The sequence below is a fragment of the Haemaphysalis longicornis genome, unplaced genomic scaffold (genome assembly GCF_048455015.1).
Source record: "Haemaphysalis longicornis isolate Haplotype H1 unplaced genomic scaffold, Haemaphysalis longicornis Haplotype H1 scaffold_5, whole genome shotgun sequence".
Taxonomy (NCBI): Eukaryota; Metazoa; Arthropoda; class Arachnida; order Ixodida; family Ixodidae; genus Haemaphysalis; species Haemaphysalis longicornis.
The window spans coordinates 155,379,629-155,523,807 of NW_027526385.1; the positions used below are offsets into that span (position 1 = coordinate 155,379,629).

The 144,179-nt window shown below is 48.6% G+C and overlaps 1 protein-coding gene, 2 long non-coding RNA genes and 1 other non-coding gene across 5 annotated transcripts; 2 read left to right on the top strand and 2 right to left on the bottom strand.

The window, feature by feature from the left end:
- The first annotated feature begins 1,853 nt into the window (after positions 1-1,853).
- Positions 1,854-3,915, top strand: LOC144139477 (uncharacterized). Its single transcript, XR_013316222.1, has 3 exons — positions 1,854-2,112; positions 2,582-2,668; positions 3,318-3,915. It is a non-coding gene; the product is annotated as an uncharacterized LOC144139477 (long non-coding RNA).
- Positions 3,916-26,706: 22,791 nt separating this feature from the next.
- Positions 26,707-26,779, bottom strand: Trnaa-agc (transfer RNA alanine (anticodon AGC)). Its single transcript has one exon. It is a non-coding gene; the product is annotated as a tRNA-Ala (tRNA).
- Positions 26,780-41,757: 14,978 nt separating this feature from the next.
- LOC144138773 (uncharacterized) lies at positions 41,758-94,381 on the top strand. 2 transcript variants are annotated; one of them, XR_013315972.1, is made up of 5 exons: positions 41,758-42,048; positions 46,118-46,232; positions 49,510-49,607; positions 88,348-88,470; positions 94,273-94,381. It is a non-coding gene; the product is annotated as an uncharacterized LOC144138773 (long non-coding RNA). The 2 variants fall into 2 exon arrangements; XR_013315971.1 differs by lacking the exons at positions 88,348-88,470; positions 94,273-94,381 and adding an exon at positions 87,045-87,686.
- Positions 83,778-85,422, bottom strand: LOC144138960 (uncharacterized). The gene is made up of 5 exons (XM_077671467.1): positions 85,284-85,422; positions 84,933-85,143; positions 84,415-84,588; positions 84,207-84,299; positions 83,778-84,137 (listed from the first exon to the last, which is right to left on the bottom strand). Exons 1-5 carry the CDS (start codon positions 85,420-85,422, stop codon positions 83,804-83,806), a joined length of 951 nt encoding a protein of 316 aa, XP_077527593.1. The 3' UTR covers positions 83,778-83,803.
- Positions 94,382-144,179: the final 49,798 nt, after the last annotated feature.

A 144,179-nucleotide genomic window follows, 5' to 3' on the forward strand; every position in this document is an offset into this window, starting at 1 on the left:
CATGTAGATGTCGCCATCAGTGACAGCTGCATTGTTTAGGCGGAAGCTCACATATCTGCCCCACTCCCCCTGAAGGCTTCCTGCAGTGCAGTCACAGTCATTGTATTCCTTGCTATGATAAATGGACAGCAGAATATGTAGGTGCCTTTTTGTGCGTGGTTTTGTTGCGTCCGCTGTAGATTGTCCGGGATACGGTTTTGGTACTTTTGCAGCGTAACGAGAAAAAAAGCGTGTTGGGTTATTGACGCTACAAATTTTGACACCGCGAGATAGCTGCAGCACTGTTAGACTATTTAGGGTGCCAGCCGTAAGTACGATGGTTTATTGTTTACATGAACGCGTCCCCCCAGCGTGCCCAATTTCTGCCAATGGGGCCGCACGAGCGGGTACGCTTAAAGGCGTACTCGCAAAACGTCTTGCCCGTCGTTACGACTGCGCGCGCATTGCTTCGCCTCTACACTCTAATCCTGGTAACCCATAATGTAACTTCTAAACGGAAGTAACCTATAAAATAAAGGTTACAATGAATCCATTTTGATGTTTTCTTTATCCCAGTCCATTCTAAGGGTTACAAGCGTGAAGTTGAAAGCGGTTTATAGGTTACATTAATGATTTATAGGTTACATCAACAAAATCTGACATGTAACCTCTACATTGTAACCTATAAAACGCCCTGTAACCTCTAATAGATGCTCGTCGCACCTTCTCTCCCGGCGGCCGTTGATTTCTCCGTTGCATGACGGGATATAGAGAAATGGCGGCGCCGGCAGGCCCGGTGGCCGCGTTTTCGCGCCACTCGAGCCTTTTAACCGCTGTGATACCCCTACGATGAAGCAGGATTGCTGTTAGAAGACTTATTTGTCGGCGTGAGTCGCGGAGGCTGCGGCGAGCCCATTTGTGACTGGCAGTGCTTCACGGCCCGTTCTTCTACGACCAGCAGCAAGTTCGCATGTTGGACCAATGCCCCGGCGCCAGTGAAAGCGAAATCGGTGAGTATATTCCCGTAACGGTTTCCGTATTTTCATTGGATGTATCTTTTCGCTGGGGGCTTTTCAATTTAAAATTGCAGCATTCGAGAGGGATTTTGGTTACCTAACTGGTTGCTTCGCTGGACGTTTTCTGTTGTCCGCGACGGCAATTGAATGAAATCACGGGCTTGCGTTCGTTGCGTCAGACTAGAGGGGACGATCGCGAAAGCGCAAATAACGGCGCCCGTGACCTGCTTTCTGCTCTGTTTGCGCGCCTTCGTCATTTGTTGAGCGTTTTGTTTACGCTGTTCGATGCATCGGGCGCACTTGACCAGTTATTGGCCCATGTAATTGTTAGGTAGCTCTGTTTGAATAATTGAATTTTTTCCCATTAAAGTCTTATATTATCGCACTATTCTCTGGGTATTATCATTTTGTTTCAGTCGTCGGGAAATGTTCATTTTTCTCGCTGCATATATTCGAAATGGTGTCCATTTTATTGGTCTTGTAGTAATATATCCGGATAAACACAAGGTGTGTGCTGCAGAAAAGTAGTCCACTAAATGCTGCCCGAAATTTCTAAACTCACTTTTGTCCAGCACAAGCCTCTTTTTTGTGAAAGTTTGCCTTACGGCAAAATAAAAAGTTTTCGTATGTACAACACACTTCATTTTTTTCATTCTTTTCCTTGAGTGGGTAAATTTGGTGTTAGTCATTTTGAGACAGCGGGCCATTTCCACCATGTTAAGTGGTTTATTATTCTCATTCGCACAAATCAGTCGTTTATTTATTCTCGTGGTATTGCAGGGCAAATGATTGTCTCGCGTGATCCTAGTGTAGTGCAGTAAAGCGACTTCACAAAATGGTGGTATGGATGAGCCAGCATGCAGGCTGCTTGATTGTTGTTTTTTGATGATACAGAAATTGTGACGAATTACACAGAGACAGGTGCAGGTGTAAAAATGGGTTCTGCACCCTCATCGGATCCTGGCTGTTCAAAAAGTGTGGTTGCATCTGGCTACCTATGCTATGACTTATCGGTACTACTGTTTTTTCTTGCAGGCAGTGTTCCTTGAGCAGACAACCAGGACTCCCCTGCGCATGACACAACTTCAAATGAAGTCTGATTTCAGCGGAAACAACGGTATGAAAATGCAATAACTAAAACACATTCATTCCAATATTCTTTGTAAAGATGGCACCCAGGCCTGCACAGACAAAAGAATGATTCACTTGTAAAAATGCGAGGCCTTTCTTCAAGTGTTATGATGTTATATTTCGTATCTTATTTTGCCTCATGTTTAGTGACTCTTTCTATCAGTTCGCTACTACATGAACGTTATGAATTCACATAACGATTTCCTCAGCATGGAGCTTTGTAGTGTTTCAGCAACTCTAGCTATTCTATAAGATGCGTGGTTTTGCAGAGCCAACAAGAACTCTTTTTCTAAAATAGCTCTGTAAGAAATCTCCAGTTGTTAGTGAGTGCTTGTGCTGTGTTCTTTTCTTCGTCTTGTCAGGTTTGAGGTGTTCTTTCATTATGAATGTATACCAACTGCCCAGCTCTAAAGCCTATTACATTTTAACCCAACTAACCCTTCGAGTCATTACAGGTACAGACCTCCTGGGAATGCCACTTGAAGATCGGTGCAAGTTCTATATGTATCCTCTCCCACAACACATCTGGACGAAGAAAAAACGTAAGTTTGCGATTCCTTTTTACTGATAGCCGAGGAAGAAACCACCGATAAGAACACTTTACTTAAATGAAAAACGTTTCGGCTTCCACGTGGGATCCTTGTTCAAAATGAAACTGCCAGTACAAGGGGGGGAGGAGGATGTTTAAGTACAGCCAAAAATGTGACGCAGGTGGCGTCAGCACCGTGAAAGCACGTTTCCTGGGTTTAGTGCGACGTTCGCTCTGTTGCGTGTACTAGCGATTCCACCTGAAGGCGCGGAAACGTTTTTGTTTTCTTTTTTGCAAATGTATGTCAGTTTATCTCGTAGCCCAAAGTTTCTGCCTGTTCTGGGTGAGCATGCAGAAACATTTCGCGAGATATACTGGAACACGGCACGATTAAAATTCGGGAAGGTTGGACAGTATTACTATAGTGGCTTCGCGTTGTTCTGAACAATGCGGCCAAATTACTCTGTGTAACGATTACTGAAATGATGTCAAATTATTAGGAAAGGCCGTAAATCACTCCTCTGGTGTGGCCTTTCATTTCATTCTCTGGTCTCCGTCTTCATTTCCGTGCAATATATATTTCGTACTTCACATGCCTGTGGTTTGGTGTGAGGGGCTTATGGTTGCACTGGATTTTGTTCTTTTTCTGAAATTTTCTGTAGATGGCTCTTCAAGGTGGGGAAATCCAAGTGACGGCCCCTCACATATATACCTGCATCTGCGGCAGCAGGGAACAAGATGACCGCGGGAAATCTTCAGCGTGCCCTGATTTTGTGCCTGCTTGTGTACTAAGTTAATTGCGAGGCTTATCTCTGAATTTTTCCAAGCGCCTTTTTTCATGCAGGAAATTATATATCCCATTTAAAGTTTGTCCAAAAGACAGATTGCAATCGGCCTAGGAACTTGTTAGTGCTGCATAAAAAACGATAACTTGGCGTGGGAATCAAAACTCAGTTGGAACTGTAAAGAGGAACCTATAATATTAGACTGAGTGAAACAGAGAATGTAGGGAACATAGCCATAAACACTGCTTTGTATGAAAAAGTGAATTTGTAATAAATGTTCTTTCTACTTTCCCACATTCTGCGTTTTTTCTGTGGGGAACCATGACAAGAACGCTGTACTGGGAAAGTCCACCCCTGAGAACCATCTTATAATTGTAGCTCAAACTCGAATTCGTCTGAAATTGTTCAATGGCAGTATCCAAACAATTTGAAATGCTTTGCATACATCCGTGGAAATATTGAGGTAAAGAATTTGTATATTTGGCCATGTTTGTGAAGCTGCTCACGCAACATTTATTAAATAGGTTTAATAAGGATATATGAATAAACCGAATTTTACCTGGAAGTCTAAAGCAACATAGGAAACACCAATTCCCACAGGAATCCGCACTCGTCTAATACTCATTAAGGAACGATAATAACGTTGGGGTGGTTCGCAGCTTTGCTTTTTAATAAATAGCCCACAGGTGTTTCATAATAATAAATGTGAATGTTCAAAACTACTGATGCCAAACTTCTGGAAATGTGCTCCTGTTAAATGCGCAAATATGTGTGCATGTACTGCAATTCTCTTTTGATAATCATGGCCTAGGTTGTCAGACAAGAATTTTTGGCTTAAGGCTATGTTATCATAACTTTGGCGTCCTTTTGGAGTATGCTATCAAGTGCATGTTTCCACTCAAGCTTGGTTTCACTAAAGCCTAATGTTGTTTAACTAAAGCTCAATTTACCAAAAGACCTATCATGCATGTTTGAAATTGATACTGGTTTCTTAAATGGCACAAAGCTGATTCAAACATCAAATTTAGTTATGCCTGTTTATAAGACTTAAGCGTTGCCAATACTCACGAAGATTTTTGGGTGACAACCTGGGTAACGATTATCGAACAAGTATTGCAATGCATATATATTAAGACAACATTTTCAAGCTTTTTGGCACTGCTGTTTTAGGAATTATAAAAGTAACTTCTCTTTTAGCCCCAGCCGTGTGGCCGGCAGTTTATTCAAGGGTCGAAGAAAAGACACCCGACGCAAAAGTTTAGACGGTGCAATGGACAGCATGGTCGCACATATCTTCCACTAACGCAATGTTTGTTTACCACGCGGGAAAGGCGCCTTGGGGGTGTCGCCACAGCGGCGCCGGCGAAAGCGCGCATCGCGCGCAACATCACACCTTCCAATTTTTGTGGCCTTGGACGGCGGTAGATGTAACTTATATAAAGGTATACATGCTGAAAGCTGCAGAATGTAACCGATAACTGCGTAACCCTTACGTGTATACGTATATAAAGGTTACGAAGATATAGGTTACATTTGTACCTTATAAATTATAGGTTACAAAAATTCGAAAATGTATACCTCTATTAAGGGTTACCCAGCTTAGAGTGTACTCTGTGCGCGCGTGGTATGCGGGCGTGTATTGCAGAGTTTTAAGTGTATTGGGCTGAAGCAGCGCATCAGACAGGTGTCCAAATGATGGAGCCCCTTCACCGCCCCTTCTCTCCTGTCGTTCTGCCTCTGCAGCCTGACGCTTCGTGGTCTCCCGTCAGTTGATCAGCTCAATGCATTCCGACAGCCCGTCATCGTCAGCCCCAACAGCGAGTATAGCCTGTATCAGCTTTGGCTTTCTAAGCGCGTCCGAGACATCCAAGCGCAACTCCTTTGCAAGCTGAAGAGACTAGGGTTTTTAAACTCTTTCAAATTCGTGGGTGTCTAAATGTCTGAAGTGTTACTTTTCCACTGAACTGAGATAGTCTTGTGCGAATAACCCACGCGACAAAGTCTCGTCTACCAGCTATCCTACGAAGCCTGGTAGAACTCAGTAAAAATAGGTCCCGCACTGACCATTGACCGCCGTGAATTCTGCGAAGTCTGAAGCCGCCTTGACGTCCTAGATGTTGGATTCGCACCGCTGGCACCAGTTACACTGGCGGGTGCGTCCGCGAACCGAGCACCGTCACCTCCGTCGTGTAGTGGCAACGTGGTGGACGAGTGGCGAGCAAGAGAGCTGCCGCTGTTCCGGACGACGAAGAGCCGAGAGCAAAACGTAACTGTTTAATACATGGCGATGCGAGAACAGCGATGATACAGAAACAGTAACCCGCAGGCGAGCTTAAAACAACTCTCGGGCATAGCGCTCTTGACCAGAGCCGGAAGAAATCGCTCTTGGGTCGCCGAAAGGTCAAAATTTATAATTAGAGTCCCCAACGGCCAGCAGCCCTCCAGTGCTTTGCGCACGGCCCTAAATAAAGCATGTGCAAGAACATCACCAACCGATCTTTTGATCATCGGCGCACCGGCGTCGGGGAGAGAAAGAAAGCTGCCAACCGTCGTCCAAGACTCGCCGACGACATGAACAAAGTACAAAGAAACAAAAAAATTCCTCGACAGATCTCGTTACACGTTCGGGAGAGATGATGCCCGCCGTGCCGGTGAGAGGGCACAAAAGGAGGGCTCCAACCGTCGTCCGTGGTTTGCCGATGGCAGCCGAATTCGGCCGGTTCTCGCAACCACCGCGGGGTGAATCGCCAATCATAGCTTCGAGGGCTCGTGCGATGAAGGGCTCTGTGGTGTCGGCACCTGTCTGGTGCACTGCCTTCACCGCAATACACACGAAACGTCTCTACAATACACGCCGGAATACCACGCGCGCATAGAGTAGCGCAGAAGCAATTCTCGCCGAATCGTAACACGTTTACTAATGTGCCCGCTTGCTAGTTGGCCGGCGTGCGAGCGCGCCGCGGGGGCTTGTAACGGTTCTTTAGGTTCAAAAAGGTCATCTCAAAACATCGACAATGATCGAACAAGTTGTCGAAGGCGGCGGAGACGGGTGCATTTCTTCGCAGATTTTACGCTAAGAACCGTAAATACCATGTATCTTACATGGACGAAGGCTTCCAGGAACCGATTTTCGTCATGTCGTGGTAACATGCTGGACGAGCAGCTTCACTGGAGTTGCCTACGTTCCGAACGACAAAGAGCCAAAACCAAGCTTAACTGGTTTAATGCGTGGCGGTTAGAGGACAGTGATGATGCAGGGAGCAACACACTGGTGGGTTTAAAATATTACATGTCGAATGGGCAGGGAAATGTTCTCCGCGGTGGTCCCGCGCGATGGTTGCGCTCACGGAAGCCGAGTATTTATAACCAGAATTCCCAACGGTCAGCAGGACTTCAACGTGTTGCTCACGGTACCAAAAGTACAAACACACAAAATACCCTTCACAGGTCCCGTGATAGAAGCCGGTGCAAGCTGTGCCAGAGAGAGGACGGAAAAGGGGGAGTCCAGCAGACGGCCGTCGATTGCAGAGAAATCCTCTGAACATACCCCCGCTGGAACTAGTTCATTCCGGATCTTCCAGCCGCCGCGGACGTGGTTCATCAGCCACGAGGGTCCGCGGGACAGCCACGCTCCGGCTCGTCGAAACATGTTTGATGAGCTGGCTTCACCGCCAAACACGAAACCTTCCCTAATTCACAAAACTTGGCCAGCGTATCACGCTCGCACACGGCATCGGCGAAACACTTCGCGCTGCATCGTAACAAGGGTTGTTGTTGCACAAGAGGGCCCACGTGCCTTCTGGCCGGCATGAGTCTGTAGGAGCGCGCCTGGAAACTTGTGACTGTTCCCTGGGATTCGCGACATCTACACAGACTTAAAAAGTATGGATTTTCTTGCTGAAGCAACACCTTTATTTGAGCCTGGTGATGCGGAATTGGTCCCTCATCCCAGGAGACCATGTGGCGACCGTGCAGTCTCAACCTCGGAGACCAGGATTTGTTGGACATCCAACTCGGCGCTGGTCGTCAGGTTCTGCCACAGCTAAGGGTGGGGAAAGTCAGTTAAAGACAGTATGATGGCTGCTTAGTTATATGGGAACCCCTAGATCATATGGATGAGGGTACATATATGCCAGTGCAGAATTTACATATGGCGAGGTACGAAGTCAATTGGCAAAATTTGGATGGAACATTGAAAGGAAGCGCAACGATCCCAAAACGAATTCCCGACGGGACCCTGTAAAAGACCTCATGCTGTATATATCGACGCTGAGGTGACCAAGAAGGTCTACTTACAGAACGCAACCAAAGGGAAACAAAAAAGTTCGCTCAAAGTGTCCAGCCAGTGGGGACATGGTGCCAAATGCGCAGGATAGCAGTCGCCATACTAGGATAATCGTAACTGCTTGCATTTAGTATGTACGGTTTTTACAGAAACAGATATGAACAAATTACATTATCGGGTACATTTAAATGTAGTACTTTTGAAACGGCGAGTGTATCTAGTCCTGTGAGCGTGGCCGTGTGTCCGTCAGCAGTATGATGGCGCATGCGTTTCGGAGTACAAATCTAGAAAAGAATATTTCTTTGACACTTTAGAAGTTTGAAGAATCAAACTTAAGCTCATCCACCTTTAGAGGTGGCGCCATTATCCTTGAACTTGGGGACCAGCTCGTCGGATGCGGAGGCCGCCTTTGCTGTCTCCTAAGGTGCCTGTTTCATACCAGTGATTCATCACCAGCTCCCACACGTTGTGCAGGTCGGCACTTACGTCACTCGTCGGCTGTCCCCTGAGGGTGGCTCGCAACAGAGGCACGAAGCGTCCCGACGAGGGCCCGCTGAGTCAAAGCCTGGGCCATCAGCAGCATTCACTGGCGCCGCCACATAAACGCCTCCTTCGCCTCGGACAGCTGCGCCAGTAGATACGGACGGGGGGAGGGCTTGCAGTCACGGCCTCGCCTTGTTAGAGCGGATGATCATGCCGTGGATGCCCAGCCTCAGGACCATGTCCATGTCAACCAAAAAGGCCTCCACCGTCTGGGCAGAGGGTGACTAGTGGAAGTTCGACACGGGACTCCCGATCTCAGCTGGTAACACTTTCGTCAACTTCAGCCTCTCCTCAGGAGTCAAGATGGTGGGGGACTCTGGTGTCCATACAATTGGTCAGGGGAGGCCAAATACCCGACCAGTAGGTTTCTCAGGCAGGAATAGCGATTCCTCAGCAGCGCCGTTACATTTAGGATTGAAGCTCGTCGGTGGGATGTGTTATTGAGACCCCGTCAAGCTGAGAAGCAGGACACCCAGCTTCTCTTGCAGCTCGGAGCGAGCTGTGGACGCCCTAGACGATGCCAGGACAAAACAACCTATGGTACTTTCTACCCGACACAACCTACCCGACAAAACAACCTATGGTACTTTTTAGTCAGAGGCCATTGGATATTCCTGACAACGCTATGGCTCAGTTCCAAGAGATGGGTGAAGAGGAAGTAGTGCGACCGCAGCAGCAGTTGCTCCAGCTGTGAGCGCACCACATCCACGACCGTGAACTCCAGCTCGGACGGCATCTGAGAGCCGGACCGGTGGAGGCAATCACCCGCGTCTCGGTCGTCCACCGAGTTTGAGACTCAAGTGCCGCCTCCGCCGCCCCTCGCCGCGGCTTCTGTTAGGATCCTGAGTTTTGTATTTGGTTTACATTTGTTTTAAGGCCCAAAATGAAGAACAAAAAATTGATCAGCCCTTCCACTCTGTGACCAAGGGCGGGAAGCTAATCTTGGGTGTGTTTGACCTCAATCGACGCATCTATGCATGAAAAAAACACGTTTGTTTGTGATTTACAACTGAGCATTTCCTAGTTGAATAGATGAACCAAACTTTGAAGGACTAGAGGTTCCTTCTAATGGACAAGCACAAGGCTTTCCATTCCCCTAAAGAGCACATTTATTGACCGCATGCGGGAATCCCATAATATCTAGAACTTCAACGTGTACTATCTAATCACAAAAAGTAGCTGGTACATGTCATGATGTTCGAGCAGTCTTAGCGCGTAATTTTCGTCTTATTTGTTTCTGGATAGTTTCGATAAAACAAGAATTACAGACGTTTTTCGCAACCATACTCGCCCCGTAGACAGCCATTATCTGTAAAGCTTACAACTTCACTGTGAAATAATTACCACAAGTAAATGAAACTGGGTGTAATGGTAGAGTCGTCTTAGCGGTAAATATCGGTAAATATCAGTATGATTTTTACCAATATATCTACGTAAAATTGAGAGCACGGAGCATTCACAATAAACATGGCGCGATTTTTTTTTTCGTGTTGGCGCAATACGTGGATGACCTAAAACACTTCTGGAGGGTAGCTATATACCGTATTTACTCAATTCTAAGCACCCCATTTTTTTTCACAAATGTGAGGTCCAAATCGAGGGGGGTGCTTAGATTGGAAGAACGTCAATTACGCCCCCCCCCCCCTACTTTTTTTTCGCGGTCGTATCTCGACATGACGGGCGCAAGGAATAATGATTAGTCAGCAAACATTCATAGAAAATAGGCACAGACAGTGAATTCACCGCTTACTGATACTCAGTTACCTTCACTATCTTTTGAGGTCGCTGCGCCGGTTGGCTCGCCGCTCTCAAGATCCCGCAGGATCGTGCACTGTTCCGTTGAAGGGCTTTGTAATCGGAGACTCCATAAATTACTTGGCCACAACGTCCACTCCGACCCGCTTCCACGCGTCTTAAATACGCCTTGCGATGGTTGCTTAGAAAAGGGGCTGCTTAAATTCGCACGCAAACATTTTTTTTTCAATACTAGTTCCCGAAAGTAGGGGAGGGTTCGTAGAATCTAGGGGTGCTTAGAATCCGAGAAATACGGTATATCTTCATTTAATGTGGTCATACCTTGAATTTTTGGGCTCAAGTAGGAATAAGAGCCTCAGAAACACCATTTGCTCCTTCAGTATGCTCAGGCACACGGACGCAGACAGATGTCCACAAGTTGGTTTGCAAGGAAGTCCAACGCCAATACTGTGCTATCATACCTCGCGGATCACCTTCCAAAGGCCAATTCCCGAAGACTGGCGCATGGCACTTGCCCGTGCGTGATTTTTTGTTTTTTTTTTGTTTATATCCAAACCGCATCCGCGGGGATTTATTGTAATTTCATAGCTGCATGTCAACAGCGGCCGCTTCAAGTCGTATCTGCTGAGAGTGATCGCTTGTGCATTTCTTTTTTGTTTTGTATGCCTACTGCGGAAAAGTCCGAGAAAACAGCTGCGACTACAGTAATGTTTCCCAAGGAGTATGAGAACCAAATATAAAAGACAATAGGCCTTCCTGAAGACAATAGGTTTCCCCAGAACAGTTGTTATTGCAACAGTAATCACAAAATAGCAATGTGTAGTTGTTTTTTTTTGTATGAGAAGAAGAAGAAGAAGAAGTCTTTATTTTTAAGCAGACGTTGTTACAATTCCTGCTGAAGAGGCAGGATCTAAAGGCATTGAGTGCCTGACGAGGGCTCCTGACCCTTTGAAGTTCACAACAGAGGAGTTCACAGCAGAGGACATGTTCAAATCAAATATGCGTACTTAGCAATAAGATCCAGCAATACAGAGAGAAAAAAAAAAGTAAATTAAGAAAAATACAAAAATCGTACATTTCCAATCATGAGAATCCCAAGTTATACAATATACATAAAACTTTTTTCTGCGATATCTGTTACCAGCAGATACAATAGAACACGACATATTTTCTTACTGATTGTTCCTCATGTCTATGAAAAAATCACGTCTTCACACAATGCAGTTTAAATTCCTTAGAGTGAGACACGCCTAGTGATTGTCATATCTCACTTTCTTTTCTATAAAGAAAAGCCTTACCGAATATTCTTCGAGTGCAGAATATATAAACTCCCTGTAAACGGGCTGATTCAATGAGCTCCCCAAATCGTTCCAAGTCGGACGTGAATAGAAACAAACAAAATGTCACGGCTTTTTCAGCGAGTAAAAACATTGGGAATACTGATGCAGGAACCCATGGCGTCCGACGCCAAAAAGAGTGAACTGTACGTGTGTTTCTGTTGTTGCTGTTGTTCTTGTCTTGTTTTCTTATTAACCAGCTTCCCAACAAGCAGCAAGAGCAGTCTTGATATTTACCCAGCCGAACGAACCGCTTCCGATCATTGACTAGCCAGAATAACCGTTAATTAGTAATCACCATTACGAACTACAGATGATCGGAACTCTTGCGATGAATACGTCGGCCTTGGCTCTAGTGAGCGGTAGAGGAGCGGCCGGTTGAGTGCAAAATCAAGACCGTCTGTTCTCACCGCGTCAGTTGTAAAGTGGGCGTGAAGTTAGCTGTTACAAAACGCTGGCACAACCATGCAAAAAAAAGCATGTCTGGGGGAATCGAACCCGGCACGTTCGGACAATTATACGAGGCGCAACCTCTACACGAAATCTGAAGACGAAGCATAGCGTCTAATCAGCCGGTTTTGCTTTCGTCTGGATGAAACTGTACAAACTTCACGCCGGCTCCGTCTGGACGGAACGCTAAGCTCAGTTGTATTCCGTCTGGACGGAAGGATAACCCGCAGCGCTCCATTCCGTCTGGACGTAACTTTAGCATTTGTATATCGTTCCGTCTGGGCGGAACGCTAGCCATGCAAAAACTGGCGCCCTCTTGCGGGAACCGCGTGCGCTTCCGCCGTGTTGGGAGATTCCCGGATCCCCGGATATCCCGGGGTTAGCGACGCGCACGTCGGCATTTATCGTTGTCCAAGATAAATACTGCCGTTTAACTTTCTGTGCACAAAGATGATACGAGGACGACCAAGGAAATAGCGTACACATATTTTTTTTTATTTCTCAACGGAAGCATGATTCGAGCCTTGCGTGAAGTCGCTTGCGGGTGTCGACTTCCCTTCGCGCAGTAATATTATAGCTAGATCGCATGCATAGTCACGAAACGAATAATATGTGCAGGACTCAAAAGGTCCCAAAGTGAGCTATTTTTTAGCCCTGTATTTGCCGCCGAGCACTCCTGCCTGCTGGTAGTTAAGGCGCACTGCATCGGTCGACCAGCTCATACTTCATCGTGTGGGATGAGTTTTGAGTCTGGCTTTCGTGCTTTGCGCGCCCGTGCTTTCTTTTTATTCTGGACGTTCGGTGGGCTTTTATGGAAGTACTACGCATTCTTTCGTTTGCCAAACGTTACAGGAAATAAGGGATCCGCGACAGTTGCAACCTTCACGTTGCGCCATGAGTAGTGCAAGTAACGTACGGAGTAACTCGTGAATCGGTCATTTACAGGTCGTCGCCTGCTGTTCGACCGTAGCCTATTTTCCCAAGATCAAATTTTTCGAGCTGAATTTTCTAACCGGTAGTGTGCACCCAGTTTTGTTGTCCAGGGCGCGAGCAGGGGACGCTCAGCGGTCGCCGCGGGGCACGCGCTCACGAGCGCTCGACATTTCCTCGCTCTCTAAGGTTTTCGCAGTTTTTTTGCTAAAGCCTTTGCGTGTGCTGGGGTCGCTCGGCGGTCGCCGCGAGGCACGCGCTCACCAGCGCTAGACAATTTATTGGTAAGTTAATTATTCATTGGCAATTTATTGGTAATATATTGGCAATGTTTAACGTGTTACACGCCACACGCGTTATGGGCTACACATTACGGCCAGATACAACAGCTCCTAGGTATGCATTTCATTTTATTAAGTTTTTTTTTTGTTTTGCAGGTTTCCTCTGCGTCCAAGAGGATCCCTAGCGTATAACTATATCGCGGAGTCCCCCCCCCCCCCCTCCCCCATTTCAACCTCAGGGCAGCCCGCATCGGCTCGAAGCGTTTCAGGAATGACTTCCTGAGAAACCCGCAGGATGCGAGCCAACACGAATGTACTTTCAATATATGCGTTGTCAGAGCAAAAAAAAAAAAAAAGAAGAAACGCGACAGCCTCCAAAAGCTTCCTGGCGGTGCCTCCCTGACTCTTTTTTCGATGCATAATGCGCATTTACGAAGTCGCTCGCAAATGTGGGCAACAGAGAAAGGTCCACAGATCATTTTTGCTCGTCACTCAGTTTGCTGCGCTTAAATCTGAACATAAAAGGATCGCTAAGCCCAGAAGGCCCCTCACACGCTCCGTACCAAGCAATCCCGCGACCGCCATCCCCCAATATGGCGTTGCGGGCTCGTTTCGTTTTTCTTCCCGTAGATGGCGGCGCTTTTGCATAAAGTCTACCATTATTTGAGGGCTTGCCCATTGTACCCCCGCAAATACTAATGGTCCGCGTGTTTTTTTATGCTTTAGATTAAAAGTGGTAACGTATAGAATATACCTGCGATCACCCTTACATCCTCCAGAATTTCATTGCGCAAGCAGAAGGAGCGGTTTCCTGCTTGTCTGTTTATATTGTTGCGCGGCGGCATACCCGAAAGCAGAACAAACTGTTTACGAATTAGGCCGATGCCCTTGTTTTTTGTAAATATCGCTTCTGCAACGTACATGGGAGTATACTGAATTTAGTTCAATGACACCCAAATCCACGCTGTGGTGACCGTCGATGTCCGTAAAGCCTTCGACGGTGTGTGCCGTGACCATATCGTGGCACAACTTGCCGCAATGTCCCGCGGCTCCCGCATGTACTCCTATCTCCGCTTCTTCCTGTCTCACCGAGTGGCTCGCTTTCAAGTCAACTCCCATCTGTCCGACTCCCCCCCCACACACACACACATAACTCGAGGCACTCCTCAGGGGGCTGTTCTTTCCCCCATCCTTTTCAATATTACTATGAGTCTTCTCGCTTCCCAACTAGCGGAAATCCCTGCTCTTCATCACATCCTTTACGCCGACAACATCACCCTTTGGTGTTCGTCTGGCTCTCCGGGTCATGTGCAGAGTACCCTGCAACGTGGCTTGGATTTCATCGACTTTTTTCTCACCGCTGTTGGTCTTTCCCCTGCTCCGGAAGCGTCCTAGCTTCTCCTTCTCAGCCGTTCCTCTCACCAGAGCGCCCACAATTCCGTCATCTCTCTCCATATTTCTGGTTCTCCCATTCCTGTCGTCACCAAATGCAAGGTTCTTGACTTTCCTTTGCATGCAGCCAAGATTCAAGGACATACAAACCCTACACAGGGCCGTCGCGACCTGCCACTCGGTAACCCACCTTCTGCGTCGTGTGGTCACTCGACGTGAGGGTCTTCATGAAGCTAATGCCTGCAGGGTTGCTCACGGGCTCACCCTTAACAAGTTCTTGTACTTTATCCCTTACATATCCTTCACTAACACTCAACTCAATACCCTTGAGAGTTGAGACCGCCCTGGTGGGACTCTACAAGGCAGCACTGAACCTCCCTATCACCACTTCTACAGGTAAGCTTTTTGCCACGGGCCTCTTTCATTCCCTTCGCTCTCTCCTCAATCTCCATCGTGATTCCCAGCTTTCTCGGCTCTCCCTTACCTGTCAGGATCAATGGTTACTGGTTCAGGCGGGTACATCTCCAACTCCCGCCTCCCTCATTACCCCTCCCGACGCAATTTCGGCGCCCAACCTTCGTATCCTCCCTCTCCCGTCGAACATGTACCCTGTGCTTCATGCAGGTCGTCGTCATGCGGCCGCGCAGCATCATCCTCCTCTTTTCGCGACCCAGGGAATTGCTTACACAGATGCCTCTTTTGTGGCGCCTCGAAGCTCGTGCGATTACACTCTGTACCGCCCTCACCTTGCTGAAGCAGAAACCCACACTAGCGGCCCGTACCTTCACCCTCCTGAAGCAATGTCTCTTGAGGTTCCCGCCATTGCCCACGCCCCTCAGTCCTTTGCTTCTCTTCCCCTCATCCCCAAATACAGGCTTTTCTGACTCTGACGCCGCTATTATACACATACAAAATCGCTCACTGCCTTCTATTCTTCAACAGGATGTCGAATGAGCGGTCTCCGCTCCACAGCCATCCATCGTTTTCCTCCGTTGGGTCCTTGGACATTCCGGAATTGACGCCAATGAGTTGGCGCGTCAACTCGCCCGCGGCACTCTTCACCGGCAACCGTTTATTCCCTGGCCCGGACCCTCGGAAGACGGTGGGAGGCTCTCCCTGCGCCGTACCATCAAGGAGGTCTACCTTCAGCTCCGTCTAGACAAACGCCTCTACCCGCCTCCTCACCCATCACTCACCGCAACGGAGGCTCGACTCCTCCGGCACATCCGAATGAATGTCCTGATCACTCCCTCCTGAATATTCCTCTATCGCTATAGACCTGACCCCACTTGTCCCAACTGCCCCCCTGCCTACGCTGATTTAGTTCATTGCCTTTTCTACTGCCCGGCGGCTCAGCTATCCGACTCATATCCCTCCTCATCCTTTTTCATCACCACCTGGACCGACTGGCTTGGCTGTGAAGGAGAAGAATAACGGCGCCGACTGGTCGCCCAGGCAGTCGACATGCTCGGCCTGTAGCATCGGCCGATTAAAGGTCTTTTCTACTCCACTCTAGTTCAATTATTACCAATCGCATAGAACGCTGTACATCGAACGGACTGTGTCGAAAAAATTATTACTGCCCGCAAAACCCCTTGCGCAAAAAAGACAACCTTTATCGTAAATTTAAGAAACGACCGTTCAGTACCCACCTTAAAGAGTGCTACAAAAATATTGCGACGAACTAAACTCTTCGTTGAAACAAACCAAAAAGGACTACTATAAAAATAGGACACTAGAAACAGGTAGCAATGCTTCTAAGCAGTGGCGCTTACTAAAGAATTTCCTTAACAGCACCCCTTCAAAAAGTGCCCCCACCGAAATAGAGATTGGCTAAGAAGTACTTACAACACCCAAAGACATTGCGAATGCTTTTAGCACTTACTTTAGCGATTCACCAAGCGCACCAGGCACGAGTTATGACAATAGTTTGCATCATGCTTCACAATCATTCTTTATACTTCTACACCGAGTGAAGTGCGTACGACGATAGCGAATCTCAAAAAAACCAGCCCAGGCTTCGATAACATCCATGCCTCTGGTATCAAAGGTATTGCCGATTTTATGTCACATAATTTTTCTTACATCGTCAACCTTATGTTTACAAATGCAGCATTTCCTCACGAACTGAAGCAAAGTAAAATAACTCCGGTATTTAAGAAAAGAAATAAGGCAATTATTAGTAATTCCCGACCATCAATTCTTCCATTCCTTAGCAAAGTGGTCGGAAAGATTACCGAACAGCGGCTTTCGAACTACCTCCAGAAATTTCGCCGCTTGACACCAAGACAATTCGGGTCCCGCCGTGGTCTGTCGACTAACCTTGCCCTAATAGCATTAACAGATAAATAAAAAACCGAAATCTTTGAAGGAAAATACGTTGATTCGTTTTTGTTGACTTTACTAAGTCATTTGAATATATTAAAAACGACATACGTTTTTGTAAAATGGCATCATTAGGCATAAATGGTCCCGCCCTAGAGCTCCTCCGCAATTGCTTACGTAATCGTACGCAAACAGTAAACATATCAGAGGTTCTTTCTGACACAAAAACTGTAAACAAAGGTGTGCCCCAAGGATCCATTCTTGGCCCCTTATTATTTCTAATTTATATTAAGGACCGGCCGAATTGTCTGACATCCGTAACCGACTGCATTTCATACTCCGACGACGCCACCATTCTGCCATCCCAAGAAAAACTTTCCAGTGTAATTTCACAGCTGAACCATGACCTCGTTAACATTTTTTACTGGTGTCAGACTAATAAGTTGTTTATTAACCCGTCTAAGATCAAATTTGTGGTTTTTAGCCCGCCCACAAAGCCTCGTTACGATCACAACCCTGTGTACATTATTAATCACGCCGTCATACCGACTGATGAATGCACATTCTTAGGAATTGAACTTGACCATTTTCTAAAATTTGATGCACCCATAAACCTAATCAGGAAGAAAGTTGCATATGGCGTTCGGGTACTGTGAAAGTGAGCCATTATTTCGAGAAACGGATCCTGATCACCTAATACTTTGTTTTCTTCCAAAGTCACGTAAACTATTGTATTGGGTCATGGGGTATGACTTACAACTCCTACATAGCACGATAACAGCAAATTCAAAACCGGGCACTTTCGTATATTCACCTGCAGTCGTTTTGATGCCCCTGTTTCCCCCCTTCTTCTTGATCTTACACTTCTTCCGATTACTGACACCATAGCATTTAACGTTGCCACAACTGCCTTTCGCCTTTTCAACGAACCCGACCTTCTTTACGGTATTGGTAGAACTAAACTAGAAATCACTAACCAAACCTGGTTTTAATTGCAAAATACCTTTTTACTTCCAAACGTACGCACAAACTGCGGTGAACACATATTCGGTTTTGCTTCAATTAAAATGTGGAACGAGCTACCCTATACGGTTAAAACACAAACACATCCATCAACTTTTAAACGTTCCCTTCGATCATTTTTGACGAACCATCACATAGACTTTTTTTTTTTCAAATTCAAATTCAAATTTATTTTTTATCAACATACTACAATGTAGATGGTCTCCGTTGCGAGAAAGGTGTTGGTACAGCTTTACCGGGCCAGGAAGCTAAATTGGCAGCTCAATGACGACTGTTGAAAGTACAGTACAGTTATAAGAAGAGATACAGCATGACAGTACCTTTCAGAAGATTGTGTAAGAATAGGCCGACAAGCATCACAAAAAATTAAAAATACAATAAAATACCTGTATCCCGAGCTTCAACGCATTGGTTCGGCATCCCATAATCATGTCGCGACATTGACGTTCACATCCAGATTTCGGCTAGTCTTTTTCTAGCTGTTCTATTCTATTTTTTATACACCTACCCATTGCATTTATACAACTGTTATTTATTCATGTGGATTGACTGCACTCGTTATTGTGTCATTTATAGGATGATTTATTTTGTTTAAATGTTCCCAAGTGTTATTTTTAATGCTGTGAGTTTTAATTGTTCAGTATATTCCATATTTATTGCTAAAATATGCAATCTTAACAATTCACTATTTACGCGTACTCTCGCTATTGTTTATTCTTTGTATAAGATAGGTAATAAAATAAATTAGGTATCATTCCTGCTAGCAGCTGCAATTAAGCTATTTCCGTGTATGCTATCAATAACAAGGGGTCCCACTACAGTTTATTACTCTGGGACCCCTTTCTGTATTGACTATATTCTAGTGATGTAGCCTGCTGTGACAACAATACAATTCTATTCTATTCTATTTTTTTCCATTCTAGTCATGGGAAGAGAATTTTATCAAAGTTGTGTTTTGAGTCCTGGCCAATTACTTCAAAATAAGAATTATCCCTGAAATTTTCCTTCTTTCATTCAGTTCCCTGCTTCTGAATTTGTTGGGTTTAACTATTTTACAGCAGCTGTTAGTGTTATAAAAGCAGGCATAAACGTTATACGCCCGTTTTTTTTGTTCCTTTCGAAAAGCAAAAGATGCGCCGCGGCATAAAATAATAAAGGCTAGTTTCGTACAAAGGACGTGCTATGTTTGTCCACTGGTATCTTTAAAAACCTAAACGCGGAACAGATTTCCAAAGGATATGAAGACGATAGTCTTTCTTTGGCAACCTAAACGCGAAAATTGTGGTCTGTCTGCCTGCCTGTCTGTCCGTCTGCCTGTCTGTCTGCCTGTCACTCTATTCAGCCGCGAGGTCAAAGGGAAGAATGCTTTACTATAACGTATATGTAGGTAGGGTTGCAGCGATGGCGTAAAGGTAGAACACCCGTCTCGCGTGCAGAAGGACCGTGGTACGAATCCCAGTGCCGGACAATTCCCACCGGATTAAAAAAAAAAAAAAATCCGCGTATTGATGGAATTGCACAAAGGGGCTTGGGGTGCGGCCTGACCCCGGCGACCATTGCCGGTAATGCACTCCCTCACCAGAGCAGGATTGGCCACCCTGGTGTAGTAATGGCCACAACCTCCCATGAATACGCCAACTAACCCTCGGCCCTCAGTCCCCAGCGGCTGCGAAGCAACTGACCACGGCGGCGGTCAGACCTGTGACGCAGCAGAGGGTGCTAAGAATCACTGGATCCGGACAGGCCGCCAATGGAATCTGAACCTGGCAACGTTTAACGCGCGAACCTTATCTAGCGAAGCAAGTCTCGAGGTGTTGTTCGAGGAATTAAAGGGCATTAAATGGGATGTAATAGGGCTTAGCGAGGTTAGGAGGGCAGGCCAAGCCCTTACGGTGCTGAAAAATGGACACGTCCTATGTTACCGTGGTCTAGAGGACAGAAGAGAACTGGGAGTGGGATTTCTAGTCAATAAAAGCATAGCTGGCAACATAGACGAATACTATAGCATTAACGAAAGGGCAGCAGGTCTTGTAATTAGGCTAAATAAGAGGTACAAGCTCAAGGTGGTGCAGGCCTACGCGCCCACATCCAGCCACGACGACCAAGTAGTGGAACGCTTCTATGAAGATGTGGAATTGGCAATGGCTAAAGTAAAAACACAGTATACCGTAGTTATGGGGGACTTCAATGCTAAAGTAGGCAAGAATCAGGCTGGAGACAAGGCAGTTGGGAACCATGGTCTGGGCTGTAGAAATAGCAGGGGGGACCTACTAGTTGAGTTTGCAGAACGGAATAACCTACGCATAATGAATACCTTCTTCTGTAAACGGGAGAGTCGGAAGTGGACCTGGAGGAGCCCGAATGGGGAGCACAAAAATGAAATAGACTTCATATTATGCGATAACCCTGGCGTCGTGCAGGATGTGGAAGTGCTCGGAAGGGTAAGGTGTAGTGACCACCGTATGGTAAGATCCCGAATTAGGCTATATTTGAGGTGGGACCGCAACAAGCTAGTACGAAAGAAGCCGATAAATGAGCTAACAGTAAGACGTAAAGTAGAAGAATTCAGGATCGCGCTGCAGAACCGATATTCCGCTCTTAACGAGGAAGCCGAGTTTACGACGCAGGAAGCCAGCGACAACCTTACACGCATTATTACGGAGTGTGCAGTAGAAGTCGGGGGCACTATAGCTAGACAGGATACTGGTAAACTTTCACAGGAGACGAAAGATCTAATCAGGAAACGGCAAACCATGAGAATCTCCACCGCAGCTGACAGAATAGAACCAGCGGAGCTCTCCAAGCTAATCAATAAGCGTAAGACAGCTGACATACGGAAGTATAATATGGAGAGGATCGAATACGCTGTAAAGAACGGAGGTAGCCTGAAAGCAGTGAAGAGACGTCTTGGCGTGGGGAAAAATCAGATGTATGCACTTAAGGATAAGCAAGGCAATGTCATCACAAATAGGGATAAAATAGTCACAGTGGCCGAGGAGTTCTATAGGGATCTGTACAGTAGCCAGGACATACAGGATAATGCCGAACGAGACAGTAGTTCACAGGAGATAGACATCCCACCAGTAACGACCGAAGAAGTAAGGAAGGCTTTGAAAGAAATGAAAGGGGGCAAAGCACCTGGTGAGGATCAGATAACAGCAGACCTCTTGAAGGATGGCGGAGAAATTGTCCTTGAAAAACTGGCAAACCTGTATACGCAATGCCTAATGACCGCAATGGTACCGGAATCTTGGAAGAACGCGAACATCATCCTAATTCATAAGAAAGGCGACATGAAGGACTTGAAAAATTACCGGCCGATCAGCTTACTGTCAGTCGTCTACAAGGTATTTACCAAGGTAATCGCTAACCGAATTTCTGCAACCTTAGATTTCAGTCAACCTAAAGAACAAGCATGGTTCCGTAAAGGTTATTCAACAATGGACCATATTCACACGATCAATCAGGTGATAGAGAAGTGCGCTGAGTATACTGAACCCCTATATATAGCCTTCATAGATTATGAGAAAGCATTTGACTCGGTCGAAACCCTAGCAGTCATTCAGGCATTACGGAACCAGGGGGTAGATGAGCATTATGTAACAATACTAGAGGATATCTACAATGGGTCTACAGCTACGATCATCCTCCATAGGGAGAGCAGTAAAATACCTATAAGAAAGGGTGTCAGACAAGGAGACACAATCTCTCCAATGCTATTCACAGCATGTTTACAAGAAGTATTCAGAACGTTGGATTGGGAACAGGTGGGTGTAAGGGTTAATGGAGAATACCTCAGTAACCTCAGATTTGCTGATGACGTTGCCTTGCTAAGTAACTCGGGGGACGAATTGCAAAGCATGCTTTCCGCACTGGGCGAACAGAGTAGAACCGTGGGACTGAAAATTAATATGCAGAAAACTAAAGTAATGATCAATAACCTCGGGACAGCACAGCGGTTTGACATAGGTGGCGAGGCAGTGGAAGTGGTAAGCGAATATTTCTACTTAGGCCAAGTTCTGACCCCAGATCCAAACCATGAGGCAGAGATAATTAGAAGGATCAGAATGGGGTGGGGTGCATATGGCAGACATTCTCAGATAATGAATAGCAGCCTACCATTGTCGCTGAAGAAGAAAGTGTATGACAGCTGCATCTTACCGGTACTCACCTACGGGGCAGAAACTTGGAGGCTCACTAAGAGGGTTCAACTTAAATTGAGAACAACTCAGCGGGCAATGGAGCGGAAAATGATAGGTGTAACATTAAGGGACAGGAAGAGAGCGGAGTGGGTCAGGGAGCAAACTGGTGTTAAAGACATATTAGTAGAAATTAAGAAGAAGAAATGGACGTGGGCAGGACATGTAATGCGAAGGCAAGATAACCGCTGGTCATTAAGGGTAACAGAGTGGATCCCTAGAGAAGGCAAGCGTTTCAGGGGGCGGCAGAAAGTTAGATGGGCAGATGAGATAAAGAAGTTTGCGGGGATAAATTGGTCACAGTTGGCACAGGACCGAGGCAATTGGAGAATAATGGGAGAGGCCTTTGCCCTGCAGTGGGCGTAGATAGGCTGGTGATGATGATGATGATATGTAGGCAGGTCCGTTCCCAACTACTAAAACTGCTGACATTGGTCGTACTTGTCCCCAAAGGGAACCTCGGGCACATTTGAGGTAAAGTGTAAGCGCATACTGAGCATACCTGCATTCTTTTAATTAAGAAAACGTGTTGGGTTGGTTTTTATGATCAGAAAGAAAATACAATGTGTTAAATATGAAACATAAAGGCGAGAGGAAATCAGACACAGAAACAACAGATCAAGAAAAAATACGGGTGCTGCCACAGCGGATTGCGCGCTACCAGTTCGAAGGCGGGGAAATTGAATTCCAGTGAACAAATCTTTATTCAATCCACTTGTAGATGCGACGGCATCTCATTCACTCGCCTTGTCCCTCCATACGGCGTTATCGTTGTCCGTCCACACCCCTCCCCCATTCTCCTCGCCGCGCGAGCTGCGCTCTCCGCCACTCACCCCCTCTCCTCTTCGATAGCTAACACTCTCTCGCGAGGAGCATTGGATTGGATTCGATTGGATTGGATTGGCTTGGCTTGGCTTGGATTTGGATTGGATTGGATTGGATTGGATTGGATTGGATTGGATTGGATTGGATTAAAGTGGATTGTGTTGCGTCATAGCCGCGCCTCGTTGCGTCATAGCCGCGGCAGGGGGTTCACGGCACGTTTCACGCGATGGGAGAATCAACCTAACGGAAACAACAACGGAACCCCCTATGCGTCGCATATACACAGGGGTTCCCGCGAGGGGAGGTGGGAGTAATTTTTGGCTAGTTTATGGGTAATTTTTAAGGCGTGTGCGCTAATTTCTGGTTTTGGTGAAGATCAATAATGTGCCTTGCTTGATGGCGTTATGCAACCTTAATACGCACGTTTTCCGTGTGTTGTGGAATAGATACATTTGGCACTGCGTATATATTTGGATATTATGGGGTAAAATCAATAACCGATTCCATAAAAAATATCCGAGGTTCTGCAGGGCAGTGCGATTACGCTGTGATTTTTGGTGATCACCCTATTACGGTGTAATTATTTTATGAACACTATTAAGTGTAATGCTCGCCTATAGTTTCTAGTTAAACTTTTTTTATTTCTAACATTTCTGTAGTGAACCGAGTGATAGTTCCTTCAAGAGGGAGGTAGAAAACCTGCCCTAAACCAAAGTCAGTAAGAGAAAACAGGCAAAAGCAAGCGCTGAGTCGGTTCCTGTTGGTATTCTTTACGACGTTGCTGATGTTTTTTTTAATTTCCCCGTGACGTAGCAATGAGAATTACGGCATACTGCTATCGTAGTTTTGTTCTCGTTTTTTCTTTGTGTCCTTTTGACCTGCAATTTTAGGTTTCATTTTTGAAGGCGAGTAACCGAAAAAATGCACGCCTTCTAAAGAGCGTCTGTGAATCTCTTTGCCTCAATGAGCCTGAACGGCCAAACACGCCGTCAGAGGAAACACACTTGACAAATTAGGACGCCAGACATATCACTTAACTAAAAATATGAATAAAGCTGACGTTTTATTCAGCTTAGGAAACGAAACGCTAGAAGAAGTAGAAGAATATAACTACCTTGGACAGATGAGTAGTGCTGACCCGGTGTTTTTAAAGACGATAGTCTTTCTTGGGCTACTCAACGCCAAAATTTTGGTCTGTCTGCCTGTCGGTTACTTGATTCAGCCACCCGCCCAAAGTGAAACGATTGCTGCGCAATAGCATTATATACTCACAGCCGAATCTAAACGTCTAAGTCCGGTGTCAGGGTTCATACTTTTCAACATTCTTGAACAAGAACAAGAAATTACGCAAATATAAGGCAGCAAGTAAATATTTGCAGTATTTCTTATTATAAATTTATGGATGCTTGGTTTTTGCGATAGCAAATGAAATACTACATCAACGGCAGAAAATACTGGCAACGGCCTGCTGTTGCCAGCTCTACCTCCTGGTGGCAATTAAGAAATCAGACGGCAATAACAACGAAAGGTTCCACTAGGTCGGATCCACGTTCCGCTTGGAACGCTCCTGGAGTAGGGCAACATGGTTCTAAAAAACGTTGTAGTAAGGTGCCTCAATTCACGCACGTCTCACACCGTACGGCTGCTTTGGCATCAAGACACCCGACTTGGAGAGTTCAACGCGGTAAATTTAAACTCACTTGAGCAAACTTCTGGCGTGTTATCTTGGGAGGAACGAGACAGGAGAGGAACAGCATGAGAGGTGAGCGGGAAAGAGAAGGGAGGCCTTTACTTGGTAGGGGCGCCCGTCGACTATCGCCTTTCGGCGACGTTTGCAACGAAAGGAGCAGATACGGCGCCATATTTTTAGTACGCGTTACGAAGCGCTCCAGCGGGAGGCGTAAACGAGTTTCCCGGTGTTTTAGTACCGTCACTAAATAAGACTAATGACGATTACAACGGCTACGACTATGACGACGACGACGACGATGACTACGACGACGACAGTAGACGCTAACAGCCCCAGTTTTCTGCGACGAACTGGAAAATTTAGAACATTTCCTATTTGATTGCCGCAGCTTCTCCCCAATGCGACGCACGCATCTGGAGTCAACCTTTAGACGCCTTAACCTTCCGCTATCTAGTTCCGAGGTCCTGTCACTAGGCGCTTCCGCCCTAAGAGTCTGCCACAGGGATGTTGTGTCTGCCCTCCATTCTTATGTTGTGGCGACAGGCAGGTTTTCTTGCTAGCCAGCTAAACATTCACACATACCTCATTTTTCTTCCTGAATCTACTTTCATATTATACATATTTAAAAATTCTGTTGGGTATTTCCTTTTCTAAATTTTGGGATCTAAAATAATATAGGTCACATCCTCATTAGACACAAAACTTCTTGGCCAATCCCCCGCGTGGGTATGTGCCATGGTGGGAGGCAACCAACCAACCAACCAACCAGTTTTTAAGGGGCTTCGCCCTAAATGAGACTACATGTTTGCGAGTCAAATCTTATGCTTGGCGTGGCTATTTTACCGGTCTGATTGCTGTGATTGGCCTTGACTGTGCTGTGGATAATTAGTGGACTCGGGGATATTTTCGCAGTGCATGTTTCACTTTTATCAGCACTCGCATCAAGGATTTACTGGAGCCATATTTTTTTGTCGTTTTGAAGAGCAATAAACGTGCTTCTTCTGTTTTTACGCTGGTGTTTCTTCCCGAGCATCCAGCCAGTAGTTAGCCAGAAGCGTACCGCCACTCACCGCGTCCATTCCTGATCCGGATGCTGGAAAGAAATTTTCGTGTTCCACCCGAAGCTCCATTCGCATACGGCGATGTAGTTGGTGCCGTTGAATTTATTCCTCTTCATTGGGCAATTTTCCACCGTACTGTTAGACGGGCAAGCATAATACTTTTTGCAGAATTGTACTGTAGGTGAAAATTCAGTGGTGTGGTGTCCGGAAATAAAACTTTCCTGTGACACACACTAGCTAAAAGATAAAACGCAGACCAAATGCAAGTTGTCCACGGTCATTTGAACCTCAACTGAACTGTGTGGTATGTAAACAGCATTTCGAAGGCCCATACGCTCACAGGTGACCGGCCAAGTAGCTAGCTCTAAACCAAGAGGACGTTAGAAAAGAGGTTTTTAACACAAAACCACTTATCGATACTATCGTTGCCTAACTGAGAGCACCTCAAAAAACACTCTTAAATACATTACGCAAAACTGTGCACCTCTTAAGCGTGAAACGCACACATTCTGAATGCCCACACATTTTATTGCAGGTGGAAAACTGCTTTATATAAATTCAGTCAAGTTCCGGCAGCATTACTTGATTTTATGGCTCGACCAAATTTTAAGTCCGTCAGGGTACAAAGTTACATGCCTCAATTTCCGGGTAACTACGGCGAAATATTAACGGTCCAGACAGGTCGACTGCAAGCCAAAATCCCCTAAAACAGATATGTAAGCAAATGTTTAAACGAAGGCCCAATTGGCAATCTTCATACAAATACACGTCCAGTGGATTACATTAATAACTGTATTTCTGACCCTTTCCATCCCACACGGGGTAGGTAAATGTGCCTGCTTTCCAAGTGTTTTCGGGAATTATGTATCGCACCAAGGTTTTACTTGGTGCGAGACATTGATATTTGAGGAGCTTTTTTAAATCACTGAAATCCCCCTCAACAGATTTCAAAACAAATTTGTTACCGGACCTAAATACAATGCTGGAAAAGCTATTACGTGATGTGTTTTACATGTCAGTTAGGAGAAGGTAACATTGACAGCGTTGCATTTAGGTCCGCTAACAAATCATTTGCTTGTTTATGAAATTCTTTTGAGGTCGGTTTGACTCATTAAAAAAACACGTCCCAATTTGTGAGCGCCTTCGTGCAAAAAACAAAGAACAAGACAATGCAGGTGCTGGGTATCGATCCCAGTACCTCTCGCATGCTAAGCGAGCGCTCTACCATCTGAGCTACACCCCCGTGGTGGAAACGTGGAAATGGACCCCGTTAGGTGTGCGCGGCGTCACCTGGGAAACTAGAGCACCCGACGAGTCACTGAAGCAGCTGCTGGAGACCGGTTTCCGCATCGGCTGGGCATTTCGCATTCCGCGCACACGAACAGCGCAGCACTACGTCGGTACAAGCGCATTTTACTTCGCCGTCAAAACGTGGTCAGGTTTGCAGTTTGTGAATGAAACACAATCACAAGATACCTGATGCGGTTCAATTTTTAACTTGACCACGACATGCAGAAAACATGTGAAGTGCCTGAGTCCCTGGACTGTATATTCTGCCTTTCCCGGGTTATAGAAGAATTCAAATTCGATTTCAACCTTTTTCTCCAGTGAACCCCAGTAACAGAACTGCATCGCCTGCAGTGAACTCAGTAAGGTGTAGCCACCTGAGGCTTAGTGTGTCGATACCTGCGCTTACTAGGGAACACTGGTTACCAGTGGGTCGGCCCTGGTTACCAAGGAGTAATCGACCACGCTTTCTACATGGTTGGTTTACAAATAATTGACTCATCACTGAGAACTGACGTTGATCCAAGGGTATACCCATGCAACCACCGGACAACGTAGGCCGTCATACGTACGTTCATCCCGGCTCCAGCGGACGTCCGTCTTAACGGCCATTTCAGAGCTGATGGACATACTATGTACGTCCATACGACGTCCAGATTCAACACTTCCGTATGCCGAATCGGACGTCCGAAATTGAAATGCATTATGGATGTTCAGTGTAATTTCCAGGCTCAAAAATGCTTTATACACGAGTATTGGCGCACTGATCTCCTGGTGACCAACGGGTGGCCGACGTGTGCAGCAGACCAAAAAAGTCCAAGGATAGCACAAATGGTCTTCATATTCAACATAGTTACCGGACATCCACGCAATGTTTAAACCATGTTTCACGCAAGGTCACCTCCTTGTGAACATTCATGGAATATCATTGCTTATGTGTTATAATTACATCATGCGGTGATGCCGCTAGGTTGTCCTAAATTGATGTTTTTCTTGATATTGAGAACTAGAATTTCTAACGATGTCTACAAGGACTCCGACACCACGGCCATACCGAATTGCGTGTTAATTCGAAAGCCCTTTTCCCCTCCTGCCTTCTCCACAACTTCAAAACATTTTCTTTGTTTCGCTTCTGACTTGTATACAGAAACAGGAATGTGCGGATATTCGATTTCTAATTCAGGTCAACTGTAACTGAGCGACGAATACGCTGAGTGCTTTGCTCGTTTGCTGAGGTTCTCTCCGTTGGAGGAACAGGCTTCCCGGCTCAAATGCACGGGGTTAACTAGTGGTTTACCCTGCAGAAGCAGACACAACAGGTATGCACGAAGCAAATTGCATATTCAACATGCCTTGTTTCGCGCAACTCAATTTTTTACCGTGCAGTGCTGCGGTTTTGAGATGAAATTTGTCTTTTAAGGGGAAAGCTGTAAGGATCGCATTCCCCGAAAAAACGACATCTTCGTTGTTTGTTGTTGTTGTTGTCTATTAAAATAATGGTCGCCGCTATAAAGAGTAAACAACAACTTGCATTTGTTGTTTACAATAGAGTAAACAATAAATGTCGTCGAAAGGCGATAGCTTTCTGCCGCCTCTGCCACGTACATGCCTCTCTTCACCGCCCAGCTCACCTCTCACCCTCTTCCCCTCCCTTTCGATCTTCCCACGATAAGCGAGGAGGGAGTTTGCTAAAGTCAATTCAATGTTACCGCATTCCAGTGCTCGCGCCATCTACTGGAACATTTTGTTACTGTAGAACTTGGAACGCCGCCACAAGGTGGTTCAGGCTCGCGCAAGCTTTTTTGTTTTTTGGTCCAAATATTGTTTTCGACGAGCGATTCTATTTTTGATCGCAAGTATCAAGCACACTTCCGTTTTTCTTTAGAAGAACACTGCCAGTACCAGCTGTGCATTTTTATGTTTTGTCTCAAATATGCCTGTTTTCTTTTTGCTCGAGCAACAATGTTGACAGGTATGGAACATGTTTTTAGATGTAGTCCTTCGGTAAGGTTTTGAATAAATCAACCTCTCGTTCAAGAATTCTTTTAACTTTCGGCCGGGTGGCTGAATCGAGGAACAGACAGACAGACAGACAGACAGATAGACAGACAGACATTTTTGGGTTTGAGTGGAGCCCCATGCGTTGCCACAGAACTATCACTCGCAGCCACTGGTAGAACAAAAAACTGTTGTCATTTTTGTTTCTTTCTTCATAGCACATATCCACTGAGAGGATCGGCTGGAAATCGGTAGCTTTGAAGGGCTAATGTGCCACGCTTCAGAAAATTTACAAAACTGCTCCTTGGAAACGTTAAAGTTGTAGAGTAGTGCTTCTTGCCTCACGCTGTAAGCGGAACAAACTAAAGTGAAGAAAGAATTGCTACCATGGTATAGAACGACAGAAATAGCTAGAAGAAATTCGCACCAAAAGGCAACGAAAGCGAAGAAAGCCGCAAAAAAGGCGCCGCATTAAAGACGTTGTTACTGAGTACCTCATGGATTGCAGTTAAACCTGGATGTAACGAACCTCTGCGTAACGAATTCCTGGATTTAACAAAAGGGGCATTTTTTTTACCTGAACTGGTGCAGATTAGTGCAGTGTCGTGCAGACCAGTGCAGAGTGCTACTGGGGATACCAATTAGTAAAAAAAATGAACGTATGCTGCTCTGCTTCCACCAGTGCAGCCAGTTCAGGTAAAAAAAAATGCCTCTAAAGTTTTTCAATTCCCCGTGTCTACCTACATTGAAGTCCATGTGTTTGCGATTTTTATGTAACGAAGGAGTTGCGACTGTTAACCTGGATGTAACGAATTCGCTACGCTGATGAGTCAAGATTTCTTGCCCTTTTTCTCAAAAATCGGCTAGAGAAATGCACTCATTTAGCGAATTTCGCCCGCACCGCAATCTCTCCTGCGTTTCCAAGTGTGAGTGCGGTGTCGGTTAGGTGCTAGGCCTGCCTCTCGGCGTGTAGTCGCTGTGTCCCCTGATATCTGTGGTATGGGTTCGTGGATGATTTCTCCATGCCTGAATACGAAAAGATTGGTCTTTTAAAGAGAATCTCACAATTTTAAATGCCGTGTCCGCCGGCGAGAAAGAAGAATGTCACCGCCCGGTACAGTGTTTCAGCTAGCATCCCTTGAGCAAATACGGCTGCAGAAATGTGCACGAAGTTCGCGAAAAGGCACCCTTTCAGCATAAGTTTGGTTCTTGAAACGCGTTAAGGTAACGAAAAGTTTCAAAAAGCAAATATGACACTTAGTTACATCTGTGAATTCGGGGGTCGTGTATCATGCAGCGCAAATCACGCAGTTTTTCAGTGTGAAATATATCCTTGAACAAGGGTGAGTTCAGCATCACTGATGCCTAGCATATTGGTTTCGTTTCTGCTTCATTCCTGCGAGCTTTAATTCTAAACCTGCATATAACGAAAACCTGGATGTAACGAAAAAATGCGAATTTTTGTCAACTTCGTTATATCCAGGTTCAACTGTACTACCGCCTTCAAAGAACGTAAGCAGATTGAAATGCTCCGAGGTTTTTTTTTCTATTCACATTCATCTTTGCTTCCTAGGCGTGTTTATTGCGTATTCTACCTGCTTCCCTTTTTACTGATTTTGGTCATAGCTTCATGACAACTATAAAAGCTTTTACGTTCGTGATAGATTGCCCGTTACTTCCTTTGCTTAATTTTTGCACTGTCAAGTTTAAACCGTAGTATATTTTAATACCGTTAACTTGCAACCTACGCTACTTTTTTTATTGTCATAGAACAGAATGAAGGGTAGCCAGGGGCATAAAAAACTGAATTCCCTTGTATTTTTTCTGTTTTTTTTGTATTTGCAGTGTAGCCATCTGGGCATATGCAATGCCCAGAAGGCTGCAGTTTTTCCAAGCTCTCACCTCTTCAACAGTCAGTTCGTAGAAGCAATTTTCAAAGAAATCGCCAATTTAGAAGTGTTTAATTGGTACCGTTTCTTTTATGCAGATTTCAAATGTATGACATTGTTCCAGCAAGGCTCATCTGGCGAATCTTTAAATTATTCTCAAATGAATGCCTTTTTTTCTTTGCAATAACAAACAAGGTGTTTGGAGATGTCTTAATGAAACCCTTAACATTAAAAGAATAAAAAGTTAATTTGTTTTAGAGGTCAATATGTATATTCTATACGTTTTATACTTCGTCTTCCTGCGGGCACAGTCAGGCTGATGATGATGATAATATAAATTAATAGTTTAATGTCAGATTACCATAATAAAATATCTTACAATATGCATAAGCGCCCGAATGTCCTTAGAATGCTTCAGCAGGATTGTCAGGCGGGGAGTTGGTGAATACCATTCTGGTGAAACAGAGCAGCTTCATAAAGACACAAGAAAAAAGATTCAAACAGTACAAGCGAGGGATTAACTGAGGTTCATTGAAGAAAGACACACATTTATATCAAAAGGGATTCATCAAAACTGTACATGCGCGCACATTATCTTCATACAAATTCAAACTCAGAAAACACGGGTAAAGAACTTTCGTGCTAAATCCTACTAACAATCAAAAAAGGCAAACTCTTTTTCGTGGAACCACATAGATCTTAGTTGCTGACGCACGGTCGCACGTTCGCATGTGTGCCCCAACTTGAAAAACCCAACATCTTGTAGACTACGACCAGCTTCAGCGTGAGTAATAAAGGCAGTAAACAAACAGGCTCAGGGATAAATGTGCACATCGAGGAGGGAGTTCTTGTTCAGGAATTGAAATGCTCTCTTAACTGCACATTTTAAACAGCGGCCCGTCTGGCGAACATAATCACGATCACAAGATAGCGGTATTTTATGAACAATGCACGTCTAACACAGGGTATTCTTGAAGATGTGGTTGCCTAGTCTAAAACCACAACAGGAATACCGCAGAAACCTCACAAAAAATTCTTGTCGTACGACAAAAAACTTTGTTGTGATAACAGAAGTCCTGTCGTTACGACAAAGCCATCTGTTGTTACGACACACATTTCTGTCGTAACGACAAAGTCAATTTTCTCAACGACAAACTTTCCTGTAGTCACAAAAGAACTGCCATTTACGCTACTCTTTACAATGGGTAGCAACATTCAAACCATGTGCAACTACTGACGGAACATCAGGACCACGACAAGACAGGAATTCGGCACGACTGACCATCAGAATTAGGACAGGAATTCGACACACGGCAGAGCATCATAATCACGATATGACAACAATACGACAATATGACAGTACGACACGCGAAAATACGACAAGACCCGCCGCGGTGGCTTAGTGGCTAAGGCGTTGCGCTGCTGAGCACGAGGTCGCGGGTTCGATTCCCGGCCGCGGCGGCCGCTTTTCTGATGGAGGCGAAAAGCAAAAACGCCCGTGTGTACGAGATTTCGGCGCACGTTAAAGATCCCCAGGTGGTCAAAATTAATCCGGAGCCCTCCACTACGGCGCGCCTCATCGCCTGCGTTGCGTCGGCGCGTTAAACCCTACAATCAATCAATCAATCAATCAATCAAAAAATACGACAAAAAACAGAAATGTTTCTTGTCGTCATTTTCGACTGGGTGACCGAGAATCATTTAGATCTAGCTGATTGTGTTCTTGCTTCCCTTGTCTACAAGTGCACGGACTCTACGTAGTTTTATTCGGTGGTGAGATGGCAACCTGCATTCCATACCTGGAAGCTACCTTTTTCGACCCGAGACTGGTCCTGTGAATGTAAGGAATCATGCCGTACTTGTTTTTTGCGGCTGTACTTTATTATTTATTATTTATTTATTTATTTATTTATTTATTATACCCTCAGGGCCAGAGGCATTACAGATGGGAGTGGGTTACAAAAACAAAGCAATAACACATGAGAATACAGCAACTATGGTAGAAAAACAAATTATCTTGGTTATAGAATATTAACTAACGTATTGTGATATAAACGGTTATCATTAATGGACATGACACTTGGGGGAAGGCGGTTCCAATCACGTGATGTTCTGAGGATGAACGATACGGAAAAATGTCGCGTGCTGCTATGCTGCTATATACGCCGCATCATTGCACGAATTAGGTTCGGCATAATGTAGTCAGGATATCTGTGAAATGGTTGTAGAATGTTTAAACGCCATTTTAAGGGCGTCCTGTGGATATCAGGAGAACGTATTTTGGGCGTTCATTGTAAGGCAAAGGGGATATTGCCTGGGTATCCGGTGGAATAAAATTAGATATTCATGAACATCATCTCCGCATTGAATATCGAGGTAGTCCCATCGAATGCAGATCCACGAGATGTGTTTTGGTTTTGAAGAGTAAAGGCAAGCAGCAGGTCAAGGCAGGATTTTTAGTAATTTGCTGGTCTCAGCGTAGTGGTTAAAGAAACATGGGGGACTTTTGGTGCGTCGGTGTGGGTCCGCTAATATTATGGGGCAAACAGTCTATAATAAAAGTCATTAGGTGTTCACAAAACGGCGAAGAGAATTGTACTAGAGGAACTCCACTTTCAGCAATAAAAATGTGCGTACACAAGTCGAAAAAACTTGGAACAAGGCCCGCCATTCGAGACTTGAAAATGGGGAGGTAACTATAGGTTTACAACTCACGTCGCCGTCTTTTTAAGACTGGTATAAAGTTACGACGCGCGTGCACGGCAACTCGTCTCATGCTCCCCAGTACAACAGCTCACGACTTTTCGTGCGTGTGTGGATATATATATATATATATATATATTTAAAAAGAAATGGCTGCGGCCTATAGCTCAGCTAACCTTGGATAGGCGAAGCAAAAGCTTGGCTTAGTCTGGTTGAGTCTTGGTTTCGCTTGGTTAACCTTGTGATTTAACTGTATTGCCGACCACGTCTGAAAGCAGTTCGGTTCCGTGCAACGCTCACAGAAGAAGGCCGGGTGAACGCACCGTTCCTCTTCGCCGGGCGCGAGACGAGTGACGTTGCCCGAGACAACCCAGCGCCGCATGCATGGGAAGCTGCGGGGGTGGTCGGCTGCCTCGGTCGCAGCGACGGCGGCGGCGGCGGCGACCGCTGCTCGTTCTGCGCAGAACGACTGAAAACGTGGCCTTGTGCGCAGCGCCGACAGCGGGCCCGGCGAATCACGCGATGCCCTTCGAGGGGTGTTTTGCCGGTCAATACGCCTCGAGCTTCGCGACCGCTGCGCCGCCTGCCGCCGTTTCTCCGCGGTGCTAACGGGATTTGCGCGGCGTGGCTGATAGGGGCGCGTGCAGTGTTTTGGTTCTGTTTCTCTTCTTTTCGCCTTTCTGCGCCCTAAAAAAAAACTTGTTGTGGTGACGTCTTTAGGCAAAGAGTACGTTTAGGTCACTTAAAAAGCAGCTGCGTCTTCGTAGAGTACGCGATCGCCTGCAAGAGCTACCCGCGGACGCGGTTCTGCGCGCTTCGTCGCCGCTCTTCCGGGCGTCGGCGACGGTAGCAACATATCACCCCTGTCACCTCCAAAACATCAGGCTCAAATGAATTCTACTGCCGCCTTGTTTAGACCTGATACTGGCACAATGAGCGGTTGGCTTCATTTTGCAGCGTGGACAACGAATGCGGCTTCGTTTCGTATATATACGTCGCAGAAAAATATGTTTCGGGGATGTGATTACCCAATCCCGGGCAATAACTTATGCCTTTTATAAGAATATAAACCATGCGAAAAGGTTAAGTATATTCCAAGCCTGTGCGTCGTTAAATATGTGCCCACACACGCCATATAGCAAGAACCAAGGCAAGTTAATGAAACCACTGAAAAATAAATGCTGTGAAAGTGCGGAATTAAGAAACATAATAGCTCTAACGGAAATGAACAAAAAAACAGTGGAGCTTCTGACATCTAAAGGCGTTTGTCGAATCTTAAGCCAGGTAGGGTTCACTAGACCAACTATACGCGAAATGCACTGCTATTTCGCGAGACATCGGTGGGGGGTAGTGGAGGGGGACGCTGTGTACAAATGCGGAGCGGAATCAAGCAACTACGTTTTAGTAATCACACACACACAAATCTCGCGTTAACTTTCCTTGTTTTTATACTGCAACGAACAGCTGATCGTACGGCGGATTCATTTTTGGAAGTATACAGGGTAGGCTGTTCAACAAGCGATGAAAGGTGTCGTTGGAAGAGTGTGGTATGTGATAAGGCGCTCTGATTTCAGTTTCTGCTTTATTCGAATAAAGAAGAAACTGAAATCACAAACATTTAGTCGCGGTCGCGGATTATATTCCAAGCCCGTCTCCGCGCTGCTCGCAGAGGATATATGTAGCAGATGAATATTTGCGGGCGCTCACCTCACGACGAGACGACTCTGTCGTGTGCTGATCCCCGAGTATAATTATGCATTGTCCATCGTGCTTTTGTTGAATATTCCCGAAATTAACCCAGACCAGCTTGTAAATGGTGGTGATCAATATCTGAGGTATATTGGCAAACGTAACTGCAGTGTGCTGTCAGGTATCAGTGCTCCGCTGATTATGTAAGCGCACAAAACCGATTTAAATCGTAGTGTATAGCCGTCGAATGAACATCTGAGGAACCGGTGAGAAACTGCTAGTAAATTCAGGTCCGTGTAACTACAATCGGCTCCATCATACTCCGGTTCCGCGAAGCTGGCCTGTGACACACACCTGGCGCTTATACAGACCGAATATACCACACTAAGATCGCGTCAGAAACATTTACACTCTCGTACACACCCCATTGGCGAACAGAGTGACTGCTTCACAAAAAAACGGATTTCAAACGCCCGCAAACGGTAAATCTCAGTCGTGAACGTGCCGCAAACGCAGCGGCGGCACTGGGGAGCGGGACGCGGAGTCCCGCGGCTGCTTTCGAAACGGGCCGCTAGGGGGATTTCAGTGGCGCCCCTACAGGCCGCGCTCGAGGCGTATAGGTCACCTTGGGCATCCTCCGCGAAATCGCGGGACAACAGTAGTGAAACTTTGTTTTAAAACTTGATTTAACCAAGGGTTAGTGCAGCTTAATGGCCGAAGACCGTTGTACTTCGGCGACTGTGGCTGCCCGACCCGTGAGCGACTTCTGGAGATCCAGGTTTGAGCAACCCAGGGCTGCTTCCCATCGGTCGACGGAGGTGATGAGAGGGAAGGGAAAGAGGAGAGGGAACAGGAAGTTAAGGGGCGACGATGCCTTATCTTCGACCCGCAGAATCAGCAGGTGAGGTTGAAGTAGAGTGAACTCGAATTATAGTTAACTCTAGTTGAAGCTTCATTGGCTGCTGCAAGGGGTCGAAGAAGAGGATGTCCGAACTGCATTCGCGGCGTTCTGGCGAGTTACGGAAGTCACGAAAGAGCGCTGGTGTTCACGACAAAGGGTCGACGACCAGGACCATCATGCCGAAGCTCAAGGCGGGAGTAAAACAGGACGACCTGCCTCATCAGATTCGTGTGGCGGGCGAGTTGGCGCTTGTGGTTGCTCCGGGACGGCCCATGCAGTGCTTGCGTTGCTACGCGACGGGACATGTTCGAAGGGAGTGCAAGGTCCTCCGCTGCTCACGGTGTCGGCGCTTTGGCCACACGGACGCACAGTGCGTTCGTACAGGTCCGCGCAAAAGTAAAAGGAGCACGGGAGCGGTGGCCGAACTGCATCGCTGCGCCGCGTGTGGGCGCCGACGGGAACCAAGGAACGCCGGGCTAAGAGTGTGTTCGCACTGCCCCCGCCGCTCTGCTGGCGTGTCACGCTGGGCGTGGCGCTATTCAAAAGCCAGCGCTGGGCTTTAGAGGGGCGCTGGTTGCAATGCCGCTCGCAGGCACCAGCGGCGACGGAATCCGCCGCTAGACACTCTACCGCCGCTATTCAGCTGGACAAAGCTGCGCGCGCTCGGAAACGTGCCTTGTTGGGCGCTGTAAAGGGCGGCGTAAAATTGTAGGCCGCTGCGGTTTTCCATAGCACGTCTTTGCGATATAATTTATTGTAAGCCGACAACAAAATTGCTTTGGGCAACACAGACAGCACATTCACAGAAATGTTTGTTATTCGGAAAAAAAGATCTCTCAAATTTTTTTTTAATTTGGGGTTTCTCCCAAATTACTGCTGCAACTCAGTTCAGGTCTGCTTTGAAGAAAGGAAAATACAAATTGCCCAGGCGATGTAAATTTTCGTTGTTAAAGAACACTGTATAAAGAATAGACACAATCGTTGTCTTCTATAACAGCGGGCCTCATGGGGCGCATATTTTGTTGTCGCATTAAAACAGACGTTGTTATTTTTAACGAGCCCGTTCTATTAGTTAAGAAAATGTTGCAGCTTGAATTAACCCTTTGGCGCTGTTATGTTGATTGATTGATTGATTGATTGATTGATTGATTGATTGATTGATTGATTGATTGATTGATTGATTGATTGATTGATTGATTGATTGATTGATTGATTGATTGATTGATTGATTGACTGACTGACTGACTGATTGGGGGTTTAACACACCGACGCTACACAGGCGATTAGGTAGGTGCGCCGTAGTGGAGGGCTCCGGATTCATTTTGACCACCTGGGTATTTTTAACCGGTACAGAAATCTCGAGCACACAGGCGTTTTTGCATTTCCCCTTCATCAGAAAAGCGGCTGCCGCGGCCGGGAATCGAACATGCGTAAGCTGTTATGTCTAAGGTAAGGTGAAGAAAATAGTAATTAGCTGATGCTTCGGCACGCGCCGTTAAAAGAATTCAATGGCCTTCCGCTCTGTGAAGAAGGATGACCAGCGGAGCTGCGGTACTTCGCGGCTAATTGTCGTATAATTTATTTCCTGAAAGTTTCAGTAAAACTACTGTTACCGCCACGAACTCGTGACGGTGCTGAAAAATGATCAAAAATGTCAAAAACACGAAAATGTAGAAGAACTCCCGAAAATATAATAAAAAAGGAAAAAAAAAGCCTTAAAAATTAGTTACGAGAACGCAATGGAAAGCTGCATCATGTGGCCTTAATTAAATATCCAAACTAATGTTATGCAGAACCGTCGAGACTTGTGACGTTGTCTACTTCTGTTCAGGCCCCTCAGAAATATGGGTCTAATTGCAATAACTTTAGCGCTGCTACTGAGCAAGGAAAGGTGTTTTTCACAGTAAAGCTGTTCTAGGGCTGGGCTTTACGACTGTCGGGTGTGGTATCGCGTCACGCTGCTCCCGGAGCACGTTTTTCCGCGCGGAAAAAACCGGATACTTTTTTCCGCGCGGAAAAACGTGCTCCGGGAGCAGCGTGACGCGATACCACACCCGACAGTCGTAAAGCCCAGCCCTAGAACAGCTTTACTGTGAAAAACACCTTTCCTTGCTCAGTAGCAGCGCTAAAGTTATTGCAATTAGACCCATATTTCTGAGGGGCCTGAACAGAAGTAGACAACGTCACAAGTCTCGACGGTTCTGCATAACATTAGTTTGGATGCCTTCATATGTAATAGAAGACGGCTGATAGTTCCCATAAAAGAAAATGTCTTCTAACAATGCATTTGTGCTTTGAGGTGAACCGACTTTCAAAAGATATATGTGCAAGTTTGGTTTTTTGTAAGATGGCTTTTTCACACTACCTTTTGCGCCGTGAAGCATGGCCAGAGAGAAATAACTTTATTTTCCGAGCAAATTGGCTTAGAAACGCGAGGTGGCCGCCGGCAGAAGGCTGGCGGCGATACTGGTAGCTCGGTCAACCATTTGCAGCTGCACCCCTGGCTGCGAGCTGCCCAGCGCGTCCTCCCACGGCTCGATGCTGCAGATTGGGGGGATGGGTTGAGGGGACTGGCCACATGGTGTGAGTGATTGTCAAGGGAGTCCCAGAGGGAACAGTTATTGGAAGGGAACTGAGAGGGGTGGATTTTGTGGAGGAGGAAACGACTGACGCGGGAGTTGGTCTGGAGGGGTCCCCATAGGTGATCCTGAGCGTTGCTAAGGCATGTGTGGTCAAGGGGGATAGCGGCGGCAAGTTCGCCCTGTGTCGTGCGACCTTTCTTTTATAAAACTTGACAAAAATCGGGTACCACGAGCTGCAATACTGCAGCACTTTCTGTCTTTGCAGTTTAAATGCACATGTGCAGAATTTTATAGTGACGCTTCTATAACCTCCACTATGGTGTCGTGCGCTGCTCATGGTCCAAATTTCAATGCAGCCAGAACTATGAGTGTGCACACAACAATTTTTTCAGCAAAAGCGTATGGAATTTTACCGATTGTACGACACATTCTTGAAAATCGAATTCCCAATTCCATCATCTATACAGATTCTTTGAGTGTTGTTCGCGCACTGTCATCGCACAAGCCCCCCAAAAACCACATAGTTAATCTTGTATTCAACACTATCATGTCCGTGTATGCACAAAAGCATCAGCTGGTCCTCTGCTGGGTCCCAGGACACGCAGGGATCGCTGGGAATGAGTTGGCAGACAAGAGGGCCGCTGCTGCTGCACTCAGGAACACTGTAGACGTTACAACGATACCCCACACAGACCTCAAGCCACACATAAGACAACACCTGCGCAGAACATGGCAAACACACTGGGATGAACAGACAGACAACAAACTACGTGTAATAAAGCCACACTTGGGACGGTACACAGCTGACTCACACAACAGACACACGGAAGTCGCCTTGGGTAGGCTGCGGATAAGGCACACCCATGCAACGCACTCGTATCTGCTGACGGGATCTTCTAGCCCCAGTGCAGCAGGTGCGGAGAGGCCCTAGCCGTAGTGCACATACTAATCACATGCAAGGCACTTCACACAACACGACACAGACACTTCAGAGAACTCTACAGACAACATATTCCCCTACATCCATCGTTGTTTCTAGGTGACGATGCCATGATTTTCGTGAAACGTGTGTTTGAGTATTTGTCAGACGTCAAGTTTTTAAACCTCATTTCCTATCACGCATAATCAAATCTGGCCCTATACACCAGCCATCACCATTTTCTTTAATTAGTTTTACTATGTTCGGTTTACACGTTTTTATACCTACCCTTGTATGGTAGTCACTTCTATTCATTAAATAACCTCTTCTCTGGTGCTCTTTGCCCTCGTTGGCCTTGCGGCATTAAACACTAACTATCATCATCATCATCACATCCCCACGGCGTTCGTTTTTTGAGGGTGGACAACGAAGAGGGGGTTCCATACGATTCGATCATGTTGCTGGGCCTCCACAGCATTTGGCGTTCACGCATGGCCTGGCTCCACGGGGACGTGGACGCGAGGCCATCAATACTGTATTTCATAGAGAGTATCTCGCAATTCGTGGAAGTGCAGAAATCAAAGGACTACCTTCCTGAATGGCTGTCAAGGGTAGAACCCCTGATGGCACTTAAGGAATTTTAAACGACAATGCCAGCATAAGTCAGGCTGGTAGCTCTACGTGTCCTTTTTCTATATCTCTTGTGAGCCCACTGTTATGTAATGTCGAAGACCGGCAATAAAGAAAAAAAAGGAGTGTAGCTCAGATGGTAGAGCGCTCGCTTAGCATGCTAGAGGTACTGGGATTGATACCCAGTACCTCCATCTCTTTTTTATTATTGCGTTTCATTTTAATTTCAGCGTTTTAAGTGAGGCAGGGTAGATGGGGGAGGGGGGGTGCGGCAAGTGAATTTAGTTCGTCAAGAAAAATCTTTCATTCAACAGGAAGAATGCTAAAAGCATGGGTTGGGCGCCCGGGCCAGTTGGTAAATATACTACACCCTGTTTATAACGAAATCGCCTTATACAATACGTCGTTTTATTCCAAGCGTTTCATAGTCCCCACTGAATTGCAATTGACAGCAAACCGTCCTCTATTGTAGCGAAGTACCGCATATACCGAAATCAGTTTCTTCTTTCGAGGAGTTTATTATTTTTATTTTATATCGATTAACTTGCCTATGCGAAAGTTGGTTTGTACCGTAGAAAAACGGTTGCAATGGAGCGTTCATTACTAGGTCGAAACGTTTCCCCTGGCAGGATGTGAGCGAGATGGGTCTGAGATTCTCTATACCTTCAAGTCGGATAAACCGAATTCCCGCTGTTTTCCACTGTTACAGTAATGAACCAGCGATGCAGTAGTTCTGATTGAATGGTCGACTAAAGCTTGAAGGTCTGCTTTGCCTAGGGAAAGGTTGCTTTTGAAGGTCAGCCTTGCCTTGTGGGGAAAGGCTGCGGAGAACCGCCCTGCCGACCAATTAGTCTCCGCATGGCGAGATCGGCGACATGTCGCTACGTATTTCAGTGTCGGCCAAAACATGGTATTTGGGAGAATAATACGGAAGAACACAACAAAGGAACAGTCCCGCGTTTGGCGTCCTGCGCTTAGCTTACCATCGCTTTGGAGGCTGAAGCCTTGCGCAATCATCCGGACCTTCGTTCTTTGCAAGCGCCCATAAGTCGGATTGGCATTGAGACGCGAATGGTTCTAATAGCGACAAGTTCGAAGGATATGCACATTTGTTTACACGCGACGTAAAGCTCATGACAGGGAGCACGGCGCCTGCGGTAAAAATTCCGGGGGCCAGCATTCCCCTGGCTCCGCCACTGGCGCACAGGAACTCTGAAGAAGTTCGGCGGGGGCACGCGCCCCGCTGCCCCCATGTACTTGAACCTATGACATATACGGTGGGCTCAATGTCCTTCGCCGGGCATTCCCCTGCCAGTGTCGCGTTGTGCAAGCGCTAGGCCCCGCCTCTGTTTCTGGCAGGCTGTAGTTCGAAGCATTGTTGCGGGTGGAACCCGACGCCTTCTCTCGTAAGATGGGTATCGGTACGAGATTCGCACACTTTGGTTTGCTAAACCAGCAGAGTGACACGCTGAAAAGCGAAAATAAACAATTAGGCGGAATTTGAATTTCGCGCTTACGGCTGCTGATTCCAAACACAAAACGACGCTGCGATCGCTAGTGAGCTGCGCTATTTTCCTGGGTTGAGTTGGTAGAATAGTAGACGCCCTGCCCGTGCTCTCGCGCCGTCCAGCACATGGTGATTAGGGTTTGTTTCTGCAGCATCAAAACAGAGCGCGCAATGAGTGCGCAGCACGAATGATCTTGATAGTGCTAATGCCGTTGGACTAACTGAACGAGAGTGACAGCTAAAAGTAGCTTTACAGGCGCGCTGCAATGGGCGTGAAGGCCTCAGAGCGAACGCTGTGCGGACGTGCGGATGAACTTTCCGCGGGACGGATGCTGCCGCGGTGCTCACAGAAGCTGATTGCGAAAACAACAACAAAAACTCGTGAAGGCTTAAACGTGCGGAAACAGGTGAGCGACCGCTTATTTTCTTAGTCTTTGTTATTGTTGTCATAGGGCGGCTGCAACAGTGGTGGGTGGCATGTGTAATCAGTCTCTTATGCCTATCTTCTGATAGCCATAAAAGACTGATATGCGTCAATGATGCGTCAAGGCGGGACGTGCGTTTGCACGTGCTCCCAGGGTGAGCTAAAAGAGCTTTTCTGTTTTATCGAAAGCGTTCTTATCGAATTAGCTTAGTCCCATTGGCGGAAATTGGCGATTTCTTTGTGGCTTCATTGGCATTTGTTGTTACTTGGAGTGAATAGTCCATTTGACCTACTTGTTTTTAAGTGTACGTGAAAATTCATCGAACGCTGTTTTATCGAATGCATGTCCGTTTCATCGAATGCCGTTTCATCGAACTGACATTGCCTGTTTTATCGAATGCTGTTCGGGGGCCGCTGTCTCGATTAGTGTTGCTGATAGAAAAGTTCAAGTTTTCTCGTCGTAAAGAGATGCATGAAGCATGAAGGCTTTATAATTTAGGGTCGCCTAAGAAAACCTCGTACTTTTCAAGCACGAGTTTTTGCACTGCCACTTCCCGTGACGATTACAGGCAAAATGCAATGAGTTGAAGTTTCTCTGGCTGATTCTGCCTTTTGTGTTGTGATTACTGAAGTTGGTTGTTGTTTCCTTTCTTTTCGGTTTTCTGGAACCGTGTTTATACAATGGAATTGATCGCACAAATCGCCAGAAGGCATACATATTCAGGGTGCACCAAGAATTGATCGACCGACTGGCAGAAATCAAAAAAAGTTTATTTTGCAAGGACGGTATGAAGTGTATATGTAACTACAATGGCCAAAATGCGCGAAAACGCAGTAACAATTTTTATTGATGAACATTTGCCCTCAAAAAATCTTTACTGCCATGTTTCTTCCTTGGTTCGAGATGTACTCAAGGGCCTCTTCTTGGCTAGCACAGCCAACATTTATGGCTGTATCTATAAACGTTGAGCACAGCCTTCCTCTGCTTAAGCTGCTGCTCTCTACGCAAGCGTGCTTTCAGCCGGTCGTCGGTAGCTTTTTGTTCCTGTTGCAGGCGGCTGACGAACTTCCCAACGCCGGGATGTCAGATTCCAACAACTTTTGAAAACCTGCAGTGCCAACTTTCTACAGATATATTTTCTCATGGTAACCTTTGCTCTGCTAAGTGCTGAATGAACCATAAGGCAGGTGGAAAGCGAGGTGGCTCGTGGATCGCCAGTCCAACGGGCAGTTCGGGCAGCTGGCGTGGCTTTCCCATGACGTAATTTTTTTTGAACTAGCATACCAGCTTCGAGACGGCTGGCGGAAACTCCTTTTTCAGTTCGTCAAATGCCTGCCAGCCAGCAAGATTTTAGCAATACGCGCAGTAACTGTAGTCTATTGGCGTTCAGTCGAATTCTATGGTTTGGCAGGAAGGTCAAACCGCAAGTTTTATCGGACGGAGGGCGAAGAATTGGCATCGCTTGCTGAGGCTGAGACACTTATGTAGATGCCAGTATCTAGTGAACTCTTGAAAACTTAGCTACATGCCAAAGTGCTTGGCCCCATGCTTCAACAAAATAATCAGCGGTTTCTTGCAAATTAAAATGTTCATACCAAAATGATCAGCATGAAGATAGAGGTGTGCAAAAATATCTCTCATTTGTTGCTGTCCACACATTGTAAAGGATCTTCTTTTTTGTGTACAACCAAATTCGATGAAATGTCCTCGATGAAACATCCTTCTACCGAACGGCGTTCGATGTTACGGCATTCGATGAATTGTCTGCAACCTGTTTTTAAATGCTTAGTTGGCCACAGCGTGCCTGTATTCTGTTTTCAACGTTTTGAAAAAACTTCCCAATTGTGCGCCTATATTTTCCGGAATTTGTAAGTTATGTGCTGTTTGCAGTAGTAGTGGGTGTCCTTGTATGCTTTTGACAACGTGGTTGGGGTCAGCTCGTGCTAATTTTCTAATTTACAATATTTTTCGCCATGTCCCGAAATCAGTAAATACCGCGATACTTAATTTTGGTCGAATTGAAGTGATCGTGGTTCTAAAAGTTTACCGTGTACTGAGAGAGATGTTTAAAAATGTCTGCTGCAATAAACACTTCCGCTAGTCACACAGGTTATCAAAAATAAACCCATGGGAATTTAGTACTGGCACAACAAGTGAAATGCCGTAAACTAAAGCCACAGTACGCCCTTGGCATTGAGGTATTTTTTTTTAACCATTTGGGCGATTCAGTACTAACGGAGTGGCTGCACAGTGTGTCTGCCAATGTGGTCATGTTGGACGTATTGCAAAGCATATGAATCATAAATCTGTGGTTCACATACTGCGCATATTTTCACCAGCATTGTCAGAAAAAAACCCTGTCTTGAGTCCTGATTTGTACTGTACTTTTTTGCCTTCACCTCTATTCGAAGAGAGTTGGTCAGCTAGAAGAGTCCCCCGATCTAACAGTCTAAACTGGCAGTCAAACCAGCCTATCCTCATGCTGCCGAAGGCTTCATTGGGCCCTCAACTTTGGTCGAGGAGATTTTTCTTTGAGTCAGTCAGCAACCTCACCCTTTTTGTGTGCATTTTAAACATCCATGAAAAGGCAAAAGAACAACAGCCTGTGTCTTAAACAATGATTGTTCGAGTTGCTCTCTTTTCGATGCTCAATGAGGAATGAGGATAGCATGTTTGGAAAACCCCAGGCATGCTATTGGTCAGGCTGTCAGAGGCAGTGGGCTGTTATAAAGTCCTTAACACAAACATAAATCTCGGTACTTGTTAAGATATTTGGATAGGGAACATTCGTCAGTGGTGCAATGGATGAAAAAAATGTTGCGATGAAATAAATGGTTTTAGTGCCTGTGCACCAAAAAAAAAAAAGTGCCGCATGATTTCCATGCAGGAGAGGCACACAACTTGCTTGTTTTCAATACTTTGTTGTCGACTGCTATTCTGATTTTGAGTAAGGTTTCAAAATGAAAGGCTGGGATGTTTGAAAATTAACTGAATGGAGACACTAATAAGCAAGGATGTCAGCTATAATAGAGTAGCACTTCATAAAACAACTTCAAGGAAACATCACTCTGTAAAACAGAATTTGATAAAGTTCTGTTTGATAACATGACTTTGACGAACCACTGCTTTACAGTCGAACCCAGTTATAACGAACCCGGATACAGCGAATTATGTTCTATATCGAACAAAAGCAAATCAGTCGTGAAAAGACGTGTGAAACATATTCCTTATAACGAAGTTCACATCTGATATATCAAACTCGGTGCGCCTAGAATTGCTGCCGAAATGCATGGTCTGGAGCAGCGATTGAGATGTTGATTGGTCGCGATTGAAATGATGAGCACGTGACGCCCGACACTTTCCGTTACTGTTTTCAACGCACGGGACTCTCGACGGAACCCGCTCAGTCAGTGAGCCCTGACCAAGACGGCAGCATCGGCGAACTGTGGGAAGATCTCGCCAACGTTCTCGATGCTGTGCCGAAAGGAGTGTCCTTCGAGATGTTCTTAAGTGTTGACGATGACGTTGCCATCACTGTGAGCTTCTCCGACGAAGGCACCGTCGCCGATGTCGTAACAACTGGGGCTGTGGAAAGCACCAAAGAGGCGGAGGATGTCAAGCTGTCTGACGCTTAATGAAGTGCTTTCGGCAGCGGATGTCCTCAGCCAATATTGGTTCGATATTGAGGGACACAGACTCGAACTGGTGCAAACGATGTCTCGTGTAGAGAATTCTGTAGAGGCCAAAATGAAAGTGAAAACAAGAATCGCTGTTTCTTTTTTGAAATTTTTTTGCGAAGTAGGCAGATAAGGCGTAAAGTAGTTTTACAGCTTGCAATAAATGGGGATTGTTTTGTGTATGGTATCGACAGTTTTTTGTTTGTTCTTGCATGCGGGGGGGGGGGGGGGTTGCGGAGGGGGGAGGCATCATTTTGTAAAGGTTTCCAGACAGTTTATTCTTTGCCATTGATTGGAGCTATACTTTCTACTGATGGCCTCTTTATTTCGTTTTGTCGGATGAGTGGTATGTATGTCTTGTCACGTTATCACAGGCGCAGCCCATTTTCGTGACAGCAGGAGTGGCAGCAGACAAAAGACCAGACCGGGATGGACCGTGCGGCTGTCCTTGTAGCCCGGGATGAACCGCGCATACGCCGTGGAAGAGAGGTACCAGCTTTAAGGGGCGGAGCGCCCTGGGGGCTCGGGCTGTCTGCGTCTCCAGTCAGTGTTGTCGTTTCATGTAGCCACGGTACTAGAACACCCGGACACTCGTTTTTCAATGCCTCACGCTAGAGAGCTTCGTGCTTCAAAGACGCGCGACATTTACAGCTAAGCTGTCTACCTCCACTCCTCAAAGGTTTCATCTTTGTGGGCAAAAACGCCAAGGTGCCCAGAATACACTTATAAACTGCATGCTTCGCCCCTCACCAGGTTTCGCGTTAGTTGAGATGGCCCGGGATTTTTAATGCACCGAAATTGGGTTTTGTCTTCATGGCCCCTTTTAAGAGAGTTTGTGTGTGCTTCACTCTTTCTTTGCGCAGCTGCACTTCATGTTGAAGGTTCTTCCTTTTTTACGTCATGCAGAAAATGAACCTGAGTGCTTTTAGACATGCACCGTTTAATAATGTGTCGCTCGTAATGTAGATGGTCGGCTTTGTTTGCCCAGTTTTCTACAGTACTCTGTACTCTGAAAACTTCCTCAGTTAGTTCTTGAGTTCCTAAGTAGTGCTGTTACGCCTTCATTTCTTTGCTTTGGCGCTTCCTTTGTGCCTTGTTTCATCCTTTCCTTGCAGTGTCTCCTTTTGTGTTCGTTTCCAATGTATTTCCCATTTCCATCTCGCTGCGGTCATTCGTATCTCCTGTAATCGTCCCATCTCTCTATACACTCACCCCCCTTCTGGCATAGCAAGCCTTGCAATGGCCGTGCTGACTTCTCTAGTTCCTATTAAAGAGCACTAGGTCTCTCTTGTTTAATACTTTCCTGCCCACAGGAGAAGCAGTGATTTTGGTTAGTCTAACAAATAATTTTTTCCCAGTCGCAAAAAGTAAGTAACATATAACATATTTGCCAACTCTCTTACCTGTCCTCCCGACTCTACGGGAACGGTCGTAAACCTCCCCAAAAAGTGCCCCAATCCGCACTGCGAAAAAAAGTGCATCAAACAGCACCGCTGCATCGTAATTGCAGTCGTGTGTCAGGTACCCACCTGAAATCGGCGAAGGTGTATACAAACATGTCGAGTTCAATGGTCGTGTAGGCCTTTTTTATAGCTCCATTGCCAGCATGGCGATGTCAGAGCCAAAGATGTATTTTCAGCTTTTCTTAAGGTTTTTCTTAAGCTTTTCTTCAGCTTTTCTTTACTACAGAGTTTCCCTGTTTTGTGCCAGCCTGAAACGGTGAGCACTTCGAATTTGGCACGGCTTGTGCATGCGACGTGAGCGTAGCGTACGGCGGGAAAAGTGATGTAAAATTGCATTTGGCAACGACCAAGCGCCGGAACAGTGATGGCGCCGGCGCGATGAGAGGCAGGAGACTGTGGACAATTTCTTGGTCAATAGCAATGTCATTTTGAATTTGCTTGGTTTGCAGGTTGCGGCCTTCAAATCAAGGCTGATCTCGTAGGACGATGGACAAGTCACGTATGTTGCAAAAAAAAAAAAAAACATTGCCCTCTTGCGGACTATCTCCAGATTTTTGATGTCCCCAGGGTGTATGATATTGAAATGTAAAAGGGTAAATTTCCTTTGCAGTGGTAATTGCTTCGAACAAAAATATTGATTTAGAAAATTCCGAAAAAGAGGAAAAAAAACTACAGAAAAATTTTGTGACAGACACGAAAAATAAGTGTTGGTGTTGCTCCACACAGAAATAAAACAAAAATTGTGTGTAACAAAATATACATTTTGTTACACATACTAGAAGTGCAAAACTCCTGCAAATGTGAAATGTCTAGCTATAACTTTTTGACTTCTAAAAAAAAAATATTAGTAAGCTTTAGTGGGTTTCGGGCCAACCTACCGCGGTGGCTCAGTTGCTAAAGTGTTGTGCTGCTGAGCCTAAGGACATCTGTTTGATTCCCTGCTGCGACAGCCGCTTGTCTGATAGCAGGCTTCGCACAGGTCCTTGAAAACCTTGAAAACCCTTGAATTTAGAAGTGTCAGTTTCAAGGCCTGGAAAGTCCTGGAATTTTTTAATTGTCCTTGAAAACCCTTGATTTTTCCGGAGAGAATCAATGGCCCTGTCTTTTCACAAGAATTTAAAGTGTTTGTCGTGGATTTTAGGTGTTAACAAATGTAAAAAAAAAAACATTGTAACAATCAAGTTTCAGTGTATTGCATGAAATTACAAGTTTGGTAGATTTTCATTATTAAGACGCAACATTAGGAGCAGGCACTTGTCAATCCAATCTATATCACAATACAATCCAGTGAAAGCCAGCTTCTGTTCTCTATCTTGCATCTTCCACCTAGTCTATGGACGGTTGCTCATTGCATGTTTGCTGTTCCTGATACGCTCCATCCACGTTTGCTTTTACGTGAAAATGGTGGACGTGTATAGTTCATCCTGCCTTGAAGCAACACTTGCTCGATTTAATTTCAGCTGATACTCTTGCTGACAAAGCACGAGATGCACGCAGCATTAACTAAGTTTTGAAATCAAGCAGCCTCAGCAAAACACAAAGAAAAAAGAAAAACCTCTAAATACCAGCCATGAAATAAAAAAATGAAGCTGGGGGAGCATTTACGAACCCGTTAGCACCTATCTAAATGTGCACTAATGTGCTTAGATATTGTGCAACAAAAAACTTTTGCATTGTGTTGGAAAAGTTATAAATAATCCCAGATAAAACATTTAACGGGGACCGTGAAAATGTGTTTTGTGGTTCTTGAAAGTCCTTGAAAACCCTTGAATTTTTGCTTTTGAAGCCTGTACGAACCCTGTGATAGTGATGAAAAGCAAAAATGCATGCGTGTCGAGATTTCACCGCGCGTAAAAGATCCACAGGTGGTCAGAAAATTAACCCGAAGCCCTCCACTTCCCTATGCGTTTTTTTTTTTTTTTCACATCACTTGGATACTGTCACCTATATTGTTTATGGCAGCTGTCTCTTGTAGCTTCATGTGCGAAGCCAAGCTAGTATAAGTTGTTCACGGCGTTTGTTTTGCATGTTGAATTCCCGCATTAATTTTCTTCATTAGAGATCCTGGTACAAGCTCCACAGTTCTGGCTTTACGATTCGGGGCATCGCAAGTGGCCTAGCGAGGAATGAGCTGTGGCTGTGCCACCAGCATTTCCAGTCGTGCTTTTTCTAGCCTCTAAATGTTGTCTCTTTGTACGGGATATGTCATATTCATTCAAAGAACATGCCTCTAGATTGGTACCTTCTAGGTTGAATGTTAAGTGGGCCTGGACGTACCAACTTGCTGCTTTGTTTGTGTGCAGGTGTCTGCATTTGCTGCCCTCTTATTCAGTCACCACCAAGACATGGATGCGTCTCTACCTTCGGCCCGGGGGACTCGGGCCTGCAGCAGCTGAAGGTGGTGAGTGGGTGCAGAATTCCCTCCTTGCGTCTGGCCAGGTATTGCCCTGGCCCTGGCTATCGTGCTCGTGCCATAATGTACGAGGACAGCTTCAATATGTCTACGCTTGTGACGAGATTTTGCATCAGGATTCTAAAGCAGCCCACGATGCTACCCCAGCTGTCACATCTTGCGCAGTCAGTGTAAGAGGCACTGTCACGAAGAAAAGTGCCGTTAGTAACACCGCCTTGGCATGTCTCAGTATGGCTGTGAATCTCAAGATTGCGCGCTTTCCACCATTACAGTCAAACCTCGTTATAAGAGACATTTGAATGAAAGTGGTTTGGTGGGTTTTCCTTTGTTCTGAATGTTAGCAACATTGCATACAAGAGACCTTGGTTACAAGAGACATTTTTTGGCTCCCTTGAGTGTCTCTTGCAACCAGGTTTTACTGCGTAGAGTTTTGCAGCCTCTTGAGCTTCGTTCGTGTTGGTGTCAACGAGTTCCTGTGTCACATTTAGCCGGTGTAACAGCTACAGCACATAACCAACGGCCGGTTGGTTTTCCCCCATTTCGGCTGACATTTCTGGCCAACTTCAGTGTTGCTAACCTTGTGGGCAGGCTCGGAACGGTTTGAGTGAACAGGGTAGCTGGCAGACAGCTCTTCGAACCACCTTTGTGCTCATAGGACGAGGCTTGTGGCAGTCCTTAGTGCTTTAAATAAATACTTGTGAACAGGCTTGGTCGGAGGCACCGGGCCTCCACGCGAGGCTTTTTTTCCAGCGTGATCCTTTGAAAAGGTCTGGTATGGGTGTGGATAAGGTGGCAGAATCTGATGGCACCCATTTGTTTTACTTCCTAACCCCCTTTTTTATAGTACAGTAGACTCTCGATGAACGGAATTTTAAGGGACTGAAAAAATTAGTTCCATTTAAGAGGATATCCGTTTCCTGGAAGGCATGTGCAAAAGTACAAATTTAACCCGCTGCGGTGGCTCAGTGGCTAAGGCGTTGTGCTGCTAAGCACGAGGTCAGGGGTTTGATTCCCGGCCCGGGGCGGCCGCTTTTCTGATGGAGGCCGAAAAGCGAAACCGCCTGTGTGTACGAGATTTCGACGCACGTTAAACATCCACAGGTGGTCAAAATTAATCCGGAGCCCTCCACTACCAACGTTTACTAGATCGGTTCAGTTGTAAAACTCTCCCCATGCGCCGCGCATCGCCGGTGTCTCCATTTCTCGGCGTGCTGCGAGAGGCCTGGCCCGCTGCATTTTGCTCTACCCGGCCGCTGCTCGTTCTGGTACGATAACGGGACACATGAAGTGGATGGCCGGTGCGGTTTCTGGGTTTCGGTTTCTGGGCTGGGTTTCGGTTTCTGGGCGCCAATTCAAGCAGTGACGTCACAGTGTTGCGAGGCAGCTTTGCCATGTGTGTCTACCATGCGGCGCTGCGGTACGCTGCGACTTTACTGCGGCGTCTGTTCCTGCACCCACGTGCTTCACCACGGAAGTAAACACGCCGGCTCGTCATGTCAAGCCGCAACAGCTCCGACATGGACTATTTGTCTGCTTCCTCCGATGCGGGCAAATGAAAACAATGGACATGCAAACCATGGAAATGCAATTGAATATGCAAATCATGCCCCTTAAAAAACCGCAAAAAAAAATCGTGCCAATCCACCCCGTGAATGTGGTTGGAAAGCAAAGCTGTAAACGGCACCCATAACGATTACCCATGCGACGTCACTTAAATTCACTCACATCGCTTTACAAATAGTAAAACCAGAGAGAAATGAAATGCACTTAACCACACCAGTTATTACTTCAAAGAGATATTCTTGGTAAGGTTAAATCAATGCATGATGCATGAACAATGTTTGGTTGAGTTGTATTGGTGTAGCACAAGAGTAGAAACTTTTTTTATAAAATTAAAGTAAGCTCCTACCCGGGGTTAGACGATCTGACTTCTCCGTCTCTGCGCTGCGGACGGAGGCGACGAGATTTGCGGCAGAGAAGGAGGAGGAGGAGGAAGAAATACTTCTGTTCAGATTTCTGAACAGCCCAGAGTGCAGCCCTGGGGAGTGATTCCTTCTTCTGTGGGGCCCATATGCATTCCGCGTGGCCTGTGTTCTGTCCACCCGCTGAAGCTGGGTAGGTAGAGAGGGCCTGGACAGCAGCATCTCCCATTGCTCTTGTTGGATAGTTGACGGAAAGAGAGGATGGTACTCAGGGCTAAAGTCACACACCCCCGATTACGGGGCGGAGTATTCCTACTTCTGAGCAAAATTTACATTCTGCGTCGAAGCAATTCGAATGCATTAATTGAAGACGCGTAGGCTGTGGGAAGGAGCCCGGATTGTATGAGCCGTAGAGTAGTTTGTTGTTCTCTGGAAAGGTCCGGGTAAGGCGAAGGTACGGTCTATCTCGGAAGACTATAATGCTGGGTTATCTCCCTGAACGTGACAAGCGGGTGACTGTCCTCGTGCAGCTCCATAGCACGGGAGGTAAAAGCGCAGGCTTGTTGGGTGGGCATACAGTGTAGACCGCTTATAACGTATGTCGCGGGAGCCGCAAAAATCCGCACTATAAGCGGTACCGCACTATAACCAAAACACGCGCGAATTCAACCACATCGCCACCTATCTCTCAAGTCAACCTATATTTATCACCACTCAAACGCACAGCACTTAAAAACGAAGGCACGGTCTCTATTTCGTATTATTTTTCACATCAGCCGCTGCTGCAGGGCAAAAGCGCAGTCTCACAAACGGCGAGCGCGGCTTTAACTTCCGTTGTGTTTGTTTTGAAAGACCATGGCTGCGTTTTTAGCGTATATGAACAGACGCCGCAAGACGTGATAAAAACGCCCGCGGGATTTTTTTTTTTTTTTACCCCACCTTGCCGAAGGCGGCAGCTTATCAGCGCAACGTACTGGTGGTGGAAATCTTCGGCTTCGCGCGGCTCGAATGTTCGGAAAGGGAAAGAGCGGTGGCTTATCTGCAACAACGTTCTAAAGCGTGAACCGCGTGGTAGATTTGGTATCGCGAAAACGTGCAGTGCACGCCAGCGCGGATACAACTGGCGTTGTGTGGGCGGCGCGGTAAGAGGCGGCAACATGGCGTCGGCACTGGCCGTGAAGCGGTGCAGGCAGTTCCAGTAAGTTCCAGCGACCGCTTCTAACCGATCGCTGAAATGCCGCACGGGGCGCAAGCAAAGATGCTCATGCAAGAAAAGAGCTAATAATGTGGGCGAAAAGTGGAATATAAACTGCCATCCACGCTGCTTGTGAAAGCGCCCATCGAAAAATACCACGGTGGTAAGCCTAAACATCTCTGGCGCGGCTAGCCGGCTCGGAGCGGAGCGCTTCGAATCTCCCGCCATTAGGTACGCGTCTCCCCATTGGTGCAAGTCGTCAGGCTCCTCCCACTGCCACGCGAAGAAGCCACCGCGAGCGCGGAATCGCCGACACGAGCACGAAAAAAAAAAAAAAAAAACCCAAAAAAACTCGCGCGCAACGCCGATGTGCACGATTCGTGCGCGAAAACGGACCATGCGGTTCACGATAAATAAAATCAACTTGCCGCGCGCGGATGGGGAGTCTGTCGCTATCTTCCGAGGTGCATCAAGCAAGGACAGTTGTGGTTATCAGGTACGCACGAACTAAAGGGTGCCTATTTTTTTTTCTTTGGGTGTCTACGTTAGAGGAGGGGCAAGGGGTGCACGCTGCATCAGATGGCCGATTTCATCCATTCTTTTTCTTTTGCTACCCTAAAATGATGCCTCAGCTGCGCCGGTAGATCAGCAGACCCGCCGAAAAACCGCACTATAAACGGTATTGTGCTTCGGCCAGCCGCATCTTAAGCGGTATGCTTATGCATTGAGTTCTATGGGAGGCAAACCGGTGGTCGCAAAAACCCGCGTTATATCCGGTCCCGCACTATAAGCGGTTACGTTATAAATGGTCTACACTGTATTTGTTGCCCTCCATTGAAGCGTGAGGGGGTGTCCAGATGAGCTGAATGGAACCGTTTGGGGAGTGGTTTTTTATTAGCACGCGCAGTGCAGGTCAGGACACCCAACCCGACTGGTAATTCCAGTAGGCTTGCTGGGAATCGGTGACTACCCTCCGAACCCCTGGTTGAGTGAGAGCCAAGGTGATGGCTGCCACTTTTGCTGCCGTCATTTCTTGGGTCCTAAGAGAGGTACACGCAAGGAGGTTGGTTCTGGAGGTAGCCACGATGATGGTGTATTGCTTCCCTCGATGTTTGGAGAAGTCTGTGTAGATAACTGCATGATCCCCACCGAGGGTGGTGTTTAGCGCTTGAGCTCGTGCTTTTCAGTGACCCTCGTCATGTGAGGGGTTCATATTTCTAAGCAAAGGGAACATCTTTAGTTTTAGTTGCCAAGAGTTTGGGAGTACGTCAAGCGGAATGACATTCTGGGCTGCCCAGCCAATCTGGTGAAGCATGCGGTTACCCACCGCAGTTCTGAGTCGGACCTTCTGGTTAGAAAGATGGCCCTCTATCAGCTCTTCAACCGCGTTGTGGAGCCCCGTGCTAAGCAGCCTCTGTGTGGACGCACTCATGAGAAGACCATAGGCCTGCTCGACTGCCTTTCTAATCATTATATAAAGCATCTCTATGTCATCCTTGTCGAGAAGAAGACACAGGGTTGACGTAAGTGACTCTCGAGAGGACAAAAACATCAATTAATCGAAAGGTACCGGATTCCTTTAGGCCTCGCTTCTTGGTGGCAACTGTGTATGATTTGATTAATGCTGTTTTTGAGGCGCTGCAAGGAGACGTCACTCTTGGTGTTAGCCTCGAGATGTAGGCCCAGGATCTTGATGCTGGGGCTTGGAGTGATGGCCTGGCCATCAAGGAGTATTTGAATGTATTCCTTGATTTGGCGTGAGGGTGGACGACAAGGAGCTGTGATTTTTTACGTGAACACTGGAGGCCACAGGATTTAGCACATTGGCGTACTAGAAGTGAAATGCCATGCATTGGTGTGAGCTTCCTTTAACATTTGCAACTCTTAGCTCATAAGCAAGGTGCGCACAGGGCCGCGAGACGGGCATGAGTGGTCGCGTGACGCTTTCACGTGGCATTCAGCGAGAACGCAGGGGGTAAACCCGTACATGTGCTTGGTGAGTACACCACCTGTCTTCCCCGTCTTTGCGTGGGCTCGTAGCTAAATCGGTAAGACAACGGGCTCTCGCTGTGTTAGTCTATTAGTTCCAGGTTCGATTCCCGGCGGTGCCAGTACATTCTTTTATTTGTTCGCTGGAGTTTTCTGGTGACACCAACGGCCGCGAAAAAACCCTTGGGGGGTAGAGGTAAAAAGCTTTGCTTTAAAAGAAAGCTGTCGCCGCCACGAATTGAACCCGCAACGTTGAGCGAGTGGGTGTGACGCGCGAGACCACTGTGCCACCGCACAAATGGTGACCCGCCGGGAACTAGATGGAGGCCCATCCTTTGAGTCGTATGTCGGTGCTTACTAGCTAGTTTACAGAATTCCTGGCTGGTAAACGAAAATTTCTTGAATAATTCTTGCGCAGCAAGGTTCCGCGAAGCCCCTGCAATAGCTTATAGGCCTTATACAAAATCTGCTGCCCTCTCGCGGCCACCGCGAGCGCGACCGCCATGTTCAAGGGCTCAACTGGAAAGCGGAGCATCGAACTGCAGCAAGTTCCCGGCGATCTATCGTTTCCTGTCGTCCAGGATGCCTACATACTGTTGTGTGCCATGTTGCACACAAAGTGGGAACAAGGATGCTCAAGGGGCAAAAGTAAGAATGCTAGAAGTCAAAGTATTGATGTTTATTGCGTGTCGCGCGCGCATGTGCGCGTGCCGCGTGTGCGTGTCGCGCGCGCAGCGAATCGTATCCGTGTAAAATTCGTTCATGTAACAATGACAACAACAAATTATGTCCGTGTAATATGAAAGGGGTTACCAAAGAACTGCCTGCTTGTCTCAATATGCCAGAATTACCTCGCGCTAACACAGCGGCGATTGCGGACTATACTACTTCGGTGATCGGCGCGAACGCGACCTCGCACTAACGCAGTGGCGATTGCGGACTACTACTTCGGTGATCGGCGCGAACGCGATCGGAGCTATAAAAAGAATTACAGGGAATGCTGAATGGAACGGCCAGCGCTCGTGCGTGTAATACTGATAAATTAGCGTTCAGGCTTGCTGGTCCGGTGTTTGAAATTATTTGATCCCTCGGAAGGCAGGAGTGTCAACTGGCTTGAACATAGAGGGTGCAACCGCTGTGTTTACATGCTTTGGGAGTTCAAGGCGAACGTCGCTGCTACAGTTCATGTCCGGACGTACTTTATGTACTGTTTGAAAGATTCCGTTTTTTACATTCTCACAACGAAGAGAAGTTTGCACGCGATGTAAGCATTCTGCGTTCACACCAAATGCAGGGCAAAATGAGTTCGAGTGGTCGCGTGAACGAACTCCGTGCCGAACACGAACCATCGCTTGATCCGCGATTTTTCTTGCCATGAATGACGATTATCTGGCCAAAAGCACACGCAAAAAAAAAAAAAAAAAACGCTGCGCAAAAAAAGATGCCCTTCTAACGAAAAAAGATACATGGAAAAAGACGCAGTTTAGGTACATTTATTGTATGCCTTAGCTCTGCAATTAGCGCAATAAATGATTATTGAGCATTTTCAGTGCATAATTGAGGAGGTAGAACGAAGGGGAGGCGGGGGTATCTGTTTCGTAGACATTGTTAAGATGCCCGTCTAACGAAAAAAGATACATGGAAAAAGACGCAGTTTAGGTACATTTATTGTATACCTTAGTTCTGCAATTAGCGCAATAAATGATTATTGAGCATTTTCAGTGCATAATTGAGGAGGTAGAACGAAGGGGAGTAGGGGGTAGCTGTTTCGTAGACATTGTTCTCTGGGGTGTACCACCGTTGTACCCTCTCATTTTATCAAGTACAGTGTAGACCATTTATAACGTAACCGCTTATAGTGCGGGACCGGATATAACGCGGGTTTTTGCGACCACCGGTTTGCCTCCCATAGAACTCAATGCATAAGCATACCGCTTAAGATGCGGTTGGCCGAAGCACAATACCGTTTATAGTGCGGTTTTTCGGCGGGTCTGCTGATCGACCGGCGCAGCTGAGGCATCGTTTTAGGGTAGCAAAAGAAAAAAGAAAGGGTGAAATCGGCCATCTGACGCAGCGTGCACCCCTTGCCCTCCTCTAACGTAGACACCCAAAGAAAAAAAAAAAAGGCACCGTTTAGTTCGTGCGTACCTGATAACCACAACTGACCTTGCTTGATGCACCCCGGAAGATAGCGACAGACTCCCTATTCGCGCACGGCAAGTTGATTTTATTATTCGTGAACCGCATGGCCCGTTTTCGCGCACGAATCGTGCACATCAGCGTTGCGCGGGTTTTTTTTGTCGTGCTCGTGTCGACGATTCCGCGCTCGCGGTGGCTTCTTCGCGTGGCAGTGGGAGGAGCCTGACGACTTGCACCAATGGGGAGACGCGTACCTAATGGCGGGAGATTCGAAGCGCTCCGAGCCGGCTAGCCGTGCCAGAGATGTTTAGGCTTGCGTGGATGGCAGTTTATATTCCACTTTTCGCCCACATTATTAGCTCAGGGTGCGCACAGGTCCTTGAAAACCTTGAATACCCTTGAATTCCAGAAGTCTGTTTTCAAGGCCCTTGAAAACCTTGAATTTTTTACAAGTCCTTGAAAAGTCTTGAATTTCTTGAATTCTAGATTTAATTTAGTAATTGTCATCAAGAAAACGGACTTTGTTGCTGAACTTTTGTTCTTGTTTAATCATTCTGAACCGCAGTCAAGAAAACACCGGTTTTTATACCTCTGTAGCCGATTCTGTTAGGCAGCTGGCAACACTGAAGACAACGAGCCGTTTCCATCCCCATCGCTATCGCATCGCTACCTCGCCATCACTCGCTGAGTCATACGGCCGCGTCCGTGCGCTAGTATTCGTCTAATCGTGATTTCAGCGCTTTTTGAACGTTGCTTCTTCGGTTCAGTGAAAGTGATGTGTTGATATGTGAGACAATGCCCGGGAAAAGCAAGTTTCAGACTACGTGGCTCCACCATGGCGACTACAAGCAGTGGATTGCACCGGACACAACAAGTCCGCATCGGGCTTGTTATTTGGGGCAATAGAACAATTTTCTATTGTGTGTGACATGAACAAATCTGCATTGTGATATATGATAAACCTATTCTTATTTTTTCTGTTCAGTGCAAGCAAATTTGCATTGTGAGATTTTTTTCTTTGTGCAATAAATATGTCGGGCCTTTTGAAAGCCTTGTCTGCAGATCTTTGATGTAAAAAAATCAAAATAACCTCGCGCAGAGGGCCTTGAAAAATCCTCCCACAGGGGCTTGAAAGTCCTTGAAAACCCTTGAATTTTTCTCTTCGAAACCTGTACGAACCCTGTAGCTCCTTTCTTGCATGAGCATCTTCGCTTGCGCCCCGTGCGGCATTTCAGCGAGCGGTTAGAAGCGGTCGCTGGAACTTACTGGAACTGCCTGCACCGCTTCACGGCCAGTGCCGACGCCATGCTGCCGCCTCTTACCGCGCCGCCCACACCACGCCAGTTGTATCCGCGCTGGCGTGCACTGCACGTTTTCGCAATACCAAATCTACCACGCGGTTCACGCTTTAAAACGCTGTTGCTGATAAGCCACAGCTCTTTCCCTTTCCGAACATTCGAGCCGCGCGAAGCCGAAGATTTCCGTTGCGCTGATACAACTTCCGCCTTCGGCATCGTGAACACAAGGTGGGGTAAAAAAAAAAAAAATCCCGCTGGCGTTCTTATCACGTCTTGCGGCATCTGTTCATAGACGCTAAAAATGCAGCCATTGTCTCAAAACAAACACAACGGAAGTTAAAGCCGCGCTCGCCGTTTGTGAGACTGCGCTTTTGCCCTGCAGCAGCGGCTGATGTTAAAAATAACACGAAATATAGGCCGTGCCTTCGTTTTTAAGTGCTGTGCGTTTGAGTGATGATAAATATAGGTTGACTTGAGAGATAGGTGGCGATGTGGTTGAATTCGCGCGTGTTTTGGTTATAGTGCGGTACCGCTTATAGTGCGGATTTTTGCGGCTCCCGCGACATACGTTATAAGCGGTCTACACTGTATTTCTTTGCTACTTTCCTTAGGTGAACCTATCGTATCGTACTTGCGATTACAAGCTAGCACACACTTTCAGTACGGAAAACAAGCTAGAGAGGTTGTTTTTTCCCTCCATGGCAGGCCCTCCTTTCCCTCCTTCCAGGCCCTCGGCAAGCTTTATGGTTGCTACACGCTGTTGCTCTTCTGTGAGTGCTGGCACCACGAATTCCCGAGCTGTAGACTGTAGAGGGGTCAATAAGCAACCTTCACCCACTCTCCGCCAGTTTACGTTCATCACGGCTTCTGGTGCCATCCTTTTTCGAGGACGGCGCCACTGTTGAGGTAGTTCTGTTGGAGCAAGCTCATCGGGTGGCTCCTTGTAGCCCAACTCTTGCAGAGCCACAACTGTCTTTAAGACTGCCATCAGGTGGTTAGTACAATAACCTGATGCCCCAGCCGGACAACTGCACTTAGCTAGCTCCACTTCGCAGGCCATCGTGAAGGTTAGGTTGACAGTGTACGGGTCTGCATTCTTTTTCCGGCTCCGGTAGCAGGCACAACGCACAGCAACAGCAGGACCAGCGACACTGAAACCAAACAACAGACCCGTGAAATTCAATACAGGCACAGAAACATTACCTGTTCAAGAACTAGACTAGTGCTTACAAATAAGAGAAGGGGAGAAAGCCGTCATTTAGACCTAAATTTGAATACGGTGTGACGTGGCCTTTAATGCAGACCCTTGGGAATTAACAGGACGGCTGGTAGTTGAAGCATTTATGACGATTATAAAAATAATCCAAGATGATTTACGTAGCGTGCAACTAGAGCACCATGGTCTTTGACCATGTTAGAGACTACAGTACCTGCTCTGCATAACAAGAGAGTCCTTAAGCACTCCATAAGTAGTATACACGTTAACAAGCGTGGGTAAAATAAATTAACAGAGTCTTCACACAGACGAGATAAATGAAACGAGCGCCACAAGCAAAGGTCACGAAAATATGACAGCCTTTTTAATGACCCTCGCACAAACAATGCGCTTGCGCATGATGCGTTCAGGTGTGCTTTCACGCGACAGAAAGTGCAACCCGCAGTCCATAGCGTTAGTCCTATAAAAATTAATCACCAACTGTGTTCGATCATTTGTAATCTGCACATTCATTATCGTGGCAAGAATTCCTTAGTATTTATTTTTCATTCAAAACGCTTCCATCAATCGAAAATTTACTCTGCACCGGGCTGCAGCATTGCAGTGCTATTTGATTTCTTAAAAACGGGATTTTTTTTTTTGCGAGCGACCCAGGATTGCTGTTACAAAAACAATCGCAAAGTTGAATCGCGGAAGAGCGAGCATTCGTCAATGTTTTTTCGCTTTCATAAGGACGATTTACCGCACTGTTTGTTGCAAAACACGATAACCCAGCGCTACTTGAACAAACAAGAGCCGTGAGCCAAATATTTATTGCATAAAATAAGAAACGCACAAGAAGTGAAACGGAATACGCGTGTTGCGGCTGCCCGAGCGAGTGATTTTTCAAAACTTCGATTTGCGTGCGGTACCATTGATGGCTCGGTAAGCTTTAGAATGTAATTCATTCTAGGCACCATTAAAGAACTTCTGCGCAAACTCAAAAGCACATACAAATAACAACAAACCAAGAGTACTTACCTGGCGCACCGTTTCGTCTTCATCGTCGGCAGGCAAACGTACGATTCGGTGGCGAACTTGTAACTGCGCTCCTGGTGCCGTTGCAATTGCGTTTGGACGCGTAATATGTCTCCGCGAAGCCGGACGGGAACCGGGGCAACGCAGACAAGTCCACACACCATTCATCAGTCATTACGTGCGACAACACAGCACGAGACGTGCAGCGAGTCACCAAGAAGCGATAACACGCACGCGAAGCACCTTGTAGTACACGTATTCCCGACCGGCGCTATCCTTAAACATGGCGTCGAAGCGAGGGTTCGATTCGGCTGCGACAGAGGGCAGCACTTTTACATAAGGCCTATAGCCATCAACTCTGCTCCTTCGCGAAAGCGCTCGCAAAAATAAGTGTGCCCAGCTGCAACTGCGATTTTGCACTGTAGGGATAGTGCTTGCCGTACTTTGGTTTTACGTTGGAAACCTTGGCCGATATTGATCTCTTATTACCCAAATTACCCTACGTAACCCTTTTTCTGCACGAAACTGACCTTATATTTTCTACAGGCGAGCCGATTGCACATGCAGTTTGCAGCTTTGAGTAGCGGCGTTGCCGAAGAGCATGGCCGAAGCGTCAAATGCCAAAATACGGATCGCATTAGCACTAGTGTTGAGTTGTATGGGCTTCATGGACTTTACTGAGTTTACCGTATTTACTCGCGTAATCCTCGCACTCGCATAATCCTCGCACCCCTAATGTGAGCCACCAAAACTTGGATTTTTTGGTTCCTCGCATAATTCTCGCACCCCCAACTTTGCAGCGGCGAAAGTTGCCTGCTCGTGAAACCCGCATGGTGCACGCTCTCTCTAACGCGCGACCTCCCTCGCCGCCTCTCCGTTCGGCGGAGAGCACTGTGTATCCAAGGCCATCCAGGCACCCTAACAACCTGCATGGCTACTCCCTAACAGGCGCCCTAACACGCTACTCACACTGTCCTTGAGCCGGTTTCGCGCATGTTTCGCGTGCGCGCAACTAGACGGTGTTCGCGCAGCCCGCTGTCGTGTCGTCGTGTCGCCGTGTCGCCGTCGTGATCCCGCCGTTGAGCGGCAGCAGTCAGTGAGTCACTCGCGTCAGTGGTGGATAGCTCGCTGCCGTTTTGAGAACTTTTTGATCTAATTGTTTTGTGCTTGGTGCCGCTTCGCCATGGGGAGGAACGCCAGCTACACTGCCGCTTTCAAATTGAAAGCGAAAGAGTACGCGATCGAACACAGCAACCATGCCGCAGGCAGGCACTTCGGCGTCACCGACTTCAGCGTGCGTTACTGGAGTAGGACACGCACATACGACGACGAGATAGGGCGCGCGCCAGAAAGCAAAGGCGGCAATTTCATGATCGCTGATCGACGGGAGACTGTTTACGTTGTAAATAATAAAATAAAAAGAAATAGCTGCTGTTGGCAACACTGAGCTTACATATACAAAAAACGGCCGCTACATTTAGCGGGATTGGCATAAGGAAAATTGGCAACACTGTGCACCGGATTTTTTTTCCCCCCGCATAATTCTCGCACCCTTAACCTTGCATTGACTTTTCCGAAAAAAAAGTGCGAGGATTATGCGAGTAAATACGGTATTACACTCCAGAAACTAACAAAATAGAGCCGCATTCATTGCGGCACGAATGTTGCCGGGGCGCAGTTTTCGCTTCTCGGTCGATTCCCAACGACGCGTCGGGCGACCAGTTTTGTTGGCGTCTTCAGTCGGTGAGTCGGTCACACTACGGCGACTTTCCTTCAGCCGAGGTGTTTGTGTCGCCGTCGGCGTAGTGGGACAACGCGGTCTGGCAATTCGGCAGTTGGCCGATGGTTTGGTGACTCGTCGGCGTCGCCATGGTGCCGGCCTAGTGTGTCTGATACGACCAAGTGACCAAACAAACTGTGGTAACTGGAGTTCACGTTTACGTCGGTGGAGTCGCTAACGCGGTATGACGTCACAAACTTTATGCTGGCATTTCACTGACGTCATGGTTAGCGGCGCTAGTGATGGGTCCCGATCTCCAGAAGAGCTTTTAGGTACTTTTTAAAAGCGAATTAAATTATATATTGAGCGCTTGCTGTACCCAGCACTTCGTGTTGAGGGTCCTTGCATACAGAGAAAGCCTACAGCAGGCTTTTTACAGACTTAAAATTTGGTGGCACAACACCTTTAATGTGGGGCGTAAAAGCCGTTCTTTACGGCTCATTGCTTTGCTTTCTTCAACAGGTCAGCCGAAGCGTATCGTAGTTTGCACGCTCTTGCGTCCGCTTGCTCGCTGGCAGTCAACCGCCAGCGTGAACGGTCTGCAGCGAGCGGGTAGCGTAGAATAAGCTTCCATTAAAGCTTATTTTGATTGACTCTGCCGAATTTTATAAAAAAATCATAAAACCGCTCATTTTCTTCCCAGCCAAAGCAGCAAGGTCACCATTGGAGCTACGTCACTTAGTGGCTCCAGTAAAGGGCACTGGAAAAAGAAACTCCCAAATTTTCTCGACGTCCTTTTAGAATAGTATCTTTTCCAGGTTTTGCCCTGACAACAGTTAGCTTTACCAAACGTTACTAAGAAGCGATATTTATGCAAAAGGTGCAAATATCTCTAATTGAAAGAATTATTGAGTCAATTAACTGACGAAGTTAAACCAGCTTACATGTCAATAAGCATAAATTTCTTTGCAGCAATTTATTGGTTTTCACAGTATACACTTTACGGCAGACAGAAAGCAAAAAAATATGTGCAACGTTTTTTTATTTACAATCAACTCCACATCTTTTTTGCAGATACATGCAAGGTTTTTATTTACAATCAACTCCGCATCTTTTTAGCTTAAGGTGAATATATCTACAAAATACCATTACAAAAAAATATAATGAATACATACATGAAAGGTTTTTTTTTTTTTTTTCATTTACAACAAACTCCACAACTTTGCCACCGCGCTTACAGTAGCTTAGCACGATTGCGCGCCGACTTAACCTGCACATTCAAGGCACATTCTTGCTGAAGGAATCTAGAATAGAAATGGATGCGCGTCGCCAAATACGATTTGATGACGCGCGCAGAAAATTCCTCAGAGTGAATGTCGCACCCCACCCACACGAGGGATTTTTGCTTAGGTCTTCCAAAATGGACCAAAAGAAATCCCCAAAGACCCGCTTTGCCTCTGTCTTCTCTTCAATAACTCGCTCAATGCCCCAGAGCATGCAGGTTAGAGCATCTGATGGGTGCTAGAGGGTGCCTGGTACAAAAGACCTCATTTCTGTGAGGATAGCTGCTGCTGGAACATGACCGCTACCCTTGACGGTTGCTTTGCAGTCGTCACTGTCTGAGAACCTACTAGCCTTCCTACTAGTCTCTTCTTTCAACACATCTGGAGGAGAACTGGGTTCCGACTCCAATAATGTCACATCTTGAACCAAAGAAAAACACACTACTGGTCGGCATGGCTCAGGAGTGGCCCTGGTATCCCCTTTCTTCTTCACCTCGTTCTCCGCCAGGCTTTTCGTCTGCTTGTCTTTCTTCCCCGCTTTGCTTTCTTTTTGAAGCTACTGAACGGGCGGATGAAGCATTCAAATCTCGAGCTAGGGTACACGATCTGTGCCCGGTCGTCCCAGGCAGCACGGCCTGGCGAGTCCTTGGAGGCCTTGCACGCCGCATGCCTGTCATGCCCCCGTGTCGACAGGTCCACCGTCGACGGACGACCACCAGAGCCTGCTACGTAGCTGGGCGTGGCGTTCCTGGAAGGGAGGCATACTGGACAGGTCAGGAATTGGCTCCCGGCTGGGCTTCTGATGGCTGCCAATCTGGCCCACTGAGAATTCCGTCTCATCATCCCGCTGCCGGGGCTGCTTCAGCTGCGAGAACCTTCGCCCTTGCGCAGCGCGCACGAGACGCCTTGGAACGTGTAGGGCGTACTATCAGGGAGATGAAACTCCGCCGTTTTTCTGTCTCGCGCAAGCACTGGGAGGAGGCGCTGGGCAGCTCCGACCTGCAGGTTCAGAAGAATCTAACGGAACGAGCGGCCGAGGTCACCGGCAAGATGCAACTGTCGGTCGGAGATTTTATAGGGAGCACCCTCTGTGCTCCCTATAAAATGCAGCACAGAGGGTTACAGATTATTTCAACTGAAATACAGATAACAATAATAATGCTTAATTACTAGGGATGGGCAAATATTCAGTGGTGTCTAATATTTGATTGAATTGCTCTGTACTCATTATTTGCTTCGATTCGAATGCCGGTATTCAATATATTCGGGAATCTCGAATACGCAGCCAACAGCCAAGCTGCAGCGAAAAGCCAAGCTGTTGAGAGAGGCGTTGGAGTTCTTTGATGCCTTGGTCCAGATGACAGAGTGGAGGCTCTCGCTGGAATTCTGGCTCATTCCATCGCTGCACCGTGTCAGCAGGTCTTCGTTACTCAGCCTGGCGAACACTGGCTCCAGGGCAACCCGAACGCAGTCGGTAAGGGGGTTCTTGTGTGCAGGTGGATCCTCGCCGTTAGCAAGGGTTCGGTTGTAGTTGCACCATGACTCCGCCCCGTCAGGGCACTTGCTGTGATTTGGTGCACTGTCTGTGGACGTCATGTGCAAGAGCGTGGCTTCCACTGCCCTCTTCATCCCTCGCACGCCGTTGCGGTTGCTCCTAAGGGCATAGCCGTAGTAGCTCTGAATCTTCTTGATTCGGTCTTGCGTGAGCCGTCCTCTACCTCCGAGTGACTCCCCTGAGCCTTAGTCTTGTCGAGAACACCACGCAGTGTTGTCCCCATCCTTTTGGGCACGTGGTTGATGCAGTCCTTTTTATTGATGCTGATGAAGCCGTACACTCCTGCTGCAGTCAGTGCATAGAAAGTGCGGCAGTCTCTATCGCAAACAACAGTGGTGTATCAGAGTCCATACTTGGCCAGGGATCTCTGAAGCATGATCAGCGGAGCCTCTACCTCCTTCCAGCCAGCATTGCAGTCAATGCTCCTCTGGCACTCGTGGGCTGCGTACCAGTCACTGTACCCGTCATCTGGGTTTGGTCCGAGGGCACAACCGAGGCAAAAGTTAGACAACACTACGTGGTCCCAAGACCAATCCCAAGTAGAGCTCTATAATGCACCTCACGCCAATGTGGGAGCTTCGCCCTCGGGCCATCCAAGACCCGTCAGAGACGACATCAATATTGCCCACTGGGTTCAGGAGGTCTGCGTAGATAGTCTTGACAACTGCTGCACTGGCAGCTTCGCTTGCAGTTGCACAGGCTTCAGGGGCTTGAACAAGCTTGGTTTTCAAATGCCCCTGAAAAGTCTTTTGGTGCAGGCCATGGTGGGACAAGTTCATGCACGCGCAGAAGTCTGCATGGGCTGTAACACCTTTGCCAATCGACTGGATTCCCTTCATGGCCCTCGTGTTCACTTCAAAGGGAGTGATGTTTGCAGTCCCAGCAACCCTTGGGGAGAAGAATTGTTTCTTCTCGAATTCGCACGTGGCGCAAACGAGCGCAAGCGTGACTGCCAGGCCATACTCCTTATCCTCGGCCTTCGTGAGCGTCAGTGGTCCTGCACCGCAGCTACCGCACTTCGCCTGCGCGAAGGAGTCGTTCAGGACCTTCGTGTCCACAATAACAAAATCAGTCCCAGCATCGCTTGCCTGGCTCCCCTCGTTGACGCCGAGAAGGTCGAACTTCCGCTGTATCGCCGACTTTCCTGACAACACTTGCTTGCACTGTTGCGATTATTGAACGCGCTGCTGCTGGTCCGTCGCGGAATAGAATGCAGTGTCGACACTCTCCGCTCTGCCAGCACTTGACAAACGACCGTTGCTACAATGATTGCTGCCTAGATTTTCCTGCAAATTCTGACACTTGGCACCAGTGGTGTTCTTGATGAACGCCAAGTCCGGAGTTGTATCCCTTTGGACCGACGATCCCGTGCGCATTGGGTAATGCGGGTCCGTGAGAAGTTGCAAAGAGTAGTCCATGACCGCCTGTAGCAGGTTAACACCCTTAGCGCATGGCCTGGTGTAGCCCCAAGCGTCGTGCGGAGCGTTAAAATCTCCTGCCACCACGAGTGGGGAACCCTTTGCCAGCACAACCACCTTTGCCAAAATCGACGCATATGCCTGCCGGTGGTCCGCCGGCGAGCTGTATATATTTAAAATAAATACACTATTCCGGAGCTATTCCGGAGCCAGTTGTTCGAGATGATTTCTACCATAATCACCTCTGCCCTGGTTTTGCCCATCTGTAATTTATGTACCTGGTAAGAGCATTTCCTTGCGACCAAGGTTGCCAAACTTCGCTTACCCTCCTTGCACTCCGAGATGACCCGGTAGCCTGTGAAGGACAGCGCCTCTCCGTGAGTTTCCTGTAGTAGAATTACGTGAGGCTTGACCTCCTGTGATGCGACAAACTGCTGCAGCGGAGCCCTGCGCCTCCTACAACTGGCACAGTTCCACTGCCACATGACCAGCTCGCTGACATTGCGCGCCATGGGTGTTATCCTGGTTTAGCCACTTCCTGGGAGCGTTTTCAGCTACCGCGCCTGCAGGCGACTGTGCCCTACTCGGGCCTTTCGATGGCGTGCGTGGTGAAGCCAACGCTGCCTGTGTGCTCTCCACTGCAGACATCCTTTTAAGGAGGGATGTGGTGCTTTCCACCAGCTGTTTAATCGACTGCTGGATGCTTCTAATTTTTTGTTACCGGACTCGGTTTCCATAGAGTCCCATTCCCCTTGCGGGGCCGGGGCCCTACGTTTACCCGAGCGCGCCTGAGCCTCAACCGAAGGAGGCATCTGCTGTTCCACCAGCGGAAACTGCAACTTTTGGAAAGACTCAAGGTCAGCCGTCATTTTCTGGAGCTCCGCTTTTAAGTGGGCATTCTCTTGGACGAGTTTAGCTACCCTGGGGTCTTCTTGCCTATGCTCTGACAACGCTACCAGCGTTTGCTTTGGTGGTACCTCTGGCTTCGGCTTGGCTCGATCTGCCCAGGTAGGTCCATTCTGGATCCGCCCCCGGGAGCGAGAGTGCCTCCTGGAGTGGGGGTGCCTCCAGGAGAGGCTGCACCGACGGCCAGCTGACGTGACGGAGCACCCCCGCCCTGGAACACTTGCCACACTGGTGTCACGTGAACGGCCCTCCTGGGCCAGCTGTTGCTGAATGTTCCTGGCGCGCTTCCGGCGCCGTCTTGTGCGTCGAATGACGTAAGGAACTTGAAAGCGTTGTTTGCACAGTCTGTCTGCCGTGGTGTGCGGGCCCCCACAAAGAGCACATTTCGGCGAACACGGGTGGTCCTCAGTAGGGGAACCGACTCCACACCCCCTGCACACCTTCTTGCTGCGATTGGAGCACACGTCGGCCCTGGGGCCGAGGCCCCCCACAACCGTAGCACACGTCAGTTTGTCGCCTGTAGAGCGTGCAGCGCAGCATGCTGACACCACACATTACGTAGTTTGGCACCTTCATGCCGTCGAAGAGTACTACTACCGTAGTGGTGGTCGTGATTCGCTTAGCCTCGAGAGCCTTCGGATTCCGTTGGTTGACCATCATTGACTGAAGCTGAGCGTCACTGATATTGGCGTCCACTCCAGGAATGACACCCTTTCAGGTGTTATCGGGGGCCGCCATGTAAGCAGCCACCGTGTACGATCCTTCGCCTAGCCGAATCTCCTGGATACCTGCATAGGCCTGCGCGTTCCTCTTCTTCGGCGTTGAAATGACGAGAATGTTCTGAGCAACGTTAGGGCAGACGATGTTGCCCTCGGTCTCCGCCGGGGCCAGAGCTTGTGCGAGCCGAATTTGACAGACTTCTTTAATGTCTAGGCCGTCCCTCGGCATGATGCGTATGTTGTCCCTCGGCAGGCGAGGGAGCCTCGATGCGGCTGTGAGGCGCTGAGCCACGCCTTGCGGGGCAGCCGTGCGGAGGCCACCCTTCACGCCTTCGTGCGGTACACTGCCTGGCGCGGCCTCCGCGCGCACCTTCTTACTTATGCACACCGCTGTAGTTCAGCCAGGGCTATTCGCTTCTTTGCTTCTTCTTTCAACTTATGTGGAGAACTGGGTTCCGACTGCAGTAACGTCATATCTTGAACCGAAGAAAAACGCACTACTGCAGTTTCCCTTGGTTGCCATCTTGAGCGGTGTGTACAAGCTCAGGAGCCTGAATATCTGGCTGAAGTGGCTGATCGCCGGGTGGTCCTCGTCGCCGCCGAAGCCCTTGACGACCCCAAAGAAGCGCTGTTAATGACAGCAAAGATACGTTTGGTTAGACACCAAACTGGCTAGCTGCTAAAGCAGTAAATTGAACTGCATGTGCATAATGCCTGCGCTTGCTTACCTCTAACGGGTCCTGGTTTAGCTTTGCAGTCAGAACGTATAGCACGTCTTTGTCATGCGACAGGAGGATGATGTCAAGCACGGACATTAAAGTGACGCGCAGAGACTCTGGTCATCTGTGAGGCAAACTTTGTTTTGAGCCGAATGCTGTCCTCCTCTGTGGTGTTTAGAAGGCATAGAAAGGTTCTGATCACCTGCAACAAAGAATGCATTAGTGATCCCTTTACGCAGAGTAGCGAAAATGTATCAAAACCGGACGACGGGTCAAAGGCAACTATTCTCTCACCTCGATTTTCGGCGAGCCCTTGCGGATGAGTGAATGAATGAATGAATTTATTGTAAACAAGGAAAGGAAAGACCACCAGCAGGCGTAGTTTGTCTCACCTAAGGGTGGACACCGGAACGCCTGCTGGTGTGGGGGGTGTGGGGAATGGGGAAAACAGTTGTACAGGGAAGGGAGGATAGAGAGAAGGAGAGGTTACATATATACAAATATACAGGTCTAACAGGACATATATGTACACTATATACAAGGTAAACACTAAAAACACGAAGACAAAAAAAACACAAGAAAAAAAAACTAAGCACCCACACACACACCGTTTAGTTTATGTGGGGAGAAAGCGGAGAGCCGGGAGGAGTCCTGAGGCATCCAGGTACGACCCCAGGGCCTAATCGACTCCGTCCCGTTCTCTTGCACTGCCTAGCGGCCACCGAGGAGCAGCAGCTGCTGCTCCTCGGGTGCTGGTGCATCGATGTCGCCAGCGCGACAGGGGGCGGCTTGAGCTGGCGGCCGCCCGCACGGCCGCTCGAGCGTCCACGCGAGAGGTTGGCGCCTGCGCTCGTGCTAGGGCAGCACACACTCGGCGCTCTTCCTGCCAGCGCGGACAGGAGCGCTCGAGCACGGTGTGGGAGCCCCCGCAGTTAGTGCAGAAAGGCTGCGCTGCCTTGCACATTGCCATGGTGTGGGAGCCCCCGCATCGCCAGCACCTTCTGTCGCGGTTGCAGCTCGCTGTTGCGTGGTCAAGCCCGCCGCACCTGTCACATTGCAGCGGTCGCGGTCGACACGGCCTCACCGGCCGCCGGAGCCTGTGCAGCGCTACCTCCGCAGGGGGGATGGGTGCCGAGAAACGCAGATACACTGCAGGCCCCCTGCGAACGGCCGACTGCACCGGCACGGGCGTCTCAAGGCCGGATACGACTGCCTCGGCCGTGATCGTCGCGTCGTCGACCACGATGACGCCCGTGCTGCTCGACGACGGCTCACGGGGGCTCACCTCGATGCCACAGATGTTAGTAGTGGCCAAGAGAGTCCCCATGGCTTCCTGGGTGGCCGCGTCCGCTGCAACGACGTTCCGCCGGCCGTTCACCCGAACATCCAGCACACCAGGCTGCAGCGATAGCGTCGCGCGCCAGCTTCGCGAACGTAGCCCCGGACGCCTTCGGCCGAAAAAGGACAGTCCCGAGGGCTGTGGGGCGTGGGGGAAGCTTCGGCCCCTCGTTCCGAAGCCTTCGTGCCGCTCTCTTACGTTTAGAAGGCGACACTACCTCCTGCCAGCCGTCCTGGGCAGTGTGGTTACGGCTTCCGCCGCTGGCCGCCTCGGCAGGAGGCCGCGCTGCGCTTGGATCCTCGCGTGGGCAGCTCTTAGGGCTCGCAGCGCCACCTGCGGAGTCCTCACTCGCTCCGCCGGTTCCCGTCTGCCTGCTTTCACCTCTGACGGTAGCGGGAGGGTCTCGACGGGCGCTGGCCACCTTCTCGCTTCTCCCTTGTGGTGGCCGTCCCTTTCCCCTCGGCTGCCTCCGTGGCTCTCCCCGCAGGGCGTCTGCGTAGTTGCCGGCGGCTCGCTTGCTTCCCGGAACGTCCCCAGGCCGCGCGCCGATTGTCACCACCGGGCTGGGCTCCCCCGCCGCTGCAGCCGCGAGGAGGGACCGAATGGCCGCCGCTACTGCGGCATCCTCTCCCGTTCCGTCCAACATGGCGCCGCTGGTCGCCTCGCCGTCTCGCCGACTGCCTCGCTCCTGCTCGATGTGGACGGCGTCCAATTCGCCCATGACGACGGCGGCAAGCGCGATGGCCCGCTGGCCGCGCTCGCCCTGTGCTGTCGAACGCCCGTCCAGATTCCGCAGGTGCTCGAGCTGCCGGCGAAGCATTTCCAGCGTCGCCCTCACAGCGGCGATGGCTTGATGCCACTCGGCGGCCCCCGCCGCGCGCTCCACGTCCGTTAGGGGGCTCGGGGAGTTCCCAATACCCCGCGAGGAGAACTCTGTGACGGCCGGGTCCGTTGTGGGGCTCAGGCTCACCTCGGTGTCGTCAGGAAAGCCCTCGATCTCGGCCAGCATGGGCACCGCACCGGCCCGCTGTCGCTCGTCGTCAGGCTCCACGCTCGCCGGTGTGCTGGGGCCCCCGTCGTCGCTCTTTGTGATGCTCACGCGCTCGGGAGAGCTCGAGCGCGAGCCGCCCCGGGCCATCGCTTTCGATACCGCAGCCCCGGGATGGGCAACAAGCACTATTTAGCCTGATTTCACCGTGTTATGCGGAAAATTCCCGGGAGCACATGTGAAACGCGGCCGCCATGCTTGGCCCCCTGGTGGATGCCTTCCACCGGTATTTTGGCATTGAGGACATCAAACAGCTCATTCATGAGTGCAGTGAACCTCTCGGTGCCCTCGGTGTCTTCGAAACCAGGTTCACGTTGCTCTCTGTAGAAACGAAGTTCCAGGGCAACGCTTCTGCTGAAGAGCTGCGATAACGTTTGAGCAAGTACCTCTGAGTGGTCTTATAAAGAGCGCGGCACGCGTCTCTCAATGAGAAAAAAAGCATGGGGAAGGGGGTGATCATATAGCGCAAGTGGAAGCATAATGGAGCCCGTGTACCTGCATTCAAGCCGAACGTTCATTTTCTCCAGCTTGCCAGGGTTCTTGGGGGGGGGGAGGGTGGGAGCTTTGCGACCACCTTGAGCTGCGCCTTTTTCTTCCGTCTTGTGTAGAGGTGCTCGTTAATGTTCGCAATATCCTCTTTACGTTAATGATCGCAATATCCTCTTCGATAAAAATAAGTCCACATACCTTGCGCGTTTTCCTTATCTCTTTTTTGTCCGCGCGGGGAATCGCTCTTTTCTATTGGGTGAGAAGCTATGGATCCGATGACGGCGCTAAAAAGTGACACTTCTGAGTGTTGCTTCTGCATCTGCTCGTACAGCCAGGTGTGGAGCACGTTGGCATTGCGGTAAGCCAGGCTTATCAGAGAAAACACAGTGTCTTGACGGAGTCACGAAATCCTCGATGATATCGGCACTGTACATGTTTAGCGTGTCACAAACTGAACACACTTAAAGGGCAATGTTCGCGCACATGGGTCAAAAACAAACGGAAACGAAAGAAACTTGTAGAGACACTTTGCCGAAACTTTGAGCGCAGCCGACTGTAACACGCGTATATATGCTCTTCTGCAAGAGTGAACTCGGAAGAACCACACAGTTAGTGGCAAAAAATTTCGTTGTCTTCTGTTTATTGTAGCGGTTTGCTTTCAAAAATGTACATAATTACCAGATGTGTGCGCCTGCCCACGCACGCACAGCAAACATGCGGAGCGCTTAACTATAGTAGTTTTCGCCTATCCTGCTCCAGTCGGAAGGAAAGCATAACGTAAACCGCATGTGAGCGCTGGGATGTCAGAGTGCAAGAAAAGCTCTGTGCGCTTGAACCTAGAACAGACAGACAAGAATAATCGGCATTATATGAGAACGTCGACTTGCCGGAGGGCACGTGCAATGCCGTGCAAACGCAGTGCGCGCGTGCGATAAAAAAAACGAATGCAGAAAAATATAACATAAACCGCAGTAAAAAAAAAAAAAAAAAACTACGTGGCGTAACATGTTTTGTAGGGCTGGTGGTCACGCGCTTTTTTCCACTCTTGGACTCCTTCGCCCTCATGCAAATTCCGGCCCTCCCGTAGTGTTCCGCCCCGGCATCTCGGGTTGTGATCTGGCTGCGCACTCGAAAAGAAATACTCTATGCTCAAACAATGGACCCTCTGAATCCGGAAAAAAAACATCCGCTGTTGCCGAAGTATGCAGTGTCCGACCGGGTGGGGGTATGAGCCCTAAAGTTGGTACTTATCTAGACGATATTGCATATGCATAGTACATACACTTTGTTCTTTCTACACGCCTGCAGCACCTCTGCACAGTGTTCACCCAAGGGCAAAGAATCGCGTAAACTCCTTTTCCAAAGCTGAGCACCAGCACTTGCAAAACGCCTAGCGCATGTGGTCAAGCGTGTAAAGACGCATGATAAGCTGAGCAAGTAAAGCAAGAATATAACTAGGCGCAATTACTAACCAGCTATAAAACATCATTCGGGGCCATCTGAATTAGCTAGGCTCTTTTAAATCCCTCCACGACGAGGCAGGTTTTCCCGAAACCGTTCCCCCGAGAAACTTTCCCCCGAGGCAGCTTCCACATTTTTAACAATTTTGGTCTGGTCATTGAACAGCTGCAATGAAATATTCTGATGACGGACAGCTGTAAAATCGAATGTTAGACCAGTTGGGCTGCGCACGGTTACCGGCAGATTGCACACAATGGATGGGAAACAACCCCCCTACTTGAGGCATTTCTTACCTTTTTCACCGAACGGAACGGGAACGATGCATGTGCGGGAATAATAAAGACTGAACTTCACTGAACCCGAGGTCTTTATTACATAAAAATCTGACGAGGGCAGACTCGCCTCCGGGTGCACAACTTTGAGTATTCGATAGCCCTGTTTTCAATCTCAGCGGAGTCGCGTTTATCGGCAGCGGCCTTGTTCTTGATGGTAGAGCGAACTGTCTGCTTAGACGGGCCTGTACTTCTGGCGATGTCGGCCTGTTTTTCCCCATGTTCGACAGTGTTAATTATGCTTAATTTATCCGACAGTGAAATCAGCTACCCTGCCGCTTATGCCGCTGGTCGCACAAAAAAAAAAAGCCACTGGCACTATCTTGGCTTGGCTGCGCCAACGACCCGGCTGCCAGCAATGTTGGCAGACATAAGTTTTCTTGCCAAAATAAACAAAAAAAGCATATCGGGTGCCAGCCCCGCGGAAGTCCACTATAAACATTCAGTCGAAACAATTTTCGCCTAAAATTTAGTCTTGTAGGCGATAGTCTGCTCTAGCCGGGTCCGTTATGAGCGTAGTGGACTCCATTTAAAATGCATGGGGACCAGACAAACCAACAGAAATGGTCTGTTGTAACTGAAAGTCCATTGTTGCCGGATCCACTGTACCGCGCGTAGACTGTAACTGTTCTTGGAAGTTGCTCAACATATTGTTGCCCCGCTATTCCAGTTCGGGATTTATTTGAAACCACAGCACATTTCAAGCAGCCTTGTTCAACCACGAACTACTTTTACGCCACGTGAGCTTCGTGTCTGCCACGCCGCCTTCTGGCGCCTTTCAGTGCTGCGTGGCCGTTTGGGGCTCATGCGGTGTGGATCGGTTATGCAAGGAGATGTTACGCTGAGTGATTTTTAGCGATGGCTAAAATACCAAGAACGACAGCATTTTAAATGAATTTTCGCGTAGCAGTCGCTGCTTGCGCGATTGGCATGCCAAGCGAAATCGTGTGCGCACTTAGCATGTCAAGTGCGCACACGATTTCGCTTGGCATGCCAATCGCGCAAGTTTGTTGCAGTTCGAATGATATTTCTTGATAACCATGCACAGCAACTGCATGCTTTCTTTATGAGAGACATCCGCGTATCCTTCGTAATTTCAGAGAAATCAAATTGTTCCGCGGGTAAAGCTAACCCAACATCCTGGATAAATTAGGAAGTTTTTGTATTGAGATTGAAATTGTATTTATCTTAGTTTTATTGTGTTATCATTAAGAATTTGTTTTTGTTCATTAGTCTGTTTTGTTTTAATCATAGTTTTTTTTTTAGCATGAGGCTATACATTCCGTCCTCCTCACAGCTGCACATTTTGTAAAGGGCATAAGCATGTGCCTCATGCACAACGTATGTGCTCAGGCTCCTCACAAGCATCACTGCTAAAGTGGGCTGGAAAATCCCAACTGCGAGTTAAGCAAGTCGGCATTGCACCAAGCCCAGCACATGAAAGAAAACACAGCATGTTGACGGAGTCACGAAATGCTTTTACCCACGGCCGCACTGTTCAATATCATCCCAAACCGACTGCACTGAAAAGGCAAGTTTCTCGCACAAGGACGAAGACAAACGTAAGCGGAAAGAAGAAACTTCTAAGGCAGACACGCAGCTACACCGCGACCGCAACTTTGAGCCCAGCAGACCGGCCGCGCATGCTGTCAACGCTGCCGCCGGAGTTGCCGCCGCAGCCGCCGACACAGTGCAACTCGCGATTGGAGCGCCCTCTCAGCGCCTAGGGTAAAGTTGCGCCCACTTTTGAAGGCACAGTTCTGAAACAGTATCTTAAACGTTGGGGCATACAGAGTTTTTTTTTGTATCTTTTCGGGGCATGAAAAGATAGAAACAGAAAGGAAAGATAGAAACAAAGGGTATTACAACGGCCAAATAAAGTAACATAACGAGAAACATGATTCAGGGAGCATGCTGCCAGCGAGGCGATTGTGGCCATGTTGAAAGCGTTGGCTGGGTCCAAGGAGCTTCTTGAAGAATGATGTGCCTGGTGAACTTCCCCAGTGCGTATGTCATGACGTACACCCCTTAGTCGAGGGGGTTCTTCACCAACTCACGAATCTCTGCTCGTATTCTTTCCTGAGCCTTCTCGGCGTTGCGGGCCCACTGGGCCGGAGTCTGCCTTTCTGGGGCTGCCTTGGACAGCCTCCCTTGCACCTGCTCTTCGTCCTTCTTCACTGCCTTGACTTGACGGCCTTCCTCTGCGGCGGCTTTCTCTGGGGGTTGTCTTCTTCTGGGTGCAGGCTTGTTGGTCAAAGACGCCTTCCGTTGCAGTGTTGTCCGGGTTCTTGAACTTGTCCAGAAGATCGTTCAAAATCTTGAAACGGTTGTGCACTTCAGCAGCGTAGCAGGGTTGAGCCTCTTATTGTCTTCGAGGTCAGGCCGGCCTGGGGGGGGGGCGGTTTGCTCGAAGACACTGGATTTGACGGTGCCTATCCTCTCCAGGTGTGCAATGGCTTGTAGGTTGCCTCAACTGTGGGCGGAGTCGTGGTTATGAAGGTGCTCACGCTGGTGCCACATCCATGAGCACTTTCTCTTGCTCTCGCGTGCTGTTGTTGAACAAAATGGCAGTTTTCAGCTGCTTCGGGGTACGGTGAATGAATGGCCATAGGAAATAGTGTCTGGAAGTAGGTATATGGCATCTACCACACTTTTGGATAGGCCAGAGTATTTCTTACCAGCGGGGAATGAAGCAGCATGCTTGGCAGTACGATGTCATTCGTGTGCAAGTGGCTTCCTATTTGCACGCTGGCAAGTTGCGGCCAGTGGAGACTGCAGTTTTTGAGGCTGCTGCTTGTTTCACTGCGTGGGTGAACCTGGAGTGTTACCTCACTTTCGCAAGACAGAACAGTCCTCAAAGGTTAGCCTTGGGAAGTGGCGTCTTGTGAAGTCCCTCTGGCGACTCTTGGAGTCACCTGCTGCAGAAACGAACCGCAGGGTTACGGGGGACACATTGTTCCTCCAGGCATAAAGTAAACTGGAGCCGTGACCATGCGCAGTCTTCTTCAAGAGAAGGTTGGTTTACTTTTTGATGTTGGGGGTTTTTGGGACCAGGCAGAGGTGGTGGGTTCAGCCATTCAATGCCTGGCGCAGGGAAAACGCTCCAGCCGAGGACTGCACGGCTTCTGGGCTTTGGGTGTGACCGAAGCACCACCACTGACAAAGAAGTCCCGATCATAAACACAGTGAGTTAAAAAAGAGTAACGCACTGAGGCTGCAACAGAAGGGTTTAACTTGCAGCTTTGAAAAAATTATATAGCATTTTCAGAATTTGTCTGTTGCAAAAGATTGCGAAATTGCGAACTGAAAGCCGATTTTCTGGGTTAATTGTGTGTATTCTTCTGTTGTTTTTTGTTATCACAAAGGACGTGCCATTTCCCGCAGAGTCGTGCCAAAACGGGAGGGGGACGTCACCTTGTCGGGCTTTTTTTTTTCTGTAGCCTTTTTGACCCGCAATGCGAACCCGTACGCTCTCAAATCCGGCACATGGGATCCCAGTAACGTCTGTCCTGTATTGCCGCCGGGACCTATTCGTCCTTAACCGAAATGCGGCCTCTACTTCGGCTTCTACTTAATTCTACTCCTTTATCGCAATGACTAATATGTGTGTCGTAACGGCTGTTGTAGGCTTTGGTGTGTCTATTAGAAGTATTTCAGCTGGCCTTTTGTGTTTCTGCATGTGCGTCTGCGCAAGAATGTATGCGCTTTAACAGCGCAGGTAATTGGATAAGACTACTGCATGTGGCTTACAGCATTTCCTTTCGTGGCTGAACTCAGCAATGCCTCTATGCTCTTCCCTGTGGCTGAGCCGTAGGCCCATAATGCTGTGCAGTGTCCTTTGGGAGTATCCACCACGTGTGTGGATCTTGGTCCTGCAAATGCACCCTGTGTTAACCAGGCGGCATCATCTTCGCCGATGTGGCTATTTTTGCAGTTTGCGTCTGGCTTAAAGGGAGGAATCCAAATTAATCCAGTCGGTGCTGCCAAGCCTTGTGTGAATCCAGAACTCTGAGAGAAGTTTACAAAAGAGAGGTTTTTTTATCTCATAACTATTATTTTATTTCTGGTTCTCCATGGGCCTTAATCAAAGCGGTATCAGGAGTGCTTTCTTAACGCCCCCTTGTAAATATGACATTCAGTACGAGAATAGTAAGCAAGTATGCTTTGAAGTAAACAAGGTACTCTTTATAGCCTGTTGAAGTTCTTTTCTGCTTTTTGGAATTTTTAAGAAGGTGAGGCAAGGGAGAGATGTGAGTTTTGAACACATGTACTGTATGGGAATCATTGTGTGAGTGCCACTGAGAGCAAAGCGTGTCGTGTTGTCACAGAACTATCCATATAGAACGACTTCCTGTGCCATGCCTGCATTGAGCTTAGAGAAGACGCGCCTGGGCAGCTCTGTTTCGTTTTTCGGGATTAGTAAGAGCTTGAACCTATTGACAAAAAGGCAGATTGAGAGGGCGTTCATTCTTTCCGATTGCCTCCTCAAATCGCACTGCTGCCTTGTTGGCTGCCTGCCGTATGTACTACTCCTTTTTTGATTTACGCAGCTTTCGGAGCTTGTTTGCTTTGGCAGCAATGTCTACCATTGGCTGAAAAGTTTAAGAATAACGGCCGTGACGGTGCCGCTACTTATGCAAAATATTTCTGCGTGAATAACACATCTTGAAAAACTAGAAAAGCTGAAGATTCGTCATGTCAGCCTGCCTGATGGCGTCACTGAAGTTTTGCTTTTGCTGGTTAGTACATCTCGCTCTCATAAACACATCTCTTTGCCCCGTGACAAGAAGTGGAGCCTTTTTACACTTCCTTGGAGAGGTGCAGCTTGAAGGAACTCAGCGTAAACACCAGCTCCCTGTTGAGTGTCACATTCAAGTCCCTTGTGCACCATTCAAAAGTCAGCTTTAAGCCATCCAAAGGCATTCTCGACGATGCGCCTTGCACTTGATAGTCTGTAATTGAGTGTCTGTGAAGAAAGCCCAGCAGGGCCAGGTAGTGGAAACGGGTTCATGAGGTGGGCCTGCAAGGGGAACGCTTGGTCTCCGAGGGGAACAAGGCAAATATTCGCGCGTTCCGAAACCTTTGCCTCCATTGGAAACAACTGGCTAGCCAAGACAAATGGCAACTTCGACGCACGGAAGATGTTGGAATCATGATTTTTTCTGGGCGACCCAACTTTTGTTTGCAAACACTTGTAATTGTGGTCAGCAACCGCCAACGAAATAATGCTATACCTACCTTGATAGTTGTAATAGTCAGAGGCATTAACTGTGGGAGGACACACTTCCAAGTGGCAACCTTCAAGGGCACCGACTTCCTGGGGAAAACCCAGTACTGCCTCAAACTGGCGCAGATTCTCGGCCATTTCGCATGGTCAAGGGAACCTAATGTACAGTTGCTCGAGGTGCTGCACGACCACCCGACAGAACTCCCGAAGCATAAGGTTTACCGATGGGCGGCTCACGCCAAACAGATAAGCCAAAGTTCTTTCCTCCGCTAAGCTCGCGAGATGGTACGAGCCAATTGCCACACGCTTGTCTATGTTAGTGTGTTGTCATCTCATGCGTTTACTATGTATGTGAACGTAGTTTGGCTCACACGGAAGTTTTCTCTAAAGGCAGAGTTGGGAGATCAGGAAGTGTGATATCATACGACGAACTGCGTCAGTGGTACAACCACATGCCGTTCATGAGAGCAAAGTCGCATGATCAACGTCATGTGCAGTTTACACGTCATAGCTGTCTGCCAGAGCTCTTCACATCAATTTCGGCCTGTGATGCAGCTGTTCCATCTGTAGCTGTAGCTGCCGGTTGGAGGGCGAATGCAGTTGTAAATTGAAGTTCACTGTCGTAGGACAGATCGTTGAACACCGGTCTGCTTGGAGCCATGGTTTGCTTATGGGATGTAAGTTGTGCAGACGTCGCTTAAACTTCACAAACAGTTCAGCACGGAGGGGGAGGCCGGCAGACGCGGCAGTTCGCGCGAGTTGCCAGGTTGCTTGTTGCCATTTTAGCGCGCGGGAGTTGGCGGCGGCCCTGCGAGCGGGAGTTTTCAATTACCTCGTCCGTAATGAGACGTTAACCGTCGCACGCTATAAGACATTGACTGTCGGTCGCAAAGCGGTCTGTAAGTGCTCGTTTTGGGGAAAAAATGGTTCGTTATACCCATTGCAAGGACATTTTAGCTTCGTTAAAATGGGGTTTTAAATACATGGGCATCTATGGGAATTTTTCGGGGAATTACGATTGCTTTGTTATATCCATGAGTTTGTTATATACCGTTTCATTATAACGAGGTTTTACTGTAAATGCATTTAGTCACAAAGTATTGTTGGTATCTGCATGTTTCATTCAGCATGTGCATTGGTTGGGGAGCAGGCTGGTCATGTTCATTGACAAATAATGCCCTTGTATCCATGACAGCCATTTGGCAATGCAGGTAATATGCGCTACAGGACACCTCAAATAGCAATTTCAGCAATTTGTTTGGAGTCATGGAGCTTCCTCATTTGTGGCCTAGAACAATACGATTCCGTACAATTTTTAATTTTTGATAAATGATCAGTTATGCCACGCAGTCAATGACGAGTTATGACATGCAGTTGCTGTACTGATGCAGGACCGTGTACTTGATAAACAGACATCAATACTAACACGTTTTGCAAAGTACACTGCTTGTGGCCATCATGCGCAACCTTCAATTTATGCATTTTCATCGTTCTCTTGTGCAATAAGCGGTCCCCTGAAGTTTGAGAGGAATGCACGTGTACAGGAACCCCAGCCGTCTGATGCGCCTCGTCAGGATCTCGGGCAAAATTGCTGCTTGTAGAGACACAAAAGTCCTTCAACAGTAGCGTCCCACATGGGCTTTTCAAAGTTTATGCGTTGCACGGATACACAGTGCTGTACGTAGCTCCGGATGGTTTGTCCAGATGACAAAGTCGCGCCGTGACTTCTTTGTCACTCCAAGTTGTCCTTGTACTTGAAGAGAGTAAGGCTTGTCCCTTTTCAGTTGTGCTTCACCGTCAACAATGGTTGAGCGAAAATTCCTGTCTTTTCATGCCGAGGTCACAGATGTGCTGCACCCATATTTCAGGAATACTTCTCCAGTTTTTCTTGAAGTACTCGAGCACAGCTGGGGTCGCGAATCTGCCAAACTCTGGTACGGCCTCGTCATACTGACATGCAGTGGAAGCGTGCACCATCTCGTCAAAACTTGACATGATCTAGTCACGCTCTCCTACTGACTTTGACAACTGGCCAGCAGCAGCTCTGAAAGCTTTCTTGACATGGAATTGGCAGGGTTGTATTGCTGGGGAGTCGGGGAATGTGGTCCTAATAGCAGAAATTTCTGTGAAATCCTTGTCTACGACCACAACCTTGGGGTTGGCAGTATCTGGATTTCCTTGCACAAACGTGGCCAACAGTTGCGAGACTACATGCTGCTGCTCGGATGCTACAAATGCATGAGTGACGGCTTGGCTGCCACAATTGCCATCTTGGAACTATGAACACGAAAAGCGGTATCCGGAGCTTATTGGTGCGGTACGTAGCGTCGACTATCAGCACTTCAGGGAAAGACCTGAAGGCTTCTTTCATGTGGGCCGTCTGTACCAAACTAGTTTGCAATTCTTAATTTTCATCAGTCACTGGCGTAATAGTAGCATGGAACTTTTCACAACGTTGCATTTCTTTCGTAAGGTCAGGGGCTTCGTCTGTCTTGTCAGGTCTCTCTTGAGATTACAGATGTCCCTAGCAATCACAGACCGTCCTGCAAGCATTACGTAAATTAAGTTTTTTTGCTGTGGCGCTACAAATAATTTCATGCATACACATGTAGCGGGTAAAAATAGGCATGTTAAAACACGCATGCAGGGTACATATGACGCGATGGTGCAATGCTGTGCACAGCACTGATGCAGCCTTCGTATACTACTTATGCAGATGTCACTGATTTGCATATATCTATAGGTTTATACATGAATACAGCAATAACTTACCAGTTCTTTCATTCAAGCTCTCAACCGCCATGCTGGGCAACGTGTTGAGCTCAAGCAGTGATTGAACGTAGTTCTTTCTTCAGCAGTTAGGCGCCAGACCTCTGGATACGACTTGAACGTCTCGGTGCTGACGTGATTATGTTCAAGCTCCATCTTTGTGATTTCGAGTTTCTGGATGGCCCGCCGTGCTGTAACCACAATGGTCGCTGGGCACTTCTTCGTTGTCTTGCAAATTGATTACCGTGTCAGTAACAAGCACTGGACCACATGCAGAATATTTTTAGCTACAGTAATAATGCACTTTCAGAATAAGTAAAGGGCAGACAGTCTTGCACTATAAGAGGGAGGCAATTTCTAGCGTGCATTGTAACAACACAATGGACCAGCCGTACCTCTGTTATGGACAAATTCCAATCCCGGTGGTTCTTACGCTGCCGCCGTGCTTGCAAGCGTAAGTGGCGTTGGCATATTTCAGTTGTGCTTTCAATCTCTCAAGACCAGCAGTCAGGCGGGAGTTCACAACTTCCACTGGTTTGGTGGCATTCGTGACGAACAGAACATTATTCCGGACTTGGAACTCTCTAAACTCTCGGTCAAATTCCAGGTCTCTTCGATTTGGCTTGCACGGCTGCACTAGTTCCAAAAAGTGCCGCAGCGGTGCCGGCCGGTGTCGCTCGCGTGCAGCGCCGGTTCAGGAAGTGCTGGTGCAGCCGCGGCACTAGCGCGCACCGGATACAACCAAAACGAGGACCCAAGTGTAGGCCTGCAGCAGCCGAAAGACGCGACGTGCGCTTTGTGCATCGCGAGCATGGATCGACTGTCAGACATGGCACTTTTCGAAGCTGCCGCGCAGCTGCTCGACTCTGACAGCGACGACACGGAGTGCAGTGATCCGTCCAGTGATTCTGACGACGAGTTCGACACCGTGTGCATTTCCGTGGCGTGCGCGTTGGTACGCGAAGACGCCAATCGTGTGCCTGGCTACGAGCACGTTGTCAGCAGGTACAACGAACACGAATTTAAGAAGCTATTCAGGCTGTCTAGGGAGACTTTTGATTGCCTGAGCTCCAGGTTCAGCGCTTCGGCCTACTACCCAAGCGCAGTGCAAGGCCGGCAACAAATATCCGCTCCGAAGACGTGCCTCATTGCGCTTGCGTACATCGGCTCGCAAGTGTCGATGTACGCGATCGGCGACAAGTTCAACGTGACGGAGTCGTCGGTGCATGCCTGTGTCACACGAGTCATTCACTTCCTCCACGCAATTAGCGCTGAAGTCATCAGCTGGCCAAGTAGCGTGGAGGAGGTGACACGCATCAAGGCCGGATTTCTAGCCAAGAGCGGAGGGAAGGGCCCTCGGAATGCCATTGGCTGCATCGACGGGTCGCATATCGAAATACCGACGCCAAGCGAATCGGCCCAGTTGTATTTCAACCGCAAGAAGTGGCCGTCAATCATCTTGCAGGGCATCTGCGACGACAGGGACAAGTTCCGGAATGTTTTCATTGGCTTCCCAGGCTCGGCGCACGACGCCCGCGTCCTGAGAGAGAGCCCCTTCTTTGAACGCGCAGCCGTCGAATGCGGGGAGAGCTACATTCTTGGGGACAGCGCGTACCCCTTGATGCCGTGGCTCATGACCCCATTCAGGGACAACGAGTGCTCATTTCCCACGTGGAAAAGCAACTTCAACAGGCGACATAGCCAGCAGAGAGTGACCGTTGAGAACTCCTTCGGCCTCCTGAAACAGCGTTTTAGGAGGCTCTACTTTGTAGACGCCAGAACAATTGAGCAGTCCTGCTACATTGTTATGGCTGCGTGCGTTCTGCACAACTTCTGCAACGACGAGAGGGATTTCCTGCAGGAGCTGACGTCATTGTGTCGTGATGATGATGTGGGCAACGACGCCTCCGAAGGGGACCTCGACTCTAACCAACCAGGCTACGCCCAGGCTTTGAGAGAGTTCATTGCAAAAGAGCAGTGCTGATTGTGGACATCCCTGCCCTGCCAATGCAAAGTCGACGTGGAAGTGCCTTGTGTTACCGCATATCCGACATCACGGAAACTGCTATGTTGTTGAACTGCATGCACTGTGAAGGCTACGCCCAGGCTTTGAGAGAGTTCATTGCAAAAGAGCAGTGCTGATTGTGGACATCCCTGCCCTGCCAATGCAAAGTCGACGTGTTGTGTTACCGCATATCCGACATCACGGAAACTGATATGTTGTTGAACTGCATGCACTGTGAAAGGCTGGGAACTATCTACGGAAACTGCTATGTTGTTGAACTGCATGCACTGTGAAAGGCTGGTGTTCACATCACGTGCAAGCCATGTATATACAGGAACATTTGCATGAAAAACGAAAGGGCAGTGCTAGGAAAGCATTTGCATGAAATTAAAGAGCATGTGGAGCTGACATAACGATTTTATTCGGCGTTTTCCGCTGCTCCCTTGTTCGCAAGGAGATCTAGGAGGCGGTCAAACCGTTCCATACGCTCCTCATGGCGCTTTGCTTTTGCCTCCTCCCACTTCTGCCTTGCTTCAAAGGCCTTTGCTCTGGCCTCCTGATGTTTGGCCCTGGCCTCCCCCATCAATTGTAGCGTCTCCAGGAGGGGACTCAGCTGCGATCGGCTACGCCGCATTCTCTTTGGAGCGGGGCCACCCTCGCTCTGCACCGGCACGTCCCCAGGAGGTCCTTCTCCAGAACGCTCGACCGGGACTGGCAGGTCGTCGGCGAGCTCTGTGGCTGCAGTACTGGCCCTGTAGTGTATATGGACAAACGTCACACCACTTCCAGCGCTTTGCTTACACTATGAAATTTTCACTTACCCTGGGTTCCCTCCTGGGAGAATTGCCTTCCCAGGCTCCAAGAGTATCCTCGGGTTGATGTTGTGTTGTTTATCCAGGATTGCAGCAAGCTCCCTGTGTGAACGTTTCAATGGTTAAACCAGTGAATAGGCTAATGGGGTCCCGAGGTGGCTCAGGGTATGAGGGATGCCAAAACCATTGAACAGTTAAATAAATTATTCCAACTTACTCCTCGTGTTCGCAACTTGCGGGGGGGCGGCCAGAGGAATTGTTATTTTTTTTTATCTTCTCGTAGGACCGCTCCAACGACTTCCACTTGTTTTCAACTTGTGTGGCGGTCATAGTACAGCTGAACTCTGCGTTAATCAGCTCTGCAAGCTTCAGCCAGAGCTGTTTTCTTGTCCTAAACACAAAAGTAAAGCACAGTTGAAAAAGTGTATAGGTAAGTAGCACTTGACTGGCACGAGCTGCATGCTAGGAATTAATGCACAACGTTTTATATCGAACTTTCTTAATGTAATATGGGTGCTGTTCTATCAGAATATTTCCATTTTGACTGCCACATATTTGAAGCACTCGGAGTAGTAGGAAAAGCTACGTGAGCTTCAACATTCCGCAAGGAATTTTAAATTGTTTGGAACTACAAATCCGAGCGGCAGTGCCAGCGCCGCGGTATGTACAGTTTATTTGCAGTTACTGCACAGTGGCATCCTGTACACAATTTTTGCACACAAAAGGATGGCTTACCGGAGGGTTCTCGATTTCCCCACCAAGTCCTTCAACTCGCTGTACTGTGCCAAGAAGAACTTGGTTCTTCTGGCACTCCACAGTTCCGGCTCATCAGCCAGTGCGGCCGCAGAGATGTTGCCGTCACTGGCTGAAGAAGTCGGCGGTTGTGCCGGAGGGGGCGAATTCTCACCCCCTCCCGCCGTGAAACGCAGCGTGACGTGCCGCCCAACTGCAAAAGTAAACACGGTCGGCACAGCTTAAAACGATGTCTTTAAGCCACAAACTGAGACCCAAAGCAACGCGACGAGGCCGATGTGGCTACGACTGACCGCCACCACGTGTTTACCGCCGGCATGCAGCATCACTTACCGATGGTTTCGTAGACGTAACCACTGCCGTCCTGCATAGGCAAACCGTCTGTATCGAAACGCAGATAGACATCCGTCGGCACGCCGTCGATATCGACGCGCAGTGTCGTCTGCTCCTCGCTTGGCGGCACGTACGCCATGCTGCTGCACCAAACGGCACCACCTTTTTCGTTAGTGCAGGGCCAGCAAGAACTAGTGCCGAGGTGGGTCTGCACTGAAGCGGCACCTTCGCAAAACGAGGAAGGAAGTGCAGAGGGCGCGCGCGGCACCGGCAAAACGAGGACGACGGTGCTGCACCCCTTGAACTGGTGCAGCTAGTGCAGCCAAATCGAAGAGACCTTCCACAAACATGTAAAACGTGGCGCCGACCTTGAAGGCCATTATCGAAGCGATGAATGCGCGGACCACTACGGCTAGCACCTCTGGCTTCTCTACAAGTATAAGCTCTGTATTTATCTACTGATTGAGTGCCATAATGACTGCCAGATACAGATCACATCGCACTTCATTGCGATGCAGCTGGATTCAGCCGGGATCTCTGGATTTTTAGTTTAATTTATGTCATTAAAAATATTGATTGTGTCAACTGACTGGCCATGCTTGCCAAACATGCTCTCAATGTTTCATTTCCCTCTGTAGACTTGCAACACTGTCATAGCTAGAGTTATCAAGCAGCCTTTCACAGAAAAACGAGCGTCAATCTTTATAGATGCGTTTACACGATTTCAAACTTTTTATGTATCCTTGTAAACCTTGGCAGTATCCTCCTTGAAGAATGTGCATAGCAGTTGTAGGGTAACCCGGGACCTTACCACCTGTCTTACAATACTGGGCCGCTGCTGTGTAACTCTGGCATGAGTAAGTCTGAAGAAGAACCCCCCAAGAAGGGAGAGGTGAATAAAAAAGTGCATCTCCTCAGACATATTGGGCCACTGCTCCAACAAGTCCGGCATAGTCACTGCATTTTCACTGATTTCCTTGTGCTGCAGTGGATACGTGGCTCTTTATCCTCTCAAGGCCGTCTCGTCGCATGACGTCCTGTCTTGCAGACACCATTTTTCAATTGCGCTGCTCCATGTTGTGACTTTACAACCTTTCGTAAAGGCAGTCAAGCTGTACATTGCCGAGCCACTTCACAGCCAGTGCAACTTAGCAGTGAAATAATGTAGTCAAGCTTGAGAGGAGGCACCTACACTAGGGTGTTTTTGTCATTTAGTATGCATTGCTTTTCTCACCAGTCGTTCGGGATTGTTATTATTCTCAGCAATTGAAATTTGTTAGTAAGCGTTGCACAAAGATTATGGTAACACGCAAGCAAGCACGCAACTTTATACTGAAAGGTTTCTTTTTGGCGAGTAAAAAATGCGGATGAAGGGCACTCGCAAAGTAGAACATGTGGTTGTGTTTCATCCGCCTTTTATACTGGATCATTGAATCGAGAACGTTGAATCGCATGTTTGTACTGTCAAATTTGCCTGGTGTCGTCAAGTACGGCATGATATCTTGAATCACACAAATCGCACATAGAGGCATCCTGTCCCGCACGGCTGTGCCGGTTAGCTAAGCTGCCACGCTCTCCCGTGTTCCCTCTAATCGTGATTAGGTAGTACATTTACCAATCTTTTCATAATAACCACCAAGAACATTAATGGAACTTACAAGGCATCATTATTTATGTATGGGGATGGTGCTAGTTTGTTCGCGGCCGCCTTTTCGCATAGCAGCAAACATCGCGCAAATTCATCTGGCACTATGCTTGCAGGTGCTCGGGAACTTTGTTCATAGGACCATCCAGGGGCAGCAAGAAGTTCTGCCAAGATGTCAACCTCTTCTCTAGCTGCTGACTATTCTATTGCAGCATCTAACTCTCTTCAAACTTGCCCCCTTTCTCTTTGACCTCTTCCCTATGCCAAGCCTCGACAAGCTGCAGTGCTAGTAGAAAAATTGTTTCGCGAATTTTGTAAATACAGGAGGCACTCATGAAAATGACCACTCGTTCAGGACGTATCCACCGGTTGCATTTTGGGTGCTTTTAACCGTTCCTGTAAATGTTTTTAGAACAGGAAATAAGGGTCTGCTTAGAATTAAATGAGATGCAATAAGAATGCCCATCGCTGTAGCTGACGCTACTGTGGAGAACAGCAAATTGACAAATGGACGTGCAGTTCAATGCACGCAACAGACTTGCAGCCATTTCTCATGAAGACTTCCTGCAGACTAACAAGGGTTCAGTTAAACAAAGTGCAAATTTTCTGAAATTTGTCCAAGTACAATGTTTTGTTGTTTTGGTTACTCTGCTTAGGTGCAAAACCTTCCTACTAAACTATAACACCGATTCTAACACAAGTTCACTATGTTCGTACCAATTCTCCATGCATTTTTAAAATAAAGCTGCATTGCGCAAGTGGTCATTTTAACTTTCTAGACTACTTAGGCCTGCAGGCCTAAGTTTTTTGGACACTTTAGTGCATGCAAGGTGAAAAAATTTTCCTTTGCAGCCTGCATTTTGTCACTCCACCATCGTTCTCGCTGCTGCCACCGCAGTAGCAGGATCCCTCGTCGTTATCATCGCCCTTTGTCTCTTGCCCCAGCTCTGTGCAGTATTTAAAGATGATCTCTGGGAGCAACACTTCCTTGAAAAACTGCAGGCATTTGCTGACAATTTCGCTCCAAAAGTTAGGGTCAAACTGAACTTTTTCAATGTGGCAGTCTTGCACTGCCCACACTACAGAGTCATACTAGCGCAGCCTGGTGGCAAACATCTGTAGCTGGACTTGGTAGAAGTACTGATGCCTTCGTTTTAGTTTAGGGCAGTCAGCGGAACTGTTATTCAAAATACCTTTCTTATCGCTAGCAATGTCCACAACATCTGCTGTGTAAGGGCATTTGACCTTGAGTGGACCCTTGCTGCATCACTTGCACGAAATCACCTTATCAGGCTATGCCACCAGGAATTGGTATGGAGAGTAGATGTGCAACCCCGTTGCGATGCACTGAAAGTCGACGGGAGCAGATGGCAGTGTTGACACACTCTGCCTTCTGGTTGCACCCTCCTTGGAGTGCAGGTTGCCCAAGATGAAAAGGTAGAAGCATCCGGGCAGCACATCCTCGTGACGAGACTTAGACGGTCACATCATTGAAGTGTGGCATGCAGCTCCAGCGTTCGAAGCAGTCGCCCTTCCTACTTGGTAAGCTAACCAAGTGGTCAATTTTGCTTGATCTTTTGTTGCCTTCTCACCAGCACGTCTTACTCTGATGCGAAGTTTGAGGTCCTGAAAAAAACTTTTTGGGCTGTTTTACAATGAACACATTCCATTTCACCCCAGCTTATTTTTAGGAGAGGATGCTCTTGTTAAAATTTCCTGTTTTTTGTTTTTTAAAGAAGCAACGCTCCTAAACAAGATGTAATATTTTAAAAAATAATTACCCACAAAACAAAACACAAATCCTTGTTTGGCATGTGATAGTTTTAGTTGCTTATGTGCCATCAAACAACGCAACACTCAACAGCATTGCAGATTTGCACATTAGTATGTACTTAAACAGCATGGCAGATTTGCACATTAGTACATACTTAAGCTCATTGGCTAGGGTCGACATTAACATTGGGGTTAATTATTAAGCTCGTTAACATTTCTGCAACTGGCTTGCTTTTTCCAAAAGTTCCAGCAAATGTTTTGATGACAACCATGAAAGCTAAGAACAGATGGTGGTACATTTTTGCTTGATTGTATGCAGAAGGATAAGCTGAACATAGTAGTCCAAAGTGTGCATACCTCATATATGAAAAACCAGTTCATTTTTCTGCATATCAGCTTCGGTGTACATATTCATGTGGGAAGATAAAGAAGCTAGCATACATTAATTTCTTGCATTTCTAATGTTTCAAAATCATACAAAAACTTTAAGCAGTTAAATATTTACCCTATTCCCTTGAGTGGAAGAATGCTTTTATACTTCTGTAAGTCAAGTGTGCTCATGAACATCTTTCTGCACTGTGATAGTTTGGCTTCCCATCAAAAAAAAAACAAAAAACGTGCAACTGTTCCCTATCACTTGCACTGATTCTTTGTTTATTTTACCCTTCAGAGGTCAATTTTGAATAAAACAGTTTGGGCTTTGCCAAGCAGGCTGTTGATGTGCTCTCGCCTAGTAGTTTTATTTTCCTACTGTAAGAAATAAACTTGAATTAACTGAAATCCATATTCTGGTGCAGGAAGAAGGTGTAGTTGTGCTCATTCGTGATACAAATGCGCTTACATCATCAACCTCAAAGCTCTCGGAGAACTTTGTGCACTCTTCGATTATTTCATCCTATCCTTACGGACACCTCTTGATAGACCTCCAAGTACAGCTGAAGGCTATCTTACTGTCATTGAGATAAATTCCTCACACATAGCGGGGCACCTTGATGGTGATGGTATTATTGACACTGCGGACCCGGAGCCTCCAAACATTTCCTGTAGCCAACTGTGGCGATGTGTTTATTGGTGGAGGGTAAAAAACCACGAACTAGCGCTGTCGGAGCCATGGTCAAGCTCCGGTGGATGGGCTTATGACACTAATAGCTATTGGTGTATCAGTCTATAGGTGTATTGGTATATTTGCCTAGGTAGTCCTATAGGTGTATTGTCCCAGTCCTATAGGTGTATTGGTACCTGTGGGTGTATTGGTACATTGGCCTATAGATGTATTGGTATCATGGGCCCTCTACAACACCAATTTCAATATGGCCAAGTGGATGCCAAGGACTTTAGTTTATTGTATTCATTTGGCCATATTACACTTGCTTCAGCAAGTTTCTAAGCACAAGGGGGTACCACTGACCTTCAAATACCACAACTTCGTCAATGCTGGTTGACCGCAGCTTGATTGCCCAACTATGTCCCACAGGCTGTCGAATTTCTGCTGCATATAATCCTTGAGTCAGAGCTAACCTGCAAAAACAGTATGGCAATAATTAGGAACTTGCGCAGTAATTGTGCATTTTTATAAGTGCGTCTAGCATTTCTTCCAGGCGAAACAAACCAGACTGTTCGGCAGCACATGCTAGACCGCAAAGAAATAGGTGCGTGAGTACGCCGATGTGGACAGAATGCGCGGAAAGCTAGACATTCTGTTTCTATTCCATCTGGATGAAACATTACCCGCAGAACTTCGTATCATCTGTATGAAACGCTATATACACAGTCATTAATAGGAACACAAAGTACTACATGCATTTGTACTCGGTTCATACGTGGTCGCATCGATAGTAGCTTTTCCAAAAATGAAAGTGCCGCTTGTTGACCTGCTCTGCTATATTCAATAAAAAATTTTATCAGGAAAGAAAAAGCTTCTACAGCTTCATGGTGAAAAGAAATGTATACATATCTTCAAATGCAAAAATCCGAGCAGCGTGCACATTTATCATATCGCCGAGAGTGAAGACGAGAATCCTTGAATACGAGTGACGTCAAAGGTGTGTTTACGTTTTAGTGCTCCACAGATGATGTCCACGTAACTTGAAAACTAACAAATACAATGTGTGGCACTAAAATTCACAAACGCGGTGGCTGCTCGCTGAGATGAACGACCATGCCGTGGATTGTGCCGGAGCGCCGGGCATGGAGGAAGCCTTTTTTGCTTTATCTTAAAGACGAAACCTCCGCCAGGTGAATCTTGTCAGAGAAGCATTTTGAGCAGTTAAATCACGTGATGCGAAATTGGGTCTGCCATTGGCTCTCGCCGCTTGTGAGCCGCCATCGCCCCCATCGTTCCGTTCGCCACTTCGGGCTATCTTTTCTATGTCCTTATCGTGTGTTTTGATTCAAACGTCTAGCGGTTGCAGTTGGGATGTCGAGGAATGACGACGAGTTTCGTGCAGGATTCGCGCAACAACTTCTCCACGGAATCAGCGAGGTGGCAGCGAAAGGCGTCCAACTCGAGCACTGATGGGAATCCCAACAGTGCTCCAAGCTGCTGTCACCACACAGACTTTTTCCAGTCAAGCACCAGTTCTTCGTCCATCCACCCTTTGTCCTGGCAACGCACAACAACATTCTCCGAGAAGTTTTCATTTTTCGGTAGCGTCTTCCGCTTGAACGCGATTACGGCAGCTTGCGACAATCCGCCGTGCAGGACATCACGGTGACCCTCATTTTCTCGTTGCCAGTCGACCTCACCTAGACTTGTTTAGAGCCTTTCTCCTGTACTGTGAGTGCCGACGGCATGTCGAGGTACACTGGCGTCTGATCAGCATCGCCGATGTAGCCCCACTGGAAGTCGACATTCTTCCGCAGCCTTATCACGTGCCGCTGAAAAGCCACTAGCTGTTCTTTGTAGCTTTCAGGAAGTGTCTGCGATATGGACGTCCATCGACGTAAAGAAAATCCAGCACGGCGCATATACCGCGACACCCAGTTTTTGCTTGCCTTGAAGTCTTTTTGAGGAATGCCTTTCTCCCGGGCAATTTTGCGTGCCTTCGCTTGCAGCAGTTCAATGTTGACAGCCATATGAGCAGCGCATTGGCATTGCACGAAGGCGGTTGAGTCCTTTTCAATCTCGGGAAAGACTTCGTTTTTCGGTCCACAGAAACTTCTCCGGAAACCGTTGCACGAAAAAAGTGCCTGCTTTTGCGTTCTCCACCCGCGAATGCAGCCTTCGGTGATGCTGAAGTGCCATCCTGCGGCACAATTCCCGATGGTCTCGGCACACAAACTAACCTTTCTTTTAAACGCAGCCGAATACTGCCTTCGTGCACCCGACACCTTGATAGACTTGCAGTGAACGTGCCGATCCTTCGCGTGGTCACAACAGTCAAAATGGCGCTGGCTGAGAGAAGCAGCAGCAAGCTAACGTCACTGCAAGATGGCGCACCCTCCGGTAAAACCGGAACCAAAAGTGCAAATTTTTGGCTGAAAACTAGGATCCACATTTATTACGAGGCACAAATTTTCCATAGTAAAACTTGGAAAAGAACCTTGTATTATACGCAGGTTTTACAGTACCCGTTAACACGAAAATGTCTTGCGGGCTCACGGCTTCTTGGACCCTTAGCATACACCAGTGCTTCATTTCATTGGTATTTCCTATCGTCTCTAAAATTGTCACTAGGGGTGTGTGAATATTCGAAAAATTCGATTACTCGAATTACTGGAACTGCAACATTGAAGAGTAGGAAAAAAAGTGGCTGCACTGCATATTAAAATAGGAATACAACGGCAACCAGAGAAAATTAAAAATACCTTACTGGAGCGCAAAACTTTACAACTGGAAACTTCCAGAGGAAAGTCAGTTCGAAAAAGAAGAGGTTGCACATCTTGCATTATTACACAAGGCCATTTTTCAAACAAAATTTAAAACTAGTAAATAAAATAAACACTCAAAGAAAAAAGACCCAAAGCGTTGGAAACGAACGTCTTATGGTCCACAATCCTTCTTAAGGAGTTCTTGCATAGCTGCCATGTGCCGAGCATGTGCTGTAAGCAACTCCTGGTGCCGCTCTTCCCTTCTGTGTTCTCGTTCGTCCTTTCGGTTTTCTTTTTCTTCGTTCACCTTTCGCATCTCTTCAAAAGACAGTGCCATGTGTTGTGACCTGGGCAGGCTAGCACGCAAGTTCCTATAAGCTTTTCGCTTCTTCATGGGCGTCTCTGCAACTTTTCGGTGGATGCACCAGGGGGAATGTTCGCAGCCTCTCCATCATTGTCCAAATCTGAATTACCCTGCATGCTTCGACATGAGCTCCCGTTGCTGGCAGTTGATGAAGTGGTTTTGTACAGGACCTTGCTTACACCCCCCATAACTTATGGCTCTAAGCTGTCATCGACACCCTTAATGGTAGCAAATTCTTCACATGACACCCGACATAGAGCTCTATCTAAAGTTCTGTTGTTTTTGTCTTCGCTCCTTTTCAATTTAGCAAGGGCCTTGAAACGAGTTTCGCACTGCACTGCTGTGCGGGGTACACCAAGTACACGAAAAATGTCACGAGCAGTCTGGCCGAACATGTCCCGCTTGCTTCTGAACTTATTGAGTGGACCTACTTTGGGTAGTGGGCATAGCAGCCCAACACCAGCCTCTTTTCTCCAGGGATCCATGCCACTGTCAAGAAAAAAAAAAAGAAATGAGTGAACTGGAATTAGCCATCTATTAGAGGAAGGCGACTGAATATTATAAAAAATTAACCTATACTAAGCATGGACATAAAAGCAGTTGTGTGCACGCTGTACACTCGGGATGAAGATCCGCGTTTCAAAGGGGTTAAAGCGATGAGCTCTGTAATGCAGGAGAGGCAACAAGCATGTGCATCGTTTAAATATAACAAACACTAAGCTAATGAGCCGGGCTGGCAGGCAGGCTCTGCGAAAAAAAAAAACCGGAGTCTGCAACTGCTGCAAGGTGACTAATGTGCATATGTAGTCATTTGTTTAGCCAGCGGTAGTCTTCTCTTGAATACCTGCAGCTTCGTGTCAACCGTTACTCCGTCTCGTGTTCCTTAGCACTCAGGGAAGATCGTTGGGGTTTACACTGAGCGCCTGACAACCGTACTATTTTTATTTCCAACAGTGTGAGCTGAGTATGCCCGTTTCGCAAGGCACTGGCTGTCACCAGTCCCCGCTTGGTCTGATAGCGGGCGTGCAGAGAAAAATAATAACCAAAGGTACGCTACATTCGCACAAAACGGTAAAAAAGAAACATTTATGGCCAGAAGTCAGCATTGTTTACATCGCACGTCGCGCTGCGCCGATCCACCGCTGTCGTCTTTCCGTTTCAGATGGTCTCTAAGGGAACCAACAAATTATTTTTCGGCAGCTTGCCCTCAGCGTTTTTTAACTGTTGGAGTAGCCGTATACACAGCAATACACACGTGTACGCACACGAGCTCGATTGTAGTTTACTCGCGCCTATGCGGTCTAATACACTACTGCGAGGCCCACCCCCGCTTGCAAACAAAATAGCCTTGAACTTACCCTCAACGAGAGTGCTTAACAGTCGTGCTGTCGATACAGTCCTTTCAGATGGCACCATTGGAAACTGCGCAGCTGTAGCAGCATCGCGGAAGGCAGCCATCTTCGTTGTTGATGTGGGGAGCATCGGAGCACGACTGGCGTGGCGGGGAGGAATGCGCAGGGGTAGAACTGCTGCGCCAATTGCGCCATTGTGCGCCAATTTACCCTGCTGCGCCAAGCTGCGCAGAAACGGCAATTTGCGCGATTATTGTCCATTGAGAGCATAAAACGCCATATTTAGCCGAGACTTGTCTTCGTCCGAGCAACACTGAGTGCTGGCTACACAATAGACGCAGTCGCATCCACGTCCACGCAGCATCCATAGCCACGGCAGTTCGATGCACTCGTGGTTTCCTCGTGGAGTTTATCGCAACGTTGTTATCGCCGCGGCTTTCCCGGAAGGCTGTCACCAGCATGAGTGAAAGTACTTTGAACAGTTATCTAGTGATATAAGTTGAGGCATGGCCTCTGGAATTTGCAGCTGCTCGAAGTAAGACGAACGACCCCTTCGCACATCCTTCGCATCAGTAGTTTTTTATTATTATTTTTGCGCGAGTACGCAGTTACTGTGTTGATTGAAGTCTAATTTTTCGAGACCTGCACGAACCTAGAACCGCGACGACGCGAGCTTCCGCGCGAAGGGCTCTTCGGCGATACTGAGCGCATGCGCACGCTCCTCTAGAGTGTTGCGGCGGCCGCTATCACTTTCTTTTAAAACAGTTGCGTGCAGCGCGCCACACAGCCGCCGTACTCGTTCGCGCGCCGACGAGGCCCGACTCGATCGCGAAAGCGGGCGTCTTGATGGGATGCCGTGCCCGCTTTCGCCTTCGCGTCTATTACGGAATGAGGCGTCGTGAAATCGCCATCTTCGTTCGCTGCCTACCTTTGCCTGCCTTCTCGGTCGACGCGGCGGCGGCAGCTTGCTGCCAATACGGCATCATATTGTACGGCGCCCGTCTTCGTGTGGGAATATCGATGCGAGACGATGCGTGCTCAGCAAGCGCCGCTCGGGTAGAGCACGTCCACGACGCCTGATTTTACGGTTGCGGTGACGGCGGCAAAGGGGCGGCGCACTGCACGCGATTGTTTTAGCTCGAAACTACTTTACCAAAAAATTTTAAAAAAGCAGCCACTGTTAGTAACATAGTGTTGATTATTATACAAATAAAGGCGAAAAAGTCGCTACATTTAAAGTAATTGGCAAAAAGCACGTTTCAGTCCCGAGTAAAGGGTAATATCAAGGTGCCAGCTCCTATTTAATTTATTGCGCTCCTTCTAAGTAATCCTGGCCAATTCTATTTTTCATGCAGTTTTTGGATTAGTTGCTCTTAAAAGTGCGCTCAGCCGCGTTATTTAAGGCCGTCAGTGTGCTCCAAAAGTGCTCCGAAGTAGCCCCAAAATTGCTCCAAACCTGCTCCAAAATGGGATTTTTGCTGCTCCAAAGCTGCTCCAAAATAAGACTTTTGCTGCTCCCGTGCCTGCTCCAAAAAGCTAGACCCTGCTTCCACCCCTGAATGCGGCAACGCGAATATCGATGGTGTCACAGAAGCTCCCTCTGCCACAGCTTCTGCCCCTCTCACCACTCTCAAAAATGTCCAAGTGTTCGGCTGGTGCGCCGCGTCTCCGACTCGGACCGAGAGGGGCCTCCGGATCCAGCTGCTCCGGCTCAGAGGTCTGGAGCACCCAGCCGAAGATACCATAAATGCATGTGGCGTACCTTGAGGGCGAGGGACGCAGGTTAAGTTCTTCGCCATCACATGAGCAGGAATGTTCGGCTCCTCATCGTCATCGCAGCTGTCCTGGTTACTGTCCTTGTCAGAGAAGATAAACCGCTGTGTTCGTCGATGCTTCTGCTTCGTCTGGTTACTTTCGTCATCCGTCGCCAAATCTGACATTGTGGCAGTCCTTTTGACGGTCGTGGTCATATGTGTCTGCAGCAAAGTAAAAACCATGCAAGTATAAACAGTTTTTTTTCTCTCTCTCTCTCTATCTCTCTCTCTGTATATACATGCGTGTATACTATAAGATGAAACAGCTTACTGCATTCACACACTACTCATATTTTGTGTTCATCCGAAGTGGTGGTTGGTTTTTCGGCGTCTTTGATGGCAATTTTAGTTCTTTTTGAACTCTTGTGGGGCAGCCAAACCGCTTGTCTTTTGCGATCATGCACGATGAAGGAACAACAGATACTTCATCTTCATCTCCAAAGTGCACAACACCCAACTCCTTCCACCTTAGAGAATATATGCACAATACAGTTGCAGGATAAATACGCTACTGCATCACCGAAAATGCTACAACAACCCAACTCTCATTCTAGCGAACACTTGTTTGCAAAATAAAATTAAGTGTTCGTATTATACTTGTTAACTTAAAAACCTGAAAACTTAATCCACACCATTACACAATCACTTGTAATGCCACCGTAGTAAAGAATGTTCTAAAAAGTAAACCTTAGAATTTTGGTCACATAGCTGACCAAAATTTACTCACTTATCACGTCTAAGTGGATATTATTGCGGGGGCGTACGCTCCACAAAACAGGCTCTCAGTCTAATGTCGGCTCTTGCTTGAACGTATGCAGGAGGGGAGATATGGTATAGCCTACCCCACGTAGAAGGCACACACATTTGCGATCAATATCTTCTATTTTCTACACCGCGCACGTCGCTGAAATTTCGCTGGCAAGATGCACATTAAGGTTAGATGATGGGATTGGCTGGGTATACAGGTTGTCAACTTTCGTGAAAAAAAAACCAGCAGGTAATTACTCTTAGAGGAGAGCATAGGATGTTGGCTATCCAACCGATGTTCCCATCGGTCATCATTACGCACTTGTCCCTTCTGCTCAAGCCTAGTGCGGTGTCCTTCGTCTTCAATTTCGAATATTGCTCTCCATCAAACCCCTGCGGCACTGGTCCATTTGAGTGCTTCCCTGACAATTTTGGTGATGCCACCCTTTGTTGAGTAGCCTTTACCATCTTCCTCTCAGCGATCCGTCGAATGACTTGTGGGAGAGCCCTGGCATGGGATTTCATTGGTGAAGGCATCAGGCGGACCGTACTTCCCCACATCGTTCACAATAAGCAGCAATGAGTGCATGTTGCAAGCATATATTCTATCGCGTAAAGTTTCTCGGCTTCAGAAAAATACTCTGATAAGGCGATCAGCCATGTCAGTGTGGCTAACCGAAAATATTGGGCTCATCAGAATTGTAATTGCAGCGCTGAAATAATAAACCTGTTTTCAACCTTCCTTTCATAATGACTTCCCCATAATAAAGAAGAAAGTTCCTGTATTCAGCAGCTTTCCAGTGCTCCAAGAAAGCTCGGCTTCTTGGTCTCCGCTTCATGTTGCTGGGAGCATTGTCATTAAAGCTGCTCAGAGAAGCTGACACTGCAGCCTTGGAAGAAGGAGCCATCTTCAACGAGCATTGTTTCTTAAACAACCAATACTGCTGGAGCACTTTTCTCATGACACCTGGACATACCAAGTGCATGTAATCCAAAGGAAACTGGCTGACAAGCCCAACACTTCACCAGAGCAAGGGTGATTCTTTGCGATGATGGAGCGGTTGAAGCTGTGATTCGAAACTTCTGTCCGTTCGGAGAGGACTATGTGCATCCAGAAAAATTACTTTTGTGCCATCCTGTGAGCATTGACCTTCCTGCGTACATTTTTTGCATGCTTAGTAGCCGATGCAGCCGAGAGCAGCTCATCCATCTCGCCAAGAAAGTTCTCCATGTAGGCTTGCAGACCGGCTGGCTTGCCGTCGCCATCGTACAGAGCATCAATCAATAGTGAGCCATTTTCACTTTCCTTCACCTTCATAAGCACAGGCCAGAATTCTGTTTTCGAGCAGCCTGAAATGCTCATCTCGTCAGCATTTACTATCAAAAAGAGAATGTTACACTCATCAGGGATGTATTTTGAGATGTGTTGCAGTAGTGAAGGCGTATAACAAAATAATAGAACGATCCATCACTCACGGTAACTACTTCAGTAGTTTTTGGGGTTCTTAGAACTGTCCTAGCCTCCACTGGCAACTCCGGATGGTTGGGCTTAAGCACTTTCAACAGTGCACTGAGGTGCGAGGCTTCCAGTGCCCATCGCTGAAGTTTTTCTAGCAGGCTACTCGTTCCTTGCCGATGTTCTTGAGGCGTGCTTGCACGAGCGGCAGTCGGTGAATCCGTTTCTTCTGTGTCATAGCGAATTGAAAGCTGTTTGCTGTCAGAGTCGGAAATATTGGTGTTTTGCTCATGTACGGGTGCGACTGCTCCAGTTCCTCATTCCATAACTTGTGTTGCAGTTTCAGCATTAAGTGCTTGCACAGTTGCATCCTCCAGCTCTGTGGCCGTATAGTTTTTCATATTGCCTTGAACATCGTAAGGAATATGCCAGCGCCTTTGGCGAGAGCCCACATCACTGAGTGCGCTCTTTACGTGCCTCTTCCTACCCTTGTGTGATTATTTAAACTATGTGCAAGTTGTGTGATTATTTAAACTATGTGCAAGAACCCCGCACGGGGCACCTTGAGTAATCTCGTTGACGGTATTGGCGACACCGCAAACCCCGAGCCACCATACTCATGCTGTTTCTTACCGTCGCTAAGATTTTTGAGGTGAACGCCGCACGGGGCACCTTGAGCAATCTTGGTGACGGTATTGGCTACACCGCCCACCCCAAGCCCCCAAAATAATTTGTGACCTACCGTGACGATGTGTTTGATAGGTGGAGGGTTAAAAACCACGAACGGTGGCCATCGGAGCCCAGCTCAAGCTCCGGTGGATGGGCTGCCTGTCTGTTTAAGGGGTATTCACACGAGGGAGCTTTCCAGCGGAGAAATACGAGGGAGGTGGTGACGTCACCGTCGGTGCACCTCCGCTCGACCAGCTCCTTCGCTCACACGGCGGACGCGACCGAAGGACGGACATCAGTGTTGACAAACCACGCTCTGCACACTCCCCGCTGTTGCCGACTCACAACATGGACGCCTCCATGTAACGTCCCTACGCTGCAATGGCTGCAGCTCTGCAAGAAACTGACGACGACAATGGACCGGCGGAAGCAGTGGTTGTGCTGGGTGAAACTGTGGCTGGAAGAAAAATCTCTCGGTGTACATCTGTTGTACAAGTTGGAACGTGACACTGGTGAAAATAAACGGTTACTGCGAGTGTCCCACGACGCATTTCTGCAGCTGTTGGCGCGTACTGAATCTTGGCTACAGAAACAGAACACAAACATGCGGTGCCCCATGAGCCCGGCCACTCGTCTGAAACTTATTTTTCGCTACCTGGCATCCGGTATGTACATTTTTTTTACAAACCGGCATGAAATTCATCATATATCCAAATGTCAGTCTTATTCCAGTTAACACACGCAGGGCAGTGTTACTGCGTAAAAGGAATCGGTGCGTACATCGTAAACCTTGCAGTACGATGTCTTCGGAATTCTTTTTTGTGGTGACAACAGAATGGATGTAATAAAAGATAAATGTCGGAACTCCTTGATATCAAACTGCCTGGGAAGTAGTGTAACAAACTAGTGTTGGTATTATCGATGTTCATTTTAGGCGTGGAGGTTAATTGTGAAGCTGATTTGATATATTTTAATGCACTACGAATGATGGTTGCTATATAACATTTCTGGTTTACTGCAATTATCAGAAGTTTACTGCAATAAACCAGGCGTCACACCTCACAATCTTTTTTTTCCCGGGGAAAGCCACTATTCACTCAGTCAGCAGTTCCATGTCGGGCACAGTTTTGGAGGGGGATGTGCCAATGAGTTTACGGAGAATGTGCCAAGCCCGTTTGGTCGCATTGATACATGATGACTTAGTAGCTATACTGTACCATTGAATGTTGTCTTGTGTGCTGGTGCTGTCTGACGTGCAATGTAAGTGGGTTATCTAGCTGCCTATGTTTACGTTACCTGTCGTAACAGTCAGCTATACCATACCCAGCTTTCCCGCTCAAAATTATAACTTCGCAGGAACCTAGGAAAATTACACTTCAGGACAGTGATATTTGGCACAAAGCAAGACTTCAACGGGAAGATAGAAACACTAGAAAAACTTTGCAGGATTCTGAATAGTTTATGTGTAATTCGCGATCAAATTTTACTCCCCATGCATTTCTATGGGATAGTTCCCATGGCTCAGGAACCTAGCTGCAAAACGTGCAAGACTTGAAACTGCGCAAAGCAAGTTTTCACCCCCAATATTAGCAGCACGAAATAACTTTACATTACGCTAAATAACTACAGATTAATCGCTGTTGAACGGACTGCCGTGAGCGGGAAAGCTGCACATGCTATGGTATATATGTCTCTTCTACATATACCCGCTTGCTCTGTGTGAGTTTTGATACACCAAAAGTAAAAAGTTCAACTTCTCCCAAAACCTACATGTCCTGCGGCAAACCAACTCTGTTAAATAATCCATAAAGATGACAGACAGCGCTCCATTCAAAGGGCTGAATTTCATTGCAACAACCCCTCGCTTTCTGCAACAAGCCATAATTACGAGGTGCATCCTAAGAATGCCCTCACGAGCTGCAGTAATGCTGCACCACATCTAGAGTGACTCGAGTACAAATGTATTTTTTGTCAAACTGTACGGTAGCAGAATGGACTACTGGAACATGCATGTACACATATGGGTGACTTGTAGGTACACTATTGGCCCACTTTGCACACTTGCACTTATTTACATGTCGCACAGAGTATGAAGGTACTGCTGTGCCATACTTTGTATTTTGCCCTTGAGTTGTGCCTCTTTAGTTTTATTACAGTAAAAAATCTATCAACTGCACCTTAGTCATATGTGCAATAATAAAATGATTGACTGGCACACTGTGACATCTCTCGTTATATTATGCTAGGTAAATGCTAGCAATGCACACTATGACAAACAAACCAGTTTGCATGTGAAACAAAGTTAGTTTAGGCAAGCATTTTGAATACCGATTACATTTCTAAACTGATTCAAGTAGAGAAAAGAATGTTGGAGAGGGTGAGGGGCACATTTATTATGACGATTCATTGAATACTACTGCCTCTTGAAGACAAAACTACATCAGTACACGAATTCACACCATGTCTGAAAGTCCAAAATCTCGCTAACACAGTTTCTCTGTGGGTTGTGTTGCGCCGTACAGGAACTTGAGGGCTCCGAAATATTTCCATTTACCGACGTAAACGTCGTCAGCTGCCTGGCCACTCTTCGTCTGAATGACTTTCTTCTGCTGCGGTACGTGTGCCGCTTGTTTTGCATGAACGATTTTATCCCACCTGGAAAAAAAAAAGGAGCTTTAGCGCACTTGTTCACGACTACCCAGCGATGCAAGATTTACTGTTGGGACGTCGTACACAATTGTTGCAGCGTTTAAGTCCGATCATAGATTTACTTCACAGCCTGAAATAAAGTACCCGATCACAGTTTTGAGCGTCGACTATTGCAATCACCCCCGCACGGGGCACCTTGAGCAATCTTGGTGACGGTACTGGCGATACCGCGGACCCCGAGCCCCCAAACAAACGCTGGATCCAACCGTGGCAATGTGTTTATAGGTGAAGGGTTAGAAACCATGAACGGTGGCCGTCGGAGCCCAGGTCAAGCTCCGGCGGATGGGCTCCCTGTCTGTTCACCAGGCAGGGAGCTCCGGGACCTCTTTGGCTACCAGGGTAAGGTCAAAGAAGAAAGTACCCCCGTCTCCCTGCTTTCCAATGTGTCATATGGCATTTTCCAAACCCCCCCCCAAACGTGATCGGCCCCCGAAAAGGGGCCGCACCGAAGTTTCGTACCCACCTCTTTCAACAACTGTCTTGTCAACAACCTCGAATAATTATGCTCGTTTTCTTGTGATTGAGTCAGCTGACTCAGCACGACCTGTCGCTTCCATGTCTGTATTCTTGATATCTAAATTTCTGCAAAGCACCATAGGTGGCAAATATCAAGCTAAAAAGCTCAGGACCGGAGAAATCCTGGTAGAAGTCAATGCTGAACAACAAGCCCACACTCTTCTTGCACAAACCCGCATCCATGATCTGGACATCAGGGTCACGCCCCACAGGAGCCTAAACAGCTCCCAGGGTGTGATTTCTGAGACAGATCTCCTGACGGAAACAGATGCAGACCTTCTCGCAGGTCTAAAGGATCAGGGCGTCACAGCTGTGCGGCGCATCACGATGCGCAGGGATGACAAGATAATCCCCACCAAACACATTATCCTGACCTTTGACCGCTCGGCACTTCCACAATATATAAATGCAGGCTTCATTCGATGCTCCATTCGTCCTTACATTCCGAACCCGCGCCGTTGCTTCAAGTGCCAGCGGTTCGGGCACAGTACAACCTCTTGCCGCGGCAAAACAACGTGTGCGAAATGCGCCGCGCAGGACCACCCCACCGACAACTGTAATTCTGACATCCTCACTTGTGCAAACTGCAGGGGCCCACATGCGGCCTACTCCAGGAAATGCGAAAAGTTCCAAATAGAAAAGAAAATAATCAATCTCAAGGTCACAGAAAACATCACCTTCCCAGAGGCGCGGAAGAGGTTCGCCTCTTTCCCTCTGGGGAGGTACGCCGACGCAGCTCGCCGGGGGGCGGAGCGGCGTTTGGTTTCCACAGGGACCCAGTTCAGCGAGTCTGACCTGGTCCCTCCGCCCCCCCCTGGGTTGCCTCTGGCAGCCCAACCCGCCACCACGCCGCTTGCTGAGGCAGCAGCGGTTGTGGTGGCAACCTCTTCCGTCGGGACCGGTGCCGCTCCCGTCCCTGCCTCCCCGTCCTCCAGTCCGTTGGAGAGTGCCATGGACACCACGGGCCCCGCACCGGCTCCCACCGCCACCGCACCGCCCGTGCCACCTCTGGCGCCCCGGACGCCCTCGGCGGTGGCGGCTCAAACGAAGGGCTCCCGAGGGGGGGCCAAGTCCGGGGGGCCCGGTCCGTCGGGCACCCCTCGGACATCCGACGACGACATGGATGTCGGGCCGTTCCTGCCTGCAACGCAGCGCAAGGAACGCGTCCCGACGCCAAAGCCTCCCGACAAGCCAAAAAAGACGAGAGTCACAGCCCCGAAAGACAACACATAAACAAACACACACACTCCAGTAGCTCTCACACTAAATAATGGGAAGAGAAAACATAATTCAATGGAACTGTAGAGGCCTTCTTAAAAATCTTGACGATGTATACGAAATACTGCATGCTAATCAGCCAAGTGTAATGTGTGTTCAGGAAACACATTTGAATTCCAAGCACACAAATTTCTTGAATAGTTACATGGTCTTCAGAAAGGACAGGGATGGCTGCACACACTCTTCTGGCGGTGTGGCCATAATCGTCCGGAAATCCTTAGCATGCCACCCTGTCACTTTAAACACTATCCTTGAGGCTGTAGCAATACGCTTAATAATATTTAATAGGTTGATAACGGTATGCTCCATATACATTCCTCCTGATGTTACAGTTTCGAGCTCTGACGTCGAGGCGCTGGTTGACCAGCTGCCCGAACCGTACATTCTAACAGGCGACCTTAACGCTCACAATTCTCTTTGGGGCTCTTCTGGTACGGATGCCCGGGGTCGCCTGATAGAGAGGTTTCTCACATCCTCTGGAGCATGCCTTTTTAACAATAAACAGCCTACATATCATAACATAGGACACAACACATACTCATGTCTTGACTTGGCTATTGGCTCCGCAGTTCTCTTTCCTCTTCTCGAGTGGGGTGTGGGAACTGACCCATATGGCAGTGACCACTTCCCCACCTCACTTACATACATAGGTAAAGGCCCATGCAGTCCATCTTCCCATAATCGGTTCAATGAAACACGAGCTAACTGGAATACATTTACAGAGACATCCAAACTACACCACACATCCATAGGACACCTACACGTTGAAGAATCTACCCAACTCCTCACGGCGCACATCCTCGACGCCGCCGAAAGGTCCATTCCCCACGCCTCTGGTGCCCCGCGCAACCAGCGGAGGCCGTGGTGGAATGAGGACTGTAGGCGGGCGCGAGAGGCCCAGAACAAGGCGTGGGGTATCCTTCGTCGGTACCCCACGTCGGGAAACCTCCTCTTGTTCAAACGGGCCAAGGCGTTAGGAAAACGTGTGCGCCGTGAGGCAAAACGAGAGAGTTGGCGTACATTCATAACATCAATAAACTCCTACACAGACACAAGGAAAGTATGGACACGAATACGCAAACTCAAGGGACAACAAACACACAGCCTGCCTCTGGTCAGCACTGCAGGGGACACACTCGAAGACCAGGCTGACACACTCGCACAACACTTCCAACTCGTGTCCAGTTCAGCACACTACACAAACACTTTCCTGAAACATAAAGCATGTTGTGAAAAGAAGTCCCTACGCGACAACAACAAATCACAGACCACTTACAACTCCCTGTTTTCACTACATGAGCTGAGGGCTGCTTCAAGCACGTGTAAACCCTCAGCTCCAGGCCCAGACAACATTACATATACAATGATACAGCACTTACACGCAGACACTCTTGTAACACTCCTTCACCTTTACAACAAGATATTTCTTTCGGGGCACATTCCAAAGTCTTGGAGGGAGGCCATAGTTGTAGCATTCTTGAAAGAAGGGAAGGACCCTTCCTCTCCTGCTAGCTATCGACCCATTGCCCTGACCAGCTGCCTGTGCAAGCTTCTCGAGAAGATGATAAATCGCAGGCTCGTGTACTTCCTTGAGTACAACAGTCTTCTCGAGAGCTGCCAGGCAGGCTTCAGGGCGGGGCGATCAACGAACGATCAACTCGTAGCTCTTGAAACATATATAAAGGATGCCTTTGTGCATAAACAATTTTGTCTGACGGTGTTTTTCGACATAGAGAAAGCCTATGACACCGCTTGGCGGTACGGTATCCTCAGCGACCTAAAGTCAATCGGTGTTGAGGGCAACATGTTGAACATCCTTTGTAGTTATATGTCGGAGAGAACCTTTCGCGTCAGAGTTGGTTCTGCACTGTCAAAGGTACATGTGCAAGAAAATGGCGTGCCGCAAGGTGGAGTGTTGAGCTGCACTCTCTTCATAGCAAAAATGAACTCTCTTGGAAAGGCACTGCCACCTACAATCTCTTATTCCATGTATGTAGATGACGTGCAGATATCCTTTAAATCGTGTAACCTGTCCATCTGCGAACGTCAAGTCCAGCTCGGCGTCAAGAAACTTGCCGGCTGGGCTGACAAGAATGGCTTTAATCTTAATCCCGCGAAGAGCTCTTGTGTTCTATTCTCCAGGAGGCGTGGCGTCCACCCGGACCCAGACATCACTCTTGCGAATGTGCCAATTCCTGTGAACAAGGAACACAAGTTTTTAGGTATTTTATTCGACGAAAAACTTGCATTCATCCCACATATCAGACAGCTCAAATGCAAATGCTTAAAAACAATGAATATTCTTAAGGTCCTCTCACATCAATCTTATGGGGCCGACAAACAACTCCTGCTGCGCCTGTACACAGCGTTGGTGGGGTCTCGGCTCGACTACGGCAGTGTCGTGTATGGGTCGGCTACAAAAACAGCACTGAAAATGCTCGACCCAGTGCTGCATCTTGGCCTTCGCCTCTCATGTGGCGCATTCCGCACTAGCCCTGTTGAAAGTCTTTATGTCGAGTGCGACAAATGGTGCCTAGGGCATCAGCGGGAGTATGTTGACCTGTTGTATGCATCCAAGATCGTGTCTCTGACCAACCATCCTTTTAATCCTATCATGAACGATACATCAAATTTACAACTCTTTTTAAACAGGCCATCTATTCCCTTACCGTTCTCTCTCAGAGTTAGGGAAGAGGCTTCTGCACTCCATGTCCCCCTATCAGACACGCACAAGACACCCATTAATAATTTCATCGCACCATGGCATCTTCGTCCTGTAACATGCGACCTGTCATTCATTCGTGTAGAAAAAAATAGGGTACCCAGGAATGCAATTCTGCAGCACTTCCTGTTCCTACAGGACAAGTACAGGTGCGCAGAATTCTATAGCGACGCGTCCAAAACTGGTTCTACAGTATCTTGTGCAGCGCACGGACCAAATTTTACCGTAACTAAGACAATGAATTTTCATAGCAGTATTTACACGGCAGAAGCCTATGGCATTTTACTCGTTTCAAACCACATCCTCGAACATAAGATTCCAAAGTCCATCGTCTACACAGATTCTCTAAGCGTTGTGCAGGCACTGTCATCAGGAAGGTCGTCAAAAAACTATGTGATCAATGCTCTTTTCAAGGTACTCATGACTGCATATGCCTCAAATCTTCAAATAACTATATGCTGGGTACCAGGTCACTGTGGAATCCCTGGCAATGAGACTGCTGATCAAATGGCTGGTGCTGCTGCTCTCATGACCACAGTTGACATAACAACAATACCTTACACCGACCTAAAGACACACATCAGACGACAGCTTCGTAACACATGGCAATTACACTGGAGTCAACAAACAGACAACAAACTACACGTAATAAAACCACAACTGGGACGCTACATAACTGACTCACACAACAGATACACTGAAGTCGCCCTGGCTAGGCTGCGGATAGGCCACACACATGTTACGCACTCCCACCTGCTCACTGGAACTTCGGGACCCACGTGTAGCAGGTGTGGAAAGGGCCTATCCGTAGTCCACATACTAATCACATGCAAGGCACTTGACACAACACGACACAAACATTTTCCTGAATTATACAGACGACACATTCCTTTGCACCCATCATACTTTTTAGCCGACGAACCAATGTTTTCTAGTCAACGTGTATTTAAGTTTTTAGCTGAGGTAAACTTCCTGCAGCTCTTGTCATATCATGTGTAATCACCCTGGCCCTATACACCAGCCATCTCCATTGTCTTTTGTTTTGCATCACCTTTACTTTTAGTCACATGTTTTAGTACTTACAGTCTCATCATAATTCAGTAACTTCTTCTTTGGCGCTCTTTGCCCATAGTCGGCCTTGCGCCAATAAAACCCAACTATCATCATCATCATTGCAATCACTTGGGGTTTATGCATTGCAAATTCAAAACAATCGTATAGGGAAGACTCGCTTTGGCATTTACATCTGACATGCGGCAGGTGTTTGGCTCCCCTATCATTTGGTCACCAAACGACACTCCCCAATGAATGAATGCCACAAAGTACCAAAGCTGCAGTATTCGCCGCTTGATAAACGTTTTAAATACTTTGACCTAGCCCTAAATGCTTGCAATTAGAAAAACGTGCTACTCACCCACAGAGTACGGCGCGAACTCGGGGTGGCGGAGGGCCATTTCATCCGCTATCTGCTTCCAGATGCCATTTTTTATCCCAGTTTTATTGTAGTCTTGGTTGCCGGGGTCCCAAAGAACCAGAAGCACCTCCAACAAAGATAAAAAGTACCGTCCTCTGACTGTAGACAGCAAAAGAGAAAGCTGCAAGCAGCGGTAGCAATGCAGGGCAAGGAGCCATGAAGTGATAGTCGTGACGATGACTGTGATTACGCCGTGCTCATTGCATATGGTAAATGATGTTTTAGGAGACAGCTTAATTACAAATACAACATTAAAATAAACCGCGTGGTGGTAGAGCATCCTAAGCGACCTGAAGTTCTTCGGCATGTTGGGTAACATGCTGAACACACTTTCCAGCTACTTTTCTGAAAGAACCTTTCGTGTTAGAGTTGGAAGTGCACTCTCACGGGCTCATGTGCAGGAAAATGGCGTGCCGCAAGGCGGAGTTTTAGTTGCGCTCTGTTTATTGCAAAAATGAATTCACTCAGAAAGGCACTGCCACTATCAATTTCCTGCTCAATCTATGTAGACGACGTGCATTATCCCTTAAGTCTTCTAACCGATGGGCACGCCTACTATCAAAAGGACTTGGAGGAAACAAGAAACTAGCCAATCAAATTTGTGTAAGTATAAAAGCAATGTAATAGACTACTTTTGAAGCTACATTTCTTTTTTTAATAGCTGTGCAATCAGTTCAGCAAGCCAGCACTCAGTCCTGAAATTAAATAAGGAGACTGGAGTGGCACATATGCTGCTTGTGCAGCTGGTGGCCTAAAAGTGTGCCCAAGGTTGTCCTTTTTTTATGACAACATAGCATTTATTTATCACCACACAACTCTCCAAATTTATCTAGCAAAGTTCTTTTTCTCTGCTCTGGTTAGTGCAGAAGTGTTGCACACAGACAAGGCAAAATCTGTGAATCAACTAGGCCTCCTGAACATGGGAAGTGGCAACATCAGTCACATTGCTAATGCAACAAGTAAAATTGAGACAAATTTATAAACATTAGGGTTCTGAATGAATTTCCGCTGCTGACATCTGAAAAATAAGCTCATATGTGAAGGCAGGTTGAGTTCCACTAAACAAACTTTATATTTAAAGAAACGTTTATACTGCCTACGTGGACCAGCAAAAGGCCTACCTGCCAAAACCAAATATTTGGCATTGTTTATGGCTGGCTTTGAGTCTCCTTTGGTCCGGTTTGACTCGGCGCCTGTGACGCTTCGGCCAACAAGCCCTTCAATTGAAAAAATCGCAACAGCAGCCTCCCGGACAACCTTCCTGTTGCACTTCAGGTGCATGAGGCGGGTGTAGGCTCCTTTCGAGATGAAAACATCTGAACCCAGGTACACCTGAAACATTTTGCAAGCAACAAATAATAAGCTTGAAATGAGCCCTGCAATGCCTACAAGTGTGCAAGAAATCGTTTTGAAAGGATTGGTGAAAGCATAAAACGTGATGAAATTATTGTCCCTACAATGGTGTATTTATGGTGCAAAACCAGGGTTCATAAAAGTTCACGGATAAGCATGAATGAATGAATGTGCTTTATTTAAAGGAGGCACGGAGCCCTTTGGGGGGAAGGAGGTAAGTGGGGAGGGGATGAAGTTGGATACCACTAAAGTTTTTTGTGGGATCATAGGTCCTTTAGAGGGCATCTTCGTTCTTGGGTGCCGCCTAAAAAACACGTGGTCAGGCCCACTCTATACTGCTTTGTAGAGACTACTCTCTAGTGCGTATCGGGCTAATGCTCCGAGTAAGGATGCGTTACTCTGGAGTAGCTGCAAGTGCGCGTGAGTGTCAGATGGCAGTGGCCACTTATCAAGCAGGCCGGCTCTGCCCTTGTCATAAAACGTTTTGTATGTACTAACCTTCCCCTCGATGGTGGCATAGAGTCCTTGCTCTCTCTCGGGTGCAGGTTGAGGCTGGGTCTGCTGGGCAGCTTTCGCAGTGGGCCTATTGTTGCTGAACTCTTGCAACACCGGCAAGGTGATCACCACAGAAGGGATTGGAGGTGCATCTGGGCTAACGGGCCACTAAGGCTTCTGAATGCTGCCTGTTGATAGGGGTGCCTGCGGGCACACTGAAAATCTGCGTTTCTGGAATCGAACAAGGCATAATATTTGCATTTAAACCTTAGTGAAATAAACAAAAAAAAATCCCTCGCTGAAGTCATTCTTTCCGGACTCCACACAAAATATATAGCTGCTACTGTGACACACTTACTACATGAGACCGAGAAACTATATAAACAGCAAAAATAAGACAGGCACTATGCATGAGCTTCACAGTACAGTCTTGACAAAAATTAGAGAAATTTCAATGCAACAGTTTCTTAACTGTTCCATTTACCAGGTTCAGTATGGGTACCCCCCGCACGGGGCACCTTGAGCAATCTTGGTGACGGTACTGGCGATACCGCGGACCCCGAGCCCCCAAACATGAGCTGGATCCAACCGTGGCGATGTGTTTATAGGTGGAGGGTTAGAAACCACGAACGGTGGCCGTCGGAGCCCAGGTCAAGCTCCGGTGGATGGGCTCCCTGTCTGTCTACCAGGCAGGGAGCTCCGGGACCTCTTTCGCTACCAGGGTAAGGTCAAAGAAGAAAGTACCCCCGTCTCCCTGCTTTTTCCTATGCCATATAGATAAATCAAACCCCCCCCCAGACGTGATCGGCCCCCGAAAAGGGGCCGCACCGAAGTTTCTTTTCCACCACTTCCTAACTTGAGTCCTCCGAAACCAAACAACTATCCTCGCCTCATCGTGATGGAATCTGCAGACCAATCAAAACCTCTGTGACAAGTGTGTGGCGCCCCCCATCCCTGATATTCGTTGGCCGCTAAGTTCAGTGGCCCCAGCAGGCTCGGTGGGCAACCTTGTGTGTGGCTGGGCAAAAAACACCGCCGAGCACGGCTGCTCGGGGGTCAGTCACCGTCACCACCACCACGCTGCATGTCGTCTCTCGGCAGGAGGGTACCCCTACCCTGCAAGGTTCACGAACGCGGGTCTAAATCGTGACACTGGCGACGAGGATGGGATACGTCGCCACTGAAGCCACTCGTCGCCACTGACACTGGCGACGAGGGAAGAAGCCCGCGGAGCGTCCCAAGCCACCGAGAGCGCCGCCACCGAGAACGCCGAGACACCGCCCCCTCAAGCCAGCCGCCATTACGCCATGCCGCTGTACGGGAGGCTCGAGCCGTTCGAGGGTGAATGGTCTGCCTGGCCGGTCTACGAGGAGCAAGTCGGCGTGTTTTTCCGGGCGAACGACACACCCGAGGCGAAACAGCGCGACATCTTCCTGCCCAGCTGCGGGACCCGCGTCTTCGCTCTCCTGCTCGACCTGCTCAAGCCGGCCACGCCGCACGACAAGTCGCTGGGTGAGCTGCTCGCTACGCTACGCTCGCACTACAGCCCGGCTCCGTCGACGTTAATGGAGCGTTTTCGCTTCAATAACCGGAGCCGCCGAGACGGAGAGACGCTCGGGCAGTTCGTCGCAGCCCTGCGAGGGTTGGCGAGCGGCTGCGCCTTCGGGGAGCAGCTCGACTCGCTGCTCCGGGACCGTTTCGTCTGCGGCATCAACGACCCCGCCATGCAGACGTGACTCCTGGAGCTTCCCGACCCCTCGCTGGACGACGCCGTGAAGGCAGCGCTGGCGATGGAGGCTGCGGCCAAGGACGCGGGCGAGCTAGCGCGTGCAGCCGGCTCACCGTCGGCGGAGGCGGCGGTGAACAAGATGGCGGCACGGCATGGCAGGTGCAGTCGCTGCGGTGGTGACCACCCCCCCCCCCTCCCAGTGCCAGTTCGCGCAAGCGGAGTGCTTTGCGTGCGGAAGAACTGGGCACATTGCTCGGGCGTGCCGAGGGGGGACGACGGCGGACGGACGGAAGCAGCAGCCGGCGGCGAGCACATGTTCCGCGCCAGCCCACGGCCGAGGGAGTGGGCGCAAGGTTAGGCGGCGGGGGCGTGCGGCAGCAGCTTCGGGTGCAACGGCTAGGCTTCACGTCGTGGCCGAAGACCCGCAGATTTTCGAAATGTGGCACGCGGCCACAGTGCAGCTGCCGGTGCCATCATACTGGCTGACCGTCGAAGTCTGCGGGCGCCCCATCTCCATGGAGCTGGACACAGGGGCCAGTGTGTCGGTCATGGCCGGGAAAGCCTTCAAGCGCACCTTCCCTGGCGTGGCCGTCGAGGCGTCGGGCGTCATGCTGCGCAGCTACTCCGGACAGCTCGCCCAAGTCGAGGGTCAAGCCCAGGTCAGCGTCCGCCTTGGCGACAGGGAGGCCACCCTTCCCCTGTACCTGACCAAGGGGCCGTCACCGACGCTGCTGGGCCGGAACTGGATCCAGGCTTTGGGCGTGAGGCTGCCGGACTACCAGGAAGCAGTGCATGCAGTGGCAGACGTCCCCGGCCTCCTGACCAAGTTCGAGGCCCTGTTCCAGCCCGAGGTGGGGACATTCACCGGCACGGCGGCAAGCGTTGAGGTGCCAGAGGGAGCACTGCCCCGTCCAGCCCGACTGCATGGACGGCGTCATCGAGCAGCTGCTGCACCGGCGAGAGGCCGGCACCAATGGCGGCGGGGTGCTGGGCACCAACGGCCACCACCTGCACCTGGTGGTGCTGGGCACCAGGGCCAGCGCCCAGCAGGTGGCGCAGGCTATGCGGCAGGTGCACCCGCAGGGTTTCCGGCTCGACGACAAAGCCAATTACGCGCTGGACTTCAGGATCATCGACGGCGACGTGGGCCTGCCGCACAACTCGTTCCGCACGGAGCCCCTGCCACACAGCTGCCTGTGCGTGTACGCCAGCCAGCCGGTACTGGAGTACATCCGCGAGAGCCTCGAGAAGACCCTGCTGGCCAACCTGGAGCAGGTGCACCGGCTTCACTTCCACGGCCTGCCCCTGGTCATGGTGTTTGCGGGCCAGAGGGACTTCATGCGCGAGGAGGGCATCAACCGGGCCAAGAGCCTGCAGTGCCCCTTCGTGGACGACAGCGGCGGCCTGGACCCCGTGCGACTGGAGCAGGCGCTGGTGGAGAGCATCGAGCGGCGGGCGGGCCGGCTTCACATCTACCAGGCGCTGCCCGCGGTCGCGAGGCCTCGGCCGGACCTGCGGCTGACGCTGTGCATGGTGTGCGGGGACCCGTACGCGCCCGAGCAGGTGCTGGCGCCCCTGCTGGCGCAGCCGGGCTGCCTGGCCACGGGCCCGCTGCACTGCCTCAGCCTGGACTCCTTCAAGGGGAGTCAGCTTCACCGACCGCTGCCAGCACAGCACCAGGGGCTGGTGCTACTGGCGCCACTGTGGCGCCACGCGCAAGTCCTTCGACACCGGGAAGGCTGACAGCTGGTGCGAGAGTGACACAGGTGGCAACCAATGCTGCCACACCTGCATCGACACCTGTGCCCAGGCGGAGTGCGAGACTACGGAGACCGCCAGACCGTTACTCGCCGGAGGGACAAGTGTTGTTTTGTGTTTGCGTAGGACAAAGAAACTTGGGGGTGAGGGGTGTGACAAGTGTGTGGCGCCCCCCATCCCTGATATTCGTTGGCCGCTAAGTTCAGTGGCCCCACCAGGCTCGGTGGGCAACCTTGTGTGTGGCTTGGCAATAAACACCGCCGAGCACGGCTGCTCGGGGGTCAGTCACCGTCACCACCAGCACGCTGCATGTCGTCTCTTGGCAGGAGGGTACCCCTACCCTCCCAGGTTCACGAACGCGGGTCTAAATCGTGACAACCTCTTGCTTCACAGTCTGTATTTCTCATTTCAAAGTTTCTTGACGGTATTGTTGGAGGGTCGTATAAGGCCAAAAAACATCGAACCGGTGAAATTCTTGTCGAGGTCAGTAGCCAGGATCAGGCCAATAAACTTCTTGCTCAAACCAGCATCGCCGATCTGCCAATCCGAGTCACGCCCCACCGCAGCCTAAACAGCTCCCAGGGCGTGATTTCCCAGTATGACCTACTAAATGAATCTGAAGCTGACCTGCTGGAGGGCCTTCGTAGTCAGGGCGTAACAGCGGTCAGGCGCATAACCATTCGCAGAGATGATAAACAAATACCGACAAAGCACCTCATCCTAACCTTTGACAAGTCCATCCTTCCAGAATTCATCAACGCAGGTTACATCCGATGTTCAGTCCGGCCGTACATCCCGAACCCGCGGCGCTGTTTCAAGTGCCAACGGTTCGGGCACGGCACAAACTCCTGTCGCGGCCGACTGACCTGCGCAAAATGCGCCCAGCACGACCACCCGTCCGACAACTGTAACGTTCAACAACTTGTTTGCGTAAACTGCCAGGGCCCACATGCGGCCTACTCCAGAAAATGTGAAATGTTCCAATTAGAAAAGAAAATCATTAACATCAAGGTCACTGAAAACATCACCTTCCCAGAGGCGCGGAAGAGGTTCGCCTCTTTCCCTCTGGGGAGGTACGCCGACGCAGCTCGCCGGGGGGCGGAGCGGCGTCTGGTTTCTGCGGGGGCCCAGTACCGCGAGTCAGACTTGGTCCCGCCTCCGCCCCCCCCCCTGGGTTGCCTCAGGCAGCCCAACCCGCCTCCTACCCGCCGCGGTGGCTCAGTGGCTAAGGCGTTGCGCTGCTGAGCACGAGGTCGCGGGTTCGATTCCCGGCCGCGGCGGCCGCTTTTCTGATGGAGGCGAAAAGCAAAAACGCCCGTGTGTAAGAGATTTCGGCGCACGATAAAGATCCCCAGGTGGTCAAAATTAATCCGGAGCCCTCCACTACGGCGCGCCTCATCGCCTGCGTTGCGTCGGCGCGTTAAACCCCTCAATCAATCAAATCAACCCGCCTCCGCACCGCTCGCTGAGCCAGCAGCGGCTGTGGGGGCAACGACGTCTGGTGGAAGCGATGCTGCATCCTCCACTTCCACTCCAGCGTCCCAAACCAGAAGCGAGGGCGCAGACGAGATGGAGACGGAGGAACTAGCGGCAGCTCCCACCCCCACCGCACCGCCTGCGCCATCCGAGGTGTTCCTGAATCCCTCGGTGGTTGCGGGCAAGGAAAAGCGCGCCCCAAAGGGTTCGCGGTCCAAGGAGCCTGATCCGTCAGGCGCTCTGAGGACATCCGAAGATGAAATGGACGTCGGTCCGTTCTTGTCTGCGGTGCACCGCAAGGAACGCGTCCCGACGCCAAAGCCTCCCGACAAGCCAAAAAAGACGAGAGTCGCAGCCCCGAAAGACGACACATAAACAACACAGTCCAGTAGCTCCGAACACTTCATAATTGGAAGAGAGAACATAGTACAATGGAACTGCAGAGGCCTTCTGAATAATCTTGACGACGTGTATGAGATTCTGCATACCAATCAGCCAAGTGTAATGTGTGTTCAGGAAACATTTGAATTCTAAACACAAATTTCTTGAATAGTTACCTGGTATACAGGAAAGACAGGGATGGCTGCACACACTCCTCTGGCGGTGTGGCCATAATCGTCCGGAAATCCTTAGCATGCCACCCTGTCACTTTAAACACTATCCTTGAGGCTGTAGCAATACGCTTAATAATATTTAATAGGTTGATAACGGTATGCTCCATATACATTCCTCCTGATGTTACACTTTTGAGCTCTGACTTCGAGGCGCTGGTTGACCAGCTGCCTGAACCATACATTCTAACAGGCGACCTTAATGCTCACAATTCTCTTTGGGGCTCTTCTCGTACGGATGCCCGAGGTCGCCTGATAGAGAGGTTTCTTACATCCTCTGGAGCATGCCTTTTCAACAATAAACAGCCTGCATATCATAACATAGGACACAACACATACTCGTGTCTTGACTTGGCTATTGGCTCCGCAGTTCTCTTTCCTCTTCTCGAGTGGGGTGTGGGACCTGACCCATATGGCAGTGACCATTTCCCCACTTCATTAACGTATATAGGTAAAGGCCCGAGCAGTCCATCTTCCCATAATAGGTTCAATGAAGCACGAGCTAACTGGAACACATTTACAGAGACATCCAAACTACACCACACATCCATCGGACACCTACACGTTGAAGAAGCTACCCAACTGCTCACGGCGCACATCCTCGACGCCGCCGAAAAGTCCATTCCCCACGCCTCTGGTGCCCCGCGCAACCAGCGGAGGCCGTGGTGGAATGAGGACTGTAGGCGGGCTCGAGAGGCGCAGAACAAGGCGTGGGGTGTCCTTCGTCGGTACCCCACGTCGGGTAACCTAATTTTGTTCAAACGGGCCAAGGCGTTATGAAGACGTGTGCGCCGTGAGGCGAAACGAGAGAGTTGGCACACCTTCTTAACATCCATTAATTCATACACGGACACACACAAAGTCTGGACACGTATACGCAAGCTCAAAGGACAACAGACACACAGCCTGCCCCTGGTTAGCACAACAGGGGACAAACTTGAAGACCAGGCTAACACGCTTGCACAACACTTCGAACACGTGTCCAGTTCAGCACACTACACGAACACTTTCATGAAACACAAAACATCTGCAGAAAAAAAGCCCTTACACGACAAAGACAGATCAAAAACTTCCAACAACTCTGAATTCACTCTCTATGAGTTGAGGGCTGCCCTGAGCACATGCAAACCTTCAGCTCCAGGCGCAGATAAGATTACATACACCATGATACAGCACCTACACCCAGACACTCTTGAAACACTATTACACCTATACAACAAAATATGGCTTTCGGGGCACATTCCACGCTCTTGGAGGGAGGCCATAGTAGTGGCTTTCCTAAAGGAAGGGAATGACCCTTCTTCTCCCGCAAGCTATCGTCCCATTGCCCTGACAAGCTGCCTGTGTAAGCTCTTCGAAAAGATTTATAAACAGGAGACTCGTGTACTTCTTAGAGTACAACGGTCTTCTCGAGAGCTGCCAGGCGGGCTTTATGGCGGGCCGACCTACGAACGATCAACTCGTTGCGTTAGAGTCATATATTAAAGATGCTTTCCTCCACAAGCAGTACTGTATGACAGTATTCTTTGATCTTGAAAAGGCGTACGACACTGCTTGGCGGTACGGCATCCTCGGCGATTTGAAGTCCTTTGGCATGTCGGGGAACATGATGAATACGCTTGTTAGTTACCTTTCTGAAAGAACGTTTCGCGTGCGAGTTGGAGCTGCACTGTCTAGGGTTCATGTGCAGGAAAACGTCGTGCCGCAAGGTGGTGTTTTGAGTTGCACTTTGTTTATTGTAAAAATGAATTCTCTTCAGAAGGCACTGCCACCATCGATCTCCTGTTTAGTCTATGTAGACGACGTTCAACTCTCCTTCAAATCGTGTAACTTGTCTATCTGCGAGCGCCAAGTCCAGCTTGGTGTGAACAAGCTAGCCGGCTGGGCAGATAGCAACGGTTTTAAATTTAATCCAGGGAAGTGTACTTGTGTCTTGTTTTCGAAAAGGCGTGGCATTCGGCCGGATCCAGACATCAAACTCAATGGTGTCTCAATTCCAGTCAGAAATGAACACAAGTTTTTAGGTGTAGTCCTTGATGAAAAGCTCTCGTTCATTCCACATATAAAACAACTTAAACATAAATGCTTAAAGGGGCCCTGAAAGGCATTTTGAGCACACTAAATGAACTAGCGCAATCGTTAGATTCCCCGCACGGGGCACCTAGAGCAATCTTGGTGACGGTACTGGTGATACCGCGGACCCCGAGCCCCCAAACATACGCTGGATCCAACCGTGGCAACGTGTTTATAGGTGGAGGGTTAGAAACCACGAACGGTGGCCGTCGGAGCCCAGGTCAAGCTCCGGCGGATGGGCTCCCTGTCTGTTTACCAGGGAGGGAGCTCCGGGACCTCATCAGCTATCAGGGTAAGGTTGTGGAAGAAAGTACCCCCGTCCCCTGCTTCTATACATGCTGTATGGTATTATCAAACCCCCCCTCCAAACGTGATCGGTCCCTGAAAAGGGGCCGCACCGAAGTATCATTTCCGTCCTTACCCACGACCTCAACCCCAAAGCCAGCCAACTATCCCCGCTTCCTGATCATTCAATCCATTGAAAAAGAAAAGCCTGTTGCCTCTCTGTCCGTCTTCTTGGTCACAAAGTTCATAGAAGGTATAATAGGAAAATCCTACAAAGCAAAGAAACAGAGAACGGGAGAACTGTTGGTCGAAGTCAATAACCAGCAGCAGGCAACAAATCTCCTGAGCCAGACACGCATTGCAGATCTTGACATCACGGTCACGCCCCACCGAAGCCTTAACAGCTCACAGGGCGTGATCTCAGATCCTGACCTCATGACTGAAACTGAAACCGATCTGCTGGAGGGCCTGAAAAGTCAGGGCGTAACAGCAGTGAGGCGCATAACGATACGCAGAGAAGACAAAGAAATTCCTACTAAACATTTCATCTTAACATTTGATCGATCAACATTACCAGAATTCATTAACGCAGGATACATTCGATGTTCGGTTCGGCCATACATTCCTAACCCCCGCCGCTGCTTTAAGTGCCAGCGGTTCGGGCACAGCACCAACTCTTGCCGCAGCCGTCTGACCTGCGCAAAGTGCTCCCAGCATGATCACCCATCGGACAATTGTCCATCATCAACCCTCACCTGCGCCAACTGCCAGGGACCCCATGCCGCCTACTCTCGAAAATGTGAAAAGTTTCAACTAGAAAAGAAAATCATCAACATCAAAGTCACTGAAAACATCACCTTCCCAGAGGCGCGAAAGAGGTTCGCCTCCCCGCACGGGGCACCTTGAGCAATCTTGGTGACGGTACTGGCGATACCGCGGACCCCGAGCCCCCAAACATACGCTGGATCCAACCGTGGCAATGTGTTTATAGGTGGAGGGTTAGAAACCATGAACGGTGGCCGTCGGAGCCTTGGTCAAGCTCCGGCCGATGGGCTCCCTGCCTGTCTACCAGGCAGGGAGCTCCGGGACCTCTTTGACTACCAGGGTAAGGTCAAAGGAGAAAGTACCCCCGTCTCCCTGCTTTCCAATGTATCATATGGCATTTTCCAAACCCCCCCCAGACGTGATCGGCCCCCGAAAAGGGGCCGCACCGAAGTACCTTTTCCTGCGTTGCAATCAATCTCGCTCCCAAAGCCCGATAATTTCTCGCGCTTTCTGATCATGGAATCTCTTGACAAAACAAAACCAATTACTTCCCAGTCCGTCTTTCTAATCTCCAAGTATCTTGAAAGCCTTGTTGGAAAGTCGTACAAGGCTAAGAAACTGAAAACGGGAGAACTTTTGATTGAGGTGGACAACAAACAGCAGTCCGCAAACCTCCTTTCACAAACGCGCATGGTCAATGTTGACATCCCCCCCGCACGGGGCACCTTGAGCAATCTTGGTGACGGTACTGGCGATACCGCGGACCCCGAGCCCCCAAACATAAGCTGGATCCAACCGTGGCGATGTGTTTATAGGTGGAGGGTTAGAAACCACGAACGGTGGCCGTCGGAGCCCAGGTCAAGCTCCGGCGGATGGGCTCCCTGTCTGTCTACCAGGCAGGGAGCTCCGGGACCTCTTTGGCTACCAGGGTAAGGTCAAAGAAGAAAGTACCCCAGTCTCCCTGCTTTTATACTATGCTATATGGCATTTTCAAAACCCCCCCCCCAAACGTGATCGGCCCCCGAAAAGGGGCCGCACCGAAGTTTCTTTTCCACCACTTCCTAACTTGAGTCCTCCGAAACCGAACAACTATCCTCGCTTCATCGTGATGGAATCTGTAGACCAATCAAAACCTCTTGCTTCACAGTCTGTATTTCTCATTTCAAAGTTTCTTGACGGTATTGTTGGAGGGTCGTATAAGGCCAAAAAACAACGAACCGGTGAAATTCTTGTCGAGGTCAGTAGCCAGGATCAGGCCAATAAACTTCTTGCTCAAACCAGCATCGCCGATCTGCCAATCCGAGTCACGCCCCACCGCAGCTTAAACAGCTCCCAGGGCGTGATTTCCGAGTATGACCTGCTAAATGAATCTGAAGCTGACCTGCTGGAGGGCCTTCGTAGTCAGGGCGTAACAGCGGTCAGACGCATAACCATCCGCAGAGACGATAAACAAATACCGACAAAGCACCTCATCCTAACCTTTGACAAGTCCATCCTTCCAGAATTCATCAACGCAGGTTACATCCGATGTTCAGTCCGGCCGTACATCCCGAACCCGCGGCGCTGTTTCAAGTGCCAACGGTTCGGGCACGGCACAAACTCCTGTCGCGGCCGACTTACCTGCGCAAAATGCGCCCAGCACGACCACCCGTCTGACAACTGTAACGTTCAACAACTTCTTTGCGTAAACTGCCAGGGCCCACATGCGGCCTACTCCAGAAAATGTGAAAAGTTCCAATTAGAAAAGCAAATCATTAACATCAAGGTCACTGAAAACATCACCTTCCCAGAGGCGCGGAAGAGGTTCGCCTCTTTCCCTCTGGGGAGGTACGCCGACGCAGCTCGCCGGGGGGCGGAGCGGCGTGTGGTTTCTGCGGGGACCCAGTACCGCGAGTCGGACTTGGTCCCGCCCCCGCCCCCCCCTGGGTTGCCTCGGGCAGCCCAACCCGCCTCCGCACCGCTCGCTGAGCCAGCAGCGGCTGTGGGGTCAACCACGTCTGGTGGAAGCGATGCTGCATCCTCCACTTCCACTCCAGCGTCCCAAGCCACAGGCGAGGGCGCAGAGGAGATGGACTTGGGGGAGCCAGCGGCAGCTCCCACCCCCACCGCACCGCCTGTGCCATCCGAGGCATTCCTGAACCCCTCGGTGGTTGCGGGCAAGGAAAAGCGCGCCCCAAAGGGTTCGCGGTCCAAGGAGCCTGATCCCTCAGGCGCTCCGAGGACATCCGAGGATGAAATGGACGTCGGTCCGTTCTTGTCTGCGGTGCACCGCAGGGAACGCGTCCCGACGCCAAAGCCTCCCGACAAGCCAAAAAAGACGAGAGTCACAGCCCCGAAAGACGACACATAAACAACACACTCCAGTAGCTCCGAACACTTCATAATGGGAAGAGAGAACATAGTACAATGGAACTGCAGAGGCCTTCTAAATAATCTTGACGACGTCTATGAGATTCTGCATGCTAATCAGCCAAGTGTAATGTGTGTTCAGGAAACACACCTGAATTCCAAGAACACAAATTTCTTGAATAGTTACCTGGTATACAGGAAAGACAGGGATGGCTGCACACACTCTTCTGGCGGTGTGGCCATAATCGTCCGGAAATCCTTAGCATGCCACCCTGTCACCTTGAACACTATCCTTGAGGCTGTAGCAATACGCTTAATAATATTTAATAGGTTGATAACGGTATGCTCCATATACATTCCTCCTGATGTTTCACTTACGAGCTCCGACTTCGAGGCGCTGGTTGACCAGCTGCCCGAACCATACATCCTTACAGGCGACCTTAATGCTCACAACTCTCTTTGGGGCTCTTCCAGAACGGATGCCCGAGGTCGCCTGATAGAAAAATTCCTTACATCTTCTGGAGCATGCCTTTTCAACAATAAACAGCCTACATACCATAACATAGGTCACAACACATACTCATGTCTTGACTTGGCTATTGGCTCCGCAGTTCTCTTTCCTCTTGTTGAGTGGGGAGTGGGAACTGACCCATATGGCAGTGACCACTTCCCCACCTCACTCACATACATAGGCAAAGGCCCAAGCAGTCCATCTTCCCATAATAGGTTCAATGAAGCACGAGCTAACTGGAATACATTTACAGAGACATCCAAACTACACCACACATCCATTGGACACCTACACGTTGAAGAAGCTACCCAACTCCTCACGGCGCACATCCTCGACGCCGCCGAAAAGTCCATTCCCCACGCCTCTGGAGCCCCGCGCAACCAGCGGAGGCCGTGGTGGAATGAGGACTGTAGGCGGGCGCGAGGGGCCCAGAACAAGGCGTGGGGTATCCTTCGTCGGTACCCCACGTCGGGTAACCTCATTTTGTTCAAACGGGCCAAGGCGTTCGGCAAACGTGTGCGCCGTGAGGCAAAACGAGAGAGTTGGCGCACCTTCCTTACATCCATTAACTCATACACAGATGCACACAAGGTATGGACAAGAATACGCAAACTTAAAGGACAACATACACATAGCCTGCCCCTGGTCAGTACAACAGGGGACACACTCGAAGACCAGGCTAACACTCTTGCACAACACTTTCAACACGTTTCCAGCTCTGCACACTACACAAACACTTTCCTGAAACATAAAAATACTTGTGAAAAGAAGTCCCTACATGACAATAACAGGTCAAAATCTGGTTACAATTCTGAATTTACACTCTATGAGTTGAGGGCTGCACTGAGCACGTGTAAACCTTCAGCTCCCGGCGCAGACAAAATCACATACACCGTGATACAACACCTACACCCAGACACTCTTGAAACACTCTTACACCTATACAATAAAATATGGCTTTCGGGGCACATTCCTCGCTCTTGGAGGGAGGCCATAGTAGTGGCTGTCCTAAAGGAAGGGAAGGACCCTTCCTCTCCTGCCAGTTATCGCCCGATTGCCCTGACAAGCTGCCTGTGTAAGCTCTTCGAGAAGATGATAAACAGGAGACTCGTGTACTTCTTAGAGTACAACGGTCTTCTCGAGAGCTGCCAGGCGGGCTTCAGGGCGGGGCGATCTACGAACGATCAACTCGTTGCATTAGAGTCTTATATCAAAGACGCTTTCCTCCACAAGCAGTACTGTATGACAGTCTTCTTTGATCTTGAAAAGGCGTACGATACTGCTTGGCGGTACGGCATCCTTAGCGACTTGAAGTCCTTTGGAATGTCGGGTAACATGTGGAACACGCTTGCCAGTTACCTCTCTGAAAGAACGTTTCGCGTGCGAGTTGGAACAGCACTCTCTAGGGTTCATGTGCAGGAAAACGGTGTTCCGCAAGGTGGAGTTTTGAGTTGCACGTTGTTTATTGTAAAAATGAACTCTCTTCGGAAGGCTCTGCCACGAACCATTTCCTGCTCAATCTATGTAGACGACGTGCAATTATCCTTTAAGTCTTGTAACCTGTCTGTCTGCGAGCGCCAAGTCCAGCTTGGTGTTAACAAGCTAGCTGGCTGGGCAGATAGCAACGGTTTTAAATTTAATCCGGGAAAGTGCACTTGTGTTTTGTTTTCCAGGAGGCGTGGTATCCGGCCGGATCCTGACATTCAACTCAATGGTGTCTTGATTCCTGTCAAAAAGGAACACAAGTTTTTAGGCATAACCTTTGACGAAAAGCTTACATTCATTTCACACGTAAAACAGCTAAAACATAAATGCCTAAAAACAATGAATATCCTTAAGGTTCTGTCGCACATCTCTTTTGGTGCTGACAAACAACTTCTTTTACGTGTTTTTACCAGCTTGATAGGTTCACGATTGGACTATGGTAGTGTTGTTTATGGGTCAGCAAGTAAAACATCCCTGAAAATGCTGGACCCTGTGCTTCATCTGGGGCTCCGCTTGGCGTGTGGCGCCTTCCGGACTAGTCCAGTTAAAAGCCTGTATGTCGAGTGCAACAAATGGAACCTACAACGTCAGCGAGCATACACAGACCTCCTTTATGCTTTTAAAATTTCATCCATGCCTCACCATCCTTTTAAATCAGTTTTTTATGATAGATCCATGAGTGAACTCCTTTTAAGTCGACCATCGTTCTCTGCGCCCTTCTCTTACAGAGTTACAGAGGAAGCGTCAGAGCTTTCTGTCTCCTTTTTAGACACCATACAAAGTTCTCAAACAGATTTTATAGCACCATGGCATCTCCGCCCTGTATCATGCGACACATCTTTCGCACAGGTAGATAAAAACCGAGCTCCCACATGTGCAGTTCTGCAGCACTTCTTGTATCTGCAGCAGAAGTACCAATATTCTGAATTTTATACGGACGCCTCTAAAACTTCCACCTCGGTGTCCTGCGCGGCGCATGGGCCCGGCCTTAGTGTCACGAGAACTCTTAACAGTAATACAAGTATCTTTACGGCAGAGGCTTATGGTGTACTTCTGGTTGTTAATCATATCCTTCAAAGCCACATCCCACAATCCATTATATATACAGATTCTCTCAGTGTTGTGCGGGCGTTGTCGTCAACAAAGTCTTCAAAAAATCACGTTATAAATTTAATAGTCAAGGGTATTATGTCTGTGTATGTACACAAATTTGAACTGGTTCTTTGCTGGGTCCCTGGCCACTGTGGTATAGCCGGGAACGAAGCAGCGGACCGAATGGCTGCTGCTGCTACACTCTTGAATACAGTAGACATAACCACATTACCCTACACCGACGTGAAACCACACATCAGACAACAACTTCGCAAAACATGGCAAACACACTGGAGTGAACAGACAGACAACAAGTTACACGTAATAAAACCTCACTTGGGACCGTACACCTCCGACACACGGAACAGATACATAGAAGTCGCCTTGGCTAGATTACGGATAGGGCACACGCACGCAACGCACTCGCACCTGCTCACTGGATCTCCAAGACCTCTGTGCAGCAGGTGCGGAGAGGCCCTATCCGTGATCCACATCCTCATACAATGTAAGGCACTCGACATTACACGACGAAAACACTTCCCACAACTACACGCACGACATATTCCACCACACCCGTCATACTTCTTAGGAGACGAAGCCCTGTTTTCAATCAAACGCGTTTTCGAGTTTCTTACCGACGTAAAATTTTTACACCTCATTTCTTATCATGCATGTTGACAACCTGGCCCTTTACACCAGTCATCTTCATTACGTTGTGTTTTACTTTGTTTATTTTTACTTAAATGTTCTTTTACTTCCAGGTCACTTTCATGTAATCACTTTTGTTTGGCGCTCTTTGCCCTTAGTCGGCCTTGCGCCATTAAACTCTAAACATCATCATCAATGTTGACATCCCCCGCACGGGGCACCTTGAGTATTCATGGTGACGGTGTTGGCGACACCGCGGACCCCGAGCCCCCAAACATAAGCTGGATCCAACCGTGGTGATGTGTTTTTAAGGTGAAGGGTAGAAACCTCTAACGCCCCGCACGGGGCACCTTGAGCAATCTTGGTGACGGTACTGGCGATACCGCGGACCCCGAGCCCCCAAACATAAGCTGGATCCAACCGTGGCGATGTGTTAATAGGTGGAGGGTTAGAAACCACGAACGGTGGCCGTCGGAGCCCAGGTCAAGCTCCGGCGGATGGGCTCCCTGTCTGTTCACCAGGCAGGGAGCTCCGGGACCTCTTTGGCTACCAGGGTAAGGTCAAAGAAGAAAGTACCCCCGTCTCCCTGCTTTTTCCTATGCCATATGGATAAATCAAAAACCCCCCCTAGACGTGATCGGCCCCCGAAAAGGGGCCGCACCGAAGTTTCCTTTCCATCCCTTCCAACAATCCACAGTCCGAAACCTGACAACTATCCTCGATTCTTGGTTATCGAGGCAGTTGACAAAACAAACCCTGTTTCATCCATGTCCGTATTCTTGATCACTAAGTTCCTGGAAGGCATCATCGGAAAATCGTTCGATGCTAAGAAACTCCGTACCGGTGAAGTCCTAGTCAATGTCAAGACGCAGCAACAAGCCACTAACCTCCTTTCGCAAACCTGCATGGCAGATCTGCCCATCACAGTCACTCCCCATCGTAGCCTCAACAGCTCTCAGGGTGTGATCTCGGAGACCGATTTGTTGAATGAGACCGAAGCTGATCTGTTGGAAGGCCTGAAAGATCAGGGTGTAACTGCAGTGAGGCGTATCACCATCAGACGAGACAATAAGGAAATCCCCACAAAGCATATAATCTTGACATTCAACAAATCAAAACTTCCTGAACACATCAATGCTGGCTTCATTAGGTGTGGTGTACGACCGTACATACCTAACCCGCGCCGCTGCTACAAGTGCCAGCGATTCGGGCACGCGACAACTTCTTGTCGCGGCAAAACGACCTGCGCGAAATGCGCCGCACATGACCACCCTACTGAAAACTGTAACTCCACTACCTTCACCTGTGCAAACTGTCAGGGGCCGCACGCAGCATGGTCCCGCAGCTGTGAAAAGTTTCACCAAGAAAAAAAGATCATCCACGTGAAAGTAACTGAGAACATCTCCTTCCCCGAGGCGCGAAAGAGGTTCGCCTCTTTCCCCTTGGGGAGGTACGCCGACGCAGCTCGCCGGGGGGCGGAGCGGCGTCTTGTTTCGGCGGGGACCCAGTACCACGAGTCGGACTTGGTCCCGCCTCCGCCCCCCCCTGGGTTGCCTCTGGCGACCCAACCCGCCACCGCACCGCCTGCTAAGTCAGCAGCGGCTGTGGTGGCATCCACGTCCGTTGGGGATGCTGCTGCACCCTCTGTTTCCTCCTCTCCACCGGCCCGAAGCACATGCGAGGGCCCGGAGGAGATGGAGCTGGAGGAAACCGCAGCAGTTCCCACCTCCGGCGCACCGCCTGTGCCACCTGGGGCGCTCCTGACGCCCTCGGCGGTCGCGGCCAGAACGAAGGGCACCGCAAAGAGTGCCAGGTCCGGGGGGTCCGGTACGCCGGGTACCCCTTCCAAATCAGATGATGACTTGGATGTGGGACCCTTCCTGTCTGCTTCGCAGCGGAAGGAACGGGTCCCTCCATCTAAACCTCCAGAGGAGGTAAAGAAACCCCGTCCAAGAGTCCAAGCCCCGAAAGACCCTACATAAACAGTCACACTCCAGTAGCTCTAATACATAATAATGGGAAGAGAAAATATCGTTCAATGGAACTGCAGAGGCCTTCTAAGTAATCTTGACGACGTCTATGAGATCCTGCATGCTAATCAGCCAAGTGTAATGTGTGTTCAGGAAACACACCTGAATTCCAAGAACACAAATTTCTTGAATAGTTACCTGGTATACAGAAAGGACAGGGTTGGCTGCACACACTCTTCTGGCGGTGTGGCCATAATCGCCCGCAAATCCTTAGCATGCCACCCTGTCACCTTGAACACAATCCTTGAGGCTGTAGCAATACGCTTGATAATATTTAATGGGTTGATAACGGTATGCTCCATATACATTCCTCCTGATGTTTCACTTTTAAGTTCTGACTTCGAGGCGCTGGTTGACCAGCTGCCCGAACCATACATCCTGACAGGCGACCTTAATGCTCACAATACTCTTTGGGGCTCTTCTCGCACAGATGCCCGAGGTCGCCTTATAGAGAAATTCCTTACATCTTCAGGAGCATGCCTTTTCAACAATAAACAGCCTACATACCATAGCATAGGACACAACACATACTCATGTCTTGACTTGGCGATTGGCTCCGCAGTTCTCTTTCCTCTCCTCGAGTGGGCTGTGGGCACTGACCCATACGGTAGTGACCACTTCCCCACCTCACTCACATACATAGGTAAAGGCCCATGCAGTCCATCTTCCCATAATAGGTTCAATGAAGCACGAGCTAACTGGAATACATTTACAGAGACATCCAAACTACACCACACATCCATAGGACACCTACACGTTGAAGAAGCTACCCAACTGCTCACGGCGCACATCCTCGACGCCGCCGAAAAGTCCATTCCCCACGTCTCTGGTGCCTCGCGCAACCAGCGGAGGCCGTGGTGGAATGAGGACTGTAGGCGGGCGCGAGAGGCCCAGAACAAGGCGTGGGGTATCCTTCGTCGGTACCCCACGTCGGGAAACCTCCTCTTGTTCAAACGGGCCAAGGCATTAGGAAAACGTGTGCGCCGTGAGGCAAAACGAGAGAGTTGGCGTACATTCATAACATCAATAAACTCCTACACAGACACAAGGAAAGTATGGACACGAATACGTAAACTCAAGGGACAACAAAGACACAGCCTGCCCCTGGTCAGTACAACAGGGGACACTCTGGAAGACCAGGCTGACACACTCGCGCAACACTTCCAGCACGTGTCCAGTTCAGCACACTACACGAACACTTTCCTGAAACATAAAGCCTCTTGTGAAAAGAAGTCTATACACGACAACAACAAATCACAGACTTCGTACAACTCCCTGTTTTCACTACATGAGCTGAGGGCTGCTCTGAGCACGTGTAAACCCTCAGCTCCAGGCCCAGACAACATTACATATACAATGATACAGAACTTACACACAGACACTCTTGTAACACTTCTTCACCTTTTCAACAAGATATGGCTTTCGGGGCACATTCCAAAGTCTTGGAGGGATGCCATAGTTGTAGCATTCTTGAAAGAAGGGAAGGACCCTTCTTCTCCTGCTAGCTATCGACCCATTGCCCTGACCAGCTGCCTGTGCAAGCTTCTCGAGTAGATGATAAACCGGAGGCTCGTGTACTTTTTGGAGTATAACGGCCTTCTCGAGAGCTGCCAGGCAGGCTTCAGGGCGGGGCGATCCACGAATGATCAACTTGTGGCACTAGAGTCGTATATTAAGGATGCCTTCGTGCATAAACAGTTCTGTTTAACTGTGTTTTTCGACCTAGAAAAGGCCTATGACACCGCTTGGCGTTATGGGATCCTTACTGACCTGAAGTCATTCGGTGTTTCTGGAAATATGTTTAACACCCTTGCTAGCTATTTGTCGGAGAGAACCTTTCGCGTCAGAGTTGGTTCTGCACTGTCAAAGGTACACGTGCAAGAAAATGCCGTGCCGCAAGGCGGAGTTCTAAGCTGCACTCTCTTCATAGTAAAAATGAACTCCCTTGGGAAGGCACTGCCGCCTACAATTTCTTACTCCATGTATGTAGATGACGTGCAGATATCTTTTAAATCATGTAATATGTCCATCTGCGAACGTCAAGTCCAGCTCGGCGTCAAGAAGCTTGCCGGCTGGGCAGAAAAGAATGGTTTTAAAATTAATCCCGGAAAGAGCTCTTGTGTTGTATTCTCCAGGAAGCGTGGGGTCCACCCGGACCCAGACATCACTCTTGCGAATGTGCCAATTCCTGTCAACAAGGAGCACAAGTTTTTAGGTATTTTATTCGATGAAAAACTTACATTCATTCCTCATGTCAAACATCTCAAATGTAAATGCCTAAAGGCAATGAATATTCTTAAGGTTCTCTCACATCAATCTTATGGGGCCGACAAACAACTCCTGCTGCGCCTGTACACGGCGTTGGTGGGGTCCCGGCTCGACTACGGCAGTGTCGTGTATGGGTCGGCGACAAAGACCGCACTGAGAATGCTCGACCCAGTGCTGCATCTTGGCCTTCGCCTCTCATGCGGCGCTTTCCGCACTAGCCCTGTCGAAAGCCTTTATGTCGAGTGCGACAAGTGGTGTCTAGGGCATCAGCGGGAGTATGTTGACCTGCTGTATGCATCTAAGATTGTGTCCCTTACCAACCATCCTTTTAATCCCATCATGAACAATACATCAAACTTGCAACTCTTTTTAAACAGGCCATCCGTTTCCTTACCTTTCTCTCTCAGAGTTAGGGAAGAGGCTTCTGCACTCACGGTCCCTCTTTCAGACACGCACAAGACACCCATTCAAAATTTCATCGCACCATGGCATCTTCGTCCTGTATCATGCGACCTGTCATTCACTCTTGTAGAAAAAAATAGGGTACCCAAGAATGCAATTCTGCAGCACTTCCTGTTCCTGCAGGACAAGTACAGGTGCGCAGAATTCTATAGCGACGCGTCGAAAACTGGTTCTACGGTATCTTGTGCAGCGCACGGACCAAATTTTAGAGTGAGCAAAACAATGAATTTTCATAACAGTATTTACACGGCAGAAGCATATGGCATTTTACTCGTGTCAAACCACATCATCAAACATAAAATTCCCAAGTCCATTGTGTACACAGACTCTCAAAGCGTTGTACAGGCACTGTCATTAGGAAGGTCATCTAAAAACTATGTCATAAATGCTCTCTTCAAGGTACTAATGTCTGCTTATGCCTCAAATCTTGAAATAACTATATGCTGGGTACCAGGGCATTGTGGAATCCCTGGCAATGAGGCCGCCGACCAAATGGCTGGTGATGCTGCTCTCATGACTACAGTTGAGGTTACAACAGTACCTTACACCGACCTAAAGACACACATCAGACGACAGCTTCGTAACACATGGCAATTACACTGGAGTCAACAAACAGACAACAAACTACACATAATAAAACCACAACTGGGACGCTACATAACTGACTCACACAACAGATACACTGAAGTCGCCCTGGCTAGGCTGCGGATAGGCCACACACATGCGACGCACTCCCACCTGCTCACTGGAACTTCGGGACCCATGTGTAGCAGGTGTGGAAAGGGCCTATCCGTAGTCCACATACTAATCACATGCAAGGCACTTGACACAACACGACACAAACATTTCCCTGAATTATACAGACAACACATTCCTTTGCACCCATCATACTTTTTAGCCGACGAACCAATGTTTTCTAGTCAACGTGTTTTTAAGTTTTTAGCTGAGGTAAACTTTCTGCAGCTCTTGTCATATCATGTGTAATCACCCTGGCCATATACACCAGCCATCTCCATTGTCTTTTGTTTTGCATTACCTTTACTTTTAGTCACATGTTTTAGTATGTACGGTCTCATCATAATTCAATAACTTCTTCTTTGGCGCTCTTTGCCCATAGTCCCCGCACGGGGCACCTTGAGCAATCTTGGTGACGGTACTGGCGATACCGCGGACCCCGAGCCCCCAAACATACGCTGTATCCAACCGTGGCAATGTGTTTATAGGTGAAGGGTTAGAAACCACGAACGGTGGCCGTCGGAGCCCAGGTCAAGCTCCGGCGGATGGACTCCCTGTCTGTTTACCAGACAGGGAGCTCCGGGACCTCCTCAGCTATAAGGGTAAGGTTGTGGAAGAAAGTACCCCCGTCCCCTGCTTCTATACTATGATATATGGCATTTTCTAAACCCCCCCCAGACGTGATCGGCCCCCCAAAAGGGGCCGCACCGAAGTTCCATTCCCACCTCTGTCAGTAACTGTCTCTTCAACAAACGGGGATAACTATTCTCGTTTTCTTGTCATCGAATCAGCTGACCCAACGAGACCCGTCGCTTCACTGTCGGTATTCCTTGTCTCGAAATTTCTGCAAAGCACATTAGGTGAAAAGTATGAGGCCAAAAAGCTCAGGACAGGAGAAATTCTTGTCGAACTCAACACTGAAAAACAATCCCGCACACTTCTTGCCCAAACTCGCATCCATGATCTGGACATCAGGGTCACGCCCCACAGGAGCCTAAACAGCTGCCAGGGTGTGATTTCTGAGACAGATCTCCTGACGGAAACAGATGCTGACCTTCTTGAAGGGTTAAAGGACCAGGGCGTCACAGCCGTGCGCCGCATCACGATGCGCAGGGACGATAAGATAATCCCCACCAAGCACATTATCCTGACCTTCGACAGATCCACACTTCCGCAGTACATAAATGCAGGCTACATCCGATGCTCTATTCGCCCGTACATACCGAACCCGCGCCGCTGCTTTAAGTGCCAGCGGTTCGGGCACAGCACAACCTCTTGCCGCGGCAAAACAACCTGTGCGAAATGTGCAGCGCTGGACCACCCCACCGACAATTGCAATTCTGATAACCTCACTTGCGCAAACTGCAGGGGCCCACATGCGGCCTACTCCAGGAAGTGCGAGAAATTTCATCTTGAAAAGAAAATAATCAACGTGAAAGTGACAGAGAACATCACCTACCCAGAGGCGCGGAAGAGGGTTGCCTCTTTCCCTCTGGGGAGGTACGCCGACGCAGCTCGCCGGGGGGCGGAGCGGCGTCTGGTTTCCACAGGGACCCAGTTCAGCGAGTCTGACCTGGTCCCTCCTCCGCCCCCCCCTGGGTTGCCTCTGGCATCCCAACCCGCCACCACGCCGCTTGCTGAGGCAGCAGCGGTTGTGGTGGCAACATCTTCCGTCGGGACCGGTGCCGCTCCCACCTCTGTCTCCCAACCCTCCAGTGCGTTGGAGGGTACTGAGGTGATGGACAATACCCGCCCCGCACCGGCTCCCACTGCCACCGCACCGCCCGTGCCACCTCTGGCGCCCCGGACGCCCTCGGCGGTGGCGGCTCAAACGAAGGGCTCCCGAGGGGGGGCCAAGTCCGGGGGGCCCGGTCCGTCGGCCACCCCTCGGACATCCGACGACGAGATGGATGTCGGGGCGTTCTTGCCGGCGGTGCACCGCAAGGAACGCGTCCCGACGCCAAAGCCTCCCGACAAGCCAAAAAAGGCGAGAGTCACAGCCCCGAAAGACGACACATAAAAACACACACACTCCAGTAGCTCTCACACTAAATAATGGGAAGAGAAAACATAATTCAATGGAACTGTAGAGGCCTTCTTAAAAATCTTGACGATGTATACGAAATACTGCATGCTAATCAGCCAAGTGTAATGTGTGTTCAGGAAACACATTTGAATTCTAAACACACAAATTTTTTGAATAGTTACATGGTCTTCAGAAAGGACAGGGTTGGCTGCACACACTCTTCTGGCGGTGTGGCCATAATCGCCCGCAAATCCTTAGCATGCCACCCTGTCACCTTGAACACCGTCCTTGAGGCTGTAGCAATACGCTTAATAATATTTAATAGGTTGATAACGGTATGCTCCATATACATTCCTCCTGATGTTACACTTTTGAGTTCTGACTTCGAGGCGCTGGTTGACCAGCTGCCCGAACCATACATCCTGACAGGCGACCTTAATGCTCACAACACTCTTTGGGGCTCTTCTCGCACGGATGCCCGAGGTCGCCTTATAGAAAAGTTCCTTACATCTTCAGGAGCATGCCTTTTCAACAATAAACAGCCTACATACCATAACATAGGACACAACACATACTCATGTCTTGACTTGGCGATTGGCTCCGCAGTTCTCTTTCCTCTTCTCGAGTGGGGTGTGGGCACTGACCCATACGGTAGTGACCACTTCCCCACCTCACTCACATACATAGGTAAAGGCCCATGCAGTCCATCTTCCCATAATAGGTTCAATGAAGCACGAGCTAACTGGAATACATTTACAGAGACATCCAAACTACACCACACATCCATAGGACACCTACACGTCAAAGAAGCTACCCAACTCCTCACGGCGCACATCCTCGACGCCGCCGAAAGGTCCATTCCCCACGCCTCTGGTGCCCCGCGCAACCAGCGGAGGCCGTGGTGGAATGAGGACTGTAGGCGGGCGCGAGAGGCCCAGAACAAGGCGTGGGGTATCCTTCGTCGGTACCCCACGTCGGGAAACCTCCTCTTGTTCAAACGGGCCAAGGCGTTAGGAAAACGTGTGCGCCGTGAGGCAAAACGAGAGAGTTGGCGTACATTCATAACATCAATAAACTCCTACACAGACACAAGGAAAGTATGGACACGAATACGCAAACTAAAAGGACAACAGACACACAGCCTGCCCCTGGTCAGTACAACAGGGGACAAACTGGAAGACCAGGCTAACACACTCGCACAACACTTCCAACACGTGTCCAGTTCAGCACACTACACTAGCACTTTCATGAAACACAAACAATTGGCCGAAAAGAAGTCTTTACGTGATAATGATAAGTCAACCTCCTCTTATAACTCGGAGTTTTCACTTCATGAGCTGAGGACCGCTCTGAGCACTTGTAAACCCTCAGCTCCAGGCCCAGACAACATCACATATACAATGATACAGCACCTACACTCAGACACTCTTCTAACACTCCTCCACCTATATAACAAGATTTGGCTTTCGGGGCACATTCCTCGCTCTTGGAGGGAGGCCATAGTAGTGGCTATCCTAAAGGAAGGGAAGGACCCTTCCTCTCCATCCAGTTACCGGCCCATTGCTTTGACAAGCTGCCTGTGCAAGCTCCTCGAGAAGATGATAAACCGTAGGCTCGTGTACTTTCTTGAGTACAATGGTCTTCTCGAGGGCTGCCAGGCAGGCTTCCGGGCGGGGCGATGCACAAATGATCAACTGGTTTCTCTAGAGGCCTACATAAAGGATGCATTCATTCATAAGCAATACTGTATGACAGTATTTTTTGACATTGAAAAGGCATATGATACAGCATGGCGCTACGGCATTCTTAGAGACCTAAAAGCTTTTGGTATCTCGGGTAACATGCTGAACACTCTTTGTAGTTACATGTCTTCACGAACATTTGTGTCAGGGTCGGTTCGGCACTTTCAAATGTTCACGTGCAGGAGAATGGCGTGCCTCAAGGTGGCGTATTGAGCTGCACCTTGTTTATAGCTAAGATGAACTCTCTCCGAAAGGCACTGCCGCCAACCATATCCTGCTTGATGTATGTAGATGACGTTCAAATATCTTTCAAATCATGTAACATATCCATTTGTGAACGTCAGGTCCAGCTTGGGGTAAATAAACTTTCTCGCTGGGCAGATGAAAATGGATTTAAACTTAATCCTTCTAAAAGTACCTGCGTTGTATTCTCAAGAAGGCGGGGCATCCTGCCCGATCCCGATGTAAAACTCTTTGGTGACTCGATTCCAGTAAAAAGAGAACACAAGTTTCTGGGTGTGGTGTTTGACGAGAAACTCTCATTCATACCCCACATAAAACGACTTAAACAAAAATGCCTAAAAACAATGAATATTCTAAAAGTCCTGTCTCACCAATCGTACGGTGCAGACAAACAACTCCTGCTTCGACTTTATGCCGCGTTGGTAGGGTCACGGTTGGACTACGGAAGCGTTGTGTATGGGTCAGCCACAAAAACAGCACTTAAAATGCTCGACCCAGTGCTTCACTTAGGGCTTCGCCTGTCTTGTGGCGCATTCCGTACGAGCCCTGTACAGAGTCTTTACGCAGAGTGTGACAAATGGTGCTTATCACACCAGCGAACCTATGTTGACTTGTTATATGCCTCTAAAATTTCATCAATGGACAACCATCCTTTTAAACCGGTTTTTAATGATACATCCACATCAAAACTCTTTTTAAATCGCCCATCCATTCCTGTTCCCTTCTCGCTCAGAGTAAGGGACGAGGTCACAATTCATGAGGTCTCCTTTGTAGACACATTCAAGTCATCTATCACTGATCTTGTAGCACCATGGCACCTTCGTCCTGTTGCATGTGACTTGTCTTTCTTAAAATACAATAAGAACAGGACACCGAAAAGTGGGATTCTGCAGCATTTCATGTATGTGCAGGATAAATACAAGGCTGCAGAGTTTTTCAGCGATGCATCGAAAACGTTCACTGCAGTGTCTTGTGCGGCGCATGGGCCGAATTTTGAAGCATATAGAACCATGAATGTAAAGACAAGTATTTTTACGGCAGAAGCATATGGCATTTTTCTTGTTGTAAGTCACATAGTTGAACATCATATTCCTAAATCCATCATCTATACAGATTCACTGAGTGTCGTCCGTACATTGTCATCCGGAGAGTCCTCGAAAAACCATGTAGTTAACCTTGTCTTGAAATCAATTGTGCTGGCATATTCTTCAAACCTTGAGGTGACTGTGTGTTGGGTGCCAGGCCACTCTGGCATCGGCGGAAATGAACTGGCGGATGAAATGGCCGCCAATGCTGCACTCCGAAACACAGTAGACATAATAACACTACCTTACACAGACCTCAAGCCACACATAAGACAACACTTGCGCAGAACATGGCAAACACACTGGAATGAACAGACAGACAACAAACTACATGTAATAAAGCCACACTTGGGACGGTACACATCTGACTCGCACAACAGACACACGGAAGTCGCCTTGGGTAGGCTGCGGATAGGGCACACCGATGCAACGCACTCGTATCTGCTGACGGGATCTTCTAGACCCCAGTGCGGCAGGTGCGGAGAGGCCCTATCCGTAGTGCACATACTAATCACATGCGAGGCACTTCACACAACACGTCACAAACACTTCAGAGAACTTTACAGACAACATATTCCCCTACATCCATCTTTTTTCCTAGGTGACGATGCCATTGTTTCCGTCAAACGTGTGTTTGAGTATTTGTCAGAAGTCAAGTTTTTAAACCTCATTTCCTATCACGCATCATGAAATCTGGCCCTTTACACCAGCCATCCTCACTGTCTTTTATTGATTTTACTTTTGTTCTTGCTTATTGATTTCAGTGTCTAAGTTCTCACCTCTCATATTTAACCACTGTTTTGGCGCTCTTTGCCCTAGTTGGCCTTGCGCCATTAACATCCAACCATCATCATCATCATCTTTGCCCATAGTCGGCCTTGCGCCAATAAAACCCAACTATCATCATCAGAAACCTCTAACGGTGGCCGTCGGAGCCCAGGTCAAGCTCCGGCGGATGGGCTCCCTGTCTGTCTACCAGGCAGGGAGCTCCGGGACCTCTTTGGCTACCAGGGTAAGGTCAAAGAAGAAAGTACCCCAGTCTCCCTGCTTTTATACTATGCTCTATGGCATTTTCAAAACCCCCCCCCAAACGTGATCGGTCCCTGAAAAGGGGCCGCACCGAAGTATCTTTTCCCCAATTGCCATCTTTAACATTTCCTGAAGCGGATAATTTCTCTCGATTTCTTGTGATGGAATCGCTCACTCCAACCCACCCTCTAGCATCTCAGTCAGTCTTCTTGATCGCCAAGTATCTTGAAGCCATAGTAGGAAAATCATATAAGTGCAAAAAACAAAGGTCTGGTGAACTCCTCATCGAAATAAATGACAAGCAGCAGTCCACGAAGCTTCTAGCTCAGACTAGACTGGCTGATCTAGACATCAGGGTCACACCCCATCGGAGCCTCAACAGCTCCCAGGGTGTGATATCCGAGACAGATCTTTTGAACGAAACGGATGCGGATCTCCTTGCCGGCTTGAAGGATCAGGGCGTCACTGCCGTGAGACGCATCACTATCCGCAGAGACGACAAGGAGATTCCCACCAAGCACATTATCTTGACTTTCGACCGCGCAGTTCTTCCACAACACATCAATGCAGGTTTTATCCGTTGCTCCATCCGTCCGTACATCCCGAATCCGCGGCGCTGTTTTAAGTGCCAGCGGTTCGGGCACGGTACAAACTCTTGCCGTGGCCGAACGACGTGTGCGAAATGCGCGTCGCATGACCATCCGAGCGACAACTGTCAATCTGACACCTTCTCTTGTGTAAACTGCGGGGGGGGGGGTGCATGCAGCCTACTCCCGCAAGTGCGAAAAATTTCAAACTGAGAAAAAGATAATCAACATCAAGGTAACTGAGAACATCACCTTCCCAGAGGCGCGAAAGAGGTTCGCCTCTTTCCCCCTGGGGAGGTACGCCGACGCAGCTCGGCGGGGGGCGGAGCGCCTTTTGGTTTCCACAGGGACCCAGTTCAGCGAGTCTGACCTGGTCCCTCTGCCGCCCCCCCCTGGGTTGCCTCTGGCAGCCCAACCCGCCACCACGCCGCTTGCTGAGGCAGCAGCGGTTGTGGTGGCAACCTCTTCCGTCAGGACCGGTGCCGCTCCCGTCCCTGCCTCCCCGTCCTCCAGTCCGTTGGAGAGTGCCATGGACACCACGGGCCCCGCACCGGCTCCCACCGCCACCGCACCGCCCGTGCCACCTCTGGCGCCCCGGACGCCCTCGGCGGTGGCGGCTCAAACGAAGGGCTCCCGAGGGCGGGCCAAGTCCGGGGGGCCCGGTCCGTCGGGCACCCCTCGGACATCCGACGACGACATGGATGTCGGGCCGTTCCTGCCTGCAATGCAGCGCAAGGAACGCGTCCCGACGCCAAAGCCTCCCGACAAGCCAAAAAAGGCGAGAGTCACAGCCCCGAAAGACGACACATAAACAAACACACACACTCCAGTAGCTCTCATACTAAATAATGGGAAGAGAAAACATAATTCAATGGAACTGTAGAGGCCTTCTTAAAAATCTTGACGATGTATACGAAATACTGCATGCTAATCAGCCAAGTGTAATGTGTGTTCAGGAAACACATTTGAATTCCAAGCACACAAATTTCTTGAATAGTTACATGGTCTTCAGAAAGGACAGGGATGGCTGCACACACTCTTCTGGCGGTGTGGCCATAATCGTCCGGAAATCCTTAGCATGCCACCCTGTCACTTTAAACACTATCCTTGAGGCTGTAGCAATACGCTTAATAATATTTAATAGGTTGATAACGGTATGCTCCATATACATTCCTCCTGATGTTACACTTTCGAGCTCTGACGTCGAGGCGCTGGTTGACCAGCTGCCCGAACCGTACATTCTAACAGGCGACCTTAAATGCTCACAATTCTCTTTGGGGCTCTTCTCATACGGATGCCCGGGGTCGCCTGATAGAGAGGTTTCTTACATCCTCTGGAGCATGCCTTTTCAACAATAAACAGCCTACATATCATAACATAGGACACAACACATACTCATGTCTTGACCTGGCTATTGGCTCCGCAGTTCTCTTTCCTCTTCTCGAGTGGGGTGTGGGAACTGACCCATATGGCAGTGACCACTTCCCCACCTCACTTACATACATAGGTAAAGGCCCATGCAGTCCATCTTCCCATAATCGGTTCAATGAAACACGAGCTAACTGGAATACATTTACAGAGACATCCAAACTACACCACACATCCATAGGACACCTACAAGTTGAAGAATCTATCCAACTCCTCACGGCGCACATCCTCGACGCCGCCGAAAGGTCCATTCCCCACGCCTCTGGTGCCCCGCGCAACCAGCGGAGGCCGTGGTGGAATGAGGACTGTAGGCGGGCGCGAGAGGCCCAGAACAAGGCGTGGGGTATCCTTCGTCGGTACCCCACGTCGGGAAACCTCCTCTTGTTCAAACGGGCCAAGGCGTTAGGAAAACGTGTGCGCCGTGAGGCAAAACGAGAGAGTTGGCGTACATTCATAACATCAATAAACTCCTACACAGACACAAGGAAAGTATGGACACGAATACGCAAACTCAAGGGACAACAAACACACAGCCTGCCTCTGGTCAGCACTGCAGGGGACACACTCGAAGACCAGGCTGACACACTCGCACAACACTTCCAACACGTGTCCAGTTCAGCACACTACACAAACACTTTCCTGAAACATAAAGCCTGTTGTGAAAAGAAGTCCCTACGCGACAACAGCAAATCACAGACTTCTTACAACTCCCTGTTTTCACTACATGAGCTGAGGGCTGCTCTAAGCACGTGTAAACCCTCAGCTCCAGGCCCAGACAACATTACATATACAATGATACAGCACTTACACGCAGACACTCTTGTAACGCTCGTTCACCTTTACAACAAGATATTTCTTTCGGGGCACATTCCAAAGTCTTGGAGGGAGGCCATAGTTGTAGCATTCTCGAAAGAAGGGAAGGACCCTTCCTCTCCTGCTAGCTATCGACCCATTGCCCTGACCAGCTGCCTGTGCAAGCTTCTCGAGAAGATGATAAATCGCAGGCTCGTGTACTTCCTTGAGTACAACGGTCTTCTCGAGAGCTGCCAGGCAGGCTTCAGGGCGGGGCGATCAACGAACGATCAACTCGTAGCTCTTGAAACATATATAAAGGATGCCTTTGTGCATAAACAATTTTGTCTGACGGTGTTTTTCGACATAGAGAAAGCCTATGACACCGCTTGGCGGTACGGTATCCTCAGTGACCTAAAGTCAATCGGTGTTGCGGGCAACGTGTTGAACATCCTTTGTAGTTATATGTCGGAGAGAACCTTTCGCGTCAGAGTTGGTTCTGCACTGTCAAAGGTACATGTGCAAGAAAATGGCGTGCCGCAAGGTGGAGTGTTGAGCTGCACTCTCTTCATAGCAAAAATGAACTCTCTTGGAAAGGCACTGCCACCTACAATCTCTTATTCCATGTATGTAGATGACGTGCAGATATCCTTTAAATCGTGTAACCTGTCCATCTGCGAACGTCAAGTCCAGCTCGGCGTCAAGAAACTTGCCGGCTGGGCTGACAAGAATGGCTTTAATCTTAATCCCGCGAAGAGCTCTTGTGTTCTATTCTCCAGGAGGCGTGGCGTCCACCCAGACCCAGACATCACTCTTGCGAATGTGCCAATTCCTGTGAACAAGGAACACAAGTTTTTGGGTATTTTATTCGACGAAAAACTTACATTCATCCAACATATCAGACAGCTCAAATGCAAATGCTTAAAAACAATGAATATTCTTAAGGTCCTCTCACATCAATCTTATGGGGCCGACAAACAACTCTTGCTGCGCCTGTACACAGCGTTGGTGGGGTCTCGGCTCGACTACGGCAGTGTCGTGTATGGGTCGGCTACAAAAACAGCACTGAAAATGCTCGACCCAGTGCTGCATCTTGGCCTTCGCCTCTCATGTGGCGCATTCCGCACTAGCCCTGTTGAAAGTCTTTATGTCGAGTGCGACAAATGGTGCCTAGGGCATCAGCGGGAGTATGTTGACCTGTTGTATGCATCCAAGATCATGTCTCTGACCAACCATCCTTTTAATCCCATCATGAACGATACATCAAATTTACAACTCTTTTTAAACAGGCCATCTATTCCCTTACCGTTCTCTCTCAGAGTTAGGGAAGAGGCTTCTGCACTCCATGTCCCCCTTTCAGACACGCACAAGACACCCATTCATAATTTCATGGCACCATGGCATCTTCGTCCTGTAACATGCGACCTGTCATTCATTCGTGTAGAAAAAAATAGGGTACCCAGGAATGCAATTCTGCAGCACTTCCTGTTCCTACAGGACAAGTACAGGTGCGCAGAATTCTATAGCGACGCGTCCAAAACTAATTCTACTGTCTCTTGTGCAGCGCATGGACCAAATTTTAGAGTTATCAAAACAATGAATTTTCACAGCAGTATTTACACGGCAGAAGCGTATGGGATTTTACTCGTGTCAAATCACATCCTCGAACATAAGATTCCAAAGTCCATCGTCTACACAGACTCTCAAATCGTCGTACAGGCACTGTCATTAGGAAGGTCATCTAAAAACTATGTCATAAATGCTCTCTTCAAGGTACTAATGTCTGCCTATGCCTCAAATCTTGAAATAACTATATGCTGGGTACCAGGACATTGTGGAATCCCTGGCAATGAGGCCGCCGACCAAATGGCTGGTGATGCTGCTCTCATGACTACAGTTGACGTTACAACAGTACCTTACACCGACCTAAAGACACACATCAGACGACAGCTTCGTAACTCATGGCAATTACACTGGAGTCAACAAACAGACAACAAACTACACGTATTAAAACCACAACTGGGACGCTACATAACTGACTCACACAACAGATACACTGAAGTCGCCCTGGCTAGGCTGCGGATAGGCCACACACATGCGACGCACTCCCACCTGCTCACTGGAACTTCGGGACCCACGTGTAGCAGGTGTGGAAAGGGCCTATCCGTAGTCCACATACTAATCACATGCAAGGCACTTGACACAACACGACACAAACATTTCCCTGAATTATACAGACGACACATTCCTTTGCACCCATCATACTTTTTAGCCGACGAACCAATGTTTTCTAGTCAACGTGTTTTTAAGTTTTTAGCTGAGGTAAACTTTCTGCAGCTCTTGTCATATCATGTGTAATCACCCTGGCCCTATACACCAGCCATCTCCACTGTCTTTTGTTTTGCATCACCTTTACTTTTAGTCACATGTTTTAGTATATACGGTCTCATCATAATTCAGTAACTTCTTCTTTGGCGCTCTTCGCCCATAGTCGGCCTTGCGCCAATAAAACCGAACTATCATCATCATCATCATCAATGTTGACATCAAGATCACACCTCATCGCAGCCTTAATAGCTGCCAGGGCGTGATCTCTGATCCCGATCTTATAAGTGAAACTGAAGCCAATCTGCTCGAGGGCCTCCATGATCAGGGCGTGACGGCAGTGAGGCGAATAACCATACGCCGAAACGATCAAATCATTCCTACCAAACACATCATCTTGACGTTTGACCGCTCAACGCTTCCTGAGTCGGTCAACGCAGGCTTCGTTAGATGTCCGGTCCGACCCTACGTGCCGAATCCACGCCGCTGCTATAAGTGTCCCCCGCACGGGGCACCTTGAGCAATCTTGGTGACGGTACTGGCGATACCGCGGACCCCGAGCCCCCAAACATACGCTGGATCCAACCGTGGCAATGTGTTTATAGGTGGAGGGTTAGAAACCACGAACGGTGGCCGTCGGAGCCCAGGTCAAGCTCCGGCGGATGGGCTCCCTGTCTGTTCACCAGGCAGGGAGCTCCGGGACCTCTTTGGCTACCAGGGTAAGGTCAAAGAAGAAAGTACCCCCGTCTCCCTGCTTTTATACTATGCTTTATGGTATTGTCTAAAACCCCCCCCAACCGTGATCGGTCCCTGAAAAGGGGCCGCACCGAAGTATCCTTTCCTCCGTTGCCGTCGTTAACCTTTCCTGAACCGGACCATTTTTCTCGATTTCTTGTGATGGAACCTCTTCCGTCAGGACCGGTGCCGCTCCCGTCCCTGCCTCCCCGTCCTCCAGTCCGTTGGAGAGTGCCATGGACACCACGGGCCCCGCACCGGCTCCCACCGTCACCGCACCGCCCGTGCCACCTCTGGTGCCCCGGACGCCCTCGGCGGTGGCGGCTCAAACGAAGGGCTCCCGAGGGGGGGCCAAGTCCGGGGGGCCCGGTCCGTCCGGCACCCCTCGGACATCCGACGACGAGATGGATGTCGGGCCGTTCCTGCCTGCAACGCAGCGCAAGGAGCGGCCACCGACTTCCAAGCCTACAGACAGGCCTAAAAAGCCTAACCCCAGAGTAACAGCCCCGAAAGACGACACATGAACACATACACACACTCCATTCATTCTTAAACCTAAATAATGGGAACAGAAAACATCATTCAATGGAACTGCAGAGGCCTCCTTAAAAATCTTGATGATGTGTATGATATCCTGCATGCCAATCAGCCAAGTCTCATGTGTCTCCAAGAGACTCACCTCAATTCCAAACAGACAAATTTCTTAAATAGGTACATGGTATTCAGAAAGGACAGGGTTGGCTGCACACACTCTTCAGGAGGTGTGGCAATTGTCGCCCGGAAATCCTTAGCCTGCCACCCTGTCACTCTGAACACTGTCCTCGAGGCTGTAGCAATTCGAACAATAATATTTAATAGGTTGGTAACGGTGTGCTCCATTTACATTCCTCCTGATCATGCACTTTCGAGCTCTGATTTCGAGGCGCTGGTCGACCAGCTGCCCGAACCATACATCCTAACACGCGACCTTAATGCGCACAACTCTCTTTGGGGCTCCTCCAGAACGGATGCCCGAGGTCGCCTGATAGAGAAATTTCTTACATCTTCAGGAGCATGCCTTTTCAACAAAAAACAGCCTACCTACCATAACTTAGGACATAATACGTACTCACATCTCGACTTGGCTATTGGTTCTGCAATTCTCTTTCCATGTCTTGAGTGGGGCGTGGGCACGGACCCATATGGTAGTGACCACTTCCCCACATCCCTAACATACAGAGGTAAAGGCCCATGCAGTCCATCTGCCCATAACAGGTTTAATGAATCAAAAGCAAACTGGAGTACATTCACAGAAACATCTAAACTACACCACACAACCATAAAACACCTACACGTGGAGGAAGCAGCCCAACTCGTCACGGCGCACATAGTCGACGCCGCCGAAAAGTCCATGCCCCAGGCCTCCAGTGCGTCCCGCAACCCAAGGAGGCCCTGGTGGAACGAGGACTGCAGGCGGGCGCGAGAGGCCCAGAACAAGGCGTGGGGTGTCCTTCGCCGGTACCCCACGTCAGATAACCTAATTTCTTTTAAACGGGCAAAGGCTTTGGGGAAGCGAGTGCGTCGTGAGGCAAAAAGGGAGAGTTGGCGCAACTTCCTCACTTCCATCAACTCATACACTGACACACACAAAGTCTGGACACGAATACGAAAACTAAAAGGACAACAGACACACAGCCTGCCCCTGGTTAGTACAACAGGGGACACACTGGAAGACCAGGCTAACACACTTGCACAACACTTCGAACACGTGTCCAGTTCAGCACAATACACAAACACTTTCATGAAACACAAGACATCTGTAGAAAAGAAGTCCCTGCGTGATAACAACAAGTCGCACACTTCTTACAATTCTCCTTTTTCTATTCATGAGCTGAAGGTTGCTCTGAGCACATGTAAGCCTTCAGCTCCAGGTGCAGACAAAATCACATACACCATGATACAACACCTACACCCAGACACTCTTGAAACACTCCTACATCTATACAACAACATATGGCTTTCGGGGCACATTCCTCACTTTTGGAGGGAGGCCATAGTAGTGGCTTTCCTGAAGGAAGGAAAGGACCCTTCCTCTCCTGCTAGCTATCGGCCCATCGCCCTCACAAGCTGCCTGTGCAAGCTCCTCGAGAAGATGATAAATAGGAGACTCGTGTACTTTCTTGAGTACAATGGTCTTCTCGAGGGCTGCCAGGCAGGCTTCAGGGCGGGGCGGTCCACGAACGACCAACTCGTTGCGCTCGAGTCCTATATAAAGGATGCTTTCCTCCACAAACAATATTGTATGACGGTATTCTTTGATCTGGAAAAAGCGTACGATACCGCGTGGCGGTATGGCATCCTAAGCGACCTCAAGTCCTTCGGCATGTCAGGTAACATGATAAACACACTTGCCAGCTACTTGTCTCAAAGAACCTTTCGTGTGCGAGTTGGAACTGCACTGTCTAGGGTTC

Bases quoted from the DNA above. Each gene is read 5' to 3' on its own strand.
- LOC144138960 (XM_077671467.1), bottom strand. From the start codon at position 85,422: ATGGCGTACGTGCCGCCAAGCGAGGAGCAGACGACACTGCGCGTCGAT. The intron at 85,144-85,283 runs GTAAGTGATGCT...TTACTTTTGCAG, and splicing joins TTACGTCTACGAAACCATCG to TTGGGCGGCACGTCACGCTG. The intron at 84,138-84,206 runs GTAAGTGAAAAT...TATACACTACAG, and splicing joins CTCCCAGGAGGGAACCCAGG to GGCCAGTACTGCAGCCACAG.